Source organism: Hyperoodon ampullatus (genome assembly GCF_949752795.1).
Source record: "Hyperoodon ampullatus genome assembly, chromosome: 3".
NCBI lineage: Eukaryota > Metazoa > Chordata > Mammalia > Artiodactyla > Ziphiidae > Hyperoodon > Hyperoodon ampullatus.
The window spans coordinates 79,654,387-79,798,565 of NC_136916.1; positions in this window are offsets into that span (position 1 = coordinate 79,654,387).

A 144,179-nucleotide genomic window follows, 5' to 3' on the forward strand; every position below is an offset into this window, starting at 1 on the left:
CCCAGTCTTGTTTACAGTAACCATCTTCCTCAGACTATGTCATAGCCTCTTATTTCCCAGTGTTCGACCTAATCCCTTCTTTTACTGTTCCCTGAATAGCCCACCCAATCCCTGGATATCTGGTTTCTAAAAAAGAGTGTCATCATGAAGCAGGAAGACTTTGGTGAAGAGAATCAGGTAGAAGGATGGAAATGTTTTGCCAGTGTTAACCTGTCCCAAAGCAGTAAGGAGAACAAAAGAAAACTGGGAATGGGAGGGAGACTACCTTTTAATTTGGCTTCCCCTAGTCTGGATCAGCCAGGTCTACCTATGACCTGTGGTGTTGACCAGGCCTGTCAGTTAAAACTAAACACATTTCACAGTGGCGGCCAGCCAAAAACATAAATTCTGCCAAAAACTAAACACTGTAGAAGGTCTGCCTAGTTTTAAAACATCTATGCCAGCTGCACAACCCACAGGGTGTTGTGGGTGTGATTTTGCAGAAGCACCGGAGGGGCAGTCTTAAAGTCACCAGCTCCCTGATTTGGGTAAGCGTCTCAGGAGTTTTCTTCATCTCTTATGAAATAACCAAGAGTGGGTGTGGAGAATGACTAATAAAAAGGACCATTGAGTTTGGTAATATGCCCACTGAATAGCTTCAAGATAGGAAGTTTCCCGAGAGCCCTGGGGGGACTCAGCGGAGGATTGTGGGGAAGTGCAGGGAGTCTGTGTGGAGCTTTCTTTAAAATATCTGAGTTTACAAGGAAGGGCAAAGTATAGGGTGTAAGAAGGTTGAGCTTAAGGGAATGAGGACTGCTGTTTTGTTTTATTGTCTCTTTTAAAATCAGATGAGATCTAAGAATATCTCATACGGCATCCGATTCGCGGAGTCTACATCCCAAGCTAAGAATGGCACTGTGACATTTGGGAACCACATGGATATATCCAATGACTTGGGAATGTGGGGATCCATAAATACAAGGGCATACATTGCCTAAGAATAAACACACGTTTCTATTTTACCGCCTTTGTTTAATAAATATTTCTGAGAGATTTCTGTGTGTTGAGTGCTGAGAATAGAACATTGACCTGTTCTTTCTAAGCACTTACAATTTCATGGGCGATTTAGACAAGTAAGCAGGCAGTTAGGAGGGATGGGATAAATACTATCAGAGGGATGAGCACAGAGTACTGCAGGGGTATACGGAAGGGGCACCTTAATCTTCAGGAGTGTCAAAGAAATCAAAGGAGTTTCTGGAAGGATCTGGAAAATTATGGGAGTCAATTCAGTGAAACAAAAGGGAAGGAAAGTCTTCTATGCACAGGAAATAGTTTTTGGAAAGTGACGTCATGGAAATCTTGTTGGATAAGAAGGCATTTGAGTCGAGACCTGGGGGAGGCTAGGGAACACGCCGGCCTTGCAGATTTCTGGAGAAAGGCCTTGAGAATGACATGCTCTAATGGCCTTGGACTTGCCCTCTCTTATTACCCTATTCAAATGTGCATGATTGCACCTCAGGAGGTGCAGAAATGGCACCTGAAGCTGAGAATACTGACTGAAGGCTCTCACTCTATGGAAAGACTTTCTCTAAAGTCTGCCAAGTTGACTTGGGTGGTCTAACCAGGGAAGCTATTATCTAGCTTCCAATCTCTAGAAATTGCCTTGATTCATTTGATTTAAAAAAATAATAAATAAAGCTACACATTCATCTTTCAAAATGTCAAATAATTCTGTCTAAAAACTGTAGTATTTATTTCACCCATCTAGACCCCAAATTCATGTTTCCCAGGAGCAGCCACATATAACTCTATAGTTTTTACCACTGTTATATAACCAACACATTTGATGTTTTCATTTTTAGAGATCATCTATTGTCTTCCACTAAAGATGAGTATTTCAGCATTCTTATACCCCAATCACAACCAGATACATTTCTTTCCCCTCCTCCACCCTTTCCGTTCTCCCAATATGAGTTCCGTGTTTATATTTTTATGATAATGTATATTAGCTAATGTTCACAAACAAAATCCTGTAGTATGCTATGATTGTATTTCCTTTCTTGTACACAGTTTTGGTTTTCCTGGAGTTTTTAATGTTTTGTTTGCTTAGCTTGCTATGTGCGTCTTAGCAATTCTTCTTCCAAACACTGACAGATATGTAAAACACATTCCCGGTCAGTCAGACACACCAGGTAATCTATGAGTCCCATTCTGCAAATGTTAGAACAGGAAGAAGTTGGAAATGACAATCCTTGTATGTAAAGTAATAAAAAGTTGGGGGCTGGCAGAACAGGCCGCATAAAGTCTCTTTTAGGTGTTGCCATTTTTTTGTATACCTCTTCCACAGAAAGATAACATTGCTTTTTAAAAAATATATTCAGGAATAAATGTCCTTATTATAGGAAGAGGGCTGAGCCTTAGTACTTGGTGATTCTTATTCTGTAGATCATTAAAAAAATAGGAGATAAATATCTGCTAGTCAGTTGAAACGTAAAAGAGAAAGTCTGTTAAAATGCCTTCCATCTTAAACAGGGAGAGTGCCACGCTAGACCAGGGAAAACATTATGAACACATTTAATGTATGAACTATGTGAGGATCTATGCCCAGATGATTCTTTCCTGTGTGTGTTCCCATTATGCATTCATATACACACATGTTAATTCTGATGCATGTAATCTATTCCATTATATAAAAGACAGTTTCCCAGTTCATGAACAAACATTGCAAAATTCTGCTACCAGCACCTGACAGAGTCCCAGTAATTAAATATGAAGGTTAATTTAACATGTGAATATAAATGCAAAAATATCAAATGAAAGTCCAGTGTATCAAATATTAAAGAATAACTTATGGGTAACTGTGATTTATTCCATGAGTTCATATATTTTTAAAGACACTTATCACTAATAATATATTAAATTAATAAGTCAAGTGAGAATAGACATTTGAACAAGTTCATACTCATTCCTGTTTTTTATTATTTATTTATTTTTTAAAATTATTTATTTATTTATTTATTTATTTATTTTTTGCGGTACGCGGGCCTCTCACTGTTGTGGCCTCTCCCGTTGTGGAGCACAGGCTCTGGACACGCAGGCTCAGTGGCCATGGCTCACAGGCCCAGCCGCTCTGCGGCACGTGGGATCCTCCCGGACTGGGGCACGAACCCATGTCCCCTGCGTCGGCAGGCGGACTCTCAACCACTGCGCCACCAGGGAAGCCCATTCCTGTTTTTTAAAAAGCATATTTTAAAATAGAAATAGATGCGTATTTTAACATGATAGGAAAGAGAGTATTTGGGATGTTAAAGAGCACCAAAAAAGGAAGGGCTCTGAAAAATGAGGTTTGGGAATACTGTTTAAAACATATTAAATAACAGGACGGAAACAGCAACAACTACAACCAGGTTTCTTATTTGCAGATCTCAGAAGCTTTTATGTGCTAATATGCATGTGACTTTCCAGGAAGCTATTTTTTTATTTAAACATTTAAAAAAATTGTTTTGAAGTATAGTTGATTTTCAATGTTGTGCTAATTTCTGCTGTACAGAAAAGTGATTCAGTTATACATATATACATTCTTTTCCATTATGATTTATGACAGGATATTGAATATAGTTCCTTGTGCTATACAGTAGGACCTGGTCTTGTTGTTTATCCATCCTATATATACCAGTTTGCATCTGCTAACCCCAAACTCCCAATCCTTCCCTCCCCCACTCCCTCTCCCCCTTGGCAACCAAGAGTCTGTTCTCTATGTCTGTGAGTCTCTTTCTGTTTCCTAGATATGCCGAGAAGCTTAAATATACAGTTTAACAATTAACCTCCTCCGTTTCCCCATTAACATGCTTTGTGACTCATTTCTCTCATGGCAAGGATGCCCATTCTCAATGCTATACTATGAATTAATTTTGTTCTGGAAGATCCAGCCAATGCAATATGCCATAAGCAGATATGAGGTTATGAATATTGGAAAGCATGACAATAATTTATCAATTGTTACAAATAATTCACTAACCCTCTTGATATAACTAAGAGAACAATTAAAATTATGCATACTGGAAAAACAATCTCTTTCCTTATAGCAAAAATAACAAAATGATACTTTGACACAACTTCAGCAAAAACTAGGTACAACAATATAGACACAATATAGCTTTACCAAGAAACATAGAGGACCTAGAGAAATAATGTAGATGTTACTGGATAGGAGTAGTACCCAGATGTTTGTTCTCCAAAATTAATTTTAGATTTAATATCATAAAAATCACCATGTTAAAAGGGCAAAAAGAATAAATATGACTTTATTTGCCCTCATGTCAGATATATAAATATCTAGCAAATTTGCCCTAGTTAAATAAAGAGTACTAATACAGGAACAAACAGGTGGAAAAATGAAAATGAAATTGAATTTATAGTATATAAACAGCCTCTTTCGATGCATACATAAGCGGATATTGCTAGAATACACAGGAAACCTGCTACCACAAATGACTGAGAAAAGAGGGAAGATTATTTCATTAACTCTGTTGGGGCAACTGATTTACTCTTGGAAAAGTATCAAGATATTGTCCTTCCTCACAGCCCAAACTGAAATATGCATGTGATGGACTTAATAGTTAAATGTAAAAAAGGGAAACCATACAAGAAGTGGAAGAAAATATAGGTGAAGGTATATCTGATTTGGGGGTGAAAGAGTCTTTCTAAACATAACCCCAAGGAAGGGTACAAACACAGTGATTAATGGGCTTGAGGATCTAAGAGGGAAAACTTCTCAATATATCAGTTGACTTCTTAAGATTAAAGGGTAAATGCACATTGAAAAACATTGAAAAATACAAAAAACCCTCATCAAAATTAACGATACCAAAAATAAATGTAAATGTGGGTAAACTCATGACTAATTCACAAAAGTGGAAATACAAATAGTAAATATAAACACAAAAGCCCAACTCAGTGATTATCAAAGAAATGCAAATTAAAAAGTAACAGGGATATGGCATGTTCACTAATAAATTAGCAGAGATTAAAAAATGTTTAATTTTTGTAATGGTGCAATGGCAAATATGTGTCAAACATGGCTAGTGAGACCATAAACTGGTATGTTTTTTTCTAAAAAATAATTTAGAAATATATATCAAGAGTCTTGAAATAGTTTGTAATTTTTGACCTGATACTTCTCCTTTCAAGAATATAACCACTGCAAGAAGTAAAAAACACAAGGCACTATGTTTTAAAATGTTCATCACAATTTTTATCAATAAAAATGGGAGGAAAACAACTACTTCAAAAATGAAGAATGATCACATATATTGTGATGAGTTCAAATAATGAAATATACTATCAACATTAAAATTCATACTTTAAAATATTATTCGATAACATTGGACAAGGTCATGCTAAAATGGTATATAAAAAGGCAGGACACAGAAGTGTATGTGTAGGATAATCCTGAATCATTGTCAAAAAAAAATGACAGAAAAAAACCCAATGGTCACATGATTATCAATATATGATTACAAATAATTTTTAAATTCTCAAAGTAATTTTCAGTACTTAAAAGGTCCCCTAAAATTAACTTTTATACATTAATTATCAGGCAAACACAGCACATATAATTATTAAAAATTGGAAATATTGGAATGAATGAATGCATTCCTCCTGGCAACTTTATTCTAGAAAGGACCTGGGGAGGCCACAGTGAGTTGTATTTCTGACATGACCTTGTTATTAGTATAGACATTAGTATGACCTTGTTATAGTATAGACTTGGATAAGGAGAAGTCCAAGCCCACTCAGTTTTCAAAAGGGATAAACAGGGTGACTGAGGAAATCTTATTGAACTTATAAAGGGATGTAAAATCAGCTATGCAAATTATAAAGCCCAAATTGTGTAAGTTATATTATTGGTTGGCCAAAAAATTTCGTTTGGGTTTTTCATAACCTTGTATGGAAAACCCGAACGAACTTTTTTGGTCAACCAATAGTATCCCAAAACAATGACCCAAACAGAAAACATACCTTTCACCAAGCTAGATAAACACTTGGGGTTAGATCAACTTATAATGATGCTTCAACCATGATTTTTTTTTTTTTTTTTTTTTTTGCAGTATGCGGGCCTCTCACTGTTGTGGCCTCTCCCGTTGCGGAGCACAGGCTCCGGACGCGCAGGCTCAGCGGCCATGGCTCACGGGCCCAGCCGCTCCGCGGCATGTGAGATCTTCCCGGACCGGGGCAGGAACCCGTGTGCCCTGCATCGGCAGGCGGACTCTCAACCACTGCGCCACCAGGGAAGCCCCAACCATGATTTTTTATATTCTATCTGCGAATTCATTTGTAAGATCTTATTTATCATCTCAAAGCACAGCATTCATCATTTGTTACATAATTCTCTTTTCTTCCATATTTCAACATTTTATTGATCGTTGGTGGTGATTTCTGGTTGGTTCTGGTTTATCCCTTAAAAAGAGATACTACTTGAAACCAAGGTCAAACAAAATGGATGGTATTATTCCTTCTAAAATGTTGAAGTCTGGAGAAAGATCAAGCAATGGTGATGATGGTGGCAGTGTCCTCTTCCTGACATAAAATGCAATTTTAACCACATAATTGGGAACTATTAGCCACATTAATTGGGAAAAAAAGAGTGGAGAAGCAGAACTTTTCTTGGGAAGACAGGTATTTTCAGTTTCTCCAATGAGCCCAATCTTGACTTTCTTACAGTAATCACAATAGAGAAGATATCTAAATCTGTTAGATCATTGACATATTCTTTTGGGCTGAGCTTCCCTCCTTCCCATCCATCTCATTTTCTGATCTATTTTTCTAGGAGAGCTCCATCTGAATAAACTGAAGATCAGATTCTCTTTTCTGGCTTATTTCTGTAGTTAAGGTTGTATATTTCTCTTTATAGCAGTCCTAATTCGAATAACTCTCAATGTGTTTTATGCTATACGGACACTCAGCTTCCAGGAAGAGTTTTAGGAGGTGGTTTATAAGACTTAAAAAAAAATATATGATTTAAAAGCTACAAAAGAACCATTGACATCTTGAAGAAGTTCTGAATTTTAGGGAGTAGGTCAGCTTGCCTCACTTTGTCGGGTTTGTCAGTAGAGGTGCCAAAGATGCAGAGAGCCCCCCTGAGAAACATCTGTGCCAAAGCACAAAGACCTCTGTCTCTTTGCTCACAGAGAAGAGGAAACATTTCATCTCCAACAAATCAAAGCTTAAAACCTTGCCAAGTCTCAAGGCTCAGGAAGCTGGTGACCCTTTGGTTATCTGCACCAATTCCCGTTCTCTGGAACAACTGAGCCTCCATATCCCCAAGGCAGCAAAGGAAGGGCTCTCTGTTGTCCCCGGCACAGCACATAATGCCAGGCCCAGAGAGATTCAGAGCTCTGCTGTTCATGTACTTGGTTCCAAGTTGCCTGATAGGAATTGGGCCTCCGGAAAAATATCTTTGTGACTCTGAAACTTCAAAGGCACAAGGATGGTGTTTTATCATTCATTTCCATCTTTCTATTGTATTGGATAATGCCCTCCACATGAAAAAAGAAGGCTACACATTTTTATAAATTAGTTATAGTAGCCCAGGTCTTAAACAATTTGTGTTCCAAAAATTGTTTTTTCATGGCTCTCTGATAATGAAGTCCAGAATTTTGTACATTCTAACATTTATAACATCCATGCATGATAATATCCAGGGCCTGGTTAAAATGTTTATGCGTTATATCAAGTAGCATTTGTATTTTAATATTTACAAAATAAGTTTTGCAGTGTTTGCTAGCAAAACAAACTCTCTCTCTGTTTGATGGGTGTTATATAAATTTTAATCATTGCTAGGTTGTATTATATGGGTGGAAATACTAAATAGTTTGATCTGTGTATACAGTTTGCATGTACGTATGTTTGTTGGTATGTAATGTAGGTGTGTGTGTTGTGTGTCTGTGTGTATATCACATTTGACTATATTATATACTATATATATTATATAGTGTTTTTTTCCTCAAGCAGGAGTTACATTTTTATACCTGACATGATGAATAAACTAGATCCTTTATAAAGGATCACACATGCTACATGACCCTGGTCACTGGTACTCTTTCTTTATCTCCTTTGCTGTTTTGCAAAGGGAACCCAGGGTCTTCAACATTATTCTCTAGTATTACAGTTTGAATGTATCTCAAGGTAGCACAGTGATATTTAAACGGCAACACTAAATCTCTTCAAGTTTGTGAACTGCATCCTGGTGTTATCAGTGAGGGTGACAGGATGTGCTAATGAAGCCTGTCAGGGGCATTTCAATGGCACGTCTGAAGGACTGACTGCTCCTCTCCCTGGATCACAGAAAACTGTGTCACCTCTTAACTGTGGTTAAATATGCTGCACTCCGGGTTACTCTGTATTTCCTGGATTTATAAGGTACAGTTCTGGAATACCTGATCTTAGCATATAAACTCCCTAAATTCTCCACGGGGCCGGGGGGAGGGAAGCTGGGATGAATTGAGAGTAGCATCTACATATATACACTACCAAACGTAAAATAGCTAGCTAGTGGGAAGCAGCATAGCACAGGGAGATCAGCTTGGTGCTTTGCGACGACCTAGAGGGGTGGGATAGAGAGGGTGGGAGGGAGGCTCAAGAGGGAGGGGATATGGGGACATATATATGCATATAGCTGATTCACTTTGTTGTACAACAGAAACTAATACAGTGTTGTGAAGCAATTATCTATGAAAAAAAAAAAAGAAACTGCAGGGTGTCTTGAATTTGAGTTTTCAGATGGAACTTCATTTGTGGTGCCAGGACACACTCTTCGAGGTCAAAGTTGACAGGACGGGAGAGGCGTGCTCTGTCCAATCGACTTTCCAAGCCCAGCGCAGATTCCACCCTCAGCGGCCAAAGTCAGCACAGTTGGGAATCATAAACAGGAGGTCTGGAACCATCCCCTCAAGCTTAGGCAACTGAAATCTGGCAGGAAGTGTCTGACAAGCAATTCAAATAGGTCCCAAAATACATCTGTGGAAGTGAGGAAGGATCCAGCAGAGCCAGTCAAAAACAGCAGGGGGGTTTAGATAAGAAAGGCTGAAAATTGCTCTCCTGGTGCAAAAGTTAACCAACAACACGTGTTAAAAGTGCAAGATGGGCCAAGCACTGTGCCAAGAGGTGTGCAGGAGGGAAGAGGTGGATGTGAGCCTTAGATCGTGACTTCAGAAAGCTTAAATTTAATTGGTTTGTGAGATGAGGGGAAGCTGGGGACCACACACATCGCCTGGGACATCTCTGATTCTTCTGGCACTATTTCCTCATCAATATTAGGAGCTTGATAGGCTTAATTTCAGCCAAACCATATCCAATAATAATTTCCAAACCCCAGACCCGTATCATGTTTAGTAATTGTTGGAGGAGGCTAAGGGAATGCTCAAAATAAAAAGGACAAGAGAAAAGATGGTTAAAATCCCAGCTGTTTCAGTTAAAGGGTGAAAATTAAGAAATAAGCCCAGAGCAACAATAACAACAAAAACAGTGGACTCAAATGACCCTTGATGAGGAAAGAAGAGACAGAGGAACTCAAAAAAGTGTCATCAAAGGGCTAACATTTTAGAGGAAAGTGGTAGAGAGAGAGAGAGAGAGAGAGAGAGAGACTTCAATTTTTAGGAATTTTGTGAGCTGGTTATTAAACAGCCATTATTAAAAAAAGAAAATATATAAACTTACAATCAAATTAATTACCTTAAAACAAAGATAATTAATAAATATTCAAAACTCATCATTTCCTAATAGTTTTGCTACCTTTACTACATCTATGTTCTGAAAACGATTTGTGTCTGTCCTTTCTATATGAAGGAAATACTATGTAATGTTGAGCTCCTTTGCCTCTCTTCCCAATTCTACTTCTGAAGATTTCAAATCTGTAGTTTAAAATCAGCTACAGTGGGAGTACTTACACCACGAAAATCAACAAAAGCTAAAAACACATAAAGTACATAAAATTATATATACTGGGGAGCCAGGCAGGCAGGAATGTCTTTGCATGAGCTTGATTTATTATCATGTTGGTTTTCTAGACTTAAGAAAGTGACTGTGGAAAGTATTTATAATGCAGATTAAACTTAAAATGTGTCAATTCTTTATCTGTTACTGTGTGAATTGCACAAATAATTAAGAAAATATTTTTTCCAGTATTTGAAAACTATTATCTGATTCAGGAAAAGAATGAAGCACTTCCCTGGTGGTGCAATGGTTGAGAATCCACCTGTCAATGCAGGGGACGCAGGTACTATCCCTGGTCCAGGAAGATCCCACATGCCTCTGAGCAACTAAGCCCGTGCGCCACAACTACTGAGCCTGCGCTCTAGAGCCCACAAGTCATAACTACTGAGCCCGCATGCTGCAACTACTGAAGCCTGCGTGCCTAGAGCCCATGCTCCTCAACAAGAAAAGCCATCATAATGAGAAGCCCGCGCACTGCAACAAAGAGTAGTGCCTGCTCTCCGCAACTAGGGAAAGCCCATGTGCAGCAATGAAGACCCAACACAGCCAAAAATTAAATAAATAAATAAATCAGTATTAACAAAAAAAGAATGAATAAGTGGAATTTCAGTACACATCTTGGTTACTTCACTCTCATATTTCCCACTAAAAGAAAAGAAAACATTTACCAACGTTCTTGTTGAAACTACATTCATTCATCACTATTGCAGTTACAGGTTGGTTATGGATATGAGTTCAGAAAAAAATTCAAAAGTATTCTGTTGAGAATCAATTAGCAATATGAAATTTATAACAAAGGGTATAACAAAGGTTGTTTGCTGTATATCATTCATGGAGGTAAAATTCATAATAGATTTATGTGCATACATACATGTCTACTTTTTTTTTAGTAATAATTTCTGGGTTTTTTTATATCTTTATTGGAGTATAATTGCTTTACCATGGTGTTTTAGTTTCTGCTTTATAACAAAGTGAATCAGCTATATGTATACATATATCCCCATATCCCCTCCCTCTTAAGCCTCCCTCCCACCCTCCCTATCCTACCCCTCTAGGTGGTCACAAAGCACAGAGCTGACCTCCCTGTGCTATGCGGCTGCTTCCCATTAGCTATCTGTTTTACATTTCATAGTATATATATGTCATTGCTACTCTCTCACTTCATCCCAGCTTCCCCTTCCCACCCTGTGGCCCCAAGTCTGTTCTATACTTCTGTATCTTCTTTATTCCTGCCCTGCCACTAAGTTCATCAGTACCGTTTTTTTTAGATTCCATATATGTGTGTTACATGTCTACATTTTTAAAGAGAGTTGGTTATTAAATATTTACCAGCACATCATTGGATAGAATCCAACAGGTACTGTGCAGCTGGGGAACTTAGTGGTAAGACTGTAGGAATAGAACCTAAAACCACAATTATCTTTGCCTCCAGACTGGGTAGCAGGTAGTCTCCTCAATAAGCCAGATGCAGGACCATCTGTGTATATGATGGCAATAGTGTATTGAGAACTGGAGGATACTATAGCCAGTGAGAAGTTAGGAGAAATGTCTGGTTTTGTTTTATTTTATTTTTTTCCCGCTTATCTTTATGGGAGAAGAACTGAATTGTGATTTGACTAATAGACTAAGAAATAAGTGTGAGCTGTATTTGTGGCTTATAAACTTGCAAATGTTATACGTGATAGAGATAATAAGAGGGAATCTCACTGTCTCTGTCTCTCTACCACATGAGTTCACTCATACCTTTTGGGGATGAGCTGAACAAACAAAGCACTGTTGCTTATAAGTAAACGATGCAGGGCATATCCTTGAGGTCCTGACCAGGACACACCCGTCAGGATTAGAGTCCAGATTCTGAAGATAAAGACATTATGTTCCAGGCTGGGTCCTGGCAAGTCTTACATGGGGCTCAGCAACCATCAGCTTAGATGCCTCTCCAATGTGACCCCATACTCCAGAAACCCAAGGCTCTAGAACACAGGACTTCCTTTTCTTGGGGCTTCGTTCACTCAAATCTTCAACCCCACCTGCATGTTTTGAACTTGGGATGAGCAGGCAGCCCAGCTGTCATCCACCATCAACAACCTGTTTCACAGTGAAAAAAAAAAAAGTTTGGGAGGAGTTAAATAATGGGGAAATTCTTATCTTCCTTCTCTGATTCAGTCAAGGATCTGGGTTGGATGGTATCCGTAGTTAGACTCTCTCTCACACACTAATCTACAGAAACAGGGACACAAGATTTTCTTGTTTAAACTAATTTTAGGTGAGGTGATTCAGATCCAGTGCCAAAACTCATGGTGCAGGTATGGTACACAGCATGTCCAGAAAGGAATGAGCCTTATTGGATTCCTGGCCTACGATGCTACTGCACACCAAGTGTGTCCATTCTGGACCCTTGTTCTTGATAGGTATCTACAACAATGCTTGAAGGGGTCTGGGAGCCACAGAAAAGCAAACAGAAGACTATTCAAGAACAGCACTTGAATAAAAATTCTATCATCTATCTATCTATCTACCTACCTACCTACGGTTTCATCCATAAAGCTAAAGTGACTAAATTATATATATTAGGGAGTCAAACAGGCATGTGTTTGCATAAATTGATTTGCCCGGGAGTTAAATGTGCCCACAAGAAGGTTGTATGTGGACAGCTAAGGCTGCATGCAGAACAGAGGAGAGCGTAGGGAGTAGCAGAGGAAAAATGGGAGTACTGTACACCTTCTTTTGTTTGAATACAGTGCCTGGGACATGCATTTATCATTCAACAGGAAAAATTTATCGAGGGTGTACAATATGACAGGGAGTGTTCTAGACACCTCGGAAGTATTGAAGAACTGCTTTTCAGGAGCTTACACTCTAGTGACATGACACTGATATATATCGCAAGAGGAGGCAGATGGAACAGGGGGAGAAGGACATATAACAGTTAGGAAAGGTAGGATCTCCACAGCAATCTGTGTGACCTTTTGTTTTTGGAATTTTAATCTGATTATGGATTTTTTTAAATGGTGGCCTGTAAAATCTGTGACCTTTTCATGGAGGATTTAGATTTCTCTTCTCTTCCATCCCACCTCTTCAGAAATAAACGACTGAAATGGATGATCAATGGCCAGGATATTAATTAGACCACCTCTGTTAAATTCTTTGGCATTCTCACTCTTTTCTCCTTACTCAAGTCTACTCTAAAATAGGCCTTGGGGTATCTTACTTGAAATTGGGTGCTTTTTCACACTGAAAAGGCTAAATTAGCTCTCATCTGCTTTGTCTTGACATATGTATTTCCTTGCACTCAGCTAGCATGTCTATAGGACCATTAACATACTGAGGATTTAGCCAAATGCATCTTTAGAGGAATGGGTGTGGATTGGGGAAAAGAAAACTAAGAAATTCCTCAGCTTATTTTTTGCTGTTTTAAGCCACTTAGACATGTTACTAGGTAGGGAAAAGTGAGTCCATTAGTTCATTGGAGTGGACATCAGTTGGCTTCCCAACATTCGTTCCTCCTTTTCCCCATTTGTAGCAGACAGATGGTCTGAGTAGACTTCATAAATTGTCTAAACCAATCAAGGTAATGCCATCCTCCCCAACCAACTGGCTGGTTCAGGAAATAAAGCCTAGGGCAATATTTGACTAGTTACAAGATGGACCAGTCCATTAAATGCTCAGAAACATTGCTGGGAATGTGAGACACCTGTAGTCTCTCCTCTTTCATAGATGATGTGATACATGGATGAAGCCACAACTTCGATATGGGAAGAGTTGAGAGACATATAGAGAAGGGGAGTTAGAACCCTGATTACAATGTGTCTGAAGCGTACCTAATCTTCAGACTTTTTAGTTGTTTAAGCTAATGAATTCTCTGTAATATCTGAGCTAGCTTATTTTATTTAAAAAAATTTTATTAGAGTACAGTTGATTTACAATGTTGTGTTAGTTTCAGGTGTACAGCAAAGTGATTCAGTTATACATAAATCTATATTTGTTGTTTGTCAGATTCTTTTTTCGTAGAGGTTATCACAGAATATTGAGTACAGTCCCCTGTGCTATACAGTAGATCCTATCTTATATAAACTGTAGTAGTGTGTATGTTCATCCCAAGCTGCTGATTTATCACCCTCTCCCCCACAATGTTTCGCCTTTGATAACCATAGGTTTGTTTTCCATATCTATGTCTTTTTTCTGTTTTATAAATGAATTCATTTGTATCATTTTAAAAAAATTAGGTTCCACATATGAGTGATGTCATATGATATTTGTTTTTCTCTGTCTGACTTATTTCACTTAGTCTGATAACTTCTAGGTCCATCCTATTTGAGCTAGTTTAAACTAATTTTTTTTTTCTCTTACAACCTGAACCATCTTGACTGACAGTCAGCAATATGTGACAGTGGGGTTTGGGAAGTACATCAGTAACCAAGCACTGTAAGGAAGAGTAAACATTTGCCTGGCCTCATCCTCTGTGCATATTCCTCTTCCCAGGACCATGCTGGTTTCTGGCCATCTCTCAGTCACTTTAGGGGAGAAGACATGAGCAACGATCTCTACTTCCAACATGCCTCTTCTATTGTGACTTCTTGCTCAAACACTGCACAGTCCCTGTACATATTGTCCAAGTAATCACTCAATTTCCCTTTGGAGTAGGAGGGGAAAAATAGGAGGCAATAGGTGGGGCAGATTAGCCAGATGTATTTTGTAACAATTAACAGAAACATCTGAGCAATTCAAATCCAGCCCTTTCCTGTTAAAGAACACTGGCTGATGATGTATATTAGTTTTATTTTTTCTGACATGTGTTTTTAATAATAATTATGATGATATGAAAGCCCCCCAAAGTTGATAGCAAACAGGAAAATGATAGTACTGACCAGGATTTTTTTCCCCCCTAAAGCTGGAGGGTGCATTCTTGGGACAACCTTGGGTCAATCCCCATCATCAAAATCTTGCTGTTCTGAGCACTTCTCTTCTAAGGACATTTCTTTAGTGAATAATTATTCTCTTAAAAAAAAAAAAACCTCTTCTAAGCCTTTACTCTGAATTGTAACCTCATTCATGTAGAAATGTTCTTGATTTTTTGGGGGACATTTTCCCCCCACTATTTGCTATACTACCTTATTAAATTGTTCTGTATTCACTTCCATACTTTATTAATCTTTTCTCAGATAAAGCATTTTGTCAGCTGTCAGCAGGATTGAAAACATGATCATGTTGAGACAGATGGTTTGGTTACTAAGGAAGATGAAACTGAGGTTTTTCAAAAAAACAGAATACAACAAATTTATCCTTGACACTGTATTAGCAGTGATGATCTTTGACACCTTTTCTCCATACACTTTCTACTATATCTCTCTACCTCTGGGCACGTCCTCAACTCCACACTGCAACCCATCCCTCCAGTTCTGACTCACTCTCTCAGTCTAGGCACCTGTGACTTGGCCTGCCGTCTTCTATAATCTACCAGCACTGGGGGCCAGCCTGGCTCTAATTGGAAGCTACCCTTCAATTCATAATCTGACCTGTACCTCTCACCTATATTCTACATAAGCCAAACTTTTATGGTATAACAATAACTTAGATCAACTTAAATATATAAAATCTGTGGATTTCTAAAAAAAACACACTTAATGCATGTTTATTGTAGAAAATGTCAACAGGGGAAACTCATACCCCAAACCCACATTCCAAAGATAACTGCACCTAATAATTAATATATGTACTTCCAGATCTTTGCAAACACTTCTCTACTGTGTGTATAGATATACAGTCAAAAATATGGAGAGGTATGTTCTAAAACACTCTAATATTGCTATATATTGCAACATAATATATGTGATTATACTATGCATGTAGTTTTATAAGCTACTTTTTCATTTGCCACAAATAAATTGGATTGCTTTTTTGGTAAATATGCATGTACTTCATCTTTGTTAATGATTACAGAGCCACCAGTTACATTAATATACCATAATTTACTTATGGACATTTTATATAATCCTGTTTGTTCTTATTACGAAGGTTGCTGACATGAATATGTTAGTATTGTCTGGGATATATTCTTAGAAGTACATTTGCAGTGTAAAAGGATATGGACTCTTTTTAGAGTTTTTGATACATATCCATATTTTGCTCCAGAAATGTTGTACAAATGTATGCTTCAGCTAAAGCTTTGACTGTAGCTGTGTGTTATCACCAGGATAAGTGTTTGGAGAAATCATGAAGATTTTTTAAATTAGTTGTTACTAGTCAATAACTATTCAAACAGATTAGTAGTGGTCATTATCATTATTCTCACAATTGCCTTGGACAGAAAATAGAATTGTTGACATTGTCAAGGATCTGAAATCCTTAATGAAATGAAATAAATTTGTACCAAATGAACAGGGGATTAAAATAAATCTGACAGAGGATTCATAATATATTTGTAGAGCAAAAAACATGTTAGCAAAAATAGAAAATAACATTTATTTCATATAACTTTTATATCAGAGATACAGCATTTATTTTCAACACATTCACTTCCCAAACTTGCTACTTCTTTTATGAGTACCATTAAATCTCCTGTTTTCCAGGATCAAAATCTGAGCTGTCTTTAGTGCATCAACATCATTGTCAACTCTATTTAATATCCCTGCTTTTCTATTCCACAAAATGAAATATGATTTTCTGAAGAATAGACACTTGCAGTCTCCTTGCTACCTCTGTTTTTCCCATTTCTCATTCACTTGCTATTTTATGACTAATTAATTTTCCTAAGTTGTGACTCTGACTCAGCTACTCCCCATATCAATGCTATAAATGACTCCTGACTGCTCACTGGATTAAACCCAATTATCATAACCCGGCATTGCATGCCTATGTACAAAGAATATCCAATTCAGCTCTCCAGTGATGGTGCCATATTCTCTCCTACCTCTTCTCCTCATTCTCCAGTCTAGCTTACTTAGATTTTTATTGTGTCATATTGCACAAAATGTGGTCTACATTTTTTCTATTCTAAAGATTTGCTCATATTATTCATTGTCCTGGATGCTTCCCGTTCCCATCTCCTAGTCCTGTGTCTTCACTATGTACCATAACTTTGGTCTTTAGTGTTTCAGCTCAAAAGAGACATGAGGCCTTCTGCTGGTGAATTTCCAGCCCACTTTTATTTAGTGCTCTGGGCATTAATAGTAATTTGTTTTCTTATCTTATCTCTGTGGTTAGCCTGCTCTGTTGTTTGTGAGTAGGGACTATGACCAACTCTTCTTGGATCTCCTGTAGTTACCCGATGCCTCAAATGGAGTGTTTGCTCTAAAATAGCTGTTGGGCACCATGAAGACAGGAAAGGTTAGATGGAGAATTTAGTGGGCTAGTCCATATTAAAACATGTTTTGATATTACAAAAAGATGTAAAAATGATGTTACTTCACAGTTTGTGAAACTAAAGTCACATTAGCTACCCCAAGTTACATGACATATTTTATATTAGATATCCCATAATCTAGCAAGTGATAATGGATTTCCCATATGTAGATTAGCTCTGTAATGGAAACTTTTTATTCTAAGTGTCTGTGTTTCAAAGGCTAGTATCCTGAAAGGACTTTACTCAATTAGCCTCTACAGTGATTGACAAAGCTGTTCAAAAATTGCCTTCTCCTCCAAGTAGCTAGTATGACTGATCTTACCTGAGCTTTGATTTTTTTCCAAAAGTGAGAGAAAAAATAACTTCCTTTTAAATTTCATTAGTTTTATTTCTCAAAGTCTCACTTTTTGGAAGGCTGCAAAACCTTGCCTTTTATAACTGGCATGCCCCAAATTGGATAGGTCTCAGAGGAAAGGTAACTTCCATTGCTGATCATGCTTCTCCCTGAGCTCCCAGCCCACAAAAAAAAAAAAAAAAAAAAAAAAAAAAAAGAAAAGAAAAGAAAAGAAAGGTGATAAGGCAGCTAAAACCTGCACTATTTTTTTTTGTTTCCTTCCATATTTTTACTCTAATTTTAAAGACGCTTAAAAACTAGTTTTTACTGGTAATTTCAGTCCCTATCAATCAGTGAAGTTGGGTTGATCCATTTTTTTAAGGAAGTGAATTTAATAAGAATGCTCAGTCTTGGATTATTTGACTTTGGGTCTGTTATATAATTTTAATAATGATACTAAGGCATGACACTCAGCTGCTCAAAAATCTCCACTGGTTCCCGCTGTCCCTAACATATAGCTCATGCCTGACCTGCTAGCTCCCTTTTATAGTCAAGCCCCAGTATACCTATCCATCCTTACTTCTAGGTAAAAGAATCCAGGTATGCAAAGCTAGGCTAAACATTTTGTTTAATCTAATAAGCAGTGGGAATCATTTCCAGCATTTGATATGGGGAGTAAATGAGTTAGAATCATGACTTGGGAAGATTAATTAAGCATCAAGTAGTAAATACAAGCCCTCCTTTAGACAGAGATGAGCACAGTAACACCTTCTTTTCTTGGACTCCTTTGTTTCACTTTTCTGGAATGCTGATTCCAAAGCTCTAAATCCTACTCATCCTTCAAGGTCCATATTAAGTGCATGAAACATTTCCAGGACACATTATTCCCTTTCCAGACATTCTTTATCACAGATTATCTGAGCTATCCATGAGGCATTCAATTTGTTATTGCTTTGGTATATATGATTGTCATGCATTATCATTTAATGGGTTTTAAATGCATGTTATTTGTTTTTTCAACTAGAATATACGTTTTTTGAGATCTGAAATTATATTGTATGCATCACTGGAGCCAACTAACAACTTTATATAACAATGTATTTACTATAGATACGTTTCCAATATTTGGCAAATATTGATCATGTACGATAAAGTTAAGTTTGGGAAAGATGGTGCTCAGTTGCCTCTGGCTCCCTCTAGTGATATCCAAAAGATAGCTAGGGGCTGCATATTCTTGTTTCATCCCATCTATTGTAATTTTACACCTTTCAGATGTGACTTAGAGAACAAATGCAGCCACCAGCAAGAAATAAAATCATAATTATTACAGCCCTAGTGTATCATCTCTTATTGTATGCCAAGAACTGTTAAAGACATTAGACAAATTATCTCATCTAACCTGCACAAAAACTGTGTGAGATAGTTACTAATGTTCTCCAGTTTACAGATGAGGAGACAGGCTCAGTCATGTCCAGTGACTTGCCTAAGGTCACACAGTGGGATTTTCCTTCATTTTATTTTATTTTATGTTTTTCCAGCTCTACTGAGATATAATTGAAAAATAGTGTTGTGTAAGTTTAAGGTATACAATGTGATGATTTGATATATGTTTGTATTGTGAAATGATTACCACAGTAATGCTGGTTAATATATCCAGAACCTCACATAGTCAGAATGTGTGTATGTGTTGAGAATTTTTAAGATCTACTCTCTTAGCAACTTTCAAATATACAATATAATATGGTTAACTGTAGTCATCATGCTGTACATTACATCCCTGGCATTAATTCATCTTATAACTGGAAATTTGTACCTTTTGACCACCTTCACCCTTTTCCTCCACCCCCACCCATGATCCTAGCAACCACCAATCTACTCTCTATTTCTATGTTTTTTTTAAGATTCCACATATAAGTGAGATCATATTGCATTTTTCCTTCTCTGACTTTTAGCATAATGCTCTCAATTTTCATTCATGTTGTTGAAAATGGCAGGATTTCCTTATTTTTTATGGTTGAGTAGTATTCCATTGTCTACATGCACCACATTTTCTTTATATATTTATCTGTCGATGGACACTTAGGTTGTTTCCATGTCTTGGCTACTGTATCATTTTATATGAGGTAGTTTGGAGTATTGGGGTCCTTGAATAATTAGGCTATTTGTCTGATGTGCGTTATTCCTAAATCTTATTGTATATCTTAATCAAGAATGTATGGTTCTGACAAATACATGTACATAGCAGGTAGTACTTAGTTTAGTTTGAAAGGAAGTAAACAACTGCAAATGACAATGGAAAAAAGGTAAGAAAAAGCATTATTCAAATGGCCAATGAATTCTCAAATTTCCAAAAGAGAGAACTATATTTTTAAAAAATTTTATTGAAATATAGTTGACTTACAATGTTGTGCTATTTGCAGGTATACATCACAGTGATTCAGTTTTACATACATATATATAAATCTATTCTTTTCTAGATTCTCTTCCATTATAGGTTATTACAAGATATTGAATATAGTTCCCTGTGCCACACAATAGGTCCTCGTTGGTTATCTGTTTTATATATATTAGTGTGTATATTTTCATCCCAAACTCCTAATTTACCACCACCCCCACCTCTTTCCACTTTGGTAACCATAAGTTTTTTATCTATGTCTGTGAATCTATTTCTGTTTTGTAAATAAATTCATTTGTATCACCTTTTTATACCACATATGAGTGATATCATATGGTATTAGTCTTTCTCTGTCTCACTTACTTCACTTAGTATGATAATCTCCATGCCCATCTATGTTGCTGTAAATGGCGTTATTTCATTCTTTTTTATGGCTGAGTAATATTCCATTGTATATACCACATCTTCTTTATCAAGTCATCTGTCGATGGACATTTAGGGTGCTTCCATGTCTTGGCTATTGCAAATAGTGCTGCTGTGAACACTGGGGTGCATGTATCTTTTCAAATTAGAGTTTTCTCTGGTTATATGTACAGGATAGAGAACTATTTTAGAATAGGCATTATTTGGTATCACTTTGCATGTATATAGGCTTAATTTAAAAACTCATTGTTTATATCATTTAAAAATTGTCACCTTTTAAATGTACATTGTTTTCAATTAATGACCTATCATTACATGAATTTTTTTTTTTTTTGCTGTACGCGGGCCTCTCACTGCTGCGGCCTCTCCCGTTGTGGAGCACAGGCTCCGGACGCGCAGGCTCAGCGGCCATGGCTCACGGGCCCAGCCGCTCTGCGACATGTGGGATCTTCCTGGACCGGGGCGTGAACCCGTGTCCCCTGCATTGGCAGGCGGATTCTCAACCACTGCGCCACCAGGGAAGCCCATGAATTTTGTTTTAATGGATAATGTTTTGATTTAGAAATAATAACAAGATTGAAATGTATGATTTTTATCAATTAAATGATTTACATAGTAACAATGAACTTGCTTTCCCCTCTATTAGTATCACCATTTAAATTGAATTAAGATTAAAACAGTATCATTTAAAGTGGGAAAAGAGTATATAATGCTAATATTAGTGTTGGTCTCATATCCTAGGGAGAGGGCATCATAGCAATACACAATGAATAAAATACATAAAAAATATCTTCACATTCCACTTTACCTTCTTGAAGGGAAGTAAATGATGCAGGTGCCCTTATATGAAAAATGGTAGACTTTCAATGTAAATATATTTTGGAATTGCACATTGCCCCTAACTAGACTGCACCAATATTTTAAGAAAAGTAAAACAAAACTTAAAAGTCTCTCTTTCGCTTTCTCTTTTTTTTTTAATCCACCCAAGCATACATTATTATTAACAAGAGACATCTGGTTCTCATTAACATTAAGAGAAGAGATCTATCTTAGGAATTATGATTTCAGTTGAATTGTAGGCCAAGAGAATTAGCCATCCCTTCTCCCTCATATGAATTTGTAGCCATGCTAATCACCAGCAGGGAACAGAGCGCTCCCTTTCTCTCTCTCTCTTTTGCAAAATGAATTAAATAATGTAAAAGTCACTAAACTACTAAACTGTAGGGCAAGTAAGCCATATGTGTATGTGAGATTCAGAGTATGAGAGAGAGAGAGAGAGAGAGAGAGAGAGAGAGAGTATAAGAAAGAGAGAGAGAGACAGACAGACAGACATAGAGAGGGAAGCAAGTCTTGGAAATATGCTGTCCTTTTGCCATTCATAGCCGGCATTCCAAGAAGGAGATCAGGTCTTACAACTTCTCCATGGTCTTGTGAAAACGACCTTTGGGGATTACCCAGGTGCTTGGAAATGCAGTAAAAAAAATGATTTCTCATTAAAAAAAAAAAAGAAAGTGGAATTTGAAGTGATGAATGAGAGGTGTCCAGGGGGAACATGGACTGTAAGAGCCAAGAGATACAAAGTGAGCCAGAAGCAGAGCTGTATAGTGTGCAGAGCCCTGAAACCTCAACAGATGGAACTAGATTTGCAGCCTCTCTCTGCCAGTCACTTGCTGTGTGACCTGGAAAAATTACATAACCTTTCTGAGTCTCCTCTTCCTCACCTGTAAATTAATATTTATTTCCCAGGGCTGTGGTGAGGATTAAACTAACTCAAACCCTCTCTTTGAAATGTCTTTAAGAGTACTCAGCCCGGGGCTTCCCTGGTGGTGCAGTGGTTGAGAATCTGCCTGCTAGTGCAGGGGACACGGGTTCGAGCCCTGGTCTGGGAGGATCCCACATGCCGCGGAGCAACTGGGCCCGTGGGCCACGGCTACTGAGCCTGCGCGTCTGGAGCCTGTGCTCCGCAACAAGAGAGGTCGTGATGGTGAGAGACCCGCGCACTGCGATGAAGAGTGGCCCCTGCTTGCCGCAACTGGAGAAAGCCCTCACACAGAAACGAAGACCTAACACAGCAAAAATAAATAAATAAATTACTAAACTCCTACCCCCAACATCTTCTTAAAAAAAAAAAAAAGAGTACTCAACCCCACAGTAGAGTTGTATGCTCTCAACACATGTTTGTTTCCTTTTTGGCTTCTTTCATCTTACTTTGGGAAGGCCTCCAGGCTGTCACCTGCTTGAAATATCTGCACAGAGTCACGTTATTCTCACATAATGGCAGATCCTGATTACCTCCGATGAAGTCAGATAAACAGATCAGAAGCTTCAATTTCACCTGGACTAATAAAATAATGGCTTGTTCATCTACAATTTGGTCCCTGAGCCAGACAGGTGCCAAATACATTGACCTTGACTTTCCTTAAGGCGTTGCTCAGTTCCCTCTGTTGCTAAAGATGGAAAACAAAGGTTGGGTGATAGTTCTTATTTTCTTCTGGCCCAGAATTAGAAAGTATTGTGTGTGTGTGTGTGTGTGTGTAGGTTTTCAGATGGTTTCCTTTTTTCCCTTTCTTTCCTACCTCCCCACCCCTTTTCGCACAAAAAAAAAAAAAGAGAAAAAAATAAATAAAAATTTGATGTTAGAAAAGTTTGACTGAGTTTCAGATTTTAGTAAAGTAAGCACATGACCTAACTGCGGAAAAAACATTTTGAGAAAATAGGTCTCTACCTTGCTTATGAAGCTGAAGTCTTGAAGTAGTCTGTCATGGCTGAAGTTTGAAACAAAGCACTGAATGTCCTTTAACAATACTAAGGTAGAGGTTGAGAGGAGGAGAAAGCTGGTCCACAGAAGGCCCATTAGATATTCCCACAGGAAAAATATTGTTATGGTTCTATAACTCTACGGTGTTGAAACCAGTGACTCGCAAAATGCAGAGTGATGAAATAAGGCTTATTTCACACTCTTGCTTCATTAGATTTCAGGTTTGGGAGTGAAGGGTCATAATATGTGGCCAAATGGGCTAGAAAAGCAGGTGAAAGAGTAAAAGAGGCATCAAGGAGAGGTCAGAGGTTTCACAGTGAGAAAATTCCCATACAATCAAATGGAAATAAAAGTTATGCCATGACAGAGTGGAACAGGGGCAAAATGAATCTCGACATTTCCACATTAGACAGGAATTGTTAAATCCTGTGCTCTGCAGATCGTGTTTGTGAGACATTCCCTTGGATGAAGGCCACTGATAATATTATCTTTATTTAATTTTATTTTTTAACATGAACTATCATTTATTAAAATCAAATGCATATTAGTTTGCTTAAATCTCTGACAATTTTTATACTAAAAGAAATAAAACTGTTTAACTTCATTTAACTCAGCTTCAAAATTTTCTTTTGACCTAAGAGTAAGTCTCTGACGAAATTAGTGCTCTACCCAAAATTTTTTTTAAGAAACGCTGTTCCAACGACCAACAGGAGACTCCTAATATTTTTCCTGTTGGGCTGTTTCCGCTGGCAATGGATGAACCAATTCATGATTGAAAGTTCATGTTAAATAGGAGACAGTATCCATTCATGAAAAAGACCAGGGTTCTTGGGGCACACTGATACATTTTGTTGTGGGCTCTCATAAACAGGGTTCAAACCCCACCACTCCCTCTCTCTGAGTAGAAATATTTCTTTTTGTGTGAGAAATATTTCTCACACAATATTTCACCTCTCTCAGCACTGGCTTCCTTGTCAGTGTAAAAATAATAAAGCCTACTTAAACAGGATGGTTGTAACAATTAGATAAAATGATAATGATTCATATAAAATGCTCTGTAAAGCCCAATGAGCTATACATGGCATTATTTTAATCTTGATATTCTTTTAAGTAATCTCATGACTTCTTCATGTGTCTTTCATTTTGATGCTGTAAAACAAATTGCAAAAGGGAAACGTGAATGTTCTGAGGTCTCAAGATTACACTAGTTGTGTGACTAGTTAGGAGAGGAAGTGAGGTCAGCCCCAGGCCTCTCTGGACTCTTACTGTTGGGTCAGGATGGTAAGACACTTCCTTAACCGGATACATAGTATTTACCGGAAACCAAGTCTTATCATCAGGCCTAACACTGAAACACTAGACTCTAGGAATTCTCACTAACACTTAAACAAGATTCTCATTATCACCATTATTTATTAGTTTTGTTCAGAAAATTCTAAACAACATGTAGTTTGAATCATATGAAATTGTTTTTGTGGGTCAAAAATGGGCAGATATCAGTGATTTCCTATGGTTCCACCTAAAACATATCTGAATATCCTCTAAAGGACAAATTTAAGGGGCCTCAAGCTATACAAAAATGTATAGTGTGAGTAAGAGGATAATTAGGAAAAAATACAATCTAACTGCCATATTGAAAACTTACAGATGTTTTTTCTTCATGAAATTTTAATGACGTGTTTGAGACTATATACAGAACTGGACCTTTATGGGAGAAATTGCATGACTTCCTCACAAAAAGGCAGACCTAACTTGAAGCTCTGCTCACATATAACATTGATTAGGACATGGAGTTTTTCCATCACTCCCAGCCCCATTGTCTAAAATTGATCCTGCTCAATTATAGTTGCTTGTTATAAATATTTGTTAATTAAGTTGTTAAGTGAATGGACAATTGCAATGCCAGTGTGTATATTGTAGGTATTTGTATCCAGGAAGTTCAAAGCTCCTCACATGTTTGATAATACCCATCCCAATCCTTGTGATGAAAAATGGGAAGTCCCACTTTACTTACTACTAGCTGTGTAATTTGGAGAAAATGGTTTAACTTTTCCATGTATGACTCCCATGTTTCAAGTGGAAATAAAGACGTAAAATTGAACTCATTTGCACCTTGTACATAGTGGAAATGAAAATCTAATCCCCATCTGCAATATTACACACTCAAATACTCCTTTAACCAAAGGAACCAAATTGCAACTCCATTTTAGTCCCTTATATAAGGTCCTTTAAACTCTGAGAACAAAAGACAATATCTTGCAGTGCTTTTATTACTCACTCACAGTAGAGGGTGTAGGAACATTAAGAAATTCTGGTTTTCTGGGAGGCCTTGGGCAGTAATATGACTAATGTGATAAGAGCTACAATTTGTCAGACATTTGCTGTCTGCCAGGTACTGAGGCATGATGCAACACTTTTGTGTTGAGAGAATTACTTTAAATTCATGGAGCAGTCAGAGAAAAGAGGCAGAAGTAGGCAGGGGTTGGATCAAGAAAGGTCCTGAGTGGATTGGCCTTAATTGTCAGAGCAGTCGGCAAGACCTCAAGAGAACCCTGCGAGGATTAAGTTGGGGAGTCACGCGGAAAGGTTTGCATTTAAGCGAAATCTCTCTGACTGCAGGGCAGAACAACCTGTAAGAGGGCAGAGACTGGAAATTCACATGTAGGAGGCTGTTTCTATAATCTAGATGGGAAGAAAGAGGGAAAGGGCTAATATGGGAAGGAAATAGAGGAGGAGATGCCAGAGCAAACCACTCCAAGATGAACCACTCCTTCTGTTGGAGGCAGAAGGAGGCTGCACAGAGAACGCTGTAGAACACGTGAAAAGCATGTTTTCCAAAGATGGCCAGAACGGTATCTTCTATCCCACATGCTCTTCTGTAACTAGACCTCCCTCCCACCCACCCTACTAACCCAGACATCCAGAAACAAAGTCAAATTTCCCTCCTCTTGACTCTGGGCTGACTTGCTTGTGAAACTAGAATGCAGCAGAATGGCCTCCAAGGCTAGGTCAACTTCTGCCATGGTCTCATGGACTCTCTCAGAGCCCAGCCGCCATGCTCTAGGAAGCCCAAGGCACATGGAAGGGCCATGTGATGGTGCTCCAGTTGAAAATCCCAGTTGAGCATGACCTTCAAGTTCATGAAGTTCATGAATCAGCCCAGGTTCTCAACGTGTAAGTAGGGAAGTCTCCAGATGATTCCAGCCCCCAGACGTTTCTGGGACCCTGGCCATTCTCTCAATATAGCTCTCTCTTATAGCTGAGGCCCCAGACACTGTGGAGTGGATCAGGTCATCCCCACTGTGCCCTTTTTAATTTGAGTCCTCCTGAATCATTTGCAAGTGGGTATTAATACTTTCTCTTCCCCAAGAGCCACTGTAGAGAAGTCAGAAACAAGTGGAAGATGGACCTAATTAGAAAGGAAGTCACTGATCCAGAGTTTATTTTTCTGTGAGAAAAAGGAACAAGGACATGGAAACATTCATTTCAAGGTTGATGGAGTGCTACCTAGAGAATTGTCAGAGAAGAGGGGTCTATCATACAAAGGGGGAGAATAGACCTCCTTATACCATCCTACATAGAAGAACCCAACCCAGGAGGTATGAATAAATAATCAGGAATCGGGGGCAGGAGGCAAGAATCCCAGAGAGCAAATAGAATCTACATTTTTTAAATAGAGGGAGGATAAATAAAAAGTTTCTGGCATGGAATTGCAATGTATTTATTATACAGTCAATTCATGAGATCACCTTGAATGACTGGGTTGGTGGGGAAGGATGAGATGGGAAAGTATGGCTGGAAACAACTGTTTCAATCATCCAGAGACTTCTAGATTTTTCCCAAATAAAATTAGGTGATTCTCAGGCTTACATTCAGGAAGCATCTAAATGTAACATAAAATTAGGTCCTGGGACAAAAATATTTCCAGTGAGAGGTGGCATTATTTCTGATGAGATGTAAGGTAAAGACAAAGTAAGAAACTTTTGTTAAGGACAGTGTCTTTAGAGTTTTGGGTAACTTTCCTGAACTTTTAGTTGTCTTTCTTGCCCTTCCTCTATTTTTCCATTCTCTATTTTCCATTATTATGTCCCTGATATTCCTGAGGATTCAGCTCAGGCTTTGCTCACTTATTTATTCTCTGGGCATTTGTCAAACTCAATTATAGACCAGACATCTTGCATGGTGCTACCTATACAAAGTCAAGTAGCATAGTCCCTGTCTTCAAGGCACTCCTCATCTAATGGGAGAGACATACATAAATAGACAATTTCAGGACAGAGAATAAGTCTACAATAAAGATCTATATGTCACAGTCCTACGGAGACAGGGAAGAGAGGTTCTGAGCCTAGACTATGTGTCTCACAAAAGAGCTTCCACAGGAGGTTCTGCTCGGAATGTTCCCTGAAGAATGAAGAGGAGGGAGCAGACAAAGTAGTGATGAGAAAGAGGGAAGGTGGGTGAGAAGGGATTATTAACATGTGCAGATGCCTGAGAGGTGGGAGAGATGAGAGAATAAGAGTGTTCCTAGTGGAATTACTAGTTCTCTTAGGAACACACCTCTGTCCTTCATTTTCACTTTATATGATCCCTCCCATAGATCCTCTCACACTATCAGATGCTGCACTGTACTCATTATTTGATCAGTCTGTTTCCCTGGCTGATCTATGAGCCCCTTGAAGAGAGGGTTGTGGCATTTATCTGAGCATCCCTAGTACCCAGTTCAGTGCATATTCAATACACGCCTACTGATCTAGCTCTACCTGCATTTACTGTCAGTGTAAACGCCCTGTATAAGCAGTATCAGCCAATGCAGCTATTCAATAAAACAAGCCTCTGAACTTGATTCCCAGCTAAAGGTATCACTGGAATAAAATGTTGATTACCACTGAGCTTATATCACCAACTCATCTCTGAACCTGGTTTCTCTTAGGGGTTCACCCACACAACAGGGAGAGAGTTTTGAACACTCAGACCTGTATTAAACTCTGCTCTGGCCCTGCCCATTGAATGGTCTTGCACACGTTCCACTTCTCTGAATCTTGTGGTTCATATCTGTAAAATAGAGATGACAATGCACTCAAAGATTTGATGTGAGGACTAAGTGAACTAAAGATTGGAAGCTCTTTGTAGTGTTTAACATGTAGGAGGCACTCAATACAGGCTGGTTGTATTTCCTGTGCTTTCTCTTCCCCTCCTTCCAGCTTCTATCCTGTATGGACTGGTCTGAAGGTCATAACTGAAGAAAGATATGAATTATTAATGCAGCTCCCTTTCATCAATTATTTAACCCCAGCTGCTAGGTCTTCCTATATACCACGTCTCATCCTTTTAGAGCACAGCTGGAGAGGCCCCACCCCTGGTTCCCAGGTGAAAGGACTGAGATCATTTACCCCCTACCACACAGTGGTGAAGGGGCCAATCTAGAATGGAACCCAGGAAGTGGGTTTTCAAGGGTCTGAGAGCTGATTGCTAAGTTTTCCAAAATGTTGTGGGCCAGCTGTTAAGTAGAGCTATTGTGCAAATTAAAGTATAATAACTTTAGAACTATTAAAAACAAAAGTGAAAATACTTAAAATTCATCACTTCCTAATTATTTCCTACATTTTACTATTATCTATGTTGGGAGTCAGCAAACTACAGCCCACAGGTGAAGTCTGCTCCATTGACTATTTTTTGTAAATAACGTTTTATTGGAATAGAACCAGGCCCATTTGTTTTATCTGCAGCTGGTTTCCACTAAAATGGTGAAGTTGAATGGTTGTGACAGAGATTATATGGCCTGCAACGACTAAAGTATTTACAGTCTGGCCCTGACCAATGCCTGACTGAGCTCTTGAGGTCATTTGCATCCAATTTATCTGTAGGTTGGAAACACTACATAATGGTGTGCTACTGCACATCACTTCCCAATTCTGCATTCAGTGATATCACATCAGTGGCTTGAAAGTGGCCATGGTGTGGGTATTTACACCATGAAAACTGGCAAACATCACAAATCAGAATTTCTTTTTGTTTATTGTTTGTTTCTGGAGAGCCAATTGTTGAGCAGTTACCAGTATGTCACTGAACCCAGGTCTCTTAAACTTGATTCCTCAGTGTAGTCAAGATACAACCAGGGAAGAAAAACCATCGTAGGTAGCTAGAATGATCTTTGTAAGACTGTTGTACAAATGTGTCTCATTTGACATTGATTTAAATTTGGACATTGGAAAAACCTTCCAAACTGAGCAAGTAAATATTCTTAAATGAGGAAAGACAATATTTGTAAGACTGTTGGCTTTATGTTTAATGCTGGAACTTTGAATTCCCAGGACAGGCAGTTAGGAAGGGTGAGTGAGTGTAAAGTTGGGGAGGAAGGGCAAAGTGGAACCCAGAGGCACAGGATGGAGCTCCTGAGGAAGGACTGAAACCTGTGTCTGTTCTTGTTGACTCTGAACTTGGTGAGACTGTCCTTCAGAAGCCGGGTCCTTCATCACGGAGCTGAGCACACAAACCCAGCCCAGGAGTTAGAGAAGCTGAAGGAGGATTCAGTGGAAGGTGGAGCAGGTACAGGCCCAGCTCCCATTTCATGCCCTTGAGACATGTTTCTACTGATCATATGTAAGCTTAAAAATGGCTGCTACTTCACTTCCTCTTTCCAAATCTTGCCCAGTAATTCCTCCTGTGACCCACTCTAATGGGAAATATACAGAGAAGAGAATTCTTGGAAAGAGAAACCTAGTCAAGCTGACATATCTCAAAGCCACCGTACCTCTCCAGTGTATTTCTATGGGAATGTTTAACTCAGTGAAAGCTTAGAGAAAGAAAAGAAAGTCCTCTATGGGCTATGCTTTGCAGTTGGATCTGGGTGAATATTACCCCTAATACTGATCTGTATTCCAGTAAAAGATAACCCATTCAATAATAATATTTACTTGCTTGGTTTGGAAGGTTTTTTTCCATTGTCCAAGTTTAAATTAATGTCAAATGGGAAACACATTGTTTACATTATTTACCAATAGAAATTATCAACTTTATAAGCAGCCAGCTGATCATTTATAGCACATTTCATTTGCCATTCTGCTGAAAAAGTTAACCCACAATTATGTCCTGTAGATCCACTCACTAAATTCAGCATACAGATTCCTTCCCACCAGTATACTCAATTACTCGTGATAGTGAGAAGTGATCACCTTCTTGTGATGACACATAAGGTTTGAGAAGAATCCAAAAATGTACAACCAGTGCACCTGGTTAAGATTTACTACCCAGAAACACTTAAAAATCCACATGGTTTTACAACAATGATGATGTTGACCTAAAATAATGGAGGTATTCCTGTGCATGTGGTTCTCTCCAGTTACGGGAGTGGTGTTTTACAAAGTGACAGATGTTGTTTTGCACAGTATGATCAATATGGCAAGTTGTTCAGTGGCCCAAGTCCAGTATACCCAACATATTTGGTGGTGAAACCAGCCTAAGACTATAGAGCACTTGAATTAGGAGCTGCAGACAGGAGCAGAAGAGACCAGAGGGGAAGGGAATTTGTGGAGGGTCTGCTATGTGCCAGATGCTTTATATATGATATGCATTCTCACTTTGTCAACCTAATGTTGTGTTAAGAGGATAGCATCCGACCACCTGGGGTTTAATTTATGCTTGTTGCTAACTTGTCAAATGTGACCTTGGGCAAGTTATTTAATTGCCCTGTGTCTCAGTTTTCTCCACCGGTACCTTGGGCAGAAGGTCTTTGGAAGATCAGACAAGAAACCCATTCAGGGACTTCCCTGGTGGTCCAGTGGTTAAGACTCTGTGCTTCCACTGCAGGGGGCATGGGTTTGATCCCTGGCTGGGGAACTAAGATCCCCACATGCCGCGCCACATGGCCAAAAAATAAAAATAAATCAATAGCTTAAAAAAAAGAAGCTGCATTCAGAGAACTTAGAAGAATTTGAGGCACTGAAAAGGGCACGACAAATGTTATGATTATTATTTGGTCGTCTCCATTAGGTGGTGGGTCAAAAATCATCCCAGGACTGGCCAGGAAATTGAAAGGGAAGTCAAATGACTCATCAGAATTTACTAGGTACAGTAACCCAGTCTTTCCAACATTAGAGCCCATGCCATTTCCAATAGACCTCGCAGGGTCTAAGTGACAAAACACCCACCAGTGACCAGGCACTCTGCTGGGCCCAGTTGATTGGACACTTAGTTTTTAGTAAGAAAACAGATGGAAATGGGATGAACAAGGTTATTTGAACTATAATATAGAAGGTCTCTTTTTCTTTTTTTTTTTCTTTAATACCAGAAAGAGAAGCATGTACTCTGTTTGGAAAGCACTGTCGAGTTATCAGAAGTTTTTGAGCAGTGCAGAGACATGACTTGTTTTGCCATATCCTGTAGGACTCTGCTCCCTAATCAAGCAAAAGTCGGTCATGTTAGGTGACTATGAAATAACTCATTTGTGAGAAAGATCCAGCTATTTCCTGTGTAACTCACAGGGCAGTCTGACTGGACCTTGGCTAACCAGGGCATGTCTCTCTTGGTACCATCCTGGTCCACATGGCTTGCCAAGCTAGACCCCCCTGGAATCATTTTCTACTCCTTCCTCTCCATCATCACCACATCTTAATCAATTAAGCAAGTCCTGCCAACTACTGTACCTTAAAGCTTTCTCCTGCTCTCTGGTGCCCCTGAAAATACCTTCCTTCCCAGCCCTGACGGTCTCTCACTGTGTCTGGTAGTATAGCAAAGTGGTTGCAGCTCTGGCTCTGAACCCACCAGACTTCCTGGAGTGATGCTCCTTCTCTGCCAGGAACTGGCTGCGACCCCTTGGTCAAGGTACTTAAACTTTCTGACTCGGAGTACTGTTGAGGAATTTAAAGAGTTCATAGTAGTGTAGGCTTAAAAAAATGCACAACGTGAGAGTTGCGAGTTAAGTTTTACTTGGGGCAAAATGAGGACTGCAGCCCAGGAGACAGCGTCTCAGATAGCTCTGAGAAACTGCTCCGAGGAGGTGAGAGGAGAGCTAGGATATGTAGGAGTTTTGCAACAAAGGGCAAGTAGTCCGGAACATCAAAAGAACCGGATATCCCAAGTTAAGGAATTTAGCGCTTTTCTATGTAGGGGAAGATGCAAGGGTCTGGGCTCACTGAAATCATTCCTTTGATATTCACCTCAGCTATCTGGGGCCAGTATCCTGTGTTTTCACATCCTGAGTTTCCTCAGGGCTCACCGTTGGGAGTGACTGCAGTCTGATGGCTGCTAGATGGCAGGTATTCTTTCCTTCCTGAGTTTCCTCAGAGCTCACCAGCTCACGTGGGAGGGCGGCAATTGCTGATGACTGTGACATCCTTTGTTTACTGATATGGCAGGAAATATTTCATTTCTCAGTAGTAATGCGCTTTAAACAGTTCCTTAAACGTAAGAGGAATTCAAGGAATGCAGCTGCTGCTGTTGATTATGATGTCCACAACAAGGACAGTATCTTATAACCCAATGTTTGTGGATCCAGAGCCTCCCCACTCGAAAGCAATGTCCTTGGCTGTATTTCTAAGATACTTGTCTCATCTTCACCTTCACTCCACCACCTGCATACAGTCCCTTAATCATTGCACTGCTGGTCTTATCTATGTTACTTACATGAAGGTTACGAAGTGTGCACAAGAATGTCCCTCGTTTTATAGCCCTACATACCTTCAGGAGTTTCATGCCTTTTTACTCTCCTGCCAATTTATGCTCCATCAAAGACCAAGTACTTATGGTCCCTGGAACACATCACATTGTGTCTGTTCAAATTCATGTCTTATAAGAAATGTCTCGTCCTTAGAGAGATCATTCTAGACCACCATGGTAAGCTCTCTTTTTCCTAACCGTTATTCTCATCTCCCTTATGCTGATTTATTTTTCTCTATAGCACTTGTATATTATACGTTGACTTGCATATTTATTCCTAATCTGTATCCCCTACAAAAAAGAACATCAGGCAGACTATTTGTCATGCTCATCACTGTATTGCTCGCACCTAGAATGGTTCCTGTCAAATAGTATGTGCTAACTCTTTGTGGAAGAAAAGAACAAAGAATAAGTGAAGGAACAAATAAATGGATGTCTCACACCTCTGTGCTTTCAGAGGCTAGTCTCTGGAACAAAAGCCTTTCCCCACCTGTCTTCCCTGGGAACTCTGATTTGTGCATTGAAATCTATCTCAATCTAACTCCACTGTAAAGCCTCCCTTGATTTTCAAGTTAAGGTGAAACTCTTCGCTTCTCCTGTCTTTGTGAATTGGATTTATAATTATCATAACATGTGCAAATGTTTAACAAGTTGTCCCAATGTAGACTTTAAGACCCCTGGGACAGAGGTGGGACTTTGATGGGGCCAGCATAGGTTTCATAGGCATTTGTAAGACCCTAGGTAGACAGTTTTTGGATTGAACTGTGTGCCCCCAGAGGTCTTTTAATGGCTTGTTGATGATTAACATTGTCAGGGGCATGCCAGTCTAGAATCTCCTCAGTTCGCAACTGAGAGCCCCCAGGGGCACAAGGCAGACTCAGCTGCCCACATTGCTCATGGACCTTGCCCTCGGGGATCTGTACAACTCAGTTGCAAAAGTATCAGAGGAAGCAGATGTGAATGATGACCTGTGTTTGTGTTTGATAAAGAAAAGTCTGGGAACTTGAATAAAAAATCAGGCCACTTGCCCAGCTCATAACAACCGACCAATTCTGTCTACTGGCCTCCCATATCCATCCCTTATAAGTTTTGAAAAAGTCAGAGGAAGCTTAGAGATTCTAAAATAATTCCCAGTGCAAAGAAATTTGTGTGCCAGAAACAACTTTTGTCTCTTCGAGTTAGGCCATTCTTTTTATTTTTTTATGTCACATGTAGAAAGTGGATTGAATAACTGGAAAAATGAGTTTGGGTGTACAAAGCCCCAGTGACCTGGTGGATAAAAGCCGGTCGTGAGGGGAGTTCGTACTGTGGGGAAAAGAAATTGATAAAAGTTGAACCCTTCACGTTCAAGGTTGGTTCTGACCAGAGATACAAAAACCAGATATTTTTTCATACCTCAACTTGGGACACAGTTTGGATTATTGTTTCTAAGATTGCTCTAACACTTCTGTGTAGCTTCTAAAGGAACCCCTGATTATATACACACGCACACGCACACACACACACACACACACACACACATATTTCCCATCCTCTATTCTTGTCTTCAGTTAATTTCTTTGATCTTGTCTTCCCTGAAACTATATTCTTATAGCAGACTAAAGACTGGCCATGTTGAACATTTTCTTGCAAAAAATAAATCACTAGGAAAAAAAATTGCCACTTTTCAGACTGAGTTGCAATCACTAGCAGCAAACTGCCATTATCCAATATCTGGATAGGAAAAGTAAATCTGACAGGATGTGTCTGAGGACAATTTACCAAAAGCAGGGACTATTGAGAGCATAGAGGGCTTCTATAAAAGACAAGTTTTCACTCAAATACAAAAAGCATTTCATGCAGACAGAAGGGGGGGGGGAATCCCATTTTTCTCTTGCTTTCTGTTCCTTGTGAGAATCAGAGAGTGCACAAAACCGTGAAAACAATAGACCCAGCTGCAGGGGCAATAAGACAATTTATTAGGGATATGACATTTTTAATGAGAAACACTTGCTGGAAGAGAACAAAAGGGCTTGTTTGGTCAGAAGGATGCTCTTGAATCTCTTCTGAAGTGCATGAAAAAGTAATTTCATTTATGCATCATACCCCGAGCAGTGGAATTTCCTCAGGCTCCAGATGTTGTCCGGCACAGATGCTGAACAAATGGAATGCATGTCCTGTGAGTTTTTTATAAAACGTAACTCAAGGGAATTTTAGGAGTTTCGTGGCTGAGAAAATCATTAGCAAATAATGAGCTTAAGCAAGGAAGGCTGAGGTTGGCAGTATGTTACTGGATATACAGAATTATTCATAATTATCTGAAATTGAATAGGAAGATCAGTTTTCAACTTAGAGAAATAGAAATCATGGGTGTAGCTGCTATAGTTTAGACTTCCTCATTGGCCTCTGAAAATGAATTCATAAATACTGTTTTGACTGGATTTCCAAAATGATTATAAATAATCTATTTACAGTTTGAAACTTGAAAATTTCAAACAAAGATTATTACTGTATAGTAGTAATTCAAAAGTCTCCCAAAAGGGTAATGCCACTATTTCCCCTTGAATTCCCCTCTGAGGAGTGTTCACTGTATCCTCCTTCAGACCAGGTGAAGAAGATGCATCCAGTGATAGCTTTCCAGAAGAAGGAGAGAATCATCGAGGTACCTCTCTTATCTAACTACAGGGCTGAGAGACCACAGGTTGCCGTGTTCCCTAGAGAACCACCAGGAATTCTCTATGGGCTTTTCCAAGCCAAGTCCCTCACCAGCTCTGGCAGAGGCCTGTATGAGTGGCTTTGGAAGATCATGGTTCATGTAGGATGTTTTATTTAGCTAGAATCTGAGAACCAACTGTGTTTAAAAATTAAGAACAGGGCTTCCCTGGTGGCACAGTGGTTGAGAGTCTGCCTGCCGAGGCAGGGGACACGGGTTCGTGCCCCGGTCCGGGAAGATCCCACATGCCACGGAGAGGCTGGGCCCGTGAGCCATGGCCGCTGAGCCTGCACGTCTGGAGCCTGTGCTCCGCAACGGGAGAGGCCACAACAGTGAGAGGCCCATGTACCGAAAAAAAAAAAATTAAGAACAAAATAAGCCTTTGATTCAAGTGTCAAATCTGTTCATAGGACCCAAGTCATGGGTGCAACTTCAGTTGGAAGAACTCCCGTTAGGAGAATTCACAAAGATGCAGGTGCACAGTCTATGGGGCAGCGTGGACATGAGGGTAGAAGGAGCTGAAAGACTGTTGCACTGCTACTCATGGCCTAAAAGGGGCAGGTGTCTTCTAAATGTCTCACCAACCCCTTGCATAAGAAGACTTTAAGCTCCTTGACATTACCAGCACAACTGCCATTTCATCATCATGACAACAACAATGTTTTTGTCAGCACTTACCATCTTACCATGCACTAGTCATTTTCTATAGCTATTCATAACCTTTCATCCTCACCTATTCTCAACAGAGCAAATCCATCCCCATATTTTAGGAAAGAGACACCGAGCTCAAAAAGGTTAGATAAGTTGTCACAGGTCACACATCTAATTAGCGATAGGAAAGGTGCCATGGGTCCTCAGCAGTTGATAATCTGCCCATGTATAAATTCATGGGCCACATTTATAACATTTGGCCCCAGCAAGGGATGAGGGGAAACTATAAAATAGGGGAAGCAGGCATTCAACCCTGTATTTAGAGATCTGGCTGGGGTATTGCAGCTCTCTCTGGCTCCAGGAAGTGGTTTTTAAATAAACCTCTTCAAAGCAGTAAATCATCTTCCATCTCTTAAGCAGATGGGTGATAAACAAAGTCAGTGAAGTAATGCCCATATATATATTAACCTAGTGATTGAAACGTGTGTGGGGGAATCTTTAATCTGTCAATGAGATTGAGTAAGAATGCAGCAAGCTAAGGCCAAAGCTCTTTATTACCCTATATCAGGACGGCTCTCACTGTTGTCTGTTTGTTGACATTGTCTACCTGGCATTGGCTCAGTCATGAGGCAGAAAATGACTAGGATCAAGACCAACTAACACATTCCCCGCAGATGTTTATTGCTATCTGCAGTGAAGACAGCATCTGAGGAGTTCCCGGCAGCCGATATTCCTTTTACAAGCAAAAACCAGCTCTCCCAGTGGAGAAATCAGGTTGACCTTAAGCCAACAAGGGTGATAGTGCTTTCAACAACAAAGGACAATCAGGGCTTTTTATCCTAAAATGACTGAGTTCTGATCAACGTTTTTGAATAATGAAATTGGCCAAGAAATACAATTTCACTGGTCTCCACCTACCTAGTGCTTATAAATGAGCACAGGGAATGACTTTTCCAGAACCCAAATCTAGAAAGATCATTTCAAACTAAGAATTGCACTATTATATTAATGGCTATCAGCTATTGAAGACATGCTATGCTCTACCATCCAAGATATGCATGCTATGCATTTTCCCTTTTATTCTTCCTAATTACTCTATAGAGAAGTTACTATTGTTTTCCCTTTCAACCATTAAGAAATTGAGGCTCTAACAGACAGTTTGTTCAAGGTTACACAGCTAGTCAGAAATGGATTCAGAGTTATACACAGGTTTGTCTGAATCCAAAGATAGTAATCTCAACCAGTTTAATTTTTCAGTAAAATTAAGACAATTTACTTGTTCCAATAATCAACCAAAATGACCAATGACAACCTAAAGAGAACATCTGAATAGCAGAGGCTAGAATATGAGTTTGGGGGTGAAAATAGGGTTGTTTTGAGAAGGTGATGTTGAGTTTTGGATAAAGTAACACAAAACCACTCATAATAGCTCGAGCAAGATATGGGGAGGAATTAGGGCTAGTTTATGGTCCTGAAAGGCAGAGAGTGACTCTGACCTTCGAAAGGGATTATGTATGGATGTAGAAGCCATTAGCATATTTCTCCACCCTTTCTTTCCTTTGTCACCTGGTCTCATCTCTGCCACCTTCTGCCTTTCTGCTCCTTTGTCATTGCCTTTTGAGACCAGCTTCCCCCTAATAACTCTCCTTCAAACAACTACTCCAGGGTGACAAAAATCACAGCTTAGCAATCAGAATTGATTAACTCAGATTGGGTTAGGTGCCTATGACATCCTGCTACTTCTTTCCAATTTCATCCAACTCCCACCATCACTTGGAGGCCAAGTTCCCTTCTCCTGATATGAGGGTACACTACAGAGAACAGCAATTATCATACTTGTGGAGCCATTCCTATAATTTTTGAACTAGTCCATTGGCTTATTTGAGTGGAACTTCCTAATAATTGGGTTTTAGAGTCAGAGTGAATAGACTGTATGGCTCTTACTAGATCAACTGCTTACCAACTCTGTAACTGTACAAACTACTGCCCCGTGCTAACTTCTCAGCTTCCTCCACTTAAAAGGGGGACCAATCATCATAATTACTTCATGGTATTGTGAAAATTGAATGAAATCTAACAGCACAATGCTCACTGAGTCCTGGCTATTAATATCTTAAGTGTTAGCAGAATAAACTCTTTGCTAAGGTGAACAAGAGTGGAGGGGGTGGAGAACATTATCCACATTTGATGTATGCAGAAACTGAGGTTCAAAGAGTTTCAAATGTTGCCCAATTTTTGCATTAAATGTAAGCAATTGAACTGAGACTAGATACCAGAGTGCTTCCAATATACCATATTTTTCACATAGGAAACTCTAGCAGAGAGAAATCACCTTATAGAGGTAGAGGCAAATGGTAAGTGGGGCCTGGAGGTAGGATGGGGTGGATCTCCAGCAAACTCCTAAATAGACTCACACTCTTCCAAAATTCTCTCAGAGGTGAAGACTTTGGGATGCCTCCTCTTCTGCTGCTCTTCCATCATAGGTGTCAGTATGGGCCCTAGGCCATAGGCTGTTGGGACAAAAGTATATGCTTTAAAGGGACAAATGGAAAGAATTGTAAAGAATACATTTTTCATGTACAGGTCAACCAATTCCCATGTCTCATCTTTTCCAAGTAAATTTCTAAAATAAACATTGACAAGTGAGCTTAGTAACATTGAGCAAATGTAGGGAAATGAGGGAATGAGGATTTTTAATTCTTCACATATTCTTCCAAGGAATTTTGAGAACTTTAAATGAAACAGTCAAATAATTTAAATGGAGTAGTCCTGTGTTGGGGGAATCACGTACCTGCCTCATCTTCATCGTTCTTCCATCCATTCATTCATCTCCTCTACCCCCATGCTCTGGAGGAGAGCAGGATAAAGCAGTGGGGGCAGGGAGGAAAGGAGAAGATGCTGAGGATATCAGTCAGGTAGACACTTGCCCCACACTCACAGTTCAGCACCAATCCAATGGGAAATTAAACTATATTTGCTATTTATGGAAACACCTGTGTCATAATTTACCAGGTCTGAGAATTAGGAGAAAGCTGTGAAGTATTATATCTAAATACATGGCTATGAGTCATTCAGAGTTCTAAACACTAGACCAGTGATGAAATGGAGGATGTCAGGACATTTGAGGATCTGTGGGGACCTCCCTTTTGGATTGAAGGAAGAATTCAAATGTCAGTGTACTAAGGGTTGTGCAAAGTCAGGCTGGATACATTCAGTGCCAAAGGTCAGATGAGTCCAAATTTGTGGATGGGAAGACAGTTGGAAGCTTCTAGCCTGGGCAATGTCCTTTACTCTGGCAGTGTCCACAGAGTAATTCCAGTGAGAGGTGGCCAGTCTTCTTCAGGACTAACTGGGGAATAAGATGGGATTGGTGCCATAGTTGAAGAAGTCTGTTGTAAATGAGAGATCCTGAGAAAAGCAGGAACATTAGGGACTAAAGACAATATATGCACAAAAGAGAATTAAGGAGGCACAAAGCATAATACACTTAGAAAAGTATGCATTTGCATACCATGCAAATTCAAAGTTCTACTGTGCTTTTGGTCTTGGTGCGGAGGTGGTCATTGGGTTGTTCCAGTTTTCCTCCTGGGTACATGGGAGGATAGCACGTCTCTGTCCCCACTGAAGTATACCCCACTGGGTATAGCCACGTGATTTGTTTTGGCTAATGAAAGGACTAATGTGATATGCGTCACATATGAACAAAGCTTTAGGAGCCACATTCCCCTTCCACTGCTGTGGAGATGGTAGAAGTACATGTTGCGATATTGAGCACATCAGCTTGGGTCCCTGAGGGACCACAATGAGCCAAACCCTCCTGATGATCTTCACTGGATATCTATTATAATTCAGAATTTAGTTTTGTTGTATTATCCACTAGGTTTGGGGAATTATATGTTTCTGAAGCATAACCTAACCTAGACTGACTGATGCTCTTGCAACTGCTAATATGTCTGGAGGTATTTGGAAGGCTGTTTTAGATTCCTGAAGTACATGACTAGTTGCAAACACCACAGCCTCAGTAGATTTGTCACAGGAGGCAAATGGACATGTTCTAGCTTGTCAATCACATCTGTGTTCCTGGATTAAGCTTCCTCTTCACTCATCCTATCTTCTGCCTCTTACCTTTGTCCCTAGTCAAATTGGACTGTAACTTCAAGCTGGCTTTCTTTCTTTGTGCAGCCCGTAGAGCTCTTCTAATATGGCCTCCTACATGGAGATTGTCCACAAAAGAAGCTGGGAAATGCTTTCCTAACTCCACATGGATGGGCTCAGAAAACCGCCAAAGAGCAGGTCTCCCCTACATAAGATCTGGGGGCTGTCTGGTTACAGCACTGGATTTGAAATTAAAATACTGGCTCATGTGCAACTCTTATTTTCAGTAAAGACAACATGGATTATTTGGAAAAGCACCAACCTTGGAATCAGAAAATATGTTTCTAACATAGAGGTGTCTTTGATGAGACTGGATGAACTCAGGGTTTGAAACTGTTTTCTGAGGATCCTTAGGGCTCCTAGGAAATAGTTGAGAGGGAGAGGGGGACCGGAACACAGGGAGCCCTGGTCTCCACCTACATTTCCTCAGAGCCCATCTGCCTGTAAGGTCTTTATTTTGCTTCTCAGGAACATAGCCATTAAGAGAAGTTTAGTTTGCTCTGATATTTTATGATTTAATTATTTTACCCCAACCTGTGAGAAGCTTTTATCTGATCCTGAGTCACCATGTCTTTCTACCCCTTCTTTGGGATCAGAGAGAAACGTGGGGTTTTAAATCAGAACTGTTGAATTTGAATCCCAATTTCTCCCTTGGTTAAATTACTTAATGTTCCTCATTCTATAACATAAAGAAAATAGTACTTTATAGCTTTTTTTAGATGCAAATTTATGTGATCTGTGAAGCACTTAGCCAAAGTTTAGTGCTCAGTAAATATTACTTCACTTTTCTATCGTTCCTCTTAACTCAATCTTTTTCCAAAATGACTGAGTTCAGAGGGTCTTAGACCAGCATTCCTCTCTGTCAAATAAGCATAACTAAATGACGACTTTTTTGAATAACTGAGGTGATTGCAAATGTACATTTAAAAAATAATAATAAATTTATTTATTTATTTTTGGTTGTGTTGGGTCTTCGTTGCTGCGCTTGGGCTTTCTCTAGTTGGGGCAAGTGGGGGCTACTCTTCATTGTGGTGCACAGGCTCCTTATTGTGGTGGCTTCTCTTGTTGTGGAGCACGGGCTCTAGGCACGTGGGCTTCAGTAGTTGTGGCTCGCGGGCTCAGTAGTTGTGGCTCATGGGCTCAAGAGAGTAGGCTCAGTAGTTGTGGCACACGAGCTTAGTTGCTCCGTGGCATGTGGGATCTTCCTGGACCGGGGCACGAACCCATGTCCCCTGCATCAGCAGGCGGACTCTCAACCACTGTGCCACCAGGGAAGCCCCCAAATATAAATTTTTTAACAGAATGATCTTGCATTACTTAGGAACATTTTACTCTTTTGCATAGGAATTAAAATGGTCTATATACTACTCCTGAAGACTCACATGCCAGCAAACCTCATCACCCCATAACTAAAACTCTGCTACAATATTTATTGCTTTTATGAAAGAGTAGTATAGCTATAGAAAACCTTTCAGAAGGAATTGCCATTGGAATCTTATATATACATATATGTGTATATTTATATATGTATACTTATAATTTTTCTAAGATATTAAGGTTGGTTAGTTTAGTAAGGAAAAAGTTGTAAGATTTTGAAATGAGCCAAAACAGAAAAAAGAATGAGAGTCCTGTCATGCTCACCCGTCCAAGTTATCTCAACCTTTCTTTGTCTTCGAACAATTTTACAATTCTCTAAGTTGTATAAAATTGATAATATTGCAAATAGTTCTTGAAAATCAATCATGTCTAATGGAATGCAGCTGATTATTGCCCTGTAGATAGACCAGTTTTGCATCAGTTTGTAAATTCATTTCAGAATTCCCCGTTCCCTACATACGTCTCTGCTCTTTGAGATCTCCTTTAAACCAGTGATAACATTTTACCTGTCTTTGACATGCATTTGCTCTATATCTGTACAAGAGGCACGATTATACAATTTCTTAAAAATTATCCTTTAATAGTTTTAAAGACAGTTTGCTTTTCTGGCTTTGGGGAAAAGGGAAGAAAAAAAATAAAGCACAGTATTTTTTTTATAAGGCTCTTGAATCTAAATAACCATCACAGATTGCCATTTTCATTTCCCCCCCTCTAACAAGCATAGAAAATAAAACCTTAGGGAAAATCTCAAATTGGATCTTTTGGTTTATAATAAAGATGGCTGAGGTCAAGAAAAGAAAGACATTATACAATTAAAGTCTCCAGGAAAATCATGACTTAAAAAATGTTTTAGTTTTGCATATCTTAAAAACCTAAGTATAGAGGGTTTACTTGTGAGTCAAGTATTTATTCCTTATTTAGGTCCAGGCTCTCGATCATTTTCTTATAGGAGCTCACTGGACCATAGTTGTATAAGTGGATTAGCGGAGGACATCTGGTTTAGCAGAGCAGGATGGTCCAATATGATTTCCTCAAACAAGGCAGGCAGCCAGCCTCACTGTGGATCTTTCCATTATCAGTAGTGTCTCTCTTGCTCAATGGTGTGCAGCTGAAGGGATTGTTTGGGAGAAATGAGACCCTGGGGAAAGCAAAAGGAAATTCAGCATTGTAAATTAAGAGACATTCATGGTCTTTTAACCAATGAGAATAAGATAAACAGGGTCATGATAAGAATACAAAATTTGCTTGGAAAATCCAATAAATTCCCAGAAATATCATTTTCTTCCAAAAGATTGATAGATTAACTAATTCTCCAATATATTAACAGACATGTTAAAATAAAACTTCATAGAATTAAATTTATTTCTTAAAGAAGATAGAAATTTTTAAAAATTACATATTTGTAAATGGAAAATTATAAGGGTATATGGAAAGGAAACAAAGAAATGAGGTAAAACTTGTATCAGAGGAAGAAATTGTAAGCAAAGAAAAAAATTTCATTACATATTAATTTTTTATGTTAGACCAGAGAAATGACAGCTGTATTCTAAGATGTGATATTTGTACCAGGAGTCCTATATTTCATTATTCTTTTACTTCGTATTTCCTCTGTTAAATCCAGGATGTTAAACTATCTTTAAAATAATTGATCACTAATGGCAAGTGAAAACACATGTAGTATTACTAGGGCTTTATTTAATATATACAACTTGTTGAGTTTGGAGGTGTGTACCTGTGAAACTATCACTGAAATCTATGCCATAAACATATCCATCCTCTCCAAAAGTTTTTTCCCAACCTCTTTAATTATTATTTTAATTATTAATTTTATGCATGTGATAGGGACACTTAACATAAGATCTACTATTTTAGCAAAATTTTAAGTATATAATACAGTATTGCTTACTAAAGACCTTATTCTGTACAGTAGATCTTCAGGACATATTTTTTTTGGTAAAACTGAAACTTTGTATCTTTGGGTCAAACTACCTCCCATTTCCTTTTCCCATAAGCCCCTGACACACAGCATTCTACTCTCTGCTTCTATGAATTTCACTATTTCAGGTAACTCATATAAGTGGTATCATATAGTATTTGTTCTTTGGTGTCTGACTAGTCCCACTTAGCAAAATGTCCCCCAGGTTCATCTACATTGTTGCAAATGGCAGGATTTTCTTTCTTTCTTTTTCAAGGCAGAATAATATTCCGTTGAATGCGTATACCATATTTTGCTTGCTCATTCATCCTTCCATGTCTTGGGTATTGTGAATAATGCTGCAATAAACATGGGAGTGTAGATATCACTTTAAAATCCTGATTTCAATTCCTTTGAACATATACTCCAAAGTGGGATTGCTGGATCAAATGGTAGTTCTATTTTTATTTTTTTTGAGGAAATTTCTTACTATTTTCCATAGTGGCTGCACCAATTTAACATTCCTACCAACAGTGTCCAAGGGTTCCTTTTCTCCACATTCTCACTAATACTTATAATATTTTTTGACAATAGCCTTTCTAACAGGTATGAAATTATATCTCATTGTGGCTTTGATTTTTATTTCCCTGATAACTAGTGATGTTGAGCATTTTTCATGTACTTATTGGCCATTTGTGTGCTTTCTTTGGAGAGATGTCTATGCAAGTTCTTAGCCCATTTTTAGTTGGATTATCAGTTTACCTTTGTTGAAGATCAGTTGACCCTAAATATATGGGTTTATTTCTGGGCTCTCTATTCTGTTCCATTAGTCTTTATGTCTGTTTTTATGCTAGTACCATGCTATTTTGAGAACTAGCTTTGTAGTTCATTTTGAAATCAGGAGGTATGATGCTTTCAGCATTGATCTTCTTGCTCAAAATTGCACAGGTCTTTTTTTGGTTCCATATGACTTTTAGGATATTTTTTTCCTATTTCTGAGATTTCGGCCTTTGGGATTTTGATTGGGATTGCGTTGAATCTGGAGATCGCTTTGGGTAATATGTACATTTTAACAATATTAATTCTTCCAATCCATGAATGTGGGATACCTTTCTATTTATTTGTAACTTTAAATTTTCTTTTATCAATGTTTTATAGTTTTTGATGTACAAGTCTTTCACCTCCTTTGTTAAATATATCCCTAAGTATTTTATTCTCTTTAAGCTAATGTGCATGGGATTGTTTTCATGATTTCCTTTTTGGATAGTTTATTGTTAGTGTATAGAAATACCACTGATTTTTGTATGTTGATTTTGTAACATGTGACATTATTGAGTTTCTTTTTTAGTTCTAGTAGTGTGTGTGTGTGTGTGTGTGTGTGTGTGTGTGTGTGTAGTATTTAGGGTTTTTTTTACATTTAAAATCATGTCATCTGCAAACAGGTAATTTTACTTCTTCCTTTCCAATTTGGATTACTTTTATTTTTCTTTTATATGCCTAATTGCTCTGGCTAAGACCTCCAGAACAATATTGAATAGAAGTGGCAAGAATAGGCAACCTTGCCTTGTTCCAGATCTTAGAGGAAAAGCTTTCAGTTTTTCTACCTTAGGTATGAAATTAGCTATGGGTGTTTCATATATTGCCTTTATTGTATTAAGTTCCTTCTATACCTAATTTGTTGAGAGTTTTTATCACGAAAGGGCATTGAATTTTTTCCAATGATTTTCTTATATCTATTGAGATGATCATATGATTATTATTCTTCATCCTGTTAATGTGGCATATCACATTGATTGATTTGTGTTATGCTTAACCATCCTTCCATCCCAGGAATGAGTCCTACTTGGTCATGGTGTATGATCCATTTAATGTGCTGTTGAATTTGGTTTGTTAATATTTTCTTAAGGATTTTTTTCATCTACATTCATCAGGGATATTGGCCTACAGTTTTCTTTTCTTGTGGTGTCTTTGGCTTTGGTACTAGGATGACGCTGGCCTCATAAAATGAGCTCAGAAGTATTCCCCCTTCTAATTTGGAAGACTTTAAGAAGCATTGGCATTAATTCTTCTTTAAAGATTTGGTAGAATTCAACTGTGAAGGTATTTGGTTGGGTTTTTCTATGTTGGGAGGATTTCGACTACTGATTCAATTTCATTATTGGTATGTTCAAGCTTTCCATTTCTGCTTAAGTCTTGGTAGGCTGTATTCTTCTGGGAATTTATCCATTTATTATAAGTTGTCCAGTTTGTTGGAGTGTAATTGTTTATAATAGTCCTTTATGATCTTTTGTACTTCTGTGACATCAGTTGTAATCAGTTTCCTCTTCCATTTCTGGTTTTATTTATTTGAGTTTTCTCTTTCTTCTTAGCAAGTCTTGATAAGGTTTTGCCAATTTTGTTTATCTTTTCAAATAACCAACTCTTAGTTATTAAATTTTTTTTCTATTGCTTTTCTATTTTCTATATTGTTTTGCTGATTTTTCTATTGTTTCTCTGTTTTCTATATCATTTATTTTTGTTCTTATTTTAATTATTTCCTTCCTTATGCTAATTTTGTGCTTAGTTTGTTCTAATTTTTCTTGTCCCTTGAGGTGTAAAATTACATTGTTTATTTGAGATCTTTCTTCTTTTTTAATGTAAGCATTTATCACTATAAATTTCCGTACTAGTACTATTTTTGCTGCATCCCATAAATTTTGATATGTTATGGTTGCATTTTCATTTGTTTCAAGATATTCTCTAATTTCCCTTTTGATTTCTTCAATGACTCAATGATTGTTCAAGAGTATGTTTTTAAATTTCTATATATTCTTGAAATTTCCCATTTTTTTTGTAATTGATTTCTAGTTTCATTCTATTATGGTTAGAAAGATACTTGGGATGATTTCAGTCTTCTTATATTTTTTAGGACTTCTTTTATGACCTAGCATGTATTCTATACTGGAGAATGCCAGAATGTGTGTGCTTGAGAAGAATGTGTGTCCTGTGCTGTAGAATAAAATGTTTTGTATATTTTTGTTAGGTTTATTTAGTCAATAGTGTTGCTCAAGTCTGCTGTTTCCCTATTTATTTTAAAGTTATAAGCATGTGTGATTGTACTAATATAATATAGATATTGTAAAATAATATATTAGAAATGTTTAAAGGATTTGATAAAATGAAAATATCTAGAAATTCAATGCTTTACCTTGAACCCCAATGCAGTCTTGCAAATTCCTGGAGTATACACCTCCCATGTGGTGACAACTGTGTTGCACCACCTTATCAAGAATGTTATTATACTCCCTTGTGCACAGTGTGCTATCATTTGTAAAGTTGTTTAACTGCTGAGTCCTTTTATACTGTTATCATCCTACAGGTAAAACTGGTTAAATACAAATGCTAATAAAAAGTGCTTTACTGGTGACATCAAATTCCTGACCATCACCCTCAAGCAGATCAATTAATGGTGACTGAAACTCATTCATTCTCTTGCTCATATGTCAGACCTTATCCTCTCTCCTCAGAACACAGCACCTCTGCCCACTCTTTATTCTCAAGTAATGACCTTGACTCCTATTTCTCTGACAAAAAAAAAAAAAAAGCAATAAAAGAGGAAGCTCTCTGCATGTGTCTCCACCTCACCCACCTATCTGTGCCCTCAGCTCTCAGACTCAGCCTGCCTTCCAGTTACCATGGGTAGAAACTTCTGTGCTCTTAAAAGCCAAATAATCACAGAAATAAGGATATTGCTTTCACATCTCTTTCTCTACCACTAGCAAAGAAACCTACTCTCACTTCCCCTATTTAAAAAAAAAACCTCTTGATCCCATTTCTTCCTTCAATGACTGTGTCATTCCTCTCGCCCCCTATATAATAACACTTAAAATTTATTTTTACTTGCTATTTATAATTTCTTCTTCCCATTATCTCTTAAACCCTCTCCAATCAGCTCTTTGCCCCCTAATCTTCACTGAAAATGCTCTTGTCAGTTGCATGGGTTGGTGAATTCCTAGTCCTTCCTACCTGGCCCATCAGCACATTTGACAGAGTTCACTATTCTCTGTTTCTTGCAGCTCCTTCATCCATTTACCCCTCTCTACTGCTTTTCGTTCCATCTCACTGTCTGATCCCCCTCAGTCATTTTTTCTTTCTTTGCTTGTGTTACTGACCTTTGCTCTGTAGAACATCTGGGGATGCAATCTTTGGGCTTCATTTCTTCTCTATCTACAACAATTACCTGAGTGAACTGGTTTATTTCATGATTTCTAATTTTATCAAGTTGCCAGTGTGTTTTGTTTCTTGTAAGGACCCTGTTTCTCTCTTGCACGTTGCTACCTTCTCACTGTATTGTTACATGGCTTTTTCTTCGTATGTGCACATGCAGAGATCTCTCTTTCTCTCTTCCTCTTTTTATAAAACCAAAAATACTATCATATTAGAATCTCATCTTTATGACCTCATTTAACTTTTATGACCTCCTAAAAGTCCTATCTCCACAACTGTCACATTGAGGGTGAGGGATTCAATGTATGAATTTTGGAAAGACATAGTTCAGTTCATAACAGGAACATCTAATCCCAGACTTTCCTTGCTACCTGAAATACAGCCAAGATTTTGCATCCCCACCCTCTACTTCTTTCCCAGGGACTGGAAGAACAAAATTCCGCATGCTGGGATTTATCAATGGAAACAGAGTTAGCCTTTCAGAGCTGTAGGACAATGAAGGAACTGGTTGGGGTTGCCACGGTCAGGGCCTATAGGTATATGTGTCACCACGCCATCAGAGCCCTGACCTCTGGTTTCCCTTTCCAGCTTGAACTCTGGAGGTCAGATGCTACATCTATGACAACTGAAAAACAGTGAGAAGTTAAAGAGTTCCTTGGAGCTTTTCTATAGTCTTCCAGTCCACAGCCAGGACCCTCATCCTTTCAGCTGACACACACACAATTCCAACTATAACAAATAACCTTTCAGTTAAAAGTAATAAATCTCCTTTTGTTTAAGAAGTAGTCCTTTGGGATTTCTGCTTTTGCTCTCAGCAAACTCATATGAGGAAAATTGAATCCACATGGCCTGGAGAGAAGAAGATAAGCTAAGAAATTAGATGGGACCCAACTGCTTAGCAGCCAGGCTAAAGATAGGAAAGGAGGTTTGTGCTTTGTACTAGAAACTCTTCATTTTCTTGGGACTACCGAAGACCCAGAAATTGTCCATTCTTTCCTATTTGTGTTTATGTCCTGGGCCTTGCCATACCTATTTCCCAGAGCCCCTGGTCCTGTGTTTAATTATGCCAGGGTCTCATTCTCAGTTGGCAAATACCTTATCCCAAGTGTTAACCACTCAAGGTTTAACATAAGTGTGTTCTCAATAAAAAAGGGGACAGAACTCTATAGAAATAAATTTCTAATAGTAGTTAAATAGTAAAAAAGTGTTTTAATGAAAGTAAATATATATAAATATACATTTTTTAACAGAGACCACTTTGTGTCCTATAAGTCATATAATACATAGAGGTTATTTTTGTCACCTATAAGTTTGACCTACATTTGAACTCTCATTAAATATTAAGTCTAATTCTCTCTCTTTCAACAGTACAGAAAAATGATTAAGTGTAAGACAGCTACACGGTTATAAGAGTTCAAAGCCTCTACTGCTTGCTGATCATTGGACAATTTACTTAACATCACTAAATCTAGGTTTTCTGGTCTATAAAATAGACACCATATAGTACTTAACTAATAAATATACATAGATACCTAGAGTTAATTTATATTTAGCGATTGTCGTGGTGCCTGCTAGGTAGTAAATGCTCAATAAATGTTTTTATTATGATTATTTTTACATTTTCAGGAATATAGTCCAGACCTGTAAAATGGGGATAATATTTATACTTACATCACAGGTTGCTGTATGATTACATGAGTATATGTACATGTACAAGTATCTAAAACATTTTCTGCCTCATAGTATATATTCCATAAGAATTAGATATTATTCTTCTCCTACCTCACCTGTTTTCAGCCAACCAATTCATCAGTTTTTAATGTACTCTTTTTCTCTTAGACAACTATAAAAGGAAAATGTTCTCCATAATAAAAGGGCCACTTAGTTTTCTTTTCTCAGATCTCTCCAAGACAATGAATATAAAACCTAAGTGTTATTGACTAATGATAATAATTAACATTTCTTGCTTTGGACATAATTTGGGAGAATGATCCCAATACAAAGCCCTCACTCCTACCCCCATAGGCTTACATTGGGCATTGCCTCTCTCACACAGATTATACTAAAATTACAATGAATTTTCATGCCTTGAGGGCACAATTCACCAAGTATAATGGGAAAGACAATTTTGGGAATTATTAAGGACAGAGTATCTACTTCCCTGTTAAAATGCCTATACTTCAAAAAAAAAAGTGTTTTCATGAAAGAGTTTTAGAGTGCCTCTAAACAAGAATCAGCTTTATTTAATCTTTCTAACTTAACTGGCTTTCTATTACTAATTTTAGGATATTGTGACAAATTGGTTTTAAATTCATGAAGCTAAAGCAGGCAAATTGATTATTGTTTCTACTGGAAGGCAAATATGGCAGGATTGGCTAGGTGTGGCAGATGGATTCTATTAAATTTACAAGTCTAAGTGAAACTGGCTAGTTACAATGGAAAACCTTAATAACTGGAATTATAAATGATGTTCGATGGTTGTTTCATCAACCATGGATGAAAAGGAATTCCTTTTCATAAATAGAACATAAATAGTCTTAAAGGATCACCACCATTTAAAGAGCCATGGACTGGTGCATTAGTATGTTTAAACATTGATTCTAGATGTCTACCACAGACAAACTACAATATTTCAATAATCTTGAATCTCTACCATTTTCTGAGTGCCCCTGACTTGACTGGCAGAGTCAGGGAAGGGTGATGGTCAGTCTGTCAGGTGCTCCACGGAGTCAGGACTAGGGTCAAGTTTTACCTAAAACCATGAGCAATTCTTCAAGTGTCCTTACAAAGTAGAGAGTCAAGTAGAAATCTAAGGTCAGTAATTCAGAAGGCGATTCTGAATGGATCACTCAGTCAAATAGATGGACCAGATGTCAATATTTAACCTAAAATACAGGGGTAAGGGTCATATATTTAGGGAGTTGAAGAAGCAGAGAGCAACATGTCAGGCAGGAGAGCTGAGTTGTATGAAATATGAGATGTGGCATTACCTGTGGCTGGCTTCTAGTGTTTTACATGATTCTTACATGTTTAATAAACCAGAAATGGAACAGAGACCAGATTGTAATGTAAACCCCTGAATGGTGGATGTACTGTGTCCATGTTCTAACCAGGAACTGTTACGACCACATCTTTTAACTATATTCAGTTCTATTATAAAGAATTGGTTATGGACACACACAAAAAAGAAAAAAATCATAAAATTATACATATTGTTAATAACCTCTCCTGTCATCTTCACTTCATAAAACGTTCTTTTCCCAAGCTCCCCAAAGGTAGGGACTGTGATATATTCACTTATGTAGACAACACAGTCCTAAACAATACCTAAATTGGATTTATTAAATGGATGAAGAAAAATTATAGATGGTAGGAATGAGTTATCAGTGTCAGTGAACAAATCATTATTTTTATTGTGCAACTTATTTTTTTTGTTGAACATATACTAGAATCTTTGCATGAAACACACAGCATATACAAAATTCAATAAATATAAAATATACACTAGTCAAATTTTTTAAGAACTACCTTGAAAATACTCTTAGAGTTATCTAATAGATTTCTGCTTCCCATTGTAGTCAAACCATAAACTTATGTGTGGGTGACTTAGAGAGAATAACTTCTGGGAGAACACAGATTTTTGTGGTCTATGTTGCCTTGAGCTGGAGAAGGTTTTTCTAACTTGACATGGGAAAGCTTTCCTGAAAATGACAACAGTAATATGAGTCCATGACTGAGTGAGATTCCCATGTATAAGAAAGAGACATAATGAGCAAGTGACAAGTCATATGGGAAGCTGAGTTAATTGATTACATTCATATGGGACAGAGTGAAAACTAAATTTATTTTGAAAAATTCAAATTTTAATGATAGCCAAGAAACTAAACATTTAGCTGTTAACTTTCTATTGTGATTTTTAAAATTCCTCTCTGTTATGTAAAAATATTCTTTTACCCTAAAATTACTTTTCTCTCTATTTCTTAATAGGGACCTGGATTCTTTATGGACTCATGGGATCACTACTCTTCTGATAAAACGAAGCAAGGAGAGAGAGAGAGGAGTATGGACTCTTTCTCCTCATTTCTCAGTCCCATTTCCAGATCACTGAACATTATGCTCTTTCTCCTATTCAGCATTTAAGTCTTATTAGTACCATCATCATTAATATAATGATGATCTCATTTTCTATCAGGAAGTATTTCCACAAAATAAATTACAGCAAATAATTCTTCATGTTACCCCCTCCCCTTTCATCAGGCCTCTGTGTTCAACTCCCACATTTGAAAACACATAGAATCCTTTGAGTTAATTCCTCATTCTTCCCCATGAATTTTGTTTCCCACCCATCCTGCAACATTTATTCTATACTCTGAACATGTAGGACTCCTCTCCATCCTGAAAACATACAATCTTACTTCTGAATTGACACATTTTCTCATCGTTATTCCACTTAACTCCTTTTTCAAATTTTCCCCTACAATATCTTCTATCTCTGCTTGAACAGCCATAACTTCCTCCTCCTCTGAATACCTACACTCTCATACAGATATCCATCAATAAACAGTGAGAGACTTACTGGCTTAAAGTGCTTGAGCATAACTTCTGACTAATCATGGACTGAACACTAACATAGGAAGTCAGACTCAAAAAATAAACTTATAAGTAAATATTTTAAAAAGTAAATCAAGCAGAGACATTAGTGACTGCACAATATGGGGAGGGGGGTGGTAGGGTTCACAGATTTAGTCCATTCAGGTTTTAAAGCAAAACAACAACAACTCTCAGAGAAAAAAGTCAAAATCCAGAGTTGAAACAGTATACTATCTAGAATGTCCAGAATTCAAATAAAAATTATAAGATACACAAAGAAACAAAAAAGTGTGACTATATTTCAGGAATAATTGTAAATAGAAACTGTCTGAGCATCACAGATATTGAATTTTTCAGATAAAGACTACAAAACAGCTACTTTAAATATGTTCAAAAATTAAGGAAACAACATTTAAAGAATTAAAGGAAAGTATGATACCAATGATTTAAGAGCTAGGAAGATTCAATAAAGATACAGAAATAAAAAAGAGCCAAGTGGAAATTTAGGTTGTATAGAGAAATATAGGTATACAACATAAGGTGGTACAGAGCAATAGTTATAACACTGTATTGTTGTGTTTAAAACATCTATAGAGATATAATATATGAAATCAGTAGCATAAAAGATAGTGGAGGGAAAAGACATATAGAGGAATAAAGTTTCTATAATTTAGCAGAATTTAGATGAATATTATAATAACTATAATGGAAAACTTAGTAAAGGAACTCTACAAAAATTTTGATATGGCAGAAGAAAGAATCATTAAATTCAAATATAGATCAATAAAAAATACCTAATCTAAAGAACACAAAGCAAAAGAATAAAGAAAACTAAACAGAGCCTTGAAAACCTTTGGCACAGCATCAAGAATAACAATTTGCATATAATGTTATTTGTAGAAGAAAAGAAGAGAGAGAAAGAAGCAGAAAAAATATTTGAACAACTAGTGATTGAAAATTGTTCATATTTGATAAAATTACTAGTCTATAGATACAAGAAGTGCAAAGATCCTATGTAAGAAAAAAAAACAATCATATATAGATATCACATAGTCAAATAAAAGACAAAGAGAAAGAGAACATCTTAAAAAAAGAGAAGAGTCACTCATCATATACAGAGGAACAACTATATGATTAACAGTTAACTTTGTCAATTAAGGATTCTATATCCAGCAAAATAATATTTTTTCTAAAATGAATGTGAAATAAAATCATCCCCAGATAAACACTGAGAGAATTTATTATTTATAGACCTGATTTACAAGAAAAATACTGAAGGAAGTCTTCAGCCTTAACAAAGTGACACCAGACACAAATTCATACCCAAAGGATGAAATGAAGAGCAATAAATATAGTAAATATGTAGGTAAACATATTTTAATTATTTTTTCTCATTTTTTAGAGTCTTTAAAAAGGCATAATTATATAATTATAAATATAAATTATATTGTGTTGTATAAAGCACAACTATAACACTGTATTGTTGGATTTGTAATATATAGACATATAATACATATAACAGTAATAACAGAAAAGGAAGGTAGAGGAACAAGAGATATAGTAAACTTTCTATATTTTACCAAAAATAAGTATTATTTTGAAAGACATTGGGATAAGTTAAGATGCATATTGTAATCCTTAGAGCACCCATTAAGAAAAAACTAAAAAATACAGTTTAAAAATCAAGACATGAATTAAATTTGTACAATAAAAATTTTTATTTAACAAAAGGAAGGCAGTAAACCAGAAACAGAGGAACAAAAAAGGCAAAGAATAAATAGAAAACAGGTAGCAAAGTGGCAGATGTAAATTCAACCATGCCAATAAATATATTAAGTGTGAATGTACTAAGAACTGAACATAATTGGTAGGGAGCGTCAGACTGAATTAAAAATAATCCAACTGTACACTGTCTAAAAAAGAATACTTTAGATAAAAAGTAAAATAATGGAAAAAGATATACCATGCAAGTAGTAAGCATAAGAGCACTGAAATGGCTCATTAATATCAGATAAAAAAAACTTTATAACAAGAAATATTTCTAGAGACAAAGAGGGATATTTTGTATTGATAAAATACAAAGGACCTAGAATAATAAAACCAACTCTGAGAAAGAAAAGCGAAGTTGGAAGCCTTATACTATCTGATTTCAAAACTTACGATAATGATATAGCAATCAAGAGAGTATTGTAGGGCTTCCCAGGTGGCACAGTGGCTAAGAATCCACCTGCCAATGCAGGGGAAACATGTTTGAGCCCTGGTCCTAGACGATCCCACATACCGTGCCACAACTACTGAGCCTGCTCTCTAGAGCCCACGAGCCACAACTACTGAGCCCACGAGCCACAACTACCGAAGCCTGCGCACCTAGAGCCCATGCTCTGCAACAAGAGAAACCACCGCAATGAGAGGCACGCACACCGCAATGAAGAGTAGCTCCCACTCGCCGCAACTAATGAAATCTCGCTCACGGCAATGAAGACCCAATGCAGCCAAAAATAAAATAAATTAAGTAAATTAAAAAACAAGTGAGTATTGTAGATTTTAAAAAAGATAGTACTGTATTAGATCAATGATATCCACAGAGATCAAATAAACATACTTGAGAGTTAAAAAACCAAACCTTTAAATTTGTGGATAGTTATTATTATTATATTTTTTAAATCTCAGCTAAGCTTTTATGGATAGTAAACAGCAGAGTCATGATTTTTCTCCCACACTCATAACTTTCCAAGAAAAAGAGGATATGCACTTTCCATTGCAAATCTGAAAAATTCACAACCTTTAGGCAAAAATATTTTTCTTGGTGAAACATAAACAAAATTCCTCTGCAGAAAGAAAGTAAAGATGGGCACCATTGTCTACTACTACTCTTTTTTTTTAACATCTTTATTTGAGTATAATTGCTTTACAATGGTGTGTTAGTTTCTGCTTTATAACAAAGTGAATCAGTTATACATAAACATATGTCTCCATATCTCTTCCCTCTTGCGTCTCCCTCCCTCCGACACTTCCTATCCTACCCCTCTAGGTGGTCACAAAGCACCAAGCTGATCTCGCTGTGCTATGTAGCTGCTTCCCACTAGCTATCTATTTTACATTTGGTAATGTATATATGTCCAGGCCACTCTCTCACTTTGTCCCAGCTTACCCTTCCCCTTCCCCATATCCTCAAGCCCATTCTCTAGTAGGTCTGCATCTTTATTCCCAACTTGTCCCTAGATTCTTCAAGACCTTTTTTTTTTCACATTCCATATATATGTATTAGCATATGGTATTTTTTTTTCTCTTTCTGACTTACTTCACTCTGTATGACACACTCTAGGTCCATCCACCTCACTACAAATAACTCAATTTCGTTGCTTTTTATCACTGAGTAATATTCCATGGTATATATGTGCCACATCTTCTTTATCCATTCACCTGTTGATGGACACATATGTTGCTTCCATGTCCTGGCTATCATAAATAGAGCTGCAATGAACATTTTGGTACATGACTCTTTTTGAATTATGGTTTTCTCATGGCATATGCCCAGGAGTGCGATTGCTGGGTCATATATTAATTCTATTTGTAGTTTTTTAAAGAACCTCCATACTGTTCTCCATAGTGGCTGTACCAGTTCACATTCCCACCAGCAGTGAAAGGGTGTTCCTTTTTCTCCACACCCTATCAAGCATTTATTGTTTCTAGATTTTTTGATGATGGTCATTCCGGCTGGTGTGAGATATCTCATTGTAGTTTTGATTTGCATTTCTCTAATGATTAATGATGTTGAGCATTCTTTCATGTGTTTGTTGGCAGTCTGTATATCTTCTTTGAGAAATGCCTATTTAAGTCTTCTGCCCATTTTTGGATTGGGTTGTTTGGTTTTTTGCTATTGAGCTGCAATGAACATTGTGGTACATGTCTCTTTTTGAATTATGGTTTCCTCAGGGTAAATGTCCAGTAGTGGGATTGCTGGGTCATATGATAGTTCTATTTTTAGTTTTTTAAGGAACTTTCATACTGTTCTCCATAGTGGCTGTATCAATTCACATTCCCACCAACAGTGCAAGAGGGTTCCCTTTTCTCCACACCCTCTCCAGCATTTATTTTTTCTAGATTTTTTGATGATGGCCATTCTGACCAGTGTGAGATGTTATATCATTGTAGTTTTGATTTGGATTTCTCTAATGATTAACGATGTTGAGCATTCTTTCATGTGTTTGTTGGCAGTCTGTATATCTTCTTTGGAGAAATGTCTATTTAAGTATTCTGCCCATTTTTGGATTGGATTTTTTTTTTATATTGAGTTGCATGAGCTGTTTGTAAATTTTGGAGATTAATCCTTTGTCGGTTGCTTCATTTGCAAATATTTTCTCCCATTCTGAGGGCTGGACAACCTATTTTTCACAGAGATGCCAAAACATTTCAATGAGGAAAGGATAGTTTTTCAACAAATAGTGCTAGGACAATTGACTATCCACACACACACACACAAACACACACACACACACACACACAAAATAGCAGGCCCTTATCTGATACCACATAAAAAATAATTCCAAATGGATTGTCCAAATATAAGAGCTGATTTTATAGCTCTAAATTTTTAGGAAAAAAAATACAAGAGAAAACCTTTGCGATTTTGGGCAAAGAGTTCTTTGACCTGGCACCAAAAGTGCCAACCGTTAAAGAAAAAATTGATAAATCAGATTTCAATAAAATTAAAATCTTTTGTACTTCAATTAAGAAATTGAAAAGATAACCCACAGATTAGGAGAAAATATTTGCAAATCATATATCTGATAAAGAAATTGTATCCAGAATATATACAGAACACTTATAGCTCAACAACAAAAAGCTGAATAACACAAAAAATGGGCAAAGAATCTAAATAGATGTTTCTCCAAAGAATATGTACAAATAAGCAATAAACCCATGAAAACATGCTCAAAATCATTAGTCATTAGAGAAATGCAAATCACAGCCACAGTGAGATGCCACTTCACATCCACTAGGATAATCATAATAAAACAAAAAACAGACAATAACAAGTGTTGGTGAGGATCCCTTATCCTTGTTGGTAGGAATATTAAATGATCCAGCCAATTTGAATAACAGGTTCTTAAAATGATAAATATAAGCTATACCACCCAGCAATTCCACTCCCAGAGTTTTATCCAAGAGAAATGAAAATATATGTTAACACAAAGGCTTGTACATAAATGTTCACAGCAGTATTATCATAGTCAAAAACTAGAAACAGTTCAAACATCTATCAACTACTAAATGGATACATGGTACCCATACAATAATATGGTTCATCTATACAATGGAATACTATTCATCAATAAAAATGAATGAAATATTAATGCATGCTATAACATGTGTGAACCCCAAAACTATTGTTTTTAATTGAAAGAAGTCAAGCACAAAAGATCACATATTGTATGTTCTAAATATTTATATAAAATAACCAGAAAATGTAAATTTGTAGAGATAGAAGCAGATCAGTTTTTGCCTGTGGTTTCAGGTGGGACCACAGATTGACTGCAAACAGTCTGGAGGGACTATTTTGGGAATATAGAAAGGTTCTAAAACTGGATTGTGTTGATGGTTAAATTTACTAAAAATCATTGAATAACAAATTGGATACATTTTATAGTTTGTAAATTCTACTCCCATTATCTGTTTAAAAATGTGCAACATAGATGACGTTGGATTTTTCCCATTGCAACCAATAGGGGCACAAGATTTCTGTTTTCCCTATTGTTTTACTTGATCTTCTGGTCAAGTGGTACCTACTAGATTTATCCACTGTAAGAAACCTTTTTCTTGCATAATTAATATGTAATCCATGGGGTGATATTTTGATATTATGGGAATATCATGTTCCCACTAAAATTCTTGCTATCTAATTTTTAAAATTTCTTCTTCAACTTCCCCCTCCACCCAATTAGAACTCTAAAGAGTGCTGAGTATATTAATAAATATTTCCCATAAGTGCTGGTGAGATGAAATCTCATCATAATTATCTGGGGACACTTGAGAATCCTATGACGGATGTGCTGATGAACCAAAAGTGACAAGGAGAAAGACTCTGGCTCGAGCTGGCATTGTTCCATTGGGTAGCATTTGTAGGTCCACTACATAGATTCACTCTCTCCAACTGTAAAAATAATTACCTGCTTCCTAAGAGTTCCGGGAAAATTAATTTCCTAATGACTTTAAAGATGTTTAAAGATCAAAAGTTCTACGTATATGCTAATATTATTATCTCAAACCGTTCTCTTTCTCCAGACTGAAACTGAGGTGATGGCTAAATCACAGCATCATAATGAAACCACGTGATTCACAATCACTTTAACGCTCAAGCAGCACAAATCTAAATGGTGGCACCACAGCAAGAATATGCAAGAATCAGGGTAGCACAAGAGATTCCCTGATTCTTAAAACCTAGGTGTGCATTTAATTGAACCAACATTCATTGACTCTCCAACCATGTCTATTTCCCTGTGGGTAAAGTATTGGACTTGGTCCCACTCTCAAATTCAATTTCTATTTATTACTTTCTATTATTAATTCTGAATTTGTGAAAATCTTTCTCAGAGAGAAAATAAAAGTATGCAAAGGAGATAATTATGTTGTGCTGAAGAGATGCTGATATAGGCAATGAGGAGACCTGGGCTCAAGCCCTGATAATAATGGGGTCTGACCCTAGGTGAAGGATCACCTCTCTGTGACTCTGGTCACCAGTCACACTGAGAAGTGGCTGTGGTTCTAGCTGCATAAGTTATTGGTAATGCATGAAGAACTGCAGAGACCATAGCAAAGGCCAGGCTATAATGAGCAAGTGAAAGAGGGGGAGGCAGGAATGCGTGCCCTGGAGAGGGTGATGCTCCAACCCTCTATGGGTCAGTCTTCAGTTTTCAGCTACCTACATAGTTATGTGCATAGATAGAAAAAGGAGATTTGGTACTAACTGAGGTTTTGTAGATTGTTTACAAAGGTGGCTGCAATAATTCTACCCTCCTCTGTGTGCAAGCCCCTTTGCAATGTGATCTTGCCACACCACCTATTTAAAAAAATGGGATTTTTCTCATCTCATGAATCTGGGCTCACCTTGGGATTTGTTTGGACCAAGAGAATTTGTTTCAGGAGATATTGTGTAACTCCTGAGCCTTGGACTTAAGAGGTATTGCAGTTTCTTTTCTCACTTGTTGGAATCGAGACAACTGTGCTGTAATGGAGACCAGAAGAAAAGTCCACATGGGGAAAGACCCAGCTGTCACAACGAGTTCTGCAATCCCCCAGGGTTGAGCCCCTCGCTATATGAATGAGCTGTGGCAGGGCCAGCAGAGGAGCCACCTGGGCAACTCACAAACTCATGAGAAATGACAACTCTTGATAACATACTCAAATACCAACAATAAATTGTTGTTAAGGGCTGGAGTGGTGGAAATAGAAAACTGAAACTGAAGGTCTCTAACAGAGATGTCTATTGGGCACTTACTATGAGCAGGCACTTGGAATCCTCTCAATAACCTTATGGGTTAAACATTATTCTTACTTTTATTTAACAGATGGGAAAACTGAGTCAGACAGGGCTTAACAGTTCACCAACGCTTTTGCTTATACTAAGTGGTACAGCCAGGATTCAATCCCATGTAGTTTTTGCTACAAAGTCTATGTCTTAATTCTTCCACAAGGCTGCATATTGTGGGCATTTTCCCCATGGCCTGTAGGGCATCCCTTTGGTTTCTGAATTTTTCCAGGTGGAATTAGGCATGTGCAGCAATGACCTTTCACTCACTGAAGGCTGTCCAGCAGTCTCATTTCAAAAGAAACCATGAAACCTCCTTTCAGAAGGCTGTAGGACTATGGGTGTATTTTTAGAATGTTAACAGACCATTATCAAGCTTGAGTATCCATTCTTGAGACACACTTCAGTTAGGAGAGGCCGTGGGGTCATAGGGTCCAGACATGCAGCTCTGGGTAAAAACGAGGACACAGTTTGTATTGCCAAACTTGTTTATTAGGAATTCAGAGCTGGACACCTTAAAGCAGTGAGCTGGCAAAGCTGGGAACAGCCACACATTTCCCCAATGTACGGACCAGAGAGGAAGTCACAGCTGTAATGTGATCTGATCTGACAACAGTACAAATGAAGTGTCAAAAGCAATTACCTTCTATACACAAGCAGATAAACAATCATCTGCTCTCAGTCTTGGATCCAGGCAATCAAGAAAAGGAGATACTGAAAGAAATGTGATGCTAAAATGTCAAATCTGGACACTGAGTTTCTTTCTTAAGACAATAACAAAAACAGCTCTTGATAAAGAATGAAATCAACATTGTGTTAGGATCATTGTGATGAGTAATCTCCCTCTTCATTGAAATATCCGTGGGCATCAATTTATATAGAGCGGAAAATATAATTGCAGAATTGACCTGGATTGGAAATGTGAAGAAGCTAAAGTTAAAGACTCATTTATTTGGAAAAACTTTCATTATTTATTGATGGGAGTTAATAACCACGAAGTGTTTTCACATCCTCTGTAATATCTCTTAAAGTAACAGTGGAACATTTATCGGATGCAATTTTAACTTCTCAAGGAATCGCTCTGATTAATATTTTTAAAGTCTCATAATTTAGGTTTTACTTTAAAGACTGAAAACACTTTCAAAGACAGAAATTGACGAGTTAAGCAAAAAATAGATGCATCAGCAAGAATATTTCCAGCCTGCCCCAAACATTGTAATTCTGTATGGTAGTAGTAAGGAAACTCTAGATCTCTATGTGAATATAACTGTGTGGAAAGATACCTCCAGCTCAGAAAGGATTCTATGTGGCAGTAACTCTAGCTATTCCTTAAGAATCTTTGAAATTATGGATGTCAGGGTAAACATTGGGAGAAGTGAATGAAAATGACAGTAGCCAGAAGTTATTAAGGGCTTATTTACTAACTGGTAAGCAAAATGAATAATATCTTACAGTTCTTAGGACAGCCTAATCAGGTAGGCGCATTTTGCATTGTTGCAACAAAACAGGCTCAGAGAATAAGGAAGTTCTAGAAGTTCAGAGCAGGTACTGCTTGGACTTGACACTCCTACATTCTTAGGATATGTGCAGGAAACTGGGTTCTTTTGACCCATACCAAATCAACACTCCAGGCTTAGCTCAAAATACCTCCACAATAATCATATCTTGGCTTCTTTGTGGCTCCCTCCCAAGTCACCAACAATGTCCATTATGGGCTCAGTCCTATTTTGCCTTTGTTAAAGAACAGGGAATTTGGTAGCAAATTTAGTCCACTGTCTTGAGAGCTGTGGAAATAATCTCATTCCATTTATTGAGGAACTGACACATTACTTATGTCTCCTATGTTTTCACTTTTCATCATTCATTTAAATTTTTTAATTGAGCACTTACTATGTACAAGGTGAAATGTTATGCATTAATGAATCAACAACAGACAAGACGTAAAAGCTTCCTGCTTTAAACATGGAATTACAGAAGCAAATATGAAATACAAATTGGTATTAAGTCCTACAAAACAGAAGTCTATGATGCTATAAAGCTGCCTTGTCCGATATAATAGCCACTAGCCAACTATGGCTATTTAAATTTAAATTAGTAAACTAAACTAAACTAAATTAATTCTGTCACACCAACTACATTTTTTAACATGCTCAGTAGCTACTTGTGGCTACTGCTTCCATAATGGGAAGCACAGATATAGAACACTCTTAATATTGCGGGAGATTCTATTGGACTGCTCAGCTATAATCCCTTGTATTTTCATCATAAAATTTATAACTCTCTAGTTTACTTATATGGATTTACCTGTTTCATATCTGTCTATTCCACTAGAACATAAACCCAGTGAAGTCAGGGCTTTGTTCTCTTTATCACTTTTCCCTCAGTGCTTAGCACATAGTAGGCACATGACAAATTTATTGAATAAATGAAGTAAAGAACTAATAAACTAAGCTGGAAAGACTTTTAGGAATTCAGTTTTGAATTACTTAGAAGAGAAACCGGGGAAGGAAGAACATTCTAGAGAGGCTATGTGAAGGACTTGATATCCCCTTGAGGAAAAGAAGATGATTCCCTGTCCTTGGAGCTTAGCAGTGAATGAGCTAACACAGGAAACCGTAATGGGAGATGAGCTGGCCAGGTGGTGGCACCTGATCATGGAGGGTCTTGTGAATAGTGGTCTTCCTCTTTCTCTATTTCTGCTCTGTTGGTCCAGTCTGGACAATATGGGACTAGACCATATAGTTCCCATGCCTGGAATTTTAATTTCTTCCTGTTGCCAGAGGTTTACTCTAAACCCAGCCTGGCTTGACCAGAGCCTGAGACCCTACCTTCCCCCTGCCTGATGCTTCCTTTGCCCACAGTCCTTTGTGTACTCTGATAGAGCAGTGCTCCTTTGTTGCCAAAACCTTCATCAGTGTGGGCCTCCTTTTCTTGTCATTACCAGCAACTGCCTAAAGTATATTTGAGCTCACTACAGATTTTTGGATAGTTTAGCTCCCCATAGAAGTCATCCCCTGGAGTTCGTACTTTCTCTAGCTCATGCCCAACTCACACTATACCCCCTCCTTCCTGTTTCCTGCCAGCCCGTTGTGCTGAAGTCCCAGCACACCTCGCCCCTGAGATTGTCTGGCTTATAAACACGTCCTGCACGTCCACCTGTGTACTTTCCAGTGGCAAAATGAGGACGCACAAGTGTACCTCAGATATGTCTCATTATGGAAGTCAGTGAGCTGAACCCTTCATTCTAAACTCTGTTCATCTCTTCGGGGATAAATGAGATGTCTCTGCCCTGAAAAGGCCAAAGGAGAGGGTAGAGATTGAAATCAATAGGAAATCAACAGAGGTTCTCTAAGAAGTAACACCTTGTGCCTAATGACCACTAAATCATGCTGATTTTAGCTGTGATGAACTGTGTTATACTAATTTACATTTTTAGTAATTTAGACACTTGGCATAAGACTTTAAGAAAACAATTTGGAAATATAGAAAACTAGCAGTAAATATATGACAGCAACCTAATTTGTATGTATGTAGTTATATAACGTATGTTACATATGTATGTATGTGTGGATAGATAGATAGATAGATAGATAGGTAGATAGATAATGAATGTTCCTATCCTCTTTTCTCTGTGCTAAGAAGAATACCCTTTTCCCCACTCAACTTTTCCTACTCTGACTGTTTCCAGGGAGCTTTTGGCAGGTCATCTCTGGGTCTCTTAATAGATTCAGACGAGGTAAGAGCTGGATTTAGGAAGATTAGAAAGTCATTGACAGGAGAGTTAGGGGATGATAGCACAAGCTTCTATGGAAGGAATTAGATGGGAAAGGGGTTGGGGGATTGGAATAGGAAGAAGAGAGTTTGAGTTGGTGGTAAGTATGTGTGTGGATGAGGAGGGAGACATGGATTTGTGAAAAGAAGATATTAAGTTTTGCTTCTTAACAGGATATTAAAAAAATAATGCAGTAAGCATTTATACCTCTTTCAGTTATTTTTCTATGCTGAGCTGATTTTTTTTTTCAGGCTGGGTACTGTGCTGAGATAGGGTTATAAGAAGCACTTTACACAGGTGTATTTCAAATGTTTAGCTGATAATTTTGCCCTGAAAAAGTCAAAGTCAAAGAAAAGTTATATGCACAAAAATATACATCTAAGCATTCCTAATGATATCAGAAATCAGGAGACATTCATGTTGCCATCAAATAGGAAAAGGATCCAGTAAATTGTGGTTCTCAACTGGCTAGAAACATCATCAACAATAATACTGCTTAACCTTTATTGGACTCCTTGTATGTGCAACTTTCCAAGCCTTTTGCATATAATAACCCATTTAGTTTTCACAGTAATATTATGAGGTAGAGGTTTATCATTGTCCATTTTCAGATGGGGATGCTGAGGCATAAGCAAGTTAAGCAACTTGACCAAGGTTACAAAGCTAGTGAGTAGCAGAGCATTTCAAAACCAGGCAGTCTTATTTCAGGGTCAGTACTGATTGAGTATGTCATACTGCTGTTAGTATTGTGCATGATGCAGACTAAGCAATAAATGAGAAAAAGTCACAGACTTATAAAAATGCAGAACCTGGGAATTCCCTGGCAGTCCAGTGGTTAGGACTCTGTTCTTCCACTGGAGGGGACACAGGTTCGATCCCTGGCCGGGGAACTAAGATCCAAAAAATAAAAACTAGAACCAAAATTTTATGAGATGTTATAATCACAGATGCTCACAAATCTATGTGGATGTGAGTTAGGTCTGGAAAGGAGTCATGTTGTAGTGAGATCATGGCTGACCTACTTGATTATTTTGAACTTTCATGATATTATAATAATGATTTTTACAAACAAAACCAGGATAATTAAACAAATGCAAATTTGAAAGCCTATTCCAATTATTTGCTTTTCCTCCATATGCTTAATTTTATATATTTATTTGAACATGATTATCCTTGCTACTTTCGCTCTTTTAAAAAAAACTGTCTAAAAGGAATCCAAATTGGAAAAGAAGAAGTAAAGCTGTCACTCTTTGCAGATGACATGATACTATACATAGAGAATCCTAAAGATGCTACCAGAAAACTACTAGAGCTAATCAATGAATTTGGTAAAGTAGCAGGATACAAAATTAATGCACAGAAATCTCTGGCATTCCTGTACACTAATGATGAAAACTCTGAAAATGAAATCAAGAAAACACTCCCATTTACCATTGCAACAAAAAGAATAAAATATCTAGGAATAAACCTACCTAAGGAGACAAAAGACCTATATGCAGAAAATTATAAGACACTGATGAAAGAAATTAAAGACGATACAAATAGATGGAGAGATATACCATGCTCCTGGATTGGAAGAATCAATATTGTGAAAATGACTCTACTACCCAAAGCAATCTACAGATTCAATGCAATCCCTATCAAACTACCACTGGCATTTTTCACAGAAGTAGAACAAAAAATTTCAAAATTTGTTTGGAGAAACAAAAGACCCCGAATAGCCAAAGCAATCTTGAGAACGAAAAACGGAACTGGAGGAATCAGGCTCCCTGACTTCAGACTATACTACAAGGCTACAGTAATCAAGACAGTGTGGTACTGGCACAAAAACAGAAAGATAGATCAATGGAACAGGATAGAAAGCCCAGAGATAAACCCACACACATATGGTCAACTTATCTTTGATAAAGGAGGCAGGAATGTACAGTGGAGAAAGGACAGCCTCTTCAATAAGTGGTGCTGGGAAAACTGGACAGGGACATGTAAAAGTATGAGATTAGATCATTCCCTAACACCATACACAAAAATAAGCTCAAAATGGATTAAAGACCTAAATGTAAGGCCAGAAACTATCAAACTCTTAGAGGAAAACATAGGCAGAACACTCTATGACATAAATCACAGCAAGATCCTTTTGGACCCACCTCCTAGAGAAATGGAAATAAAAACAAAGATAAACAAATGGGACCTAATGAAACTTCAAAGCTTTTGCACAGCAAAGGAAACCATAAACAAGACCAAAAGACAACCCTCAGAATGGGAAAAAATATTAGCAAATGAAGCAACTGACAAAGGATTAATCTCCAAAATTTATAAACAGCTCATGCAGCTCAATAGCAAAAAAATAAACAACCCAATCCAAAAATGGGCAGAAGACTTAAATAGGCATTTCTCCACAGAAGATATACAGACTGCCAACAAACACATGAAAGAATGCTCAACATCATTAACCATTAGAGAAATGCAAATCAAAACTACAATGAGATATCATCTCACACCAGTCAGAATGGCCATCATCAAGAAATCTAGAAACAATAAATGCTCGAGAGGGTGTGGAGAAAAGGGAACACTCTTGCACTGCTGGTGGGAATGTGAATTGGTACAGCCACTATGGAGAACAGTATGGAGGTTCCTTAAAAAACTAAAAATAGAACTACCATATGATCCAGCAATCCCACTACTAGGCATATACCCTGAGAAAACCATAATTCAAAAAGAGACATGTACCAAAATGTTCATTGCAGCTCTATTCACAATAGCCCGGAGCTGGAAACAACCTAAGTGTCCATCATCGGATGAATGGATAAAGAAGATGTGGCACATATATACAATGGAATATTACTCAGCCATAAAAAGAAACGAAACTGAGCTATTTGTAATGAGGTGGATAGACCTAGAGTCTGTCATACAGAGTGAAGTAAGTGAGAAAGAGAAAGACAAATACCATATGCTAACACATATATATGGAATTTTAAAAAAAATGTCATGAAGAACCTAGGGGTAAAACGGGAATAAAGACACAGACCTACTTGAGAATGGACGTGAGGATATGGGGAGGGGGAAGGGTAAGCTGTGTCAAAGCGAAAGAAAGGCATGGACATATATACACTACCAAACGTAAGGTAGATAGATAGTGGGAAGCAGCCGCAGAGCACAGGGAGATCAGCTCGGTGCTTTGTGACCGCCTGGAGGGGTGGGAGGGAGGGAGATGCATGAGGGAAGGGATGTGGGAACAGACGTATATGTATGACTGATTCACTTTGTTATAAAGCAGAAACTAATAAAATAAATAAATAAATAAACATGAAAAAAAAACTGTCACATCCCTCTTTTTTGGGAGGATTTTTAAAGATGGTAATTAAAGCCACATATAAACATATGGTTATGTCTCGTTACATAATTAATGTTAATATATGGCATGTAATCATCATCTAATTTGAATTATATAGAATGTGGTGACATAATTATAACATGTAATGATGGAAAGATCCTTATTTAAGCCGAGTGAAATGACTACACTTGGAACTGGATGATTCTTAAATTACAATTTCCCAGTTGCTCTAAGGGCCCTTCAGGGACAGGCACCAGCTGAGCTCTGCCTATTGTTATGAGGAAAAAAGAAAACAATTTAAATACATGAGAAAATAATATAGTGTGAAGTGTGATGTTTCTTGTTTTAATCAAACAGAAAAGAAAGATTAGCCAACTGTTATTTTTATATGATTCGTTAAATAAAAATTACTTTCAAGCTGAGACCAAAAAATATATTACTTCAGGCTGCCATTTATGTGCATCTCATTGGTCCACAGAGAGCACATCCATTAATCACGGAACAGGGCGCAGAATGAAACTACTGCCATCCTGGTTATCTTTACCGCCCGCCCTCCATGTCACCCCTTCACTCTGGTCCCTTATGACGGTTTTTCTGGGCCAGGCATCCTGTTACGTGACTCCTTTGCAGAGTGTTCTGCTTCTGGAAAGGGCAAAAGATGACAACCTCATCTTGCAGCCATAATTGGAAGGAGGGACGTGAACTCCCCTTCACTCTGGAGAAAGTAATGAACGTTCCCGAGGCTCTGGCTAATGACAGGAAACGCATAAGTGGACAAAGTATCAGGTATCAAGAAATGAGTCTGGGAGTAATAAAACAAATTAGGGAAGAGAAAAATGTAAGCTAAACATGAAAGTGTCCCCTTGAGCCGACCTGTATTAAGTTGTGGAATCATCTGCCAAGGAGAACGCCCTGAGCCGCCCACATTTAATAATTGAAAACCCCACAGGTTTACACACTGGAGATGAGACGCGGCATGATGTGCTATGGAATATTTTTGTTTTGCTCTGATTCACTGAAACCTCAAGAACTGCCTCAGCACTGGGGCCCAGAGACTTGGAATGGATGCCCTTGATTTAGAAGTTGTTTTTGCTGTGTTTTTCTTTCTTACTTTAAATGTACTGCCAGAAACTCATTCAGAAAACCCATCGTTCTTGTAGAGCCCTGTTTAGGCACCCCAGCCTTCCCTGCAGGGTACCCTCCCCAGAATCTGAGTGGTGAGGAGGAACCCAGCTACCCAGGGTGGTAGAGTCATGGCTCCATCCCTGACCTTCTCTGTTATAGAGGATGAGTCACTTTATCCCTCTAGATTATTTATTCATATGTCAGATAAAGGTGTGAACTTGACAAGCTCAATGCTACCTTAGGGTAAAAATAGACCTTTCCTGTTAGAAGCCCCTATGATTCAAGCGCTGAGCCATCAGAAAGGTCGGCATTATCTCAAGGGCCTGATGGCAGCATCAACCTCCACGTCAGCCCTGGGATTCCAGCCTCTGGCTATGTTAAGCTCCTCACATGCTCAACCCACAGGCTTAAGCCAAACCAGGACTAGCACAAAACCAGAAGAAAAAGTGGGACCTGACTTGAGGCCGTGCTGAAATAGGAATTGTCCTGATCTCATGTCCCAGCAGGTCAAAGTTTGGGGGCCCCATCCCACCCAGGACCAAGCCAACCCAAGGGAGTACAATTGCTGTTAGTCATTTTCTGCTTTATTTGGGTGCCTCTAAGCATGGCCCTGACCACTGCAGCTCTCCCCTCATGTCCTTAGAGGTTAGAAGAGCCATTCTGACCCTCAGTCGGGCTCTTCTGAGAATGAGCAGGGAAGGCGGAAGGGGTTGTCCTCCAGGTTCCTGGGGATGCAAGGGCTGAAAGAGCAGGGGCTCTAGACATTCCTGGGGGGCTGCTGTTCCCTGTTTGCCACCATGAAGATGATCCTTTCCAGAGGCAGGGGTAAACTGGACTTGAGAGGATGAGAGAAGGGTGAGGATGGTATAGGTCTGCCCTTGGTTTTCCCGGGCATCCAGGTCCTACCAGCCCTGGTGTAGTGGGGTCCCAGTTAGTATCCTAGATCAGGCCCCATGTGCATCAGAGGGTAGACCCTGGATCCCCTCTAATTCATCCCAGCTTGTTCTGGGAGCCCCAGTAGATCCCTTACATGTTCTAAGGAAGTCAGTCTTCCTGGCAACCATTTCCCTTCTCCTGATGTTGTCATCATCTTCATGGGGGCCCCTGGGTTGTAGTCCAAATACAGACTTGTCTGCTCATGGGTTAAGACGCCACTCTCTGTTCCGGCTGCAGCTCCCCCCTTCAGATATATGAGGAATTCTGTCTTTTCATGCTTCTCTGCTCCATTGTCCTCTGACTGTGGATTTGCTGAAGTGCAGCATGGTGCATCATCTAACAGCTACACAAAGAAACAGCCACACCTAGTCCTTTACCCACATGTTAGTGATGCTCCTTTTCTGTGTACTTGTCACATGTTCTTTTGTGTGTGTGTGTGTGGTACGCGGGCCTCTCACTGCTGTGGCCTCTCCTGTTGCGGAGCACAGGCTCCGGACGCGTAGGCTCAGCGGCCATGGCTCACGGGCCCAGCCGCTCCGCGGCGTGTGGGATCTTCCCGGACCGGGGCACGAACCCGAGTCCCCTGCATCGGCAGGCGGACTCTCAACCACTGCGCCACCAGGGAAGCCCTGTCACATGTTCTTTTAACACAAACCTTCTCACCCACTGTCCATGAAACAGAGCAGGATGCTATGGTTCTTTCCTCCCATGTCCTCAGCCTGCCTTTTGTCTGTGAATAAAACTTTAGGCAAAGAATAAGTTTAATCAGAGAAGTGAGAAAATGCAAAAACAAAGGAAAACTGTCTGATGAGACTAAATAATAATAGTTTAGTCATTAGGAATAGCTAAGGACCTTTAGTTCCTCCTCAAGGGCTGTAGATAATATTCTGAGCCATATCCTGTGAGCTGTCCTGTAGATACTGAAACCCCACCAGGTGGAAGAAGTTAACTACATGATGACCAGACTGTAGCCATGACATAAGCTGCCACAATTCCAAGAACTGGCCTCAAAGAAATGGAAGCAAACCAACCCCGGAACTGAAGATTAACTGTACTTAAAGCAATCAAGATGACGCTGGTCAGACCACTGATGACCAATTTCAAGATGACTGTCAGAGCTGACTGTGCTGTTTCTGCATGTAGCCCCTCCCTCCGTCTATAAAAGCTCTTGTGCCCCGTCTTGAGGGGTGGTGTGGAGTCGGCCTTTGGACAGGAGTCCACCCTCCCCTCCTTACCCCCCTGGTTGCTGGCATCCAAAATAAAGCAAATTTTCCTTTCCACTAACCTTGCCTCTTTATTGGCTTTTGAGTGGCGAGCAGCCGAACCCCACTTTCGGTTACAGCCATGTGCTTAAATTTATAGGGGCCGGGGATGGAAAGCAATCTAAGACTGACACATTTTCCTTCAGGCCCCAAGTACCTCTATTATTTGAACACATGGTTTCTGGAACAAGCTGTATTCATGGCCCCTCAAGCATGGAGATGCCTGCTGGGCTGCCCTGTAGCTGTTCCAGGCTCAATGAAGAAAACCTGTACGTCTCAACAGGAACACGACTTAGGGCAGATTCTGGGCCTCTAGGTCCAAGGGTCAAGCAAATGACAAAACTGTTCCTGTGTGTTGTGTGTATTCACATGATATTAAAATTGACATTTTATTCAGGCACAGTAGACACAGCACACCCATTTGAGGTTCCAGGGTAAAATGTGAATTTTCAAAATAAGTAAGCTAGAGCTCATTGCACAACTCTTGGGCCCTTCAGAGTCCCCTTTTCCAGTCCAAGGCTATAAAAGCATTGAAGAAATTACAGAAATAAAATTTTGGTGATGGATTTTTGGAGAAAGCTGTGGAATCTTGTCAGTACCTCTTCCTGCCCCATTCTCAGGCCAAGTCAAGGGCACTGTCCCCTATCTAAACTCTAGTAGCAGGAAATTCAGCAGAGCACTTGGAGAGTGATACATGCTCTGACTGCAGGAGGTGAGGAAGAAAGAGAGAAGATGGAAGAAAGAGAAGTAACTGTAGGAAGAGAAAATATTTCACATTAATTTTTTCAACACTAATTTTTTAGAGCATTTTTTGGTTCACAGCAAACTTGAGGGGCAAGGTACAGAGATATCCCACATAACCCCTGCCCCCAGACGTGCATAGTCACCTTCATTATCAACATCCCCGCCAGAATGGTACATTTGTTACAACTGATGTACCTGTATTGACACATCACAACCACTCAAGGTCCATAGTTACATTAGTTTTAACTCTTGATTGTTTCACATTCCATGGGCTTGGACAAATGTATAATGGCATGTCTCCATCATTAGAGTATCATACAGAGTATTTTCACTGCCCTAACTTTTCTCTGTGCTCCATCTATTCTCCCCGACCCCTGGCAATGACTGATCTTTTTGTTTTCTTCTTAGTTCTGCCTTTTCCAGAATGTCATATAGTGAGAATAAATACAGTATGTAGCCTTTTCAGATTGGTCCCTTTCACTTAGTAATATGAATTTAAGATTCCTCCATGCCTTTTCATAGCTTGATAGCTCATTTCTTTTCAGCTCTGAATAATATGCCATTGTGTGGAAGTATCACAGTTTACTTACCCTTTCACCTATTGAAGGACAAGTTGGTTGCTTCCAATTTTTGGCAATTATGAATAAAGCTGCTATAAACTTTCATGGACAGCTTTTTGTGTGGATATAAGTTCTCAACTCCTTTGGGTAAATACCAAGGGGCACAATTGCTGGATTGTATGATAAGAATGTGTTTAGTTTAGTAAGAAACTTCTAAAGTGGCTGAACAATTTTGTGAAATCTAGTTTTGATCTATCAATTTCTGAATAGAAACCGTATTTGCTATTTGAAGTGACCTGCATGCCTGTCTCTTGCCTAAGAACAGAGCAAGACACAGAGCTTGCCAAACCAGTGGGAGATGATAAATAAGTCATTAAGTAAACTAAACTTGTCCAGCTCCTGCTTGTAAGACATTTACATTGTACAGCAGGCAGCATCTACTAGAAACCACTTGTTCCCCAGGTCACATGAATAGTCCAGGCAGTGTAGACTGGGGTTTGAGTTCTGCTCTTGTTATAGTCCTTAGAAAAATGTCTTACCTTTCTAAGCCTCAGTTTACCCATCTGTCAAACAGAGATTATAGTGCCTGCTTTTAAGGTTATCATAAGGACTACATGAATCAAATCAGCAAAGTACAGTCACTTAATTCACGGTCTGGCATATAGCTAGGTAGTCAATAAATGTGAGTTCTTCTTTTTCTTTTTTTTTTTTTGGAAAGGGAAAAAATCATTTTAGAATAAAAGCTGAAAATTTTTAGAACCAAAGCATTCAGCATGGAGCTTCTTAGAATAACTAAAGCTTGGGAACCCTTTAATTGCTTTGAACAATTAGATTGAACATATGACTGAGGACATGAATAAGAACAAATATGGATTCAAAGCCCAACTCTGTGGGAAAAAATATATATCCTCATGAATTTTCTCAATTAGGGAAGGAGGCCACCTCAGAACTTCCATTTAACAGCTGTAACGAGAGCTCAATTTTATTGAGCACTTTATACATGCTATTGTTCTTACCACTTTATTTACAGGTGTCATTACTTCCTCCACCTTCACAGAGGAAAAGACTGAGGCACAGAGCAGTCCAATCACCTGCCCAAGGCAGTTACTCTGTGACAGAAGCAGGTTTTGCATTGAGATGAGCCTGTGTTCTAATCTACTGCTGTGCAGACCTACCTTTTGAGACGTACCGAACGGGGAATGGTTCTTCCTAAAATGCCAAGTGAATGAGGCCTTGGGAAATTGTTTAGCAGTGACAGGCACGTCCCAGGGACGGCTGCTGAATAGAAACAGGGACAGCCAGACAGCTGCTTCCCGATCTAATGGCCTCCCTTTCTTAGGGCTGGCTTCTACATCTTTTACGTGGATCAAATTTGAAAGCAGGGCTATGTTTCTTCTGGATCCAGGCAGCGACCTTGAATACAGGAAACACTTAGCTATTTATCGCTGTCATAAATTTCTGTGGTGTGCTGTGAAAAGCTGAGGATGTTGCCAAGCAGGAATCTATCAATACGGTCAAAAGGTCCTCACTGCATCCCAGCCCCGATCTGTACATTGATTATATTTTTATAAAAGCGGTAAAAACAAGTTTAAACAAATTAAAAAAAAATGAAGTGTAATGCTACTCACTAAAGATACGTCTATGTATGTGTGTTTAATATATCAATTTATAGTTGAAAGCCAGACTGGGTCTTCAACCATATAGTAATTTGTCCTCAGAAGGAAAACTGATACATACTCATGCCTAGCCATGGAATAGCAGAATTGGCAATATGATTGTTTTATTTGTAATTTAGGCCATTTATGCAACAAATAAATAAAAAATATTTTAAAACCAACCGGGAAGAACTCATGTTTCATAATAGTATTAAAAACTAGCATCTGTGAGTTACACACCTAATTTAAAAAGGCTAAATTATTGGTTGGCAATTCGAGGGCATTACCTCTTGTGTGGAATTATTTGCTTTGACTGGTTGATCAGGATTTTATGTTTTAGCCCTATACCAGATTAGTTTTTTATTTTGATCAACCCAACTCTAATATCACTGAATATCACAATCATTCACTCATATATTTTCTAGTTTTTGCTTATTTTGGTAATGATAAAGAATTTAACAAAGAAAAATGTCTTTCAAAAACAGGGCTTTTTTTTTTTTTTTTTGTCCATCTTGTTTAATGTATCATTTAAAGCTTGTATTTCCCTATTTATTTTCATTTTGGATGATCTGTCCATTGGTGAAAGTGGGGTGTTAAAGTCCCCTACTATGAGTGTGTTACTGTCGATTTCCCCTTTTATGGCTGTTAGCATTTGCCTTATATATTGAGGTGCTCCTATGTTGGGTGCATAAATATTTACAATTGTTACATCTTCTTCTTGGATCGATCCCTTTATCATTATGTAGTGTCCTTCTTTGTCTCTTCTAATAGTCTTTATTTTAAAGTCTATTTTGTCTGATATAAGAATTGCTACTCCAGCTTTCTTTTGATTTCCATTTGCATGGAATCTCTTTTTTTTTAACTGATTTATTTATTTTATTTTATTTTATTATTATTATTTTTTTTATCATTTCAAGAATTCATTTTTTTTTTTTTTTTTAGTTTCTACTTTATAACAAAGTGAATCAGTCATACATATACATCTAAAAACAGGGCTTTTTTTAATGTTGTTGATACAATTTTTTACTGTGTAATTCTGACTACATTATACACATACAACTAATGATGTTTGTGGATTCCTTCATTGAGTCATTCATTAAACATATATTTATTAAGCCAAAATATATGCCAGGAACTGTGTTAGCTACAAGAGCATAAAATGATGGGCAAAATGGACACACTTTTTTTAACGGTGCTTACAGTCTTGAGTAAGAGTTGGCAAACTTTTCTTTAGGCTCTGGGGACCATACAGTTTCTATTGCAACTGCTTAACTCTGCTATTACAGTGCAAAGGAAGCCATGGGCAATATTCAACAGAATAAGCACGTCTGTGTTCTGGTAAAACTTTACAAAAACAGGCAAGGGACTGGACTTGGATCTCGAGCTGTAGCTTTCCAACCCCTGGTCTAGAGGGAAAGCTGAATATTTATCAAATAATCAGGCAGATTATTTGCAAAGGTAAGCTTGCAAACTGCAAAACTGTATTTGGCTAAGGGCCATGGATGAGAGAGGCATTTGATGGTCAGCATGAACAACTGACCATCTGGACTGGTTCCATGTGGACAAAATGGTCTGATAGGTCTCTCCTGGGAGAAGGACAATTGAGCTGACACCAGAATGATGGAACAGAAGTTATTTGGCAAAAAAGAAGATTGCTCCATGTAGAGGTAACAGGATATGCAACAGCCTTGCAATACAAAGGTGTTTTAGCTTTAGGAAGTGAAGGAAGGCCATCGAAAGATGCAGAGGTGGCCAAAGCTTTTCAGATGACTGCATGGAGAATTATGCCAAGACCAGGGGTGCTTTATTAAGTGCCTCCAAATGGCCAACTCTGAACTTCCACTTGTAAATCTGAACTGGGAGCCCAAAGCTTGGTTGTTGCCCCCAAACCCAAGGTGAGGCTGTGTGGTTGTCATATGTCTCCTGAAAGTATGAACTTGACCTTTACACACCTACTGCTCCAAGCTCAGTGAGGGTGGGCACAGGGCTGGAGGCAGTCTGGTACAAAGCAGACATGCTGGAGTGGAAGGCAGGCATCCAAAGACTCACTTGGAGTCTCAGCTTCTGCTAATGTGATCTCCAAGACGTCATGGATATCCATGATGTAAGAAATTTAGAGACCACCCAGCTCTTTGGTTTTCACATTGGGTTCTGCAGAGGTACTTTGGAGGACCCGGGTGAGTGGGGAGGACACGGTGGGCTGCCAGGGCTTTAAACCAATCTGTTCCATGTGATCTATGAAAAGAGACTTAACCACTGAATAATATTCCAGTTTAATAAAGGTGTCTAAAGGGAGAAAAAGATTGAACTGTATTGCACCATTGCCACTTACTTTCTTGGGTGAGGAAAGCTAGGCCCCTTGAGGTTAGACAATTTGCTCATTAAGAACTGACCCTTAGGCTGCTCTCTTTCCACTTTCATATGACTCCAGGCCTGTCACAAAGCCTGGCTAACACTTGTCCAAGCAACAATTTCCTTACCTGGAAATGACTGTTGTAAGACGTGTAGCCAAGGGGATGGAGTGGAGGGCAGCAAGATACTTTCAAACTGCCTGAGCTGGCATGGAAACAAGATGAACTGAAAAGGAATGTTCATGGAATTTAGATGCTTTGAGGGCTTAGGTGCCTCATAAAATCCTAGTGAAGGTGCAATCAGCAGGACCAGAGATGCATAGAGGCCCAGGAGCCTGCGTAGGAAATTAGAGATGAGGTATGGTCCATGGTGAGAGGCAACAGGAGTGATGGAAAAAGTGGGGAACCAGCCCTCCCTGGGAAAAAGAACAGAGACTGGGAAAGAATTTCTCAGGCAGTCATTGACTGCTGTGGAACCTCTTGGAAAAGCTTGGGCCTCTGTGGGCTGGTCCTGTATTGTAGACCCTGAACCTGCCCTATGAAATAGGCGTGGGTCCACCCTGCCTTCTTCACAGGGCTGTGGTCCTGTCCAAGGAGCCAGTTGGGTCTGTGAGCTCTGAACTGCAAATTGTAATTGGGAAATGGAAACAGGATCGCCCCGTTGTACCTAATTCAACTATTGTTTCCCGATCCCTACTCTCCAGTCTGGCTCTAGGGTTCAATGTTCAAATTGGAAAATTCCCATCATTTTAAAGTAGTATAAATTTGACTGAAGTCAATAGAGTTCCATTCTTCTTTGTCTCCTCACTCCACTGGTTTCATGCCATCCCACATTACAGGTGGCATTCTCATCATGATTCTGCTTATGCTTCCTTTGGATTTAGTACATTGCTTCCAGATCCATGTCTTTTGCTGCACAGACCTGCAAAGGCTTGTATCTACTTGTGAATGCCAGCTTCAGATTGACTCTGGTGAATAAAAGATCAAGTTCTTATTCCTGAGGTTGGGCTCAGCTACACTAAACTTGGTTTGTTCCAATTTGGAAATGCATTAAATATAAGGACAGTTCCCTCTATCCTAGTCTTTTGACTTCTATTGGCAAATGTCCCATTGAACAAGCAGCAAACAGCTCTGACTTTTCCAAGTCCTTTTAACCAGAAACTGCCTTAGAGCAGGGACCGTCAAAGTACACAAGTGGTCCAGTGGTTTTAGCTGTTTGGCACTTCAAACTTATGCAGACTTTCTCTCCAGTTCTTCAACTGAGCATATGGAAGACAGACAGAAGTTGTCCTAATAGCCTCTGTCATTAAAATCTCTGTCTGTGTGAGCTCACAAAGCCCCTTGTCTCTATTTCAGGATGGGATCCTGCATTTCAGCTTTGCTGTTGGCAGCGAGACAGAGTCAGGTCCCTGCAGCTGGTCTTCAAATGTGCTGTGCTCTTCTCTCTCGGTTGGGGAATTGAACTGGATTGTCATGATAAAGAGCATCTGCTATTTGGACTCCCACAAGGCAATATTATAAAATATCTGCTTGTCAAATTTTATGTGGGTTGATTATACATTTATCCATTACTCCCCCACTGCCCTCATGAAAGGGTAAAAAAATAAAATAAACCTATTTGATTGAATTTTAAGATAATCAACCATGTGGGTGTCCTTTTTAAATTTATGAGACTAATTTCAAATATTAAAGCTTTAGAGTACGGAGAATAAAGACCCTAGTCTGCAGAAAGGGAGAAAAGCATAATGAGAATGCAGTTTAGAAGAATTTTTAAACTGCTGCTAATGGGAAAAGTGAAATGAGGCAAGTGGGGATAAAAAGCCTGTTTTTGAGATTGATCTTTAAAGAGAGAGACTTCTAATGACTGCAGAAATGTGTATTCCAGAGACAAGAGAAGTGGATTTATTAATTGTGTAAAATCTGTCATTTTCGATCAGCATCAAACACTAATGTGATATCTGAGATTCATATTCTGTTACACCAGAAACGGTTTCAGTATGTGGCTTTTAGATGCAGCAAGGTGTTACACAGTAGAGAGGGAAGTTCACAATGGGTCTGTGGATGCTTCTTAGTCAAGATGCAACATGGACCAGGGCTAAGAATTAACAACAACAAAAAAAATGACATTTAAAAACTAGACATGGTGTACCAAGTACTTTGCATGTATTCTCAACATCTTATAACATATGACCATCCTCTTTACGTAGGAAAGACTATTAAGGAACAGTGGCATGTCAGAGTCAACTTTCACTAGCTCATGAGAGTGGGTTTTTAGTTTTCAGGAATTTTTCAAGTCAATTGTTAAATGCAGCCATTATTTTTTTTTAAAAAAATAAGCTTACTTTTAAAGAAATCATAATTGAAAAGGCAATACTCAAAACATCAATTCCTACCTTACTACATTTTACTAATATTTATGCTTTTAATAATATATATGTAACTATCGCAACTGCATGCTGCAAATATTATAGATTACTGTGATGATGTGCATCTCTTCCTACCTCCACACTGAGTGGGGTCATCTTGTTGTGTGAAATAGACCACAATGGAAATATTTACACCACAAAAGTCAACAAATGCTGTAAACAATAGCATAACTTAGGCTCTTTGGTTGCTCTCTAGACCTAAGAAATTTATGGAGATAATATTAATGATTCAGATTAAATTAAAAAAAATATTGTGTTCACAGCCATCAGATTATGACTAGCACACAAGTTAATAACCTATCCTTTCAGCCCTCAAAAATTGTCATTATCTGATTCTGCAACAAGGTCACTTGGGGCACTGATGAAGAAATGAAATTCTCCCACATATCTTTATTGTTTCACTTTCATTTTGTAAAGGTAAACTTGATATCAACCAACATTCATTTCAGAACTATACTCGTTAGTCAAATGCAACCACACATTGGCTGTGAGTATAAGAATTTGGCAAAAATCAATGAAAGTATTCTGTGATAAGCAATTGGCTCTAGGGAATCTATAATAAAGAGTGTTATATGTTTATTATTATTTAGAAAATGCATGCTATACATCTTTTATATCAGTAAAATTTATACTAAGCATATGTATGTATATACATGCATTTTCTTAAACATCTTTATTGAAGTATAATTGCTTTTACATTGGTGTGTTAGTTTCTGCTTTATAACAAAGTGTATCAGCTGTACGTATACATATATCCCCATATCTCCTCCCTCTTGCGTCTCCCTCCCTCCCACCCTCCCTATCCCACCCCTCTAGGTGATCACAAAGCACCGAGCTGATCTCCCTGTGCTATGTGGCTGCTTCCCACTAGCTATCTATTTTACACTTGGTAGTATATATAAGTCCATGCCACTCTCTCACTTCATCCCAGCTTACCCTTCCCCCTCCCCATGTCCTGAAGTTCATTCTCTACATCTGCGTCTTTATTCCTTCCTGCCCCTAGGTTCTTCAGACCATTTTTTTTTTTTTTAGATTCCGTATATATGTGTTTGCAAAAGGTATTTGTTTTCCTCTTTCAGATTTACTTCACTCTGTATGACACACTCTAGGTCCATCCACCTCACTACAAATAACTCAATTTCGTTGCTTTTTAGGCTGAGTAATATTCCATTGTAGATATGTGCCACACCTTCTTTATCCATTCAACTGTAGATGGACAATTAGATTGCTTCCATGTCCTAGCTATTGTAAATAGAGCTGCAGTGAACATTGTGATACATGACTCTTTTTGAATTATGGTTTTCTCAGGGTATATGCCCAGGAGTGGGATTGCTGGGTTATATGGGAGTTCTATTTTTAGTTTTTTAAGGAACCTCCATACTGTTCTCCATAGTGGCTGTATCAACTTACATTCCCACCAACAGTGCAAGAGGGTTCCCTTTTTTCCACACCCTCTCCTGCATTTATTGTTTGTAGATTTTTTATGATGGCCATTCTGACTGATGTGAGATGATATCTCATTGTAGATTTGGTTTGCATTTCTCTAATGATTAGTGATATTGAGAATTGTTTCATGTGTTTGTTGGCAATCTGTATATCTTCTTTGGAGAAATGTCTGTTCAGGTCTTCTGCCCATTTTTGGAATGGGTTGTTTGTTTTTTTGATATTGAGCTTCATGAGCTGCTTGTAAATTTTGGAGATTAATCCTTTGTCACTTGCTTCATTTGCAAATATTTTCTCCCAGACTGAGGGTTGTTTTTTGTCTTGTTTATGGTTTCCTTTGATGTGCAAAATCTTTTACGTTCCATTAGGTCTCATTTGTTTATTTTTGTTTTTATTTCCATTTCTCTAGGAGGTGGGTCAAAAAGGAACTTGCTGTGATGTATGTCATAGAGTGTTCTGCCTATGTTTTCCTCTAAGAGTTTGATAGTTTCTGGCCTTACATTTAGGTCTTTAATCCCTTGTGAGTTTATTTTTGTGTATGGTGTTAGGGAATGTTCTAATTTCATTCTTTTACATGTAGCTGTCCAGTTTTCCCAGCACCACTTATTGAAGAGCCTGTCTTTTCTCCATTGTACATTCTTGCCTCCTTTATCAAAAATAAGGTGACCATATGTGCGTGGGTTTATCTCTGGGCTTTCTATCCTGTTCCATTTATCTATCTTTCTGTTTTTGTGCCAGTACCATACTTTCTTGATTACTATAGCTTTGTAGTATAGTCTGAAGTCAGGGAGCCTGATTCCTCCAGCTCTGTTTTTCTTTCTCAAGATTGCTTTAGCAATTTAGGCTGTTTTGTGTTTCCATACAAATTGTGAAATGTTTTGTTCTAGTTCTGTGAAAAATGCCATTGTTAATTTTATAGGGATTGCATAGAATCTGTAGATTGCTTTGGGTAGTATAGTCGTTTTCACAATGTTGATTCTTCCAATCCAAGAACATGCTATATCTCTCCATCTGTTTGTATCATCTTTAATTTCTTTCATCAGTGTCTTATACTTTCTGCATGCAGGTCTTTTTTCTCCTTGTGTAGGTTTATTCCTAGGTATTTTATTCTTTTTGTTGCAATGGTAAATGTGAGTGTTTCCTTAATTTTTCTTTCAGATTTTTCATCATTAGTATATAGGAATGCAAGAGATTTCTGTGCATTAATTTTGTATTCTGCTACTTTACCAAATTCATTGATTAGCCTAATAGTTTTCTGGTAGCATCTTTGGGATTCTCTATGTATAGTATCACGTCATCTGCAAACAGTGACAGCTTTACTCCTTTCCCTATTTGGATTCCTTGTATTTCTTTATCTTCTCTGATTACTGTGGCTAAAAACTCCAAAACTATGTTGAATAATAATGGTGAGAGTGGAAAACCTTGTCTTGTTCCTGATCTTAGTGGAAATGGTTTCAGTTTTTCACCATTGAAAATGATGTATCTGTGGGTTTGTCATATGTGGCCTTTACGACGTAGAGGTAAGTTCCTTCTATGCCTACTTTCTGGAGGGTTTTTATCATAAATGGGTGTTGAATTTTGTCAAAAGCTTTTTCTGCCTCTATTGAGATGATCATATGGTCTTTCTCTTTCAGTTTGTTAATATGGTTTATCACATTGATTGATATGCGTATACAAGAATCCTTGCATTCCTGAGATAAACCCCACTTGATCATGGTGTATGACCCTTTTAATATGCTGTTGGATTCTGTTTGCTAGTATTTTCTTGTGGATTTTTGCCTCTATGTTCATCAGTGATATTGGCCTGTAGTTTTCTTTCTTTGCGACATCTTTGTCTGGTTTTGTTATCAGGGTGATGGTGGCCTCGTAGAATGAGTTTGGGAATGTTCCTCCCTCTGCTATATTTTGGAAGAGTTTGAGAAGGATAGGTATTAGTTCTTCTCTAAATGTTTGATAGAATTTGCCTGCTATCTGGTCCTGGGCTTCTGTTTGTTGGAAGATTTTTAATCACAGTCTCAATTTTAGTGCTTGTGATTGGTCTGTTTATATTTTCTATTTCTTCCTGGTTCAGCCTTGGAAGGTTGTGCTTTTCTAAGAATTTGTCCATTTCCTCCTGGGTGTCCATTTTATTGGCATATAGTTACTTGTAGTAATCTCTCATGATCTTTTGTATTTCTGCAGTGTCAGTTGTTAATTCTCTTTGTTTCATTTCTAATTCTCTTGATTTGAATCTTCTCCCTTTTTTCCTTGATGAGTCTGGCTAAAGGTTTATCAATTTTATTTATCTTCTCATAGAACCAGCTGTTAGTTTTACTGATATTTCCTATTGTTTCCTTCATTTCTTTTTCATTTATTTCTGATCTGATCTTTATGATTTCTTCCCTTCTGCTAATTTGGGTTTTTGTTTTTTTTTTTGTTCTTCTTTCTCTATTTACTTTAGGTGTTAGGTTAGATTGTTTATTTAAGTTGTTTCTTGTTTCTTGAGGTAGGATTGTATTGCTATATACTTCCCTCTTATAACTGCTTTTGCTGCATCCCATAGCTTTTGGATCATCGTGTTTTCATTGTCATTTGTTTCTAGGTATTTTTTTTATTTCCTCTTTGATTTCTTCAGTGATCTCTTGGTTATTAAGTAGTGTATTGTTTATCCTCCATGTGTTGTATTTTTTACAGATTTTTTCCTGTAATTGATATCTAGTCTCATAGCATTGTGGTGGGAAAAGATACTTGATACAATTTCAATTTTCTTAAATTTACCAAGGCTTGATTTGTGACCCAAGATATGCTCTCTCCTGGAGAATGTTCTATGAGCACTTGAGAAAAAAGTGTATTCTGTTGTTTTTGGAAGGAATGTCTGTAAATATCACTTAAGTCCATCTTGTTTAATGTATCATTTAAAGCTTGTGTTTCCTTATTTCTTTTCATTTTGGATGATCTGTCCATTGGTGAAAGTGGGGTGTTAAAGTCCCCTACTATGAGTGTGTTACTGTCGATTTCCCCTTTTATGGCTGTTAGCATTTGCCTTATGTATTGAGGTGCTCCTATGTTGGGTGCATACATATTTACAATTGTTATATCTTCTTCTTGGATTGATTCCTTGATCTTTATGTAGTGTCCTTCTTTGTCTTTTGTAATAGTCTTTATTTTAAAGTCTATTTTGTCTGGTATGAGAATTGCTACTGCAGCCTTCTTTTGATTTCCATTTGCATGGAATATCTTTTTCCATTCCCTCACTTTCAGTCTGTATGTGTCCTTAGGTCTGAAGTGGGTCTCTTGTAGACAGCATATATATGGTTCTTCTTTTTTTATCCATCCAGCCAGCTTTTGTCTTTTGTTTGGAGCATTTAATCCATTTACATTTAAGGTAACTATCAATATGTATGTTCCTATTAGCATTTTCTTAATTGTTTTAGGTTTGTTATTGTAGGTCTTTTCCTTCTCTTGTGTTTGTTGCATAGAGAAGTTCCTTTAGCATTTGTTGTAAGCCTGGTTTGATGGTTCTGAATTCTCTTAGCTTTAGCTTCTCTGTAAAGCTTTTAATTTCTCTGTCGAATCTGAATGAGATCCTTGCCGGGTAGAGTAATCTTGGTTGTAGGTTTTTCCCTTTCATCACTTTAAATATGTCCTGCCACTCCCTTCTGGCTTGCAGAGTTTCTACTGAAATGTCAGCTGTTAACCTTATGGAGATTCCCTTGTATGTTATTTGTTGTTTTCCCCTTGCTGCTTTTAATATTTTTTCTTTGTACTTAATTTTTGACAGTTTGATTAATATGTGTCTTGGCATGTTTCTCCTTGGATTGATCCTGCATGGGACTCTCTGCCCTTCCTGGACTTGATTGACTATTTCCTTTTCCATGTTAGGGGAGTTTTCAACTATAATCTCTTCAAATATTTTCTCAGTACCTTTCTTTTTCTCTTCTTCTTCTAGGGCCCCTATCATTCAAATGTTCGTGCTTTTAATGTTGTCTCAGAGATCTCTGAGACTGTCCTCAATTCTTTTCATTCTTTTTTCTTTATTCTGTTTTGTGGTAGTTATTTCCACCATTTTATCTTCCAGGTCACTTATCCTTTCTTCTGCCTCAGTTATTCTGCTATGGATTCCTCTAGAGAATTTTTAATTTCATTTATTGTGTTGTTCATCATTGTTTGTTTGCTCTTTAGTTCTTCTAGGTCCTTGTTAAATGTTTCTTGTATTTTCTCCATTCTGTTTCCAAGATTTTGGATCATCTTTACTGTCATTACTGTGAATTCTTTTTCAGGTAGACAGCCTATTTCCTCTTCATTTGTTTGGTCTAGTGAGTTTTTACCTTGCTCCTTCATCTGCTGTGTGTTTCCCTGTCTTATCGTTTTGCTTAACTTACTGTGTTTGGGGTCTCCTTTTCGCAGGCTGCAGGTTCATAGTTCCCGTTGTTTTTTGTGTCTGCCCCCAGTGGCTAAGATTTGTTCAGTGGATTGTGTAGGCTTCCTGGTGGAGGGGACTATTGCCTGTTTTCTGGTGGATGAGGCTGGATCTTGTCTTTCTGGTGGTCATGACCTGGTCCGTTGGTGTGTTTTGGGGTGTCTGTGACCTCTTTTGATTTTAGGCAGCCTCTCTGCTAATGGATGGGGTTGTGTTCCTGTCTTGCTAGTTGTTTGGCATAGCGTGTCCAGCACAGTAGCTTGCTGGTTGTTGAGTGGGGCTTGGTCTTAGTGTTGAGATGGAGATCTCTGGGACAGCTTTCACCATTTTATACTACATGGAGCCAGGAAGTCTCTGGTGGATCAATGTCCTGAACTTGGCTCTCCCACCTCAGAGGCACAGGACTGACACCCAGCTGGAGCACCAAGACCCTGTCAGTCACATGGATCAGAAGAAAAGGGAGAAAAAAATAAAGTAAATAAAGTTATTAAAATAAAAAATAATTATTAAAAATAAAAAATTTAAAAAGTAGTAAAAAAAAAAAAAGAAAAAAAACTGAAGGAAAGTAGATAGCAACCAAACCAAAAAACAACTCCACCAATGATAACAGGAGCTAAAAACTATACTAAAAAAAAAGAAAAAAATAACAAAACAGACAGGCTTAACCCTAGAACAAATGATAAAATCAAAGCTATACAGAAAAAGTCACACAAAGAAGCATACACATACACACTCACAAAAAGTGAAAAAGGAAAAAAAAATCTATGTATGAAAAAAAGGAGAAAGAGAGCAACCAAATCAATAAATAAATCTACCAGCGATAATAAACTCTAAATACTAAACTCAGATAAACATAAAAACAGAAACAAATTAGATGCAGAAACCAAACCCCAAGTCTACAGTTGCTCCCAAACTCCACCACCACAATTTTGGGATGTTTTGTTGTCTATTCAGGTATTCCACAGATGCAGGGTACATCAATTTGATTGTGGATATTTAATCTGCTGCTACTGAGGCTTCTGGGAGAAATTTCCCTTTCTCTTCTTTGTTCACACAACTCCTGGGGTTCACCTTTGGATTTGGCCCCGCCTCTGCCTGTAGGTCACCTGAGGGCATCTGTTCCCATTCAGACAGGACATGGTTAAAGTAGCAGCTGATCAGGGAGCTCTGGCTCACTAGGCCAGGGGGAGGGAGAGGTACAGAATGCAGGACAAGCCTGCAACGGCAGAGGCCAGCATGACGTTGCAACAGCCTGAGGTGTGCCATGTGTTCTCCTGGAGATGTTGTCCCTGGATAACAGGAACCTGGAAGTGGTGGGCTGCACAGGCTCCTGGGAGGGGAGGTGTAAACTGTGACCCGTGCTTGCAAACAGGATTCTTAGTGGCTGCAGAAGCAGCCTTAGCGTCTCATGCCCATCTCTGGTGTCCACGCTGATAGTCGCAGCTGGTGTCTGTCTCTGGAGCTCGTTTAGGAGGTGCTCTGAATCCCCTCTCCTTGCACACCCTGAAGCAATGGTCTCTTGCCTCTTAGGCATTTCCAGACTTTTTCCCAGACTCCCTCCTGGCTAGCTGTGGTGCACTAGTCCCCTTCAGGCTGTGTTCACGCAGCCATCCCCAGTCCTCTCCCTGGGATCCGACCTCCGAAGCTGGAGCCTCAGCTTCCAGCCCCCACCCACCCCAGTGGGTGACCAGACAAGCCTCTCAGGCTGGTGAGTGCTGGTCGGCACCAATCCTTTGTACGGGAATCTTTCTGCTTTGCCCTGTGCATCCCTGTTGCTGTGCTCTCCTCCGTGGCTCTGAAGCTTCCCACTTCCCATCTCTGCCAGTGAAGGGGCTTCCCAGTGTGTGGAAACTTCCTCCTTCATGGCTCCCTCCCAGAGGTGCAGGTCCCGACCCTATTCTTTTGTCTGTTTTTTCTTTTTTTCTTTTGCCCTACCCATGTATGTGGGGAGTTTCTTGCCTTTTGGGAAGTCTGAGGTCTTCTGCCAGCAGTCGGTAGGTGTTCTGTAAGAGTTGTTCTACATGTAGATGTAATTCTGATGTATTTGTAGGGAGGAAGGTTATCTCCACCTCTTAACTCCTCCACCATCTTGAAGGTCTGTTGCATATTTTTTTTAAACATTTACCAGTATACTACTGAACAAGGCTCAGAGAGACTATATTGTCCAAGAGCACATGGTGAGAATTTGCTATGGGACTGAGGGTGGGAATGAGAAGTAGCACATGTCAGAGGAGGTGGGATATTTTCTCTCCAGGTCTTATTCTCACTTGCTCTCTAATGCATTTCTTTTGAGACACCACATCTATTTTCTACACAATCTCTTGTTTTTGTTTTCTGATAGTTATTGAAATTGGTTGGTCTCATAAAAACACATCCCCACCTCAACATTGAACTTCCTTCTTTAGATTCTACTATTAAATATGCACAAACCTAACCAAATCAGGTGTACGTGGGTCTTTCCTCATTTATTTCCCCAAGATTCATCATTGTCAACCGTCTGTTTCTTTCTCTTTCCCATGAGTGCTCTTTCAGTAATTTCCTACCATAGGAGTTAGCAATTAGAAGAGATAGGTGATCATTGGCTTTTCCCTTACCATATAACAGCAATAAAAAAATGAAAAGAGCTTTTATTTTTACAGAACTTTAAGCTTTATAATGTGCACTACCACTACTGTATCTTTTGGTCTTCATAATAGTGGTGAGATATGTAGGATAGATCTCATTTAACCTAAGAGGAAATTGAGGCTCTGGAAGATGAAAGGATGTCTCTACAGTTATGGTCCTATTACATTATAACTCAGGTCTTATTTTCTGTCATCACAGCATTGCACACCCTGTAGTGGAAATGTGAACAAAATCCCTCAGGTTTATTGAGCAAAGCAAGGCAGTAAAGAAGGGTTATGGAGTCCAAATAAATTGAGCAGCAAAAAGCCCATAAATTCCTCACTAGAGAAATAAGAGCAATTGGAAAGGAGAGAACAGACATTGGAGGTAATGTTCCTTCCAATTTATTTTTCTCACAGAAATAAAATTTTCAGCTAATTGCAGAAAATCCCATTAAATCTTGATGTAAATTCACATCACACATGAGCTGATTCATTTATGACAGAATCAGTAGAATGGAAAGTCATTGAAAAGGTAACATGTATTAAGTCATGTATATGAGCAGTCACCATATGCCAGATATTGTACTTAGTGTTTTAAGTCCATCACACATTAACTCCTCAGAATAATCCTATGAGATGCTTGCTGTGATCATTCCAGTTTGTAGATGAGGAAACTGAGGCTTAGAAAGATTAAATAATTTGCCTAAGATCACTCAGGTAGCAAGTCTCAAACCTTACATTTGAACCCAGGTTTAACTCTAGAACCTGTACTCTTAAAATCCCTATGATAATCTGGAAAGAAAGAGAATTGTTTGTTTCCTCTTCTGACTGGTCAGTCAACGTTCACGTGACAGGAAATTATGTAACTCCAGGGGCAACATGAGCTCAGGCATGAGCTCTAAAACATCTGTGTGGAGCTGTTTGTTGGGACCAATTCAGTCTACAAGAGGAACCCAAGGTTTGTGTGGATTGGCTGTATTTTCTAGGGCAAAGGACACCATCTTTGAGCCCCAGTTTCTTCATTATGGTATATGCACTTTTGAGATGAATCACTGAGATAAAATGTATTTATTATATTGCCTAGTACTGGAACGCACACAGTGCTTGAGAAATGCCACTGCATCCTTGCCCATTTTGGTCTTGTGTCATAGGGATGCTCACATCACGAAGGTTCAGGTGAAATATCCTATGTGCAAAGTGGACCCTGAGCAGAATACACCTATGATAGTTGGTGGAGAGCTGCACAGAAAGGGAGAGGGCAGATCTCTACTGTGTTCCATATTCCACACCTAACAAGCATGGAAATGGCATTGCATGGTGTGTATGTGGAATCATTCAGAGATAAAATTATGCATTTGTCTCCATTTCCTCCCTGAGACCTCCATGATTTCATGCTCTATGAAGACTTCCATAGCTATGATCTGAACGCTATTGAAACTCAACATTTTTCACAGTCATTTCTTTTTTCCAAAGGTAAGAAGATCTTACAGGAAAACCCAAACGAACTTCTTGGCCAACCCTATAATTTTCCTCTACTTCATTGCCTCAGAATTAAAATTAATTCATCCTAGTGGGAAGGAGAAATCAGTGTGAATGTAAACTAACAGACTGAAATTCAGGTTACCTGGATTATTGCTTCATTTTCTTACTTGGTATTTTGACCCTCAGCCTCCCCCCATTCAGGTTCATTGTCCATGATGATCTTTCTAAAACTCAAATATCATCTTGCTAATATTCCTTGATTGGCAGATGCTGTCTTCAAGGTAAGTCCAAACCACATCATCTTTAGAGCTTCAGTACCTTATCTCATCTCCAGTATGGCCTCCTGCCACTTTAATCACATCTATGATTCTCTTTACTTGCACTGAATTATTTGCAGTTTTGCTAATTCAGGTCTTTTACATGTTATGTCTACCACTTTATTTTTCAAACCAGAAGAGTATCACTATGTCCTGGGTAAATTCAGACTGAGAGGCAGTCGTTGTCTTTGGTGGTTCTTTACACACTTTACCACAGCTCTTACCAGACAAGGTTATAACTGGGTTACTTATCTCTCTTTTCCTCTAGCCTAGGAGCTCCTGAACACCAGAAACTGTGCATTTCTTTCTCTATTCTCAGCATTCTAGGGCTTTGCCCATAGGAGGGAATTTGTAAATGTGTATTAAACAAATGCATCTTACATATTGAAATATAATATTTTCAGATTTAGAAATATGTACCGTCATATCTATATCTGTATCAATTTTTGCAATTTTAAAATAATGATCTACAAATAGCAACTGAAAATCAGAAAATGTAGGTTTTAGTCCCATCTCTGCTACTTAGAAACTATGAGAATTTGGACAAATTCATGAGCCTTTTTGGTTCTTCATCTGTAAAATGAATTAATAGTTCCATTCTACTTATCCCATAGAGTATATGATGATTACATGTAATTGGACAGTGGACCTGGTCATATCCCAGTCACTTAAAAGTATGACTTATGATGCTGCTCTTTCTGCTGAATTTGAGGTCATGGATGAAAATGTACCTTGCCAAAAGATGTTCCTTTGGGTAGACTAGGTACAAAAGGAGCACTTCCACTTCATAGACATCCCTCTGCTGAGGCCCCCAGGGTGGATCTCAGCCCCCTTGACCCCTGAATTTGGCATCTTCAAGAATGAAAAACTTACAGTCCATGCTGCAGCCTCATTTGTAGCTCCACTCATTTCTTCAAAGCTAAATAAATAACATGTAGACTCACCAATGCATTAGAGCCGATAATAGCATGAGAAGTAGATATCCTGAACTTTGTAAGTGAGGTGCAGAGTGACAGCTTTGTTCAAGGTTACTTTACTTGTGATTGGAAAGCAAGAACGTGAACCTCCAATTCTTGATTCCTGACCTGTATTCCTCCAGCACTACATGTTATGGTGGATTTTGTTGTGTTTTTATTTGCTTCTTGTCATAAGTAGAAGCATTATGAGATCAATGTAAGTATTTCTAAGGATTCTTTGATTATTAATAAAGTGTTATAATGATTAGGTGCCTTAAATGTGTATAGCACTTTGGAACTACTGTGTTTTCATAAACCTACCTATCTCAGGTTGGGATCCCTGTGGAACAGAGACGTTCATGCAGAAGGTATGTTACAGATTGTTCCTGAGATCACTCTCTGGAGAAGAGAATGAAAGGCAGCAGGACTGGGGAGAGGAAGTGGAGCTGTGAAACCACCTCAGACTCAATGAGAAGTTCTGGAGATGATATGGCATTTCAGAGTTGTCCCAAGTCTGCTCATGGAGCCCAGGACTTTGTACTCTCACAATGGTCAGTCATTGAAAAAGAGCTTTTCTGGAAAATGGGAGTCACCTTGATCAAGGCACTCCTTGTAGAGGCAGATGGCTAAGCGTTCTCTGCTGCCAGCCTTCCCAACACTTGGATAAATAGACCCTTTGCTCCAAAAGAGGGACAAAATGAAGACCATCCAATTTACCTACCCTCACAAGTCAAAAAAACTATCAAAGATGTTAATCAAATCTCCACCAAAGAGTCTTTCTGAGTTACAGAATCTTCATGAAGTCTTCTTTTGATAATACAGGTAACACCAAACTTTTATAGTCTAAGAGTTATAGTTGCGTTACCTCATTCAATCCTTTCAAAAATCCTATGAGGTAGGAGGTAAATAGAATACTAGGACTTAATAAGAGGTTAAGGATGTTTCCCAAAATCTCACAGCTGGTGAGCAGCAGAGCTGGCTTTAGCACCAAGCTGAAACTAAAACTTCACTCTGTTCTATGACTTACCTTCCAATGAATTACATCAGAAATAAAATGCAGTTATTACATCATTTATATCACTTATATCATTGTATATCAGTATTAGTAGAGTGTATTATGATATTCTATTAGACAAAAGTGTGTTATCTCTGAGGTAATGCACTAATTAATTGGTTTAAAACATTCTTTACAATCTGCATAATCAAATTGATGGTTTTTAAACTACAGTGTGCATAGAAATCACGTGACAATGCAAACTCCAGTGTCCTACACTCAAGGAGGTCTCAGATAGGTCTAGAAATCTGCATTTTAGCAAGATACTCAAAAGATTCTTAATGTAAATGAATCTTGATCCACATTTTGAGAGACTGATCTAGCTTTGAGGCCTAGCGTTTAGGATACACACTCAACTGTAATGCTTGCTGTAATCCTATTAAAAACAAAAGTTAACATTAGATACATAACTGTGATTATTATCTTATCTCTATGACATTTTAGATTTGGCTTACACTGTTTTTATTTACAACAAGTTTAGTGTCTATAAGTAAGAGATATATGGCTGATATAATGATATATGTGAATAATGTAGAATGTATTATGTGCAAGGTGCTTTCCTACCTTATTTCTAACCCTTACATCAACCCTATGTTTCCTATAAATCAGGAAATTGAGATTCAGAAGGTTAAAAAATTGTCCCATATTATATAGCTCATAAATGCCCAGACTAAGATTTAGACACAAGTCCAGTGAATTGAATGGCTAATATTGCTTCCACCAAGTCATGACTTTTCCCAATCACAGTCCTTAAACCTGTTGAGTTGCTTCATGACTTCTAAGAGATAACTCAAGTCTAAAGTCCTTAAGGATAGAGTCTAGAGATAGAAATATTGGGATCATCTCGTGGTAAAAGTCCACTTCAAACCAATCACATTTAACTCCTCTTTATTTAGAAACAGGAAATACTCCCAATTTCCTTGTAGAGAAGAGACAGACTAATTGTGTGACCATCTCAGATGGTCACAACTGCTACCACCCAACAATAAAGGAAAGGTTAAAAAAAAAAAAAAGAGAGAAGGAGAAAAAGGAGAAAGGTTAAGGTATTTATTATTTAGATTAGTAAACTAAAACATGTCTTCAGAATCTAGCACTTTTCATTTTTTTTTTAATTTTTATTTTTTAATGGCTGGTGGGCAGGATTGTGCTGGACTTGTCTAGGCATATCTTACAAAATTATGGGGTGTAGTAGGTACAGTCCACATCTCCCTGCTTCTTGATCTATTTCTTGGTCTATTTCTTCCCATTCCCACAGGAGCGGTTTTCTGAGAACTGCTAATTTATTGAGGATGCTGAAGAGGACAGGACCTATGCCAATGACTATAATTTTTTTCAAATATAGTCGAGAGTGGGCTAGATAACTTCTTTGATTGAATCCCATTACATACAACCTCCTACTCACTGCAAACTATTTTTGGAAGCAGGCAGACCTCTCCAGGAGAGACTGTTCTTGTCAGAGGGTTGGGAACCACACCAGAAAAACTATTTCACCCCATTTCTGACTAAGATACTTCCTGCCCAGCCTGGAATTGGATGTTGCCAAGACAGCTGTGGGAAAAAAATGAAGAAAAACCCAACTTTTCAAAAGTAAACTTCTACTATTTCAATGAGCATTAATCAAGTAGTTGAATTTGGACAAAGATTGAGGTTCCTGTGTAGAAAAAGCAACATGATTGCACAATACAACCAGCAAGTTGGTTCCCAATGCCAAAGCAGCTAGTGGCTAAATGTAATGGCTCTGACTGGGTGGATCTGGGGAATGGGCTAGGCATTAGTTACATCCAGACTGCAAATTCTTTTAGGGGCTCACCTGGATGACATCACCAAAGCAGCCAGGTTGGGGCAGAGTGAAATCTAAAATGCATTTCATTTCCTTTCATATTTTTTAAACTAATAAATAGCCAATTTTTACAGTACTTGTATTTGTGCTGATTATAGAGGCATTGGGTAATTATAACAGAAAAGTAGAAAATTTAAGAAAGCATTAATGGAAAAAGCCTTCCAGAGACTTACCATCCAGAAATAATGATTATAAAAATTAATGTACTTTAATTCAGATAAGGAAACATACTCTTGCTACCTATGATATATATATATATATATAGTGATATATATATCACATTATATAATCTTTTAATGCAACTTTATATTAGGCTCTTAAAATTATTTACAGGGCTTCCCTGGTGGCACAGTGGTTGAGAGTCCGCCTGCCGATGCAGGGGACACGGGTTCTTGCCCAGGTCCAGGAAGATCCCACATGCCACAGAGTGGCTAGGCCCTTGAGCCATGGCTGCTGAGCCTGCGCGTCTGGAGTCTGTGCTCCGCAACGGGAGAGGCCACAACAGTGAGAGGCCTGTGTACCGCAAAAAAAAAAAAAAAAAAAAAAATTTACAAATGTTATCATTTACAGTTCTGATTTCTTTAATTTTCTCTCAAGTTATTTCTCTGTATAACAGTAATAGTAATAATATTTAACATTTACTGAGTACTCACAATAAGTGCTTTATATTATGTACTAGTTTAATACAGTAAAATTAATTTACATATGGGGAAATTGAGACACGGAAGTGAGATAACTTGGCTAATGCCACACAGCTAGAAAGAGGTAGAGCCAGGACTTAAACGAAGTGATAAGACTAAAAGCTCACACTCACTCTATATACATTTTATCCCTATACAACCCGTTGTTCCTTAAAAAAAGAAGAAAGATACATCGTATCATGCAGTAATTGTCCTCCTACTCCAATATTTTGGGGGGTTAGCATTCATTCAATAAATGATTATTGAGTTTCTACACTATGCTAGATCTTGTGCTAGCTATTGGGAAAATAAAAAAGTTAAAGAAGATTGCTTGGACTCATTTCTTTGTTAAAAAACTATGTACTATGTCCAAGATGTGGGTGTTGTTCCAGATGCTAGAGGTATAACAAGGAAAAAAAAAGAAAGACATCTAGTTTCATGGAGCTTACATGCTCATTGAGCAGACAAAAAATAGACGCTAAGCAAACAAAGATACATTATAATGTCAGGTAGTGACTGGCACTATGGGGGAAAAACAGGCAGAGGGGAAGGCCTGGAGGATGAGTGACATTTGAACAGAGATGTGGAAGAAGTGAGGGAACAAAGCATGCAGATATTTGGGAGAGGGCGGAGGTAGCATGTTACAACCTGGAGAGGAATACAGACACAGACATACGTAATCCATATGGAAGGAAGAGCAAGAGCAAGGCCGTGGAAGCAAGAACATACCCATGACACGGTCCAGGAAGAGCAGCCCTCACATGTGGCAGGAGGAAGCCTGAGAGGGCAGGTATCGTGGCTGGGAAGTCGGTGGGAGTCACATCATCATGAACGTGAATGTCAGAGATTGCCTTGATCCCAATTAGAAACAGCATAAATCAGAAGTCTTGATTGTCAAGAACACATTGAAAAAATTTTGACGGTCAACATCCTAAGGAAGCACAAAAGTAATATTAGTCTTTTCCTGGACTCTCAAACAATGGAAGGGGCCACATCATATACAGGACACCACAAAACTTCTTACGTTTTCAGAAATTTCTCTCTCTTCAAAAACGTCTGCTTCCCCACAGCCTCACACCACACAACAGTGGCTCTGTTCTGCCTGCTTCCTCCTGATTCATGGAGGCCCCGCTGTCACAGGGCTTCTATTCACACCTCTCTCTTGCCTGCACCCCTCTCACGAACACTATCATTTTTAGGGATTGCACTGTCAACCTGGGGCATTTTCCACCTTGGGAAGTATAATCCGCTCTTACTGTATTTTTTCCAAGAGAAGGTGTTCTTTTTGTTGTCGTTGTATTGATTGATTGACTGGAGTATAGTTGATTTATAATGTTGTGTTAGTTTCAGGTGTACAGCAAAGTGATTCAGATATATATAATTTTTCAGATTCTTTTCCCTTATAGGTTATTACAGAATACTGAGTATAGTTCCTGAGAAGATACTCTTGTCAAAATTTTTTTCTACTCCACTGAAGAAAAAGAATTATCTTTACTAATTTTATACATTCACAGAAATTTTTCTCATAGCATCATCTAAAACATCTAACCAAAAAGGATCCTGGTCCCTAAGACTGTAAATTCAATTTCTCAAGAGCCACCACAGTTTCTCTCCAATTTTGACTTGGAATGGAGAGGACCAGACAATTCTGTTTTTATTGTGCCCTGATCCAGCAGCCGGGCCATCAAGGTGAATGTACATTCTTTGCTCCACTAGAAGAGCTATGAAGACTGGACATTAGGTCCCCGGTTCCTTATAGGAGGCTCTGAAATATGATCCCAATTTACAATAGCAGGACATGGAAGCAACCTAAATGCCCATTGACAGAAGAATGGATAAAGAAGGTGTATCACATATATACAATGGAATATTATTCAGCCATAAAAAGAATGAAATAATGCCATTTGCAGTGATGTGGAGGGACTTAGAGATTGTCATACTGAGTGAAGTAAGTCAGAGAAAGACAAAAATCATATGATATTTCTTATATGAGGAATCTAAAAAAACTTGGTGCAAATGAACCTATTTACAAAAAGAAATAGAGTCAAATGAACCTATTTACAAAACAGAAATAGAGTCACAGATGTAGAAAACAAACTTATGGTTACCAAGGGGGGAAGGAAGGGGCAGGGATAAATTGGGAGATTGGGATTGACATATATACACTACTATATATAAAATAGATAACTAATAAGGACGTACTGTATAGCACAGGGAACTCTACTCAATACTCTGTAATGACCTATATGGGAAAAGAATCTAAAAAAAGAGTGGATACATGTATATATATGTATAACTGATTCACTTTGCTGTACAGCAGAAACTAACACAATGTTGTAAATCAACTATATTCCAATAAAAATTAATTTAAAAAATTAAAAAATAATGGCCAGATTTACCACACTATTGCATTCAGAGCAAATGAAGTATTAATTGCTTTTCTGAAAATGTAATATAAGTCTTTACAGCAGTTGTCTTATGAATATGCAAAGACAGGCAATTACATTGTACAACACACAGCACAATTTCTTATTAAATCTCTCTCTCTCTCTCACACACACACACAGCTTTTCCAGTCTCTCCTTCTCTCCCTGTCCATCACCACCTTGCTCCCTCTTCTCCTCCTGCTCAGCACAACTCTGATTATGCTCCACACTTTTGAAAATCCTGTGTCCTTGACAGGCCTCCTTGAGGCTGGAAGGACACTGGGAAGTGGCATTGGTGGCCTGTTCTGATGACGACTTGCAGGAGGTAGCATCCCACTGAATCCACTAAAGCAATGTCTTCTGCATAATGGCCAATGTAGCATTAATGTCAGCATTTTGAAAACAAGAAAAACATGAAATCATGGTTATCCTTAATAACTTTAACTAAATCAAATGAAATAGACATTTTTACCACAATATTTTTTAAGGCAAAACACAATAAATAGAATCCTGTAGCATGGGTGAAATGGTAAGGACATCTGAGACTAATCTCTTGACCTGAACAGACCCTTCCTTGGGTGTCTGGGGTTTGGCTTTTATTCCAAATCTCTTAAATTGCCTTAAGATCCAGTCATAGTTCCTGGGCCACCTGCCTCATTCTTCTTCTAACTCCTCAGTGAAACTTTTTTGTTTCAAAACCTTAAATAACTTATTTGGATTATTTTTTATGATTATAAAGGAAATAAAGGCTCATTATGAAAAGTTGAAAGTATATAAAACTTTAAAGAAATAATTAAAAATACTATTGCCACCAGAGATGACAATTGTTAACAATTTGGTATATCCTATTCAAGAAAATATGTGTGTGTGTATAAATATAGACACACTTTTTTGTTATTGCAAACAGTTTTTCATGTTAATAATATATATCTACATTATATTATTTTTTCTCTTTAAAATTTTTCTATGATCGAATGTCTTTGAAATAAAAAATTAGTGCATGTTCATTGTAATAAGTGAGACAATCCAAAGACGTGAAAATAAAAAAATTAGTAATCTCTTCTACTTTTTTTATTCCATGTCTTCTGAGTCAAGCCAATAAAAAATAAATCCTGAAAATGAAGCTTTTCATTGAGCTGCCCAATCATCGCTGTCAAATAGCGACGATTATTGATTATCTGGGTGTGGGGTATTTGGGGTGCTCTAAACCCATTCAGTTACCTTCAGTGACTTTTAGGGTGTTGGTTTTTAAATCTATCCTGAGGCAGGGGAGAGATGGGTTTAGGTCAAGTTGTAGGTCCACATTGTTCCTACCAAAATCTAGGCATTATTCTTCAGATGGTAACAAGCCTTTATTTCATTTCCAGAATTCTGAAAAAAGATGATTTTGACAGTTTTTGACAATATTGTCATTGCTTTTCTGAAGAAGTGGATTTTCTTAAGCTCCTTACTCCACCATTCTGGTGGTCAGAAGCCTTCAGTAAGTTTATAATAAAAATTGTAAAGACATTTTTTTTTCTGAATACAGTTTAGCTGTGTCTTAAATATTTTAGCATGGAGTGCTTTTCTATTTGTTACTTTAAATAATTTATATTCATTATTGAACCTGGGCTTATTTGGGGAAGTGCTTCAGATTTTCCATATATATGCTCTCTTGATCTCTTTATTTTAGTTTTATTGTATTAAGGAAAAGCTGTGACTTTGTCAGTCTTTCCTTCTGTGTGTTTATTAAGGTTTTCTTTGTGGACACTTCCATGAGTAATTTTTGTACACGTCTCTGGAAATACAGTTTTATTTTTTTTGTTTATAAATATAATGACATTGATATTATCAATTGAATAATACTATCAGAATATTAGTCAAAGACTATATATTGTTGACTATATAATATAAACTTCCCATTTAATTCATATTATAAAAATTTATTTACCTTTATAGGAGATTTTTCTTTTTGTTTAGTACATAAACATTTTAAAAGTTTGTGTCTACCTAAGACATTTCTTCATAAAACCTCTTATACTTTCATGTTTCCTGCTTTGGCCCTTGGGGATTCTCCTGCATTAAATATGCATCTAATATTACTATTGCCACTCTTGTTTTCTTAATTGTATTGGTCAGGTATATATTTGCTAATCTTTTATTTCCAATCTTTATTGTTCATAGTTTTCTCTTGCCAAAGTTTTAACCTATTTTGCTGACAGATTTTTAGCTCTTTCACTCACCTTTTGTTTTCAATAATGTCATCAAAGAGATTCATATTAAGTAACAAAACAATAAATCTTTAGGTCCCCTTAAGGCACCAAAGAAAGTAAAGTCCTAGACTTGCTATCTCAAGATTTTTATATAAATTAAACTCTATTGCTAAATTTTAAAAAAGCTTAAATAGAACGGGATTGCAAATCCAAGAAGTTAGTGGCCAGCAAAAAAATGGGGCAATTGGAACACGTTTATTAAGCTTAAAAAAGATATTATAAATCACAAGTTTCTTTATCAACTTGGTTGCTTTATTTAAGGTCTGAAAAGTAATTTATTGAGAATGCTATTAATGGCTCCATGTTAAGTATTTTACTAAGATTATTTCATTTAATTCTCACAAAAAGGTGATAATACATGGGAAGTATGTGGGCTGGTGTATGTTAAATATTCAATAAATGTTAGCCAATTTTATTACTACTAATAATAATTTATGATTTAAGAGCATCCTGTGAAGAAAGTTATCATTCCCTGGGAAGAGGGTAAGTGACTTGATCTGGTTAATTTGTTTAGTTAGTAGCAGAGGAGGAATTCAAGTTCTGTCCATCTTATTCCAAACCCAATTCTTTCCCTTCCTTGTTTTGCTACTTTACAAGAAAAAAAAAAAAAAAAGTAAAATATAGAAAAGTCAATGAGGCCCATTTTGTCACATAATCACTACAATTGCTAAGAATCCTCATATATAAAGGAAAATACTTCTGATTGTTTATTTTGAATGAGTCTAAATACCCCTTATTCACTCTTCTGACTGTGTGAATGTACTATTTCCCAATGGTTATGACAGGACTTCTGTGTAGTATGTTGTATTCTGACAACTCGCAGGACTGCTTTAAACAATGAACTCTTTCCAGAGAGAAGACAGTTATATCTATGGCCCTGAGACGAAACACACACCCCTGCGATGGCAGCTACTATTTCCACCACTTTCAAGAGGCTCCCTGATCTTCTAGAGCTGTCCTAGAAGATGCTTCTCCAAAAAACCAATTCACTTGCAAATCTTTTATAAATCCTTCCCTGAGATCTCAAGGTCACATTAAGTTTTATCCTCTCTCATCCTCTAGAAGACTTTCTCATCTGCACAGCAGAGACTTGAACTGATCTCCAAACATTCTGCTATATTCCATCCAAATACATCTTTCTTTTCCTCTCCACCCCATCCCTGGTCTAATTCCACAAAGCCTGATTTAATCTCCCTTATTTGAAAAGAACTTCTCTAACCCTTTCAGCCCACATCAATTTCTGATGTGTGAACAAGTCATATTATATTTTTGTATTCTATCACCCCAAATAGAACATAATTTTCACAAGCAGGAACTATCATATGTATTTTATCACCCCACAAGAATTAATATAGTTCAGGACACAGAGTAGTTCCAAACTAAAATTTCTTAAGTTAAAAAAAAGTTTAAAAAGCACTTGGCATAGTATGACGGCTAAGTTTAAACATGTTCTATAGATTTGGGGTAGCTGTATTTTTGCACAAACAATTTTTGGTATTTATATGATAGTCTGTGTAATTATTAAATGTAATAAAAACCAACAAAAGGAACAAAACCTATGTGAACATTTTTTAACCTTACACAAATTTCATTTAAGAGTTTGAATAACATTAAATGTCAAACCAGAGCTTTGCCTCCTCACTAGTCAAAGTGAAAAGGAGAACTGAGACCATTTCCTTTAATTATACAGAATTTTCAACCTGGTTTTCTATTAATTCTGTATTTATTGTAAAAAAAGAGATATTATAAAATAAATAAGCATATAATTAATTTTATTTGCAATTACTCTATTTAAGTGATTGACCAAGCATTTAGATCAAAATATAAAGAAATATAGATATTTTAATAGAAAATACATCATATACCTACCTTCAAAATCATTGTATAACTTCATCCAAGTTTCATTCCTAAATTTTAATTGGTTTCTGGTTTTTAAATAACCTTAATCAATTGGTTTATAGTCCCAAAACTCTTGTAGTAAAGCCAGGACTTGAACTCTAGAACTTTAGCTCTTAATATAGACTGATTACTTGTGAGCCCCCAAATCATATGTTTAAACTTAATCCTCAATGTGATGGCATTAAGAGGTGGGACCTTTGAGAGGTGATAAGGTCCTGAGGCGGGACCCCTAATGAATGGGATTAGTGTCCTTATAAAACAGACCTTAGAATGCTCCCTCAGCCTTCTGATGTGTGGGGACACGGAGAAGACAGCTGTCTATGAACCGGGAAGCTGGTTCTCACCAGACACCAGATATGCTGGGGTCTTGATTTTGAACCTTCTAGCCTCTAGAACGGTGAGAAATACATTTTTGTTGTTTGTAAGCCATTCAGTTTATGGTATTGTGTTATAGTAGCCTCAGCAGACTAGGACAGAAAGCCTGATATAAAAATCTGATGTATGTGGGCTCATTGTAGACTTTTATATTTTTTACTAAAAGAAGTCTTTATCTCTCTGATTTTAATTGATATGAAAATAGCCCATTCTGATATCACATCTACTTCTTTTCCTTTGTGTCCTAACAGTAAGAGAAAATATATACTATTGGTTTCTTTTCAATTCCTCTTTTCCATCCAAATTTCTCTGTGTGTTTGTTCACATTATGTAACCACATTTGTAGATGTCTTCACTATTTTGACAAAACTTTATTTCTTTTCATTCTTTTAAAATTTCTAAATATACAAGCATCTTTAAACAACACTATGAAAAGATTTTATGTAAATAATTCTACTATTCCACTGTTCTTGAAACATTTGGGAAAATACTTGGTCCTGTCATGCCTCCAGTTTTCCTCATTTAATCTGATACACAAAGAGTTCTGAACACCTGCTATGTGCCAATTACTGGTAAGAGACCATTTGTTTCAAACACGCATGCTTTCCCATGGAAGAGCTTGGCATGCACTATTCTCGATGTTTCCAAAACTTTTGTCATTGTGGAAATACCATTTGTTCTCAGCCCAAAAAGATGTTGTGAAAATGTCTTAGTCAAAATATAAAAATCAAAGGTGTTTTGTTTCCTTAAAAGCTCTCTAGTCTGTGGTAATCTGAACATCTTAACCTCCAGGTGCTGGGTGATTCTGCTGCTGGGTGATTTTAGGAGACTTGCCCATCCTTGCCTGTTCACACTGCCTTTCTAGCTTCTGAAGATGCAATTTTATTATATGTCTAGACTGTCCAATGAGTTAGTGGCTAGAGGTCCTTTTAAGTGACAGCATCCTAGTTCTACAGTAATAATTGATCTGATCTGAAGAAACAAACTATTGGAGTTTTTAGGATCAGCAATTATAAATCTGTGTGTAACTCTCCAACAAAGACTGGCCCTTGAACTCCCTTTTTGGGTGCACTCTGCAGGTCAGAAAGGGGGCCTAGTGGTAACCAAAGAGCAAATGGCATGGAGAAGGGTTATTTAAGCAGCACTCTCTGATGCTACAGCAATCTGGGATCCATCTGTGTTGACAGATGTAGTATTCCTTTAGTTAACAGGAAGACTCCTCCCCTTGTTAAAATGGCAGCTAGTTTGGGATTATTAATTTATTACCTCTCCCCTCCCTGCAGCATACTCACAAGAGATAAAGTGATCCCAATTGCATGTCTGGTGAGGAGGGAGTTGGTCAAATGCTAAGATGGGACCTAAGACCCCAGCAGCAGATCAGGAATATTCCTGAAATATTGTGTGAAGATTCTTCAGATCTTGAAGTGATTAAGTATCTATTAACTATCTATTATGAATATTTAAAGTAAATAGAAGATTAATCAACAAATATAAAGTGTAAAAATACTCATTTAGTTTATATTTTAAATTCTAATGAGGTTATAAATGCAGTTATGCTTAGGACTCAGGAGTCATACATTTGTTTCCAATAATCACACTACTGATGAAAAAGTGAAAGTAATGTTAACATAGGATGAAAAAGAATCAGAAGAGTGCTGAGACTACAAGTTTCAGGGAAGAGATTCCAAAAGACTCTTAATCACCTTATGTGTGGCCACTTATTTAAAACATTTTAAATAAATATTTTTATCTCATAAGTGTTCAAATGGTCCATCTTGAGAAATGTCGAGATGCTAAGAATAGCTTTATGTCTACACTAGCACTTTAGAAGGGTTTAGGTACAGTTTTCCTTGAGAGTGTACTGAAAGGAAGAAAGCTTCTAGGGAGCTAGACTATCTCTGTGGAAACCTAGATATACCTTAGACAGATGGCCTTTGCTCTACTTCTATAGTTGTCCTTCTGGGATTAATTTTTTAGTGGACTTTATGACTTTTCAACAATGTTAATTCTCATCTGTTGTTAATCACCACACAGATTAATGTGTACTTTGACTTCAGTAACTATTTTTCATCTCTGTGAAAACCAACACAAGGGAACAGGGAGAGTGAAGAATGGAGAAAGTGGAAATTATTCAGGAGGATTTCTGTGAATTTTTATAAAGTGAAAAAAATAATGCTCCAAATGTTATTTTGAGTTATCTTGTATTTGTGTTAGAAAAAGTAGAATAAAATAAGCAGGTAATTTTTGGAGGCAGTATTTGTGACAGTCTTATACATCCACGAAATAATGGATATAAGTAGAAATGCTGAGAAGTCATACAGTACACTGAATTCTGCACTCCTTGATATTCTCCATTCTGTAGAAAACCTCTTTGTAATCAAAATGGGACAATACTTGGTTTGGTTGGTTAATTTTAAAATTGGAATGAAGTAGGAAATCATTTAAAAGTGGCCTGTCCATGTCTTAGAAAATGTACTTTAAATTAATATATATTAATGTAAATGTTTGCACAATAATCGATACAGGACTAGAGCCTATTTGCATGTGTGTGAGTGTATGTGTGTGTGTGTGTGCATGTGTTTCCTTTGGATGTCAGCTCTTTTGTATAAATTATATCCATGCCTCATTATATAAGATCTCCAGTTTTGGTTTCTTTAAAAGATGTCTGGTATTTAAAGACCGGAGCAAAGTTATCTGAGTGCAGAATTGTTCTAGATTTAAAATTTTTCCTCATTCATTCTCACTTAATAAGATTTTTTAATGAACTGCCTTTGTCAGGTTTTTTGCCAAAGCATTTAACTTAGTCTCATGAAAACAAATTTCCTTCCACACTCATATTTTATCATTTTGAATACGTATTAACATCAAGTAATTAAAATAACAAATATAGCCTCCACAAACAACCTTGGATGAGAAAACAAAACCCCAAAACTATCCCTTGGTGTGAAAAGAAGTGTGTTGGCATGCAGTGTACTCTGACCATCCTTGAAGTGCCATTCTGGGAAGTGTTTAAGTGAAGGTCACTTACGAGAGCTTTCTATCATATATAGCACCAGAAATGAAGAGCAAGACATTCTAAAATATAGTCGGTGGGGCAAACTTTGTAAACAACGATATTCTATCCTTCCAACCCCAAAAGGGAAAATTCTTCCCATCAAAGATTTTATTATTTTCTCTGTTATTAATTAAATGCTAATAATACTGAGTGGAAAAAGCAGACATTGTTGCAAGAAGGTATGACAAGGTGACTTAGCATGCTAATTTAGGGGACTATGCATCTAACGTAATCTTGAATAGGTAGCTGGCAACTTATTACTAAATGTCAATTATATTATCTCTATAGATTTATAGATAGATTCATCTAAGAGCAGTGCTCTTTTTTCATCTAACTAGAAATTCTTATTAATGGGAAAGTGTGATTCAAATATAAAGAGGGGTTGATACAATGATATCAAAAGAGCACTTAAATTGTAGTAATACCTAGTTAGGGTAAAAATGAGGAAAAATGCCCAGAGTCATAGAGTGTTAATGGAGCGTAATTTGGTAACTCTTCCTCAAGGAAAATCTAGGAATGTTCATTAAAAATGTCTAATTAAAATTTCTATTAAAAATGACTAATTAAAAGTGTCGAATTCTGAAAGTAGAGACAACCTAATATCTCATCAATTTTTAAATCTGGCAAAATGGCTGAACTTTATGGGTTGATATTCTCTCTTGTGCTTTGTTGGTATTCCATTTAAATATTGTAAAACTTTGGAATAATGCTACCTTTATCACCTCAAACACTACCAATACAAAATAGTAGTAGAAATATGAGGGAAAGAGGAGATAAATTAATTAAAATAAATATTACAATTAAAAAATCAAGAGAAAAAATTTGTGTAGAGACTACATTCCTTGTTTATGCAGCTGATCCTACCTACCGCTCACTCTATGTTCGCTGATGTTCAGCCAGCATCTTAACTGGCCAGATCTCTTTGCCAGGTAGAATAACACAAAACTTACTTTATGGAGGATCATGTTAAATAATTTAGAATCCAGCAGAGTCCAGAAGTAAGACAAAAAGGGTGTCATACAGAATTATTACTTACCCAATGATGATAGAGCATTGTTCTTAAACCCTGGATGTTTCTTCTGTGATTCACCAAGTAGTATAGGTTTCCCAGATCATCCTGAACCACCATCAAAATTACATTTGTCATTGTTTTTACTCAATGGTCAACTTAATTAAATGGTCAACTAATGTTATCACTTGCACTGAAGCCCTGAACCACCCAGAGAGACTTTTCTTTCTTAGGTTCCACTCAAAACTAGCAGATTTTCAAGACACTTGCAAATTTTCAGACAGCACATCAAACTCTCAGGACCCTCACACTTTGCACAGAGGTGGTAGAGGTTTTTTGAAAAATTTTATTGAAGTATAGTTGATTTACAATGTTGTGTTTGTTTCAGGTGTACAGCAAAGTGATTCAGTGATATATACATATTCTTTTCCATTATAATTTATTACAAGATATTGAGTATAGTTCCCTGTGTTATACAGTAGGTCCTGTTGGTTATGTATTTATTCTAGAGTAGTGTGTGTATCAGCTAATCCCAAACTCCTAATTTACCCCTCCCCCCTCCCCTTTGGTAATCATAAGTTTGTTTTCTATGTCTGTGAGTCTGTTTTTGCTTGATAAATAAATTCATTTGTATCTTTTTTTTTAGATTCCACATATAAGTTATATCATATGATATTTGTCTTTCTCTGTCTGACTTTACTTCACTTGGTATGATAATCTCTAGGTCCATTGATGTTCCTGAAAATGGCATTATTTCATTTTTTTTATGGCTGAGTAATATTCCATTCTGTGTATACATATATATATATATATATATATATATATATATATATATATATACACACACACACACATATATATAATACATTTATAGGTATAGTATATATCACATCCTTTTTTAAAATTTATTTTATTGAAGTATAATTAATTTACAATGCACTAATTTCTATTGTACAACAAAGTGATTCAGTTATACATATATATTCTTTTTCATATTCTTTCCCATTATGGTTTATCACAGGATATTGAATATAGTTCCTGGTACCACATCTTCTTTATCCATTTATCTCTTCATGGACACTTAGGTTGCTTCTATGTCTTGGCTATTGTAAGGAGTGTTAGATGTTAGTATTTTCTCTTTTTTTTTCCTGTCTTGCTTCTAATGGAAAACATGTTTTAACAGGGTACCTAATGTCTCTGTTATAACTTCCTACATGCTATGACATGATTTCACTGATTTAGTGTAAAAGTGTGATGGGCTGTGAGATAATGAGTGTATAATAGCATCACTTTCTAGAGACAACTTATCTATGAGTTAAGAAGGTGAAGATACTGATGATCTTGTCGGATGAAAGTAAACTTCTGGTGCTTTCTAATTATAAGAATGGAGAAGGATAAAATCATTTGCCGGATCAGAAGCTGTATACCAGGTACAAGGAGCTTGTGGATTGTATTTTTTACATAAATATTTGATGTTTTTGGTCAAAGCATGAACAGAGGTTACTTCTGAGGAGAAGCTTTAAGAGTCAGCCTGTAGTTTACCATTTTCTCTTTTTACTACCTCTCTTTATGGTAGCATATGGAAAGATGGTTTATCGGCCTGGGTTCCCTGATAGGAAACTTTTCTGTAAATGAGGGAAGGAAGGAAGGAGTGAGGAAGGAAGGATTTCTATGACAAGTTCAGAGGACTTGCTTCTTTGACAAAGGAAGGCTCAGTATGTGAATGTGTGGACGTTTCAGAGGTGTTTGAATATTTAGGGTACCACTAAATCTCTGAATACTCCCAGATTTTCCCAATTTATTATTAAGATCCCACCCTACTCTTTATCAGTCAATAGCTTTCACATAAGAGACTAGACATAGGGCTTCCCTGGTGGCTCAGTGGTTGAGAGTCCGCCTGCCAATGCAGGGGACACGGGTTTGTGCCCCGGTCCGGGAAGATCCCACATGCCACGGAGCGGCTGGGCCCGTGAGCCATGGCCGCTGGGCCTGCGCGTCCGGAGCCTGTGCTCTGCAGTGGGAGAGGCCACGGCAGTGAGAGGCCCGCATACTGCAAAAAAAAAAAAAAAAAAAAAAAGAGAGACTAGACATATTTTTTATTTCAATAAATATTGTAACTCAACAACAAATGGGCTCAATCTCAGAATGCTCTTTGGTGATGTCAAAGATGGGGCTATGTGAGTCTTGTAGCATCATCTGAGAAATTCATGAGATTTAGTCTGTACCTTGAAATAAGAACTTAGGTTGTGAACTTCTTGGCTTTGAGATACCCAATGTTATCAGAAACACCCATCCTACCATGGAACTCCCGCACCCCCCACAATTTCTTCTAAATTTTATCTTTTTACATGGTAGTAGTCAACCAGTTTCCCAGTGGCTGCCGAAAGAATAAGAAGTTCTTAGTGACCAATTGTTAGACTAATAGCCTAATTAACTATTTTGTCATAAAATTTCTCAGGCAGCTAAATATATTTTGTAGAATATGAAGAGAAGTTTCATTCCATGTCTATTGCTAGTAATTCATTTTCTTGTATGTATTTCTCTACAAGTGAGGTTCTATGGTAGAAAGTAATGACAACTGTGGCTAACTGACACAAAATACAGTCCATCGGAAAGACATTAGTATCTTAAGTGGGCAAGATGGAGAACGAAGGCAGCCACAGAAGGCTGGCCATTGGAACTATGGGAATGGTAGCTCAGCAGGAACACCTGGTCTGAACATTACCACTGGTAAACTTGACCACATACCACTTTGCCAATCTGCTAAAACTCAATGGAAGAAGAATCCAGTGGCCTTGTTTAGTTCTTGGGCTTGTCCCCTGACAAGAAAAGGGAAAGACATTTGATGCACAGTTTCAACAGACTGTGTATCAAGGGAAAAAGGTATTTTTCTCAAGAGGAATTACTGGCAATGGATGATGGAAAACTAAAAATTAAAAAAGAACACAAATATTAACAAAATGATACTATTAATAACATGTCATAATTTTCTTAATATAGTGTTAAGTATATGTAATATACATTCCATATAATAATGTATATATTATATTAACAGTTATCACTAGTTGGTAGGATTATCAGTATATTGTATTTTTCCTTTGTACTTTTTTGAATTTCATAAATTTCAATAAAAACGTGCTAGTTTGAAAATTTGCCCCCAAAACCCCAAAATAAATGCAAACATTTTTAAATGAAGGGAAATTGAAAATACTACTAGATTACAAAAGAGCTGATCATATATAAGTTATGCATATTTCAGACAATTTGCTTCCCCTCTTCTCCTTTTTCTGAGTTTTGGTACAAAACCTGAGAAGTGTCACGGGAGAGGAATATAACTGACAATAAAAATAATATTAGCTCATTTTAACAAGTACTCATTGTGGACTCAGTATTTTGCTAAATGCTTCATATGGTGTAGGTATTATAATTATTCCCATTTTATAGATGAAGTACTTGCTGCCCAGAGATGTTAAGTAACTTAGCTCAGGTGATGTAAATAAGTAAATGAAATGAAATTTGAATGTACTCTTCTTTCAGCTCCTTAGGACTTTTGAGGGAGGATAAGAAATGTCTGTGCCTACTGTTTAATCCATGATCCTTCATGTATACATCTGTAATGTGTTTTTTTTTTTTTGAAGAGATATAGGAATGTGTCCTGAGTAACAAGTATTTTTTAGGTTCACACTTCAAATATTGAGTGAGCATTCCCTATGTGCCAAGACCTCTAAGGTCTTTGTTTTTGAAGGCAAACATGCTGCTTCTCTAGGTCAGTCCATAGAAAGCACTTATTCTTGGTTGCTCTAATTATTTAAATATGATAATATTTTCATTTTAGATGCAGGAAAACAAATGTCACAAAGCTACACTTTGATAAATTCCATTAGAGATTTGGACTCAATTTTTTTTTTAAATTTTTCTCATCTTACAACTCAAGACTTTCTGTGAACCTGCAATAAGCAAAATAAATAAATGATCTAAATAAGGAATACATTTAGAGTATAGGGAAATAAATTTAGAATATAGGGAAAAGTGTCTCCAGAGGGCTATATAGGATATTTCAGTGTCCATATTTTTGCAGGGTTCAAAAGTCAATGTACAGTCATAATACCACGGCCATAATTTTGCTTCAGTTTTCCCACATCAAAAGCAACTTACAGGGCTTCCCTGGTGGCACAGTGGTTGAGAATCTGCCTGCCAATGCAGGGACATGTGTTCGGGCCCTGGTCTGGGAAGATCTCACATGTGCGCGGAGCAACTGGGCCCGTGAGCCACAACTACTGAGCCTGTGCGTCTGGAACCTGTGCTCCGCAACAAGAGACGCCGTAACAGTGAGAGGCCTGTGCACTGCGAAGAAGAGGGGCCCCGGCTTGCCCCACCTAGAGAAAGCCCTCGCATAGAAAACAAAGACCCAACACAGCCAAAAATAAGTAAATTAATTTTAAAAAAAGAATGTTTTATATTAAAAACAAAAACAAAAAACCAACTTACAAGGATGAACTTTAAATCTGATTTCTCTTGGTCAGTTGACCATTTCCCAAACACTTCAGCACTTCTCTATACTTTATAAGATTCATCCATTTTCCAGTGAAATAATAATTTCAATGAATTTATGAGCTGATATTTCCATCCATATGCTGGGATTTCACTTCTGCCTGACATTTAGATGTTCCTTTGCTGGGAATATATAAACAAGGCAACAGTTCAGTCTTAATCCAGGAAGGAAGGGAAAATACTTCAGTGAAGTAAATGTCATTACCTTTAAGCTAAAACATGTTATACTGAGCTTAATTTTGCAGAATCCTGTGGTTTTCAAAATGCTTTTCTATATTTTAGATAAAACAACAAACAAGTGTAAAGAACCTCCCAAGTGCCAGGCACTCTGCAAGGCACTGGCTTTGCTCACAGATCTGCATGATGCAACTCCAATCCACCTTCCCACTCTCTCACCATCAAACTAAAAAATTCCCTTAGGTTACTGTGATGAGTTTACAGTTGGGAAAGGCTGGAGCAGGGAAATAAGTATAACCGGGAACAAATGATGATGGTCGGCATCAATGTGGTAATAGTAAAAATAAATGGAAGGGGATAGATTCAAGAAATAGTTCAGAGCTGGAGATGACAGCCATTGGATTTATTTTGGAAGTCTGAGTAAGAGGCAGGAGTTAAGTCAAGAATAAATCTCAGTTTGTTTTTGGTTTGTGTTTTAGAGTCTGCAAATGGGTTGAAAATTATGCCATTTCTTGCTCAGGGTATGCTATTTCTTTAGGCAGGATAAGTTTGAAGGATAGTCAGGAGGATATGTCTGGATATAATTGGATCATAGTTCAGAAGAGAAACTGGATTGGAAATACAAATTTGTGAGCAATTAACCTGTAATGAAAGTGAGTGGATCACCCCAGGGGATCTCGTGCAGTGATAGTGACGAGAGGTCAGAAAAAACCCCAGTGCCTATAAAAGTGCCTGGCACAGAGTTGTTAGTAAACAAGTGCATGAAATAATTAATAAAAGGATGAATAGATGTGGAGACAGAGATCTCTTTCTATCAGATAGATGTATAAGCCAGTAATGATCATTCCATGTGTTATGAATAAAGTTCTATGGAAGTAAAATGAAATGTCTCCTACAGTAATTCATTAAACTTTGCAATAAATACAGTGGGCTAGTCATGGAAAATGTTATTCTTATTTTAATCACAAGACACTTGAGGCTAAGAAGTGTGCTTTTGTCCATGGCTACAAGGATGCAATTCATAATGATAGAACCAGGAGTATAACCAGTTTTTTAAAAAATACATTGAATGAGGCGTTGTTAAAATGCAGGTTTTATTTGTTATGTTGGAATCAGAAGAGAGGATGGGGATAAAGGAAAGAGAATTTGCTCCTTCAACTCTGATGCAAAATCACAAGAGTCGGAAGGCAGCTTTGCAAATTGAAACCATCTGAAGGAAGTGGAAGAGGATTAGGGAAAAGTGGTCCTTTCTTCCTTTCTCAAAGCGAGTTGTGCCCCGTCCTCTACCACCCAACAGAGGTCCCAGAATGGACTCCTTTCCTCGTAGATTTACAAAGTCCTGGGTGTGTGTCCCATCACTGCTAACACAGCAAGATTTGTATTAATAATCCCATTCCCCGAATGCATGACCCCAAATTCCTTTTAGATATTCAGGTTGTTGATAAAAATTTTGTTTGAATTTAAAATGCATGACAAAGCAAGGCCCCCTTTGCCCTCTTATCAGAAAGCTTCTCTAGAGTAGTTTGGATTCTCTGAGTTTCATTAATGGGTGTTTTAATATGTCAGAAAGGCGAATATCCTCAATGTAAGTAATTATTCTTTTTTCATCTAGCAACTCACTTCCAAACATTTCTTTTGCTTGTACATGTGTGTGCCTCTCTCCACCTACTTGAAGAATGTGGGGTTAGGTGATAAGGGAGGAGCAATTTCTTTCTCAGTATAATTAATCAGTCTGCCCCAGGGACCCCTAATGGGTTAGGTTATATCGGACATTAAAGCATATTTCTATTCTGTTCTCAGTGGGCATTTCATTTTTATAGAGAGTGAGTTGGACCAATGTTTCCATCCCAATGACACTCAGTGTGAAGTCATTATGTTTTCAAGAGAGACATAGGATTGCCTTTCAGGAATCCTTAGGGAGGGGATGTCAAGTAAAAAATCAAACAAGTAATGAGAATTTCACAATAAAGTACTGCCCAAGGGGGGGAAATATTTAAAATGGAGTGCTGTCATTGACACTGCTCTAGTGGTCCAGGCCAAGGGAGACAGTGCTCAGATTTAGGGAACCACTCCCAATTGCTCAGAACTAAATTTCACGAGGTATTTATTCAGGGATCTTAACTATGGATATATTTCTTCAGAACATCCACTTCCCTTTTATCTAGTTCTTGGTGCAATGAGCAAATATCTGACTTACTATTTTACCTCCTGGTGCTTGACTTACTAGGAGAAAAGTTTCCTTGAGCAAATGATTCAGGCCAGTTATCTTCATAGTTACATCCTCCAGTGTCAGTTAAGGTATACTCTTTTGATTTATTCATGACCATTGTGATTAGATTCATAGCAACAAGGTCTGAGCCTAATAAATGCAGGGTGAACTGGTAACATAGTATTCTTAGCCAATAAATCAGTGAGCCAAACCTGAACCTTGGGCTTTCATCCAGGAGTAGCAGAATCCCTTGTTGCAAAGACAATGGAATTTAGATCCAAGCAATCATGGTTTGAGCTCGGTTTTTCACTTGGCAGAAAGTTATTTAATCTCAGGATTCTGAATTTTCTCATTTAACAAATGGGGATAATATCAGCACTGAAAGTTTCATATAAGATTAGAGGTAATGTCCTGAAACCATAAAACTCCTAGAGAAAAACTTAAGCAATAAGCTCCTTGACATTGGTCTTAGCAATGTTTTTTTGGATTTGACACCAAAAGCAAAAGCAACACAAAAATCAACAAGTGGTACCACCTCAGACTAAAAAGCTTCTGCACAGCAAAGGAAACCATCAACAAAATGAAAAGGTAACCTACTGAATGGGAGAAAATATTTGCTAATCATATATCTGATAAGAGGTTAATATCTAAAATGTATAAACAACTCAATGGCCCAAAAAAAGGCAGCTTGATTAGAAATGGGCAAATGATCTGAATACATATTTTTCCAAAGAAGACACATAGATGGCCAACAGTGACATGAAAAGATGTTCAACATCATTAATCATCAGGCAAATGCAAATCAAACCCACAATGAGACATTGCCTCACACCTGTTAGAATGGCTATTATCAAAAAGACAAGAAATAAGTGTTGATGAGGATATGGAGAGAAGGAAACCTTTGCGCACTGTTGCTAGGAATGTAAATTGGTGCAGGCACTATGAAAAACAATGTGTAGATTCCTCAAAAAATTAAAAATAAAACTATCATATGATCCAGCAATTCTACTTTGGGTATTTATCCAAAGCAAATGAAAACATTAACTTAAAATGATATATGCACCCCCATGTTCACTGAGGTATTATTTACAATAGTCCAAGATATGGAAACATCCTAAATGTCTGACAGATGAATAGATCAAGAAAATGTGAGATATACACACACACACACACAGGAATATTATTCAGCCATAAAAAAGAATGAAATCTTGCCTCTTGGAACAACATGCATGCACTTAGAGAATATTATGCTTAGTGAAATGTCAGACAGGAATACTAATATTGTCTATCTCACTGATATGTGGAATCTAAAAACAAAAAAAAACAAAAACAAGCTCATTAGAAAACAGATTGAGGGTTGCCAGAGGCTGGGGTGTGGGAGGTGGGTGAAGTCAGAAGGTACAAACTTCTAGATATAAAATAAATGTTATGGGGAAGTACTGTACAACATGACAACTATAGTTAACAATACGTATTGCATATTTAAAAGTTGCTAAGAAAGTATCTCTTAAAATTCTCATTACAGGAAAAAAATTCTCTAACTATGTATGGTGACAAATGTTAACTAGACTTATCATGATCATTTCACAGTATATACAAATATAGAATCATTATGTTGTACACATGAAACTAATATAATGATATAATGTTGTATGTCAAATATACCTCAATAAAAATATTTTCTAAGAAAATAAAAGATTAGAGGTAATGTATATGAAGTATCTGGTATGAGTATTATCAATCTCTTAATTGTAATATTGTTATGCAATCTATCAAGGAGTATCTCTGCTCAGAGTAGAGTCCCTGTCTGCACAGCCAACCTGTATTTCTCCTTTTTACAGCTCTTCTTCTAGAGCTGAAGTGTAATAATGTATCATTCCTTTCCCTAAAAGTGTCAGTCTGGGTCTTAAAGCAGCAGCAGCAGTGGCCACAGAAATTTACATCCCAATATTTAGGAATGCACACTGTCTCCTAACCAATCTGCTAGACAGTCCTCTGGGCATGTTGGTGTCATTGTATTTTAAAAGGGAAAAAAATGTGTGGAGACACTTCTGGCAGAAGCCAGTGCAGGAGGCACTGAAGCCATGTTTTCTACTCTGAATTGTCATTGGTTTCTTGAAGGTGGTCCCATACAGTCTGGAAACTAAGAAATTTCAGTTAAAAACTCCTGGATTGAGTAAAATATGTCATTCTTTGATTAAGCATCTCCTAGATGTGAACCAAAGTAGGTCACTATGTTTGTAAGCTATGGCTCTTTACAGGCTGAAAGTTCTATGCATAAGAGGTAGGCTGAACCAACTGGGGAGTGTCAGTAGGGAAAAAATGTGGATAATTTCATAGGCTAATTGTAGATGAGGTAGTTTGCAGGCTATTTTATGGTATCCATTCCCTTAGACCGAACAACCAATTTTCCAGTTCTGTTGTACATCTTCTGGAGACCATCACAAAGCAGGTGGGATTAAAGTTTGATTAGAAAGGTAAATTTCATTGCAATTATTTTTTAGCAGAGATTCAGCTCTGTCACGTGAAAATTGATCTTGTCAAACAGATGTCCATGCTGATGTGAGCACAGAGGTACTCAGAAAATGTAACAGGACTGTTATGGAGTGAATTGTGTTCCCCCAAATTTATGCATTGAAGTCCCAGCCCTCAAAGTGACTCAATTTGGAGGTAGGGTCCTTAAAGGTAATTAAGGTTTAGTGAGGTCATAAGCGTTGGGCTATAATTCACTAGGATTAGTGTCATGATAAGAAGAGGAAGAGCCATCATGAATGCATGTGCATATAAAGAAAAGGCCATGCGAGGACATGGGGAGAAGGTGGCCATCTACAAGCCAGGAAGAGAGGTCTCACAGAAAGCAGTCTACACAAGCATGTATAGAGTGCTTTTCTGTGTCTCACCACTAGATGATAAAACTTTGTAGGGTGAAGAACCATACCCTTGTGTCATTTCTTTTTTCTTTAAATTGAAGTAGAGTTGATTTACAGTTTTGTTAGTTTCAGGTATACAGCAAAGTTATACATACATACATATGTATGCATGTACATATATGTATTTTATATATATAATATTTTTCGAATTTTTTTCCCTTATAGGTTATTACAAAATATTGAGTAGAGTTCCCTGTGCTATACAGTAGGTCCTTGTTTATCTATTTTATATACAGTAGTGTGTATATGTTAATCCCAAACTAATTTATTCCTCCTCCACCTTTCCCCTTTGGTAACCATAAGTTTGTTTTCTATGTCTGTGAGTCTATTTCTGTTTTGTAAATAAGTTCATTGGTATTATTTTTTTAGATTCCACATATAAGTGATATCCTATGGTACTTGCCTTTCTCTGTCTGACTGACTTCACTTCCTGTGATAATCTCTAGATCCATCCATGTTGCTGCAAATGGCATTATTTCATTCTTTTTTAGAGCTGGGAAGTAATTCATTGTATATATGCACCACATCTTCTTTATCCATTCCTCTGTCGATGGACATTTAGGTTGCTTCCATGTCTTGACTATTGGAAATAATGCTGCAATGAACATTGGGGGCGAAGAGCAATCTGATCTTGTGTCCTTTCATGAGACTTGCTTCATAACAGGTGGCTGGGGGTGCTTCATGTTCCCTGGATCCTGTCTCCAAGCCCTTCATCTTCTCAGTTGCCCTTCGCTGACCTCCTCCTGTCATGATATTTATGTGCTAGGAAGTGTGCTAAAGGTTTTCTATATAATACGTCATCTTTTGAATCCTCACAGCTCCATGAGACAATTATTATTATGCTCACATTCTCTCATGTCCTTCCCCTTTCACCTCTAACCTTAAAGGAAAGCACTTAATTTTGGCTCAGAGAGAAGCAGGAGGCTATGAGTTTGAGTGCAAGTCAGAATGCTATCTGTTTTTGGAGCCACTCCGCTGGGAATGCTGACAAGAGAAGCCCCTCTCTAGACAAATATGGGGCTCTCTGCATTGCCTCAATTTCCAGTTATTTCTTCAGCTCCTCAGGACCAGACGGGCATTGGCAGAGGTAAGAAGTTCCTGACTTTTCTTTCCTCGGCTCAGGAAAGGCAATTGTAAGCTGCTTTTGACAGGTTTAAGCAGGTCAGAGGAGCTCTTCTCAGATTTGGGGAACTCCTAAATGGTTTTTTTTTCTTCTCATTTTTAAACTATGTAAAGGTATCCTCAAATTCCCACTTTTCAGGGCTCTGTTCATATAGAATATTTTTTTCTGATGTTATATCAGAAGCTGGAAATGTTAAGGCTTATACTGTTCTGTCAGTGCACTCTGAGTAGAACTTAAAAGCTTGGCTTGAAAGTTCTGACATAGATTTGAGAGTTTTCACCCAGTTAATCTACGGAAAGGTGTTCTGCAAAAAGGATTCTGCAATCTCTCAAATGTAGAGTTGCCAGATAAAATATAAGATGTTCAGTTAAATCTGAATTTCAGGTAAACTTCTTGTAATTTTTAGTATAAGTATGGCCCATGTAAGTTGGGACATGCTTATACTAGAAAATCACTTGTTTTTCTGAAATTCAAATTCAATCGAGCTTTCTGTATTTTTCTTTGTTAAAGCTGTCCAACCTACCCAAATATTTAAGATTAACTGCACAGGTGAAAACTCCAAATGAGGAATGTGACAATATTTTCCAAGGACTATGTTAATATAGTTTCACTGAATCCTTATAATCTAAATAGACATTTTTCCAAAGAAGACATACAGATGGTCAAAAAGCACATGAAAAGATGCTCAACATTGCTAATCATTAGAGAAATGTAAATCAAAACTACAGTAAGGTATCACCTCACACTGGTCAGAATGGCCATCATCAAAAAGTCTACAAACAATAAATGCTGGAGAGGGTATGGAGAAAAGGTAACCCTCTTGCACTGTTGGTGGGAATGTAGATTGGTACAGCCACTATGGAGAACAGTATGGAGGTTCCTTAAAAAACTGAAAATAAAACTACCACATCATCCAACAATCCCACTCCTGGGCAAATATCTAGAGAAAACCGTAACTTGAAAATATACACACACTGCAATGTTCATTGCAGCACTCTTTACAATAGCCAAGATATGGAAGCAACCTAAATGACCATTAACAGATGAATGGATAAAAAAGATATGGTTCATATATACAGTGGAATATTACTCAGCAATTAAAAAATGAAATAATGCAATTTGCAGCAACATGGATGGACCTAGAGATTACCATACTAGGTGAATGAAGTCAGACAGAGAAAGATAAATATCATATATCACTTATACGTGGAATCTAAAAACTGATACAAGTGAGCTTATTTAAAAAACAGAAACAGACTCACAAGCTTTGAAAACAGACATGGTTACCAAAGCAGAAAGGTTGGGGAGAGGGATAAATTAGGAGTTTGGGATTAACATATACACACTACTATCTATAAAATAGATAATCAACAAGGACCTACTGTATAGCACAGGGAACTCTACTCAATGCTCTGTAATATGTATAACTGAATCACTTTGCTGTACACCTGAAAGTAACATAAGATTGTAAATCAACTATGCTCCAATATAAAATAAAAATTAAAAAAACATAATAATCCCTATTGAATAGAAATGAGAAATTAGCCTCAGAGAGTTTAAGAATCTTTCCCCAAATCTCACTACCAGTCAGTGGGAGAGCTGTGAGTGAAAGACAGGTCACCTGAGACTTCCCTGGCGGTGCAGTGGTTGAGACTCTGTGCTCCCACTGCAGGGGCCATGGGTTCTATCCCTGCTCCTGGAATTAAGATCCCACATTCCAAGTGGCCAGAAAGAAAGAAAGAAAGAAAGAAAGAAAGAGAGAGAGAGAGAGAAAGAAAGAAAGCAAGGAAGGAAGGAAGGAAGGAAGAAAGAAAGAAAGAAAGAAAGAAAGAAAGAAAGAAAGAAAGAAAGAAAGAAAGAAAGAAAGAGAGAAAGAAAGAAAGACAGGTCACCTGACTCCAAAACCCACTGTCATTGCAACACATCTAAGGCATTTAAAATGTGTTAGGAACATGCAGTGACCCTCCCATCTCGATGGAGGGAGCAAATAACTAGAAAGCTGACCTCAGGTGAAGTTCACAAAGTAATTATGGCATTCAAAACAGACGTAAGCCTCATCATACCAAGTAAGCATATCAGGTTCTCCAGGGAGGCTGCTCCAAGCCCAGAATTTCATGAATAGCTCTGAAAACAGGCATTATCTCTTCACTTAGTGAAAAGAGAGTGAAGAAGTCTCAGGACAAAAGGAGGTGGTGGGCTGATGCCACCAAGGGGCCACTTTTGAGGGCTGACCGCACCTGCTTACGTGACCCTGGAAAAGACTGTCAGGCCCACTGCACAGTACTGTAGAGGCAATGGCATCTGTTCTATTGAATATTTCCTGGCACTCCTCCCAAAGCAGAGAGGCAACTGTTTGTTGTACTGTGTTTTGTTTGGTCCTTCTCACCTCATTAATGATGAGTCTATTTAAAAAGAATTTATTACCCTTTCCAAAAGTGGTAGAATTGGCTCTGATTCAAGTCTGTTTTCTCCCTTCTTGTTAACCCAGGGCACAAACTATCAGATCAAAAAGAAAATAATTCAAATAGCACCGGTTGAATGACCTTTCAGCAGAATTTTACATTCTAAGTGGTCTTATTGCTAAAGCAACCCCAAACAGTACATCACTGGCACCCCTCTCACCACCAGCATCATCACTGGCCCCTCCAACCCCTCTAAGGATAGCATGTGGGGAATATACCATGGTGTTGTCAAATGTTATTGCTGACCTTCTGTCTCTGAAACTTATTTTTCTTAGGTTATGAGGGCTGACACTGAAAACATCTTAAACAGGAAGTAGCTTGCCAATTAGCCACACAGATGAGAATTATCTGGCAACCTTTTGGTTCCTGACAAAACCAACAGACACGATGAGCACTAAATATCTGCCAGGCATTATTCAGCTCCCCTTTTATCTCATTTGATCCTTGCTAGAGATCAGTGGGCAACAAAATATAGCCTCCTAGCCAAATCTAGCCTGTGACCTGTTTTGGTTCCTGAGCTAAGGTTTTTTTTTTTTTACACTTTTTAAAGGTTGAAAGAAAAAGAAAGCGAGAGGGAGAAGAAGGAAGAGAAGAAGACTATGTGACAGAGACCATATGTAGTGGCAAAGCTTAAAATAGCCGTGATCTGGTCCTTTACAGAATAAGTTTGCTCACTCCTGTTGCAGATCTTACCTGGATCAGAAATCATACAAGTAAATACTCTCAGTATTGTCTATAGTGTGTTGTTATGGGTTGGATTATGTTCCCCACAAATATATGTTAAAATTCTAACCCTTGATACCTGTGACTGCGATCTTACTTGGAAATGGGGTCATTGCAGATGTGATCAAGCTAAGATGAGGTCATACGGAATTAAGGTGGATCCTAATCCAGTAAGACTACTGTCCTTTATAAGAAGCAGCTAAGAGACACAGACACAGGCACACAGTGGTACCCAGGATTTATTTCAATCAGCTACGGCAAGACACGCAAACATGGAAATGACCATCATAAAGAAAGACATTCATACACACAGTTCCACAGAAGTAGGAGACACAGGATGCCCTACATGCAGAAGCACCTGGATTGTGACATGATAGAAGCAGCAAGAGAAAAATGTGGGTAGGAGACTTTAATGTGGTTTCTATAAGAAAGAATGGGTGAGACATGATAACCAGTTTAGGATTAGCTAGTTTCAAGAGTTTTAGGGGGCTCTTCAGCACAGGGACTGTCCCTAATTGTCTGGTAGCTGGAGCTGGGGTGATTTTGATTAAGGCAGGTAGATAGCGGATTAGTGTGTGAAAGCCCCATACAGGAGGGGCAGTCCCTACAGGGTTGGCAAGGCCCCCCCGATGTCAAAGCATCAGATACAGAAAAATAAGACACATGGTTAATATGCCATGTGATGACACAGACAGAGATTGAAGTCATGCATCTACAAGCCAAGGGACACCTTTGATGTCTGGTAACCATGAGAAGCTAGGAAGAGGCAAGGAAGGATTCTACACAAAATCTCAGGAAGTATGGTGCTACTGACATCTTGATTTTAGACTTTTAACCTCCAAACTGACAGAATAAATGTCTGTTGCTTAAGATACCTAGTTTCTGGTGGTTTTTTTTTTTTTTTTACATCTTTATTGGAGTATAATTGCTTTACAGTGGTGTGTTAGTTTCTGCTTTATAACAAAGTGAATCAGTTATACATATACATATGTTCCCATATCTCTCCCCTCTTGCATCTCCCACCCTCCCTATCCCACCCGTCTAGGTGGTCACAAAGCACCGAGCTGATCTCCCTGTGCTTTGTGGCTGCTTCCCACTAGTTAACTCTTTTACGTTTGGTAGTGTATATATGTCCATGCCACTCTCTCACTTTGTCACAGCTGACCCTTCCCCCTCCCCATATCCTCAAGTCCATTCTCTAGTAGGTGTGTGCCTTTATTCCTGTCTTACCCCTAGGATCTTCTTGACATTTTTTTTTCTTAAATTCCATATATATGTGTTAGCATACTGTATTTGTCTTTCTCTTTCTGACTTACTTCACTCTGTATGACACACTCTAGGTCCATCCACCTCATTACAAATATCTCAATTTCCTTTCTTTTTATGGCTGAGTAATATTCCATTGTATATATGTGCCACATCTTCTTTATCCATTCATCCAATGATGGACACTTAGGTTGTTACCATCTCCTGGCTATTGTAAATAGAGCTGCAATGAACATTTTGGTACATGTCTCTTTTTGAATTATGGTTTTCTCATGGTATATGCCCAGGAGTGCGATTGCTGGGTCATATATTAATTCTATTTGTAGTTTTTTAAGGAACCTCCAAACTGTTCTCCATAGTGGCTGTACCAGTTCACATTCCCACCAGCAGTGCAAGAGTGTTCCTTTTTCTCCACACCCGCTCGAGCATTTATTGTTTCTAGATTTTTTGATGATGGTCATTCCGACTGGTGTGACATGATATATCATTGTAGTTTTGATTTGCATTTCTCTAATGATTAATGATGTTGAGCATTCTTTCATGTGTTTGTTGGCAGTCTGTATATCTTCTTTGGAGAAATGTCTATTTAGGTCTTCTGCCCATTTTTGGACTGGGTTGTTTGACTTCTTGTTATTGAGCTGCATGAGCTGCTTGTAAATTTTGGAGATTCAGCCTTTGTCAGTTGCTTCATTTGCAAATATTTTCTCCCACTCTGAGGGTTGTCTTTTGGTCTTGTTTATGGTTTCCTTTGCTGTGCAAAAGCTTTGAAGTTTCATTAGGTCCCATTTGTTTATTTTTGTTTTTATTTTCATTTCTGTAGGAGGTGGATCAAAAAGGATCTTGCTGTGATTTATGTCATAGAGTGTTCTGCCTATGTTTTCCTCTAAGAGTTTGATAGTTTCTGGCCTTACATTTAGGTCTTTAATCCATTTTGAGCTTATTTTTGTGTATGGTGTTAGAGAGTGATCTAATTCATACTTTTACAAGTACCTGTCCAGTTTTCCCAGCACCACTTATTGAACAGGCTGTCCTTTCTCCACTATACATTCTTGCCCCCTTTATCAAAGATAAGGTGACCATATGTGTGTGGTTTTATCTCTGGGCTTTCTATCTTGTTCCATTGATCTATATTTCTGTTTTTGCGTCAGTACCATACAGTCTTGATTACTGTAGCTTTGTAGTATAGTCTGAAGTCAGGGAGCCTGATTCCTCCAGCTCCGTTTTTCGTTCTCAAGATTGCTTTCACTATTTGGGGTCTTTTGTGTTTCCATACGAATTGTGAAATTTTTGTTCTAGTTCTGTGAAAAATGCCTGTGGTAGTTTGATAGGGATTGCATTGAATCTGTACATTGCTTTCGGTAGTAGAGTCATTTTCACAATGAGGATTCTTCCAATCCAAGAACATGGTATATCTCTCCATCTATTTTTATCATCTTTAGTTTCTTTCATCAGTATCTTATAATTTTCTGCATACAGGTCTTTTGTCTCCTTAGGTAGGTTTATTCCTAGATATTTTATTCTTTTTGTTGCAATGGTAAATGGGAGTGTTTTCTTGATTTCACTTTCAGAGTTTTCATCATTAGTGTATAGGAATGCCAGAGATTTCTGTGCATTAATTTTGTATCCTGCTACTTTACCAAATTCATTGATTAGCTCTAGAAGTTTACTGGTAGCATCTTTAGGATTCTCTATGTATAGTATCATGTCATCTGCAAACAGTGACAGCTTTACTTTTTCTTTTCCGATTTGGATTCCATTTATGTCCTTTTCTTCTCCGATGGCTGTGGCTAAAACTTCCAAAACTATGTTGAATAAGAGTGGTGAGAGTGGACAACCTTGTCTTGTTCCTGATCTTAGTGGAAATGCTTTCAATTTTCCACCATTGAGCACGATGCTGGCTGTGGCTTTGTCATATATGGCCTTTATTATGTTGAGAAAAGTTCCCTCTATGCATACTTTCTGCAGGGTTTTTATCATAAATGGGTGTTGAATTTGTCGAAGGCTTTCTCTGCATCTATTGAGATGACCATATGGTTTTTCTCCTTCAATTTGTTAATATGGTGTACCACATTGATTGATTTGCGTATATTGAAGAATCCTTGTATTCCTGGAATAAACCCCACTTGATCACGTTGTATGATCCTTTTAATGCGCTGTTGGATTCTGTTTGCTAGCATTTTGTTGAGGATGTTTGCATCTATGTTCATCAGTGATATTGGCCTGTAGTTTTCTTTCTTTGTGACATCCTTGTCTGGTTTTGGTATCAAGGTGATGGTGGCCTCGTAGAATGAATTTGGGAGTGTTCCTCTCTCTGTTATATTTTGGAAGAGTTCGAGAAGGATAGGTCTTATCCTTTCTCTAACTCTTTGATAGAACTCACCTGTGAAGCCATCTGGTCTTGGGCTTTTGTGTGTTGGAATATTTTTAATCACAGTTTCAATTTCAGTACTTATGATTGGTCTGTTCATATTTTCTATTTCTTCCTGATTCAATCTTGGCAGGTTGTGCATTTCTAAGAATTTGTCCATTTCTTCCAGATTGTCCATTTTATTGGCATAGAGTTGCTTGCAGTAATCTCTCATGATCTTTTGTATTTCTGCAGTGTCAGTTGTTACTTCTCCTTTTTCATTTCTAATTCTATTGATTTGAGTCTTCTCCCTCTTCTTCTTGGTGAGTCTGGCTAATGGTTTATGAATTTTGTTTATCTTCTCCAAGAACCAGCTTTTAGTTTTATTGATCTTTGCTATCATTTCCTTCATTTCTTTTTCATTTATATCTGATCTGATCTTTATGATTTCTTTCCTTCTGCTAACTTTGGGGTTTTTTTGTTCTTCTTTCTCTAATTGCTTTAGGTGCAAGGTTAGGTTGTTTATTTGAGATATTTCCTGTTTCTTAAAGTAGGATTGTATTGCTATAAACTTCCCTCTTAGAACTGCTTTTCCTGCATCCCCTAGGTTTTGGGTCATCGTGTCTCCATTGTCATTTGTTTCTACGTATTTTTTGATTTCCTCTTTGATTTCTTCAGTGATCACTTTGTTATTAAGTAGTGTATTGTTTAGCATCCATGTGTTTGTATTTTTTACAGATCTTTTCCTGTAATTGATGTCTAGTCTCATTGCATTGTGGTCAGAAAAGATACTTGATATAATTTCAATTTTCTTAAATTTACCAAGGCTTGATTTGTGACCCAAGATATGATCTATCCTGGAGAATGTTCCATGGGCACTTGAGAAAAATGTGTATTCTGTTGTTTTTGGATGGAATGTCCTATAAATATCAATTAAGTCCATCTTGTTTAATGTATCATTTAAAGCTTGTGTTTCCTTATTTATTTTCACTTTGCATGATTTGTCCATTGGTGAAAGTGGGGTGTTAAAGTCCCCTAGTATGAATGTGTTACTGTCGATTTCCCCTTTTATGGCTGTTAGTATTTGCCTTATGTAGTGAGGTGCTCCTATGTTGGGTGCATAAATATTTTAAATTGTTATATCTTTTTCTTGGATCGATCCCTTGATCATTATGTAGAGTCCTTCTTTGTCTCTTCTAATAGTCTTTATTTTAAAGTCTATTTTGTCTGATATGAGAATTGGTACTCCAGTTTTCTTTTGCTTTTCATATGCATGGAATATCTTTTTCCATCCCCTCACTTTCAGTCTGTATGTGTCTCTAGGTCTGAAGTGGGTCTCTTGTAGACAGCATATATATGGGTCTTGTATTTGTATCCACTCAGCCAGTCTGTGTCTTTTGGTGGGAGCTTTTAATCCATTTTCATTTAAGGTAATTATCGATATGTATGTTCCTATTCCCATTTTCTTAATTGTTTTGGGTTTGTTATTATAGGTCTTTTCCTTCTCTTGTGTGTCTTGCCTAGAGAAGATCCTTTAGCATTTGTTGTAAAGCTGGTTTGGTGGTGCTGAACTCTCTCAGCTTTTGCTTGTCTGTAAAGGTTTTAATTTCTCCATCAAATCTGAATGAGATCCTTGCTGGGTAGAGCAACCTTGGTTGTAAGTTTTTCTCCTTCATCACTTTAATTATGTCCTGCCAGTCCCTTCTGGCTTGCAGAATTTCTGCTGAAAGTTCAGCTGTTAACCTTATGGGGATTCCCTTGTGTGTTATTTGTTGTTTTTCCCTTGCTGCTTTTAATATGGTTTCTTTGTATTTAATTTTTGATAGTTTGATTAATATGTGTCTTGGCGTGTTTCTCCTTGGATTTATCTTCTAGGGGACTCTCTGTGCTTCCTGGACTTGATTAACTATTTCCTTTCCCATATTAGGGAAGTTTTCAACTATAATCTCTTCAAATATTTTCTCAGTTCCTTTCTTTTTCTCTTCTTCTTCTGGAACCCCTATAATTGGAATGTTGGTGCGTTTAATGTTGTCCCAGAGGTCTCTGAGACTGTCCTCTGTTCTTTTCATTCTTTTTTCTTTATTTTGCTCTGCATCAGTTATTTCCACTATTTTATCTTCCAGGTCACTTATTCACTCTTCTGCCTCATTTATTCTTCTATTGATCCCATCTAGAGTATTTTTAGTTTCATTTATTGTGTTGTTCATCGTTGCTTGTTTTATCTTTGGTTCTTCTAGTTCCTTGTTAAATGTTTCTTGCATTTTGTCTATTCTAATTCCAAGATTTTGGATCATCTTTACTATCATTATTCTGAATTCTTTTTCAGGTAGACTGCCTATTTCCTCTTCATTTGTTAGGTCTGGTAGGTTTTTGTCTTGCTCCTTCATCTGCTGTGTGTTTTTCTGTCTTCTCATTTTGCTTATCTTCCTGTGTTTGGGGTCTCCTTTTTGCAGGTTGCAGGTTTGTAGTTCCCGTTGTTTTTGGTGTCTGTCCCCAGTGGCTAAAGTTGGTTCAGTGGGTTGTGTAGGCTTCCTGGTGGAGGGGACTAGTGCTTGTGTTCTGGTGGATGAGGCTGGATCTTGTCTTTCTGGTGGGCAGGTCTACGTCTGGTGGTGTGTTTTGGGGTGTCTGTGGACTTATTATGATTTTAGGCAGCCTCTCTGCTAATGGGTGGGGTTGTGTTCCTGTCTTGCTAGTTGTTTGTCATAGGGTGTCCAGCACTGTAGCTTGCTGGTCGTTGAGTGAAGCTGGGTGTTGGTGTTGAGATGGAGATCTCTAGGAGATTTTTGCCGTTTGATATTACATGGAGCTGGGAGGTCCCTTGTGGACCAGTGTCCTGAAGTTGGCTCTCCCACCTCAGAGGCACAGCACTGACTCCTGTCTTCAGCACCAAGAGCCTTTCATCCACACGGCTCAGAATAAAAGGGAGAAAAAGTAGAAAGAAATAAAGAAAGTGGATAAAAGAAAATAAAATAATGTAGGGTAAAATAAAATAAAGTTATTAAAATAAAAAAATTAAAAAAAGTTTTAAGTAAAAAAAAAACAAACAAAAAATGGATGGATAGAACCCTAGGACAAATGATGAAAGCAAAGCTATACAGACAAAATCTCACACAGAAGCATACACATACACACTTACAAAAAGAAGAAAAGGGGAAGCTTCCCCATAGCTTCCCCCCTCCGCCACCCCATCTCTGCCCACGAAGGGGCTTCTAGTGTTTGGAAACCTTTCCTCCTTCACAGCTCCCTCCCACTGGTGCAGGTCCCATCCCTATTCTTTTGTCTCTGTTTATTCTTTTTTCTTTTGCCCTACCCAGGTACGTGGGGGAGTTTCTTGCCTTTTGCAAGGTGTGAGGTCTTCTGCCAGTGTTCAGTAGGTGTTCTGTAGGAGTTGTTCCACGTGTAGATGTATTTCTGATGTATCTGTGTGGAGGAAGGTGATCTCCATGTCTTACTCTTCTGCCATCTTCCCCCTCTCTGTGGTGTGTTTTATGGCAGTCCTAAGAAACTAATACGACCATTGACTATAATGTCAGATATATCTTAGCATGTGAATGTTTACTAACAGTGGACATTTAAGTGTGTTTCAACTTAGAAACACTTGAAAATAATTTTAAAGACCCTCTGTGACTCTCCAGCTCATGTGAGGTTCACTAGTGTAGTGGAAAGAGAACTAGAACCTTGGACTTGGCCCCAGGATTTTTGTTTCTAGTAGATCCAGCAGCTGTTATGTAGAAGTCTGGCACCATCTGGGCTCCCAATTTAATGGATTTTACTTTCTGTAAAATAAAGGGGTTAGATTTAATGAACCTGAGGATCTAGAGAAGTGTATCATTCTATAAGACATAAAAAGATTCCTAGACGTAGCCCAGAGCAGAGTGTGGATGTCTTGGTCTGCATTCTCCTTGAAGCCTGCAGCCAAGACTTCCCCAGCATCTCTTTATTAGGGAGGAGGAGTGAAGGATGAGGCAGTGAGGCAGCAAGGAGGGTGAGCCAAACTGAGGAGGGAGGACTGGACTAGTAGCCACTAACTGCTCTATCCTGTGATACTGTCATCTTAGAAGTATCCTGTGATACTTGGTCTTAGAACCAAGTCTTGGACAATGTTAAGGGGGGAAGAAAGGGGAAAAAGTCATCTCCTAGCTGCTGCCTCCCGGTGAGCAGAACTTCACCCATTAGAGTGCTATGTCCTTGCAGTTCTGAGTTGTAGATGCACCTGAACTGGTATCACTAGTTGTGGTGCCAAAAGGGCAGCCCTGGCAGAGGAGGCTGGAGGAACAAGGGGAGTACCACCCAAGGTGAAGTCAGCTTGTGCCTGTGGGAAACAAGTTGGGGCCCATGAAAAGCTGGTCACCAGAGCAATGGTTGGAACAGGGGACATGTGGGGTGGCTGAAAATGTTGACTAAGAATAAAGGACATATCTGACAATGTGGCTCCTGGAAAACTTAGAGTTAGTATGCTGACACAATTATAGCTACTATTATGAATAACAAACATAAAAAACAGCATTTATTGAGCATTTACCATGGGCCAGGAACTGTGCTATGTCTTTTGGATCAATGCTTCTCAAACTGTGGTCAAGGACCAAGTCTATTGCTTTTTGTCCCCAGTTCTTTTGTAAAATACAATAAAAATGAATTCCTAAAAATTAGCTGAAATAAAAAGCAGGCATTCAAAATACATGTTCATTTGAAAAATTATTTGATTCAACAAACCTAAAATTACTTTGTCAAATTTCCATAAAAGTTTCTGAGCACTCTCAACTTTTGTGGACTGCTAAAAATCAGGCTGTGGATTACACTCAGGAATGCCCTTCTCTGTATGCAATATATTGTTTGACTTTCTCCACAACCCTATGGGCAAAGTGCTATGATTATCCCCATTTCACAGGTGAGACAACTGAGGCTTATTCTTTTTTTTTTTTTTTTTTTTTTTGCTGTACATGGGCCTCTCACTGTTGTGGCCTCTCCCGTTGTGGAGCGCAGACTCCAGACGCGCAGGCTCAGCGGCCATGGCTCATGGGCCCAGCCGCTCCGCGGCATGTGGGATCTTCCCAGACCGGGGCACAAACCCGTGTCCCCTGCATCGACAGGTGGACTCTCAACCACTGTGCCACCAGGGAAGCCCGAGGTTTATTCATTTTAAGTAACATCTAATCTCTCAAAGCTTGTAGGGGGTAAAACCAAGCCAGCCTAACTCCTAATGCCACACTGTGAACCATTTTCCTGTGCTACCTTCTCCAACTGTTTGAAGAAGGAGAATGGTTTACAGTTTGTAGATTAAAAACTAAAGGGATTCTTTTGATTTTTTCCTTTTATTATTAGTTAACCAAAGTTTGAAGATATGTTTATATATGTTACAAGTACATATGTATACATACATGTATATATGTATATATACATTCATAGATGAAGATAAATGATTAATACAACCAAATTAATTAACATATGTTCATATATGCATGCATATATAGATAGATAGATAGACAGATAGATACACACATTTATCCCCTCCTGCATTCATACCTTTATGGAATATTAAAAATGCATATTTTTTACTTTGCTCTTTATTTCCTGGATAAGTAATACTTTGGAACCTGTGTGATTGTTTAAACTGCTGAGCATTCTGTCTCATACTAAGAGGGAGTTTCAAACTTCCTACATCCTGGGCTGTCCTTCTGAATTTATTTTAGTATGGCATTAACATCCTTCGTCACCACTAATTGCTATTTACTAAGGAATCACATGGTGCCATGTAATCAGAGACACTTGACAGAGCTTATTCTTTGCTAGGAGGCAGGAGGCAGAAATATGAATTAGCTTCTGTTCATGCATGTGAAGATGCTTGCCCATCCTTCTCTACCTCCCAGGAATACTGCCAGTGCAGAATGCCCTGAAATCCTGATCTATTAGTACCAAGTCACATTATAAAGCTGACACGAATATAAATGATAGAGTACAGTTGACACCTCCTGGTATTAATGTCAAGAGTTCATGTAGTCACAAAAAAACAAAGGGCTAACCACTTCTCTTTTGGGAATCTTGTTCCATCACTCCTCATGCTAGCATTCACCTGCAGAAAAATGAGATTTGGAATTTAGGGTATATGATTCCCTGGAAAGTGATCAGTACACAACAAAATGCCTTCCCTCTAGAGAGCCCTGGATGTTCAGGGTTCAGTCAGTGCCCTTGATTGCTCTCACTCTCTCTGTTTGTTGGTTGAATTTTTGTTGTTGTTGTTGTTGTTCCTAATAATTCCGAGCCTTCTGGCCTTTTCAAATTGCACAGGTTTATCCTGCAGGTAAAATGCATGCATATCTGAATGTATAATATACATTTATTGGGGAGTTGTCATCTATTTAATGGAGTAATTCTTTCTTCTCCATCTTTATTAAGGTATAACTGACAAATAAAAATTGTATATATTTAAGGTATACAACTTGATGTTTTAATATATGTATACATTGTTAAATGATTAACACAACCAAGCTAATTAACATATCCATCATCTGACTTAGCTACTTTTTTTGTGGTGAGAGCACTTAAGATCTATCCCTCTAGAAATTTCAAGTGTACAGTACAGTATTAACTATAAGGTCTCCAGAAATTAAGATCCCCAGAACTTATTCACCTTTGTGCCCCAGGAGTAATATTCCCCCATTTCCTCTACCCGCAAACCCTGACAACCACCATTCTATACCCTACTTCTAAGAATTTGACTATTTTAGATTCCTCATACAAATGGAATCAGGCAGTGTTTGCCTTTCTGTGTCTGGCTGTTTCACTTAGCATAATGTCTTCAAGGTTCATTCATGTTGTCACAAAATGCATTATCTCCTTCTTGTTTAAGGCTAAATAATATTCCAGTGTGTGTGTGTGTGTGTGTGTGTGTGTGTGTGTGTGTGTCTGTGTGTATCACATCTTCTTTATTCTTAATTTTTCCAAACAACTTGACTGGATTCTCTTGAGGAGTGATGAAAAGTATCAGACTTAATGTGGGGAAATACAGACCTTAGGCCCAATGTACAATGAACTCGTGGTACCATGCACAATGCACAGAAAAGTAAATACTCGCAGCACCAGCCTTCATGACAATCATGATGGTAGCTGAAACTGATTTAGGACTTGCTATGGCCATGCGTGTGCTAGGGGCTTTGCATGGATTATCATCAATGAGACCACATATGGCCTCTGAGGTGCCTCAGAAATATAACCAGCCTCCCTTATTCAATGATGTAATTACCAAACATTTCTAGTGGGTGTGCAGTATGTAATATAAATATTAGGAAATTGGAAAAATGTCTTTAATTTATTTAGGTCATGAAGAAATGTAAAATGAATAAGATTGTGGTCTCTGGAGCCAGAGTACTTGGAATCACATTCCAGCTCTAGCAAGGACTAGCTGTGTGAACTTGGGCAAGTAACTCAACTACTCTGCACCTGCTTTGCCACATCTATAAAATGGAGAAATAAATGTTTTGGGGGATAAAAGAAGTTAATAGATGCAAAACATTTAGAACAATTCTTGGCTTATTTTCATTGCCAAATAAAAGTTAACTTATAGCTACATGTCAGTGTTTTAGTAAAGAAATGTAGACCAAATGGGAAATCTTGATTTTACATGTTACACTCTCCTTGAATTGCTGTAATAATCTCTACTTGACCATTAAGTATTATTTTTAAATGTACTGCTGCAATCTGTTAATAGTTATATTAAAAAAATGCTAATATCAAGTATTATTTTTAAATGTACTGCTGCAATCTGTTAATAGTTATATTAACAAAAGATGCTAATATCACATATTTTATGATATTCTATGAAATTATATTTTACAGTGTGATATTTATAATAGTCATTAAAAAGTTGTTTCTGTATTTTTCTTTGTGTGTGTAAGCTTTATCAGGTTTTGGTAAAAATTAAATACTCATTTTATAAGAAGCATTTGGAACTTTTCCTTCATCTATGGCTATAGAATAATTTAAGTAATGTTATTATGATCTACTCTTTAAAGGTTGGTATAATCTCCCTGATTTTTCCTCAGGGTAATTCTCTGATACCTTTTATCTGTGTCTATTTTAGAAATTGGACTTATGTTTTATAGTCCTTCCGGAGTAAGATTTAGCAATTTCACTAAAAATATTCCATTTCATAATTATTTTAAAATCTGTTTGCATAAAGTTGCATAGTATCATTTTTATGATTCTTTTAATTTCTCCTTCTCTTGTTACCCCATATTATTTTTACTTTGTGTATTTATATTTTTTTGTCTTGATGGGTTAGTGGATAATCTATTGAAATCATCTTGTGCATTGCTAGTTTTACGTCTTTTTAAGGCTGATTTCTAATGTTTTAATTTCTTTTTATTGGTCCCTTCTGCTTTCCTTGAGTTCATTTTTTTTGCCTTTTCTAATGTCTCACTTCAGATATTTAGTCTTTTGTGTTTAGTGATAAATATAGTGAGGCATATGTGTTTTCTCTGAGCTCTAGTTGTCTCCCACATGCTGTTTAGATTTTTATAATTTTCTAGGTAGGCTGTGATTATGCACTATATATTTTCTTGGTACCAACAATTTATTAAAATATCATTTATAAACTTTCAAGCTGGAGGAGTATTTTTTTTCTGATTGTAGTTAATAGTTTTATTGAATTATAATGACACAAGTCTCTCTGAATATTTATTATTTGGAATTTTATTATGGTTTATTTCATGACTTAATATATAGGCAATTTTTGTGTATGATCTGTCAGCAAAGTATATTGTACAAAGTCTGATAAATATCGTTCAGGTCTACTTTTTAAATTAGGTTATTTAGAGATTCTGAACCTTTGCTTATTTTTTATCCACTTTAACTATCATGAAACAAGAGATGAATTCAATTACCTTTCTTTTTTTAAATCTTTTTTCCATTTGTTTTATTTAAAAAATTTTTTATTGAAGTATAGTTGATTTGCAATGTTGTGTTAGTTTCAGGTGTACAGCAAACTGATTCATTTGTATATATATGTGTATATATACACATATATATATTCTTTTTCATATTCTTTTCCTTTATAGGTAATTACAGAACATTGAGTATAGTTCCCTGTGCTATACAGTAGGTCCTTGTTGGTTATTTATTTTATATATATATAGTAGTGTATATATGTTAATCCCAACCTCCTAATTTATCCCTCCCCCACCCCTTTCCCCTTTGGTAAGCATAAGTTTAATTTCTATGTCTGTGGGTCTATTTCTGTTTTGTAAATAAGTTCATTTATATCTTTTTCTTTTTTTTTCGATTCCACATATAAGAGATATCATATGATATTTGTCTTTCTTTGTCTGGCTTACTTCATTTAGTATGATAATCTCTAGGTCCATCTGTCAATTATCTCTCTAATAATCTTCTGTTTCTTTACATAGTTGTTATTATTTACTTGCTATGAGCAATAATAAATTTTAATACACTTATTTTTCTCTTAAATGCTCTATTAGTTTTATTTTTTAAATATTTCTTTTTCTTTATTTTTTTGGCTGTGTCAGGTCTTAGCTATGACACATGGTATCTTTGTTCAGGCGTGCGGGATCTTTTCGTTATGGTGTGCAGTCTGCTCAGGTTTCCCTCTAGTTGTGATGTGTGGGTTTTCTCTCTCTAGCTGTGATGTGTGGGGCTCCAGGGCCTGTGGGCTCTGTAGCTGTGGTACACAGGCTCTGTAGTTTGTGGCATGCGGGCTCTCTTGTTGAGGCGTGTGAGCTCAGTAGTTGTGGTGCACGGGCTTAGTTGCCCTGTGGCATGTGGGATCTTAGTTCCCCAACCCAACCCAGGAGAATCCTTCCTGCGTTGGAAGGCAGATTCTTTACCACTGGACCACCAGGGAAGTCCCTCTATTAGCTTTAAATAAAGTTATTTCTAACTCAGTTATTATTGAAATAATCATTGCACTTTCTTTACCTCTCACCTTCCTTTCCCTACCAAGTTGTGTCTGTTGGATCACTTCTGCACCATCAGGACATATCACATGTTCTTCCTCTCTCCTATGCCCCTCTGTTTTAGCCTTCCTTTTCCACTCAGATGTACTGAATGTACTGACTACCTACAACTCCTTTGCTCTCCTTTCCCAGTCATTGCTTGGTTCCTTGCAGTTTGTTTCTTTTTTTTAAAAAACTTTTTATTTTACTTTGGAGTATAGCTGGTTAACTATGTTGTGACAGTTTTAGGTGCACAGCAAAGCAACTCAGCCATACATATACATGTATCCATTCTCCCCCAAACTCCCCTCCCACAGTTTGTTTCTTATTAATTTTGTCAAGAAGGGCTCATGGGTCAATGTTTTCTGAGATTTTTCATGTTGAAAATTGTTTGTGAACTGTACGCATAAAGAAAGTGTTGTTGGATATGAAATCCTTGCCTTACACTTTCTTTCCTTCAGCATCTTGTAGGTGCTGCTCCACTGTTTTCTGTCAATGAATGTTGCTTGTGATACAACTGAAGTCAGCTTGATTTTTGTTTCTTTTTGAAAGTGACTTGATCTTTCTGTCTTGTTTGTCACAGGAATTATTCTTTTTATTGAGAAGATCAATAATGTCCCTGGAGTAATCACAGTATTAACAATTCTATTGGTATTAACTGTTAACTCTTCCCTGGTATGTCATGTGCCCTTTCAATAGGTATGTTCATAGTCTTTATGTGTCAGGAAGTATTTTTGTATTTTCTATTTGAATATTTGTTTCATTTATAAGTTGACTTCTTTCAGGACTTAAAAGATATGCATGTCAGATATCCTTTGTCTCTATTGTATAGTGTATTATTTCTTTCTAAACATTTATTTTTATGTTTGATTTTTCCTTTCTTCTATGTCTTTACCGTGACTCCCTCTGTGTTTGTCTCTCTCATATGCCTTTCAACTTTGTCTTGATTTCTATAATGATTTTATTTTTCCATTTATTTCTTTCCTGAAATTTGCCAGCGTACATTTCAGGTCTCCCTGCTAAATTTGTCTCTGAATTCTTGCATTTTGGCTTCACAATCTTCCTTATAGAGCTTATTATTCTTTAGGATTTTAAAATTTGTGTCAAACCTATTTGGTCATAACTCTTATCTATTCCATGACAAATTAGTGTGTGTGTCTGCATGCACACGTGCATGTGTGTTTTTAGTCTGTGTTTCTCTTTTTCTTCTTTCTGTTTTCTTTTAAATCTTTGTATCAATGCTGTGTTAGATTTTTGGTTAGTCATCATTGAATAAACTGTATTTTGTGGGCAAGCTCTTTTGAAGAGTTTCTTGTAGGAAGGAACCAGGGTACCGTTCTAGTGTAGCCAGTTTTCGTAATTCAAAGGTTCTTTTCTTTGAATTATGAACTTACAGAAAATATGGCCAACCTCCTTCTCTGAGTCATCTTGCTTCCTTGGCTTTTTTGAACCAAACTTGTCCACGAAGACTTTTTCATCAGCCCAGTTCACCCCATTCCTACATTTAATATTGCAAATAAGAGAGTCAAGTTATGCACCTCAGGGTTTTGCCCTTCCTTTAGAAAGCATGTTTGTGTTGCTACTTTTTAAGATCAATGAAGGCCAAGGGCTCTTACTGCTGAGATCTCTCCTATTACTTCTTTATTCTGCTCTTCTGGCATGGCTTCTCCTCAACATCAGCTGCTTTTTACAACCTGTAGAAGTATTTTGAGGAATTATATTAATATTATATTTCTAGTTTCACTGAACATAGTGTTCAAGGTTTGTGTTCTTTTTTTTTTTCAGTGTCTTTCAGTTGATTTCCTGGAGGAGAAGGGAATAAATAGACTTATTCACGCTCAAAGTTCATACCATACTTTGAGCTTTTTGCAATTCAAGATTCTTACTGTAGACCAGTTAACAATTGGCATTCTATAAATGTTTGGTGAGTAGCCCAATATTGCTGAACAGGTTAGCATAAACAGCAGAATTATTAAGTTAGTGTATAATGTCTGTTATGTTTATAATTTATGGCATTTTCTTAATTTTTCTAAATATAAATATTTCATAGAAGTATATTTGAATATAAAAATTATGGAATCTTGAGTGATTCTGCATTTTAAAAATCCTCTTCTGAATTTCTTAAGCACATATAAACCTTTTCTAGATAGTATCATATATTTTTAATTCATGTTTGAATATTGTTGAGACAAAATGAAGAATCTTATTTTCAACCAAAATAATCAGAAGTTTTATCAGTTTATCAATTAGAGATTGAACTACAAAGCAAGGAAAGTAAGGCTACCTTTCAAGGTCTGACTGTATATAGCGTTTTAATGTTTTTCTTTGGCATCATGTTCTTTCTATAAGAAAATGTGTTCGAAGATTAAGTACACAAAATTTATTGCTTGACATGTTATACTTCAACATGCTGCTAATTAGCACAAATACTCACTCCAGCAAGTGAGATCATTACTTTCCCTTGGTTGTATCTGAGAGATTCTTTGTGATGGAGAAAAAACCCAGGTGTTTGGCTTCAAATAGGAATTACCACCCAGGTGTCTATCTTAATAACAACAAAATGCCTGGGCTAAAAATGCAAGAAGAGGAAGGGAACTGCTTCATTCTTTCTATTTTTTAATGACATTCACCAATACTTATTAGTAAATAAATTATTTATCTATTGCTACATAAGAAAATTACCCCAAAACACAGCAGCTTAAAACAACAAACATTTCTTATCTCATGTTGTTTCTGAGGGCCAGGAATCGGAGATCAGCTTAGATAGTGGTTAAGGCTCTTTGTCTCTGGGTCTCTTGTGAAGTTTCAGTCAAGCTGTTGCCTGGGGCTGCAGCCACCCCATAGCTTGGCTGGGTGGAAGGATCTTCTGCAAGCTCACTCAGGTGGCTGTTGGTGGGAGGTCTCAGTTCCTTTCCATGTGGCCTTCTTCATAGGACTGCTCAAAACTTGACAGCTTGTTTCTACTAGGGTTAGTGGAGAAACACAATGACAGAGAGAGAGACAGAGAGAGAGAGATGGAAACTGCAGTGTCTTTTATAACCCATTCTCAGAAGTGTAATATCATTTCTTCTACCATATTCTAATGGTCATACAGACCAACTCTGGTACAGCATGGCAAGGCACTGTACAAGAATATGAATGTCAGGAAATAGAGATCACTGGGGCCATCTTGGAGGCTGGTAACTACAGGTACTAAACTTGTTCTAGGGAATACACTAAGCATAAGGGACTCATCTATTAATAGAACCATTTATATATCCCTTCACTTAGTTTCATGATCAATAGAACATATATTCAACATCTACCATGTACCAAGCTCTGTGTTATATACAAGAGATCATGAAGTAAAAAAGACAAGACCTCATACTTACATTTTGGCAAGAGAGATAAATATGTAAGACATGACGATGATGTTCCACTTTAGCATAAAAGAGGCTTGAACCAAATATGATAGGGGTTTTGTAGAAAGAGAGATTGTTTTTGTTTAGGTAATGTACAGCAAAGTTGAGCAACCAGCACTGTAGTTAGTCTTAAAAAGCAAGCAGGAGTTGAATAAGGTAGGAGTGATTGGCATTTCAGGAGGAAGAGATAGTATGTATGTGGAAGATTTTATTTTCTAAAAATGGGCACAAAATATATCCTATGTTCTCTTCTGCTGTGTGACCTTGACATCTCCCCATTTAGAGGTGGAGTCTGTTTCTTCACCTTCTTAAATCTGAGGGGCCCTGTGACTACTTTCACCAATAAATTATAGTGGAAGTGTTGCATTGCCACTTTCTGTCATAGTTCTAAACTAGCTGTGCAGTTGCTACCACCTGTTTCTCTGAATCCAGTCCCTACGGAAAAAGTGAAACTTCCTTTAAATATCCATGCTGCAAGAAGCTAAGCCAAGGGAAGAAACCTTGCAGAACCGGAACCCACACGAGAGAGGCCAAGGAGCTCTGATACACCAGAATGTGAGTAAAGACGCCATTTTGGAAGAAGATTCTCCCACCCCAACCAATGCAGTGTTGATCAGAAATGACCACAAAGTCAAACCATTCCTGCTTTCATGACCAAATCATAAGCAAAATAAAAATGGTTGCTTTTAGCCACTGAATTTTGGGGCAGTTGGTTATGCTGCAAGAGATAACTAAAATAATGAGCATATTGCATTACATGTTCAGTAAGTCATTTGATGAAGCTAGCTGCTACATTGAAGAGTAAGGCATAAGCTGGCACAGAATCCAAAGTACAAAATATTTGGTGTGCTCTCGTAAATGTTGTTTAGGAAAAAGTGGACATTCTGGACTCTTCTGGATGGCAGAGTAATAGAATTCAATTTGTGATTGGAGATAGTCATTCTGAGGAAAATGTGGAAGATGAGCAACAGAGAAGAGAAGCTAGAGGAAAGCAGACCATTTGTATTTTCCCTTGAAACTAACTGTACAGCAATCACGAAGGCAGAAGTATGGAAGTGTTACATCATGAAGGAGAATGGAACATTTACTGATTAGAATTACACCTCTTTAGCTGGTGGGAAGGAGCTAGATAACAATGATTACATATGATTCTTGAATGTCTAGCCATTAACTAAGACAGAAAACACCAGAGAAGAAGCAAGTGATGTTTAATGTGTTTGGTTTTAGTTGTGTTAAATTCAAGGTGCCCATGGGACTTTTTGTTTTTTAAAGAAGATGTTGGGGGTAGGAGTTTATTAATTTATTAATTTATTTTTTCTGTGTTGGGTCTTCGTTTCTGTGCGAGGGCTTCCTCTAGTTGTGGCAAGCAGGGGCCACCCTTCATCGCGGTGCACAGGCCTCTCATTATCACGGCCTCTCTTGTTGCGGAGCACAGGCTCCAGGCGCGCAAAGTCAGTAGTTGTGGCTCACGGGCCTCGTTGCTCCATGGCATGTGGGATCCTCCCAGACCAGGGCTCAAACCCATGTCCCCTGCATTAGCAGGCAGATTCTCAACCACTGCACCACCAGGGAAGCCCCGCCCATGGGACTTTTAATGATTGCAGTCAAGTCCTAGAAGAGCAATTGTACTTTGCTTTCACTGTACCATAATTTTCACCTTTCTTTCACACTTCCTAATTATTTTTAATAGAGGGCAGCAATCCAAGAGATGTTGGTTACTACTGAGTTCCCACTAAAAGCTCCACACAGATTCTTACACAGTAATAGTCCTAACATTCCACTAACCCAGTTTTCCCATTTAGTTTTTTTTATGATCCCTAATTACAGGCATAAGATCCAGGTAATGACTGGGTTACATTTTCTGCTAGACAAATTATGTACATAATTATAGGCACATGTTCACTGAGATATTGAAGCATCTGATGCTTCTACAGAGAAGATAATTGTCAACCTTTGCACTGTAATTAAGTCTAAATGGGAATCCTAATCATTTTCCAAATGAGCAAACAGTAAGCTAGTCTTGATTGGCTGATTGGCTGTGCCATGGCAGCAAATGAAACAGATTTGCTTCCCAGGTTAATTAGTCATCTATGAATGTCACCACCCTCAGAAACCCCACATTAGATCTGAGCATTAGAGCTAATTAGCAGTACATTGTTGAAACTTTGTATGATTTTTACCTGGCTTGTCTTTGGAATTCAAAATCTCACAGTTCTTTTTTTCCCCTGAATCTGTCTTCTCGTAGTGAGTCACATCAAGTCATTTGAATGCTCTACCCACTAGTTCCAGCACAGGCATGAGAGAGCAGACAGAGTGAGGGTTTAGGGTGAGTCAGAGCTGGATTCAAATCCCCCAGAAATTTCATTCTTAGAGTGAAATCTATTTCCTCTTCATCTTTCTCTTTCAGTAGTTCATCTGTAAACTACATGTGATTCATTTTTCTATATAGAACATTAAGATCACTCCAGCAGGTTTCCCTATGCCTCTTTCCAGTCAAACTCCACCCCACCCCTCCAGAGACAAACATTATGATATTTTTCCACTAGCTTTGCCCATTCTAGAATATCGTGTGAATGTCATAATGTAGACTATAACACTTTTACATAAGGCTTTTTTCAGTCAACATTATGTGTTTGAGGTCCACCCGTGTTGCCATGTCAGTACGTTCTTCTTGCTAGAAAAATGAATAAACCTTGATATGTCTGTCACTTCATATAATAGAAATGTATTTCTCACTCATATCAGAGTAATATGTGGATATTCCTGGTTCAAAGACAGCTTTCCCAGATGTAGGGAACTTGGTGAACTTGGGCATCTGAAGTTCCACCATTTCCTAAGCCTTGGTACATCTGTATCTGACAGCTGATGCAGAGAAAGGAAAGAGGTCAGACGGTAAACTCCACTGCTTAAAAATCCAGCCCAGAAGTGTCACACATCACTCCTATGCATATACCATTGGTGAGGGCAGACCATGTGGCCAAATATGTATACAGATGGGAAGCATCAGCTCTGGGTGGGCAGCCTTGTTCTTGCACTCACTCCACACCATGGAAGGAAGGATGTACTTTTCGATGGAAAGCTAGTTATCTCTGCCACAATGTCTGAACTCCAGTCCCATGACCTGCCATCCCCCTCCCCCAACTAGGCTCTTTACTGAGTATCTCTATAAGAAGACAAGAAGCACAAACTCTACAAACCAACAAAATAGTGTCCACAGATGCTACACCTCTTGGCTCTTGAGGTGGAGTCCTATCTCTCCTACTGCAATTGCCTTAAAAACTAGCCTTGTCAATGACCACTTTGTTGTTTCTATGGGCTACCAGGTGGCTGGCAAGGTCCTTTTAAACCTCCCCTTTTCTTTTTTATGCAGATCTTGCTCTCCTCTGCTAATTTTTTCAAATGTTAGCTATGAGAAACCATTTGCTTAGGTAAGGATTTGCCTGGTACCCTGAAGCCACTTTCAAGAAAAATTATTTTCTTTTCCAAGTCATTGTTAACAAGGCTCCTGCACATGTATTGAAAGATTTACTATGTGCCTGGTCCTTTGCTAAGGATTTCCACATATATTATCTCAATTAATCTTCAAAATACATTATAAGACATGCATAATTATTTTTATTCTAGGATGTCAGAAACTAAGGTCCAGACGTTAACTAGTGGTGTCCCAAGACATAGAATTAAAGAATGACCTGGAATTTGAACCCAGAGAATGTGCATCTTATGACCAGAAAGGAATTTACAGATTATCTGTCTAATTCCTTCCTTTCACAGGTAAGGAAATAGAGGCTTAAAGCACTCAAGTGATTTGTCTAGCATCTGAGATCTGGAAAGCAGCAGAGCCAGGTAGAGTCTAAAGCTTCTAAATATCTATCACGTGGTTCTATTTTTTTAATAATAAAATTTTGTCACACATCTAGCTGACCCCTGCACTATGCCTGAATGGATTCCTAGCTGACAGTCATTGGTCAGCGAGCCTCCATTTGGGGTCAACTATCACAATATTTTCAACTTCCACCTGAATGGTGATGTTATGTCAAACCAGCTATTTTCCTGAAGTGACCAAACTTAGTCTGCCTTTGCTAAACACTTTTCTTTTGAAGTCTCCCCAGAACCTGTTTAGCAGAGGCAAAACGCCTTTGACAAAGTTACTCCCCCGTTCAGTGGTATGAATTCACCATGTCTGATTATGCATCTGTGAATTGAAAGTGTTTGCTGCCTCAAGGATCAGCCTCTGATATTTCCTTACTAACTTTGCTTTTATCGTCTGTGAAAAAATCAACTTGGCTTAGTACTGACGACTGTGTCATATTTAGCTGCTGTATATGTTTTCTTCATCATCGTGCGTCTTTTATTTACTGTAATAAATGTGATTGAACAATGTAGGTTAAGCATCACCTATAGACTGAAAGTGAAATACAAAAGATTTCTGCCTAGAAAATAAAATATTTTTTGAAGGCAACGTGTTATTGCTTTTGTGTTTCCCTGGTTAGAGGCCTTGTAAACACCCAGCTGGAGCTCCCTGGGTCCAAACCTGGGATGAGAAATATAAAGTAAGTGGGAATAACAGAGGAAAAGAAATCTATTTGACCACTGAAGAACAATGAAGTACAATCCCATGAACTAGTCAACAAACACTTTAGGAAGATTGCACTTGCTGGAGTGATATATAATTTGTGGGACGCCACTAATTACAACTTCTATAACATGGCTTTAAATCCTTCCAGAACAGCACCCTGCTTATTCAAATTGAGGCATTTAAAATCTGTCAAGCTGCCAAAACCTGTTCCCTGAGGTGAATGGCATGCTTCTGTCCTGGGGAGACGGTCGGTTTTACTGCTTATATTGACGATTGGACTTAAGTGTCCCATGGGGATAGTGGAGAGGTTGGCCAATACTAAAGTGTAAACTACTGAAAAAAAACCCTACATTCTATGTTTATGGATTATACCTGCAGTGGAAAGGACCTGCTAGTTATCTTGAAGAAAAAAATAAATAAATAAATAAATAAATAAGTGCCAGAATACCGCCTGCTTCCTAGAAGTCAATTAAGACATATTTTTTGAATGATAAGTATAGTAGTTACCACTTGATGAGAACATGCCACATATCCAGCACTTAGTAATGCATTCCTTATAGGGCCCATGAGGCCTTCCACATTCAGGCCAAGCCTGACCTATGTTATTTTCTTAGAGCCCTCTGGGGTTTCTTGGAATTTTTCAGGCCTTCACTCGCCCTGTATTCTCTCCCCTCTTTGTCCTCTCCCAAATCTCTGACCCTCATTTTTTTGGCACTCAACTGAAATGTTTGGTAACAGGTGAATCAGGGATTTCCTACTTTGGCAATTGGATATGTGCCCTGAATTTGTATATTGTGACAATTTCCTTCCATGACCCCAGATTATGTTCATGCCATGCTATGGATTCCTAAAACATGCTTCACTTTTTCTTTCATGACACTTAGCACAATTGTAATTGTTTACAGCCTCTTGATAGGAGCCCCAGAAAGAGGTGAAGAACATTCTTGTCTTGCTCATGTTAATATCTTCTTCCCTTGGTTCAATTCCTAGAAGTGTTTAAAAATATTTGCAGAATGAATGAATCTTTAGTGCATTCTCACATCAATTCCTTAAGGTAGAAGTTATTATCTTTAATTTACACGAGAATGCTGACGATCAGAGAACAAACTCTCTAAGATCCTTACTGTAATAAATAATAGAGTGTGTCAACCTTACTCCAAAACTCATGCTTTCAAGTCCTATGAAACATGGTCTTATGCTTTAAAAGGAACTAGTACTATGTGAATGTAGACTATAAAAGTGAAAACAGTACAAAAAATGTAAAGAAAAATTAAGTGATATTTATATATGAAACTTAAGGTTAGTGGGTGATGGCAGTTTTAGTGTGCTTAAACTTACATTTTCTACTTTGGAATACCACAGGCGTTAGATCAAGAACCAGCAGTTCCTGAAGACGCATCATGATTTCCTAATGGAAGATGGGAGATTGGGAATGAAATGAGACCAAGCTGTGTTTTCCTATCCAACCCCAGAATTTGAAATCTCTAGGAGTGACCTCACCAATTATGTCAGGACTCAAAGCAACCACAAAGGGGGAGGGGTGTGTCACTCTAATGGGGACAAACAATCACCACAACCCACCTCTACTCTCTTTTTGGTTTGGGCTGTGGCTATTTCAGCCAGAGGTAATAAAATTATAAACATGTAGAACCACTTCAAAAGATGATATCCTCTGGAAGACCTATGATGGGTGATTTCACAGCATAGGACATCTGGTTAACTTTTTATAAGTATTCAGAATGGCTTAGGAAAGCTAAAAACTGGTAGGATAATGTGGCTAAAGCAAATATTGCTATTTTCTATTCTAGAATGCTTGTGAACAGAACATGCAGGGAGAGACACCCAGAGGTGCATCAAGAGGTACATAGACTTTGTGGAAGAGGTTCACAGCTTCAAGTGGGTGCCGACTCCTCTGCGAGTTAAAAGTAAGAGAAGTCATTGAATTTCCATTGTCTGACAACTCACCATGCCATCAACCTCATTAAAAAGAATAAATGAATCTTTATCTGAAACTTAATAATGAGCAAGTTTGTAAGTAGGAAAGTGTGCAATTGCTCAAGAAGTCAGTTACTCAGATTTCTAGATCAGAGCTAGAGCCAAAAGAAACACAAAGTCCCTGAAGTTTGAACCAGGCTCTCCATGACACTGCCAGCTTTGATGTATTTAATTCTGAACCCCCAGAAGTGGTGTTATCCCAAGATATGGAAGGCATGGCTGAGAGGTGGCTTGAACAACCAGTTGAACAAGAAGTAGGTTCCAGAGGGATTTGTTGAGCTAAAGCTGAGGGGGGTAGAAGAAAAGATGGCCAAGCCTGGAAGACTGGGATAAAGTTACAGGAGGAGCATAAACCCCATGGCCAGGAAATAATTTTATTCAAGTATTAAATAAGCACGGGTGACACATTCTTATAAACCAGTTTCAGGAATATTGCTAAATCTCAGGAATATGAAAAAAGAATTCCACAAGGTAATTAATGCATTATTTCTCTCCATGGCAATCTCTTACTTTAGAGAAGGATTCAGTTATGTGGAGAGATATTTATATTAGTGTAGAGGTATTCACATGATGACATGGATACACAGCACACAGAGAGATACCAACTCACAAACTGGAGAATTTCTAAAAGAAGTTATGCAAGCAAAGTGACCCTAGAAGAATATTACTCTGAATGTTAGTTATATAATACATTGGAATAGGTCACTTCTGAAGGTAAGAAAATATCCAGAATGCTATCGTAGCAATCCAGGTTCCAATGGGGTAATATTTGAAGAAATAATATTTGGCGTTAGAAACTGACTTTATGAGCATTCAAGGAGAAATTTGCTTTCCTGTCCATTGTCTTGCAGGGCTCACCCTCTCTCATGGTCTGCAATCACCTCATAGGCTGAGATGCTTAGAGCTATAGACCGAGTTCTAGCATTTCACAGAAGTATATATTTGTTCACCACAACTATTTATTAATCATTTATTGTTTTCCAGGAACTAAACTAAGAACTATCAGAACAGAAGTGGATAATATAAGTGTATATATATATATATATATATATATATATATATATATATATATATGTACAATAGGTACCAATAGTTGTTTGACTTTTTACTTTCCTAAACTTTAGCCTAAATTGGCCAAAGCCTGACAGTATCTAATCTCTTCTGCTATGATGTCATGTTGGGGGATACTGTGATGACGTGAAAAGAGCATGGCCGATCTAGACAATGGGTCTCAAACTGGAGCATATATTAGAATCACTTGGAAGGTTAAAACAAGGTTTGCTAGACTCACTCCAGAGGTGCTGATTTAGTAATCTGGTGGGGGGATCCCAAGAATTTCAATTATAACGTGTTTTCCAGAAGATGCTGCTAGTACAGGGAACACATTTTCAGAATCTCTAGAGACAGACTAGTTTCCTACATATTTTCTCCCACTACTTTAGCTCAAAGAAGCTGCCCTTCCTTTTCAATGCTAATGACATCAAAGGTTGAATTTTATATGGTCTGGCTTTCTGCCTAATAGGTGGACTTTACTCTCCATAGGACTGAGCAGGAACCTATTTGATTTCTTTGACTTTGTTTCTTGCTGAGGGGTAGATGTTCATTCAGTTGTAGCTGATCTATGAAATGTCATGGTCTCTAGACCCAGGGGAAGAGAGGCAGCCTCTTAGATGAGGGTAGGGAAGTTCATTCGCAAACTTCCATTGGGCATTTGCCAGATGACAGTGCTGTACAGTGACCTGGACAGATGTGGCCTGGGAAAGACACAGTCTTTATCCAAGGGCTTTATGCCCGACAAGTTCAAAAGGAGTTTCAATATTTAGAATGTGAAAAAAACTTAGGACAATAGAATGTATTCATTATGGAAGAAAGTGAAATTTAAATCTCCAGTTCACCAAAATAACCACGGAAAAGAAAGCTTGCGTCTTCAACCTTAGAATAATCACTAGTGAACTACATGAAACTCTTAGTGCTATTAATCAGGTGATCAGCTAGCTGGGGCCAGCAGAGCAGCCTCTCATAGCCAGGCAGTAAGCTCACATAATTTGGGAGCATATAAAGAAAGACTTACTATCTTAGTTTGCATGCATTTGCAATTTGAGGTCAAAACTCCAACGTGTAAATTGAAAAGAAAGACATTAATTAGCACAATTTCTTGTAGGACTATTTGGCTTAGAAAAATAGCAGTTTAGGCTCAGCTTAAGTGTGCCTAGGTGATCTCCCTCAGCACAAGTCTGTCTAGATCCAGTAAACCTCATCATGATCACATATCAGGGAAATCAATCACTATTCCAACATATATCTGAGGATTCCTTTACCGCATGTGCACAAAACTGAAGCATTGTGGGGAGAAGGCACATTGCATTTGGCCAAGCTCTGAGAGAGTGGGGAAAGGACGTGGGGGGACTTTGCATAAGCAAGGTGTCCATTTTAGAAGAGTGTGGATACACAGGCTCCTACTTGAATTATCCGTCTCCAGCCCAGTGCTTGGCACATGAGAAGCAGTTCATAAGTACTTTTGAATG